This window comes from Harpia harpyja, chromosome 20 (assembly GCF_026419915.1).
Source record: "Harpia harpyja isolate bHarHar1 chromosome 20, bHarHar1 primary haplotype, whole genome shotgun sequence".
NCBI lineage: Eukaryota > Metazoa > Chordata > Aves > Accipitriformes > Accipitridae > Harpia > Harpia harpyja.
In genome coordinates, this window is record NC_068959.1 from 1,404,859 (window position 1) to 1,526,754 (window position 121,896).

Genomic DNA, 121,896 nt, shown 5'->3' on the forward strand with positions numbered 1-121,896 from the left:
ATCCGAGCAATAGTTAGAATAAGTTTTCAGGGAGGTGTGAAGAACTGTACGTGATACGTGCAGGCATCCTACAGTCAAAAAAGGGCAGGCTATTTCAAAGGAAACCAGCACTCCGTTTCTTCATGTAGACTTCCTTTCTTTTACTTTTTTTTGTTTTGATTTAATTAAAAGTAAATTCTGATTATAAATGCATGTTTTGCCTATAAGAAAAAAATTTCCCCAGTGCAAGTATCCATAGATGCTCCACCTCAGGAGCAGATGCTAATTCCTCTCTATGAGCAATGCAAGTTAACTGTCGTGATGAAGGGAGACACAGCTGTTAAGGCAGAAGTGAAGGTAATCAAGGAGTAATCATAGGCCTGGGAAGGTCAGCTGATATAAATTAAGCATTAGGCTTGGGTGAAAAAGGATTGTGGGTGTGGTGTGGCTTAGAGGGGGGTAGTGCTCCTCTGCAGAGGGTAGGGTGGGAGGCTGAAGAAAATGGCTGTGGGAAGAATGCAAATATAGGAATGACTTACTGGCAGGGACTTGAAGAACTGGAGGAAATGACTACTTGGGAAAATGAGGTAAAATATTTATGTGCTTAACAGTAGAAAGCTCAGATCCTAGAACTACCTCTCATGTAAACTTATTTAAATTTTCTATAAGACAATTTAAGAAGCACATCCCTAGTTCTGAAGGATCCAAACAGGTGTTTTACAGGGTGAATGACAAGGTTGCTATGTTTGGTTTGTTCTGGGATAGTGTGGGGAAATCATCTTCCAAAGCTTCACAGCTCTGCAACCGGTGCTTGATTAAATGAGGAGAAGCAGTGGGGGAGCGCTGGTGGCCATGCGGCCGGGACCCCTCTGCTCCTCTCCTCCTGCCTCTTGCTGCCAAAGCTGGTATAAAATGCTGGTTGAATGCGAAAACAAGGCTGACAGCATCACGTGAGGCTATGTGAAGTCTCTCTTTTTGCTGAGCGTCTTGTTTAAATGTCTTTTTCCTTTGGTAAACCTGAGACTGTTTAGTCACAAGCTCCCTCAGTTGCGCGCTTCTGAGAGCATTGAGAACAAACTTGGGTTTTCATTGTCAAATGCACAAAACCTACTTCCTAGGAGCAAGTGCCTTTCTAGTATGTTTTCCAAATGTGTCTTTTTCAGCTTTGCAAGATATGAAGGAAATAAAGCTATTATCAGTGCCAGCCAAAATGCTGTGCTGATAGCTGTACCTCTCCAGATGGAAAGCGAAAGACCTGGAATAGTACCCAACTAGCAGGTAAGAGGCACTAAAAAGAAAAAAGTGTATTTGTGCATGAGGTAATCACTTTCAAATAATCTCTGTGTAAGTGCCATTGCTTAGGGCAAGTCTAAAACAAAGCAGAGCTGCTGTTTGTGTTCTTGTGGGCTGGCAATCCATATGCCTTGGAAGGGGTTGCAGGTATCTCTACGTCCTGAGTGAGCCCCAGGGTCAACAGGGGAACAGAGTTCAGAGATGATTTTGCCTTTCCTAAGGGCCTCGCAGAGAGGAACTGCATGATGCTTATTGCAGTCTCCAAGTAGGTAGCTCAAGTGGAAAATCCTTGCTGAACTGTAGCTCCTCAGGTGGAAATGGTATTGATACCTCACTATGGATACCTGGGCAAAGCAAAGCCATCTTAGTGTTATAAAACATGAGAGTTATTCTGGTGGTGCGTTTGTTGTGGTTTGTTTTTGTTTGGGTTGTTTGGGTTTTTTTTAAAAAAAGGGTTTCCATGAATACTTTGTATATATGTTTGAGTCTGCCCAAGGTAAACTTGTGCTTGGTGAAGCTGAGCCATGAATAGAGGTTGAGTTCAAAGCTTTCAAGCCTGAGGAAGTGTTTGTGCATTTCTTTTTCATGCCAATGACTGTGATTAACCAGATAAAGTGGTGTTGCCTTAAGCTTTCTGAATAATCTCACTCTTACTGTGCAGTCATCTTCTGTTCCGGTATTTAATTAGCCTAATTTTTTTCCCTTCAGGCAGAGTGTAGAGACTTAGATCTGGATATAACTCCAGGAATAACACTGCTGAATCTGTTAAAAGGCTGTGTTGTGCCACAATTCCTCTGTACTTGGAATTCCACATCAACCTCACAAATATGGCAATAACTGAGGAAGAGTTGAGTAGATATCACAGCACGTTGGAAAACTGGAACCAACACGTACTATCGTCAGTTCATGCTAACTTCACTTTCTGGCTGAAAATCACTTACTACTTATTATTTAGCACAAATAAGGGAATGTCCCTGCAGGATGCTGCCGGTGGTGGGTGCCTGGGAAGAGCAGGGTGGACAGGAGCTGGCACTTCCCTCCTGTGCTGCCTGCTGACTTGCAGCTTTGGGTCCTCCTAAACCAGGGTGGTGGTTCTAAGCTTAGTAACTCTAGATGGACTTTTTTTTTTTTCCCTCTCTTCTAAAGACCTGTGAAAGAGCCTTTGAACAAGTGTAAGCTCATGGTATCATCTGTGGCAGCCTTCCCCAGCCTGTATTGCGTGCAGAGGTGCTGTTTGCGTGGGAACTGCGACGTGGTGACTTCATCTGATGCCTCTGGTTCTCAGACTGTGAGACACAGTGATGAACTTGTTCCTTGTTAGTCTTCTTTCCCACTTATTTTACCGGCTTCTGTCATATTCCCCGTCCCCCACCCAGCAGTCTCTCTTGCAGCCTGAAGTCATAGTCTGTCTAGTCATTTCTCATACAGAAGCTATTTCATACCTTTGCTCATCTCTTTCTTCTCTCTTATAGTGATCAAGTGAAATGGTAAGCTACTCTCATGGACAGAAAACACAATGGTGGGAGGGGTTGATTATGTCTTTTTCCAGGACAGGAGTGTATCCTTCAAGTGCCTGTTTTTAGTGCTGGGTAATAGCCTTGTAGAGTTGCAAACTACTTTATTTAAAATATGTATACATATATATATTTAAAGAGGATAAATTTTATCCCCCATACTACTGCCTAGGTTCTGTCAGTAAGTCAAAATCTAAAGCACTTGGAAGGCCTTGTTAGTCACTAAATATTAGCCGTGCCTGGGGTAAGGGGATCTTCCCAGGGCTCCTCTGCTTGGATGTGCTGACCCTGGCAGGTCTGGATGCCCTCTCCCAGGCAGGAACTTTACTGAATTTACGTCTCTGCACTGATAGAGGATGTGGTTGCATGCATCGTTCTGAGCCCAAGCGTATGAAGCAGCTCCCTTTCCTTGTCTTTGCACTGAATAGAAATTGCAGCCTCCTGCTCAGACTGGAGTCTGCAGGACTTTGTCTCCTTATTTTAGAGAAAGGATCTGTTGCTTCCACCAGAATGGTGATGCAGTAAAAGCTTTTGTTGTGTAGGAAAACCTGAAGAAATAGTTGCAAAGCTCTTTAGAAATTTTGCATGTGGCCCAGAGCTTGCTTTGTCAAAAAATTTAAACGTGTAATCTTGACATGTAAATATTTCCAGAAATATTTCCTGAATAAATAAAATTCCTTCCAAAATGACCTCACCCTTTGGCAGACGCAAGCATGTATACTGTACATCTTCCAGAAAGATTCATCTGCGCTGTGCTCAGGACTGTGTGCTGTGGAGCCCCTGGAGATCCCGCAAGCTTTGCAGGCACGCGGGATCGGGCACGGAGGAGTCTGGAGTATGTCACGAATGCCAAGTTCACTACGCTTGGCTGCAAAGTCTCTTTTCATATCTCAATCCGGTTCTCCTTCCATGTCTGCACCACCTCTCATCCAAACCATGTATAGTCAAACGTGAGGAAGCAGGAATTGAGCGTCACTGATTTTTGTGGACCATAAAGGAATATGATCTTATAACTTTTATAACTTATTTTGTATTCTAGCTAACTAAGCCTGGAAGCGGATTTGATTCCAGTTTCTGGAGTAGGTTGTTATCAGGGTGCTATGTGGCGTTATTCCCACTGATCTGGCCTCCCAAACATCATGTGGGGTTTTCTCTATGTTAATTTTTTTGGAGTTTTCCTCCAGGGCAAGTGCCTGTCTGTGCAGCACCTTGTATGTTAGCATACACTTAATGGGATAGGGAAAGGGAAAGTATTTCCTCCTCCAGATCTGAGGCAGAGAATCACTTGCAGGAGATCTGTCCCCACATGGCAGATAATAAATAAATGTTACTCGGTAACCTTCTCTACTGCTTAAAGATGTATTTTCCAGTTCTGTATCTGGGAACTTTTAGCCTGAACCTTCCTTCTGGCCAGTTCACTTCCTCCCCACTATTTTAATTTTAATTTTAATTCCTTGCCAAGCCAGCTCTGGGGTGTTAACAGTGTGGCTTTACTGGGTCACTGTGCTTACCAGTAATTATATCTGGTATCTGTGACCAATTTTTTTTTTTTCTGTGCTGAGCAAAGCACAAACTGTTTCTGTCAATGAAATTTTTTTCCAATTATCTTCAGTTAAATTTTTGTTTCACAGAGGAAGACGGGGGAGTCTGAAGGAAGTGTTGTAAAGTCTCTGCTCCCCCTGCCTGTGAGAAGGTTAATGAATGTGCTTTGCAGCGTGCGCTTCCATCAAGGTGCCCATCTCTGCCTTCATAAAAGACTAGTTTTTTCTCTGCTTGTCTAAAGTTATAAAAGTGATAAGAAATTCAAGCCATTTCTTCAAGTTGAGAACATAAAGAGTTTCTGCAAAGGGTATCTCTTTGGAAAGGGTGATTTTAAAATCAGTTTCACTTCTTGGCCAATTTATTACTCATCCAGCCATGCTAAGCCCTAACCGTGTTATCAAAATACTGTATTTACTAGAATGGAGTAGAGCTGGCTAGAACACAAGAATGTCAATTTCTGGAAGACTTTAAAACTTTGAAATTTGTTGTCAATGCGTGTTGAACACAACCGAGTGCTTTTAAAAAAAAAAAAAAAAGATGAAAAATGTGACGTGTGGATGTGCATGCACATCCCAAATAACAGAGCATGACAGGTCTGTGCCACATCTCCACAGCCCAGGAATCCCAAATTCTGCTGGACGTGAGCAGCAATGTCTGTCCTCTGGGGCTGAGTTGATTCCCCTGCCCTCCATCCTTTGGAAACATGAAGAAGAAGAAATATCTGTGAAGCTAGACAGGCTGACCTCATAGCCTGGCGTGAAGTCAAGCAACTGATGCTGAAGAGGGTCTTGAGCTGTGAACTGCACGATGTCATGCAAGGGCTGTAAACTGGGAAATAGGGGGGGGCTGTGTCAGAAACCCCACTCTGCACTCACCGTGCTTCTTCACAGGACTCAGAGATACCCACGCATGCTTCAACGGGGGGTGGGGGGCGCGGTTTTATTTCTTTTTGAAAGCTCAGTTTATTCCAACAGAAAATCATTTCACTGAAAAATCCTCAGGCAGGATTGCACACTTATCCTCGGTACTGAGGGGGAAAGGGGCAATGCAGGAAGGACACCCTGTTCACTTGTAAGTCACTATAGCTCTTTATCTGCAGGAATACTCGGGGTTTTGAAATGCTGTGCTATACTCTTTTAATTATTTGCCGGAACAGCTCGTGGTCTGTAAACCAGAGTAGTTACCGAATTGCCAGGAGGAATCGGCTCGCTCCCCGGAGCGAAGGGTGGAGGACTCTCCAAGCAATAGGGAAAAGCGTGTTGGGTTCCCGTCCGCCCAGTTGCCCGGTGGCCTCGTCCAGCGGCCCTTGTAGGAGGGCTACAACCTGGAGGGAAAGCCCCGCCGGCTGCGGGAGGATGGAGGTGTGTGGCCGAGCGGAGCGAGGATCAGCGAGCTGGAGGGCAGGCAGCTGCGGTGCGTCCGTCCATCCCTCTGCGATCTGGCCCCTGCCCTGCGCCCCTAGAAAAGAGAAACCGAGGCTCAGCCGAGGGGGTGAAGACCATCCCTATGGAGACAGAGGTGATGCTGTTCCCTGCGGGTCAGGTCTGCCAAGAAAAGCTGCCTTTTGCTCTCCCGGAGGAGAGAGGTGAAGATATTGTATTTTTAAAATCGATTTGTGTGTTTTAATACTGAAATCCAACCGTATGGAGATCTAAGACTGCAACTAATGAGGGCCCCGGTGACCTGAACGCGTTGGTAAAGGAGGCCAGCGAGGCTGCCCGGTGCCTGGTCCTACAAAACCCAGGCTGCCTGTGCACGCTCACAGGGAGAGGATCGACGTGGAGGTCACCCCAAAAATGGCCTTGTGCTCCCCGGGCTTGTCCCAGGGCTGAGCCCACGCTTTCTGTTCTCTCTCTGGCACCTGGGGTCGATTCCCTTGCACCTTCTCTTCTTGAACCTGGTAGGATCAGCCACAAATGCAACGATGTTTGGTAATCTTTATATATACACATATGGATGTGTGTGTGTGTGTTTATATCCGTATGTATAAAAATCCGAAAAGAAGGAGAAGCTGACTCATTTCACTGTTGGAAGGTAGAAGTAAGATAGTTTGAAAGAGGATGAGTCTCTCCAGCTGTATCAAGTTCATTCCTATTACTCGGGTAACTGCTCTGATATTTATTTTTCCTGCTCTGATGACTAGATACAACAGGCAGAAGAAATGCAAGTGGCAGATCTGGTAACAGGACAGGCTGGGTGCTCTTTGCAGAGCTGGTGCCAAGGGAGGCAGCGGATCATCCAGAAAACTCCCAGGTCTTCTGAATAAGCAAAGGAGCCCCGAGAGCACAGCTGGTTAGGCAGGGATTTGCAAACTGCTTGAGCTGGGCTATAACTTTTGCAACCTGGTAAAACTGCTTTTAGAGCGCCAAATGAGGAACACTTCAGCTGTATGGCAGAAAATCCTCGAACAAGTACCAGGTACTAACCAGCTTAACCAAGCCCTTGGTGGTCTCGAGGGAGGCAGGACCCTGCTGCGGGCGCCCGCTGCGGCGTGGGCAGGATGGCACCCGGCGCCTGAAACGCAAACCCTCGTCCCGCCGGTCCCACCGAGTCCTGGTGTCGCTCGCTTTTCCCCTGGAAGCAAATTCACGTTCTTTTCTTCAGCTGCCCCAGATCGAGGAAGCTCTTGCAATCAAAGGACCAGCCAAGCTGCCGTTGCTCAACACGTCTCGCTTTGCTGCATTGCTAGAAACAATCGCACAATTGCGCTGCCCGAGTGACTTAGCTCATTCACTCGCTCCTCGTCTGTTTGAACGGTGAAGTATTCACTTCTACGTGATTCAAGCCTCATTTGAGAAAAATAGGAAATGGCATGCCATATGTGAAAGATTTAGGGCAATAAAATGTTTATTCCCTCTTGGCCAGTTATAAGCATCAGAAATGAGGCCAGTCTAACTTTTTATCAATTTTTTTAAAGTTCAAAAAACTATTGTGCTTTTTCTTTTATGAGAAAACCCTTTTTGTTAATATTAGGTACTTTCAACCTATTCATCAAAAACTGAATTTCCAGTTTTGTTTGCACAAAAGCAGTAACACATTCACTAATTGAGTAGAAAAGTTCTCACAAATTAAGTTCTACTTTAGTTAAAACTCTGAACTAAGAATTGGCATTTAGATACTGCAAAGCCCTTTGTGCTCAGAGACTGTGTTCTCGTCCCCTGGAACTCTGTGTTAAAAAGTTGTCCTCTCCAGTTCTAGCAAGCAGCTCCTTCACGGAACTGACACTTTTTTCATTGTAAGGCAACATTTAGGAACAAGTAAAATCCCTGTCTAAGAGTTCCTGGGAGCCTTGGCCAGAACATGGTGAGAGACAAGGGTGCAAATGGAGGCAGGTCTGAGCTTTGCTTGGCTATTACTGATACTCAGGGAAAGAAAAGGTAAATATGTGCTCGTGCCTGGAGGACACGTGGTAGTAAAAAACAATCTGTGATGGCCAGGATGCCTAAACGCCTTGCTGCTCCAAATGCTGCTTTTCTGTTGGAAATGGCTTGTGTGATTAGATCACTCTTATCTACCTTAACTAATTATCAATATTAGTTTAGGGAAAGTCCTCAATTACTTAAAGAAAACCCCAACCACACACCAAAAGACACAAACAAACAAAAACCCCCTTATTATTAGTTGTCATTTTTGCACTGTAGAGTAATTTCACATTTTTATATGATGAAAGCTTCACTGCGTGATTCATGTGGTATGCCAATAGTTTCTTAAGAAGTACTTGGAGTAGCCAAGGTAACACCTGCTGAGAAGAGCATCTCTGCTTCGCTGACGTTACCCTTGCACTAATAGCTTGCTGCAAGCAGCTTTGATGCTGCATCTCTATTTTGACAGAGCAGGACCGCGGGACCCGCGGCAGGCTGCCGGGCGCTGGGTGCCCGTCCCGCCGCCGGAGCTGCAGCTGAAGCAGGAGCTCGTGCTCTCGGGCAGCATCTCGCAGACCAGATGCTGCCGTATGAGTCAGGCCTCCCTTTCGGTGGCTGCGATGACCTGTTTTTTCCTGCAGCGAGGCTCTGACAAGGAAAGTGCCTGCCAGCGTTTTCCCTCATGACCAATCGTCCCTTGAGCTGTGAAGCGGACGCTAAGGATAGAGCTGAAGTTTCAGGTAGCTATTGATAACATCTTTTGGTGTTTTCCCTTTTTGTAACTTTATTTCCAGTGTACTTAGGCTTGATTTGGGATAGAATAAAGCAGATTAATTTTTTGTGCTTATCTGCCTTATCGTTGAAACTGATGACGAGATGGTTTTCAAGATGCGCTCGTTACTTGCTATGAAAAAAGCCTACGGGCTCGTGGGCCAGGCTGGTACCGAGGTCCGTCGCCCAGGACCGGGGTGCTGTGAATTCCCATAGCGGGGAGAAACCCCTTTGGCAGCCGCTGTCTCCTGGCAGGAGGAGCCGGCGCCTTCAGAGCTACGGGCTGAGCTGGGACACCGCGCAGCAGACTTGACGCTGGGAGGGAACTTCGGTAAAGCTCTTTAAGTACGGTCTATGAATCTTCAGTGACTACAGAGATAAACTTAATCATATTTAAGTCCGTTCATATGTGAATGTTTGCTTAAATATTTCTTGATGTTCCTTAAAATACCAACTTGTACGGCTGCAGAATACAAGCATTGATTTCTTTAGGCCCTTCCAACAATACGGGCTATGGCATTCGTTTTCCAGCTATTGTTCTGCAGCTTTTCCCCTCTCAGCTAATTATTGCAGTTCTTTTTAAATGATGCATCTAGTATTGAATTATATATATTTTTAAAAGTTCTTATGCTTGTCTTAGCTGGAAATATGTTCTGGCCTGACTTGTAATTCCCTCTGCAGCCTTATTGGAGTCAGGTAATATATACAAAAATATTAAGTCAATAAAATTGTACTGTAAGTCACTGCAGATTTAAAGATTTTTTTTTTTTAATGAATAACTATCCCAGGCAGCCAGAAATAATTTCAAAAAAATTCCAAGCCCTAATTAAGGAAATAATTTAAGCATATCCCGGGATTTAAATGTATGCCAAGGGCTTTGCCTGCACGGAGCTGAAATAAGCAGGTACCCGAGTGCACTCCCACGAGGGGTTCAGAAGCCTGACCCTCCCCTTGTTTCTTGCTGGGGGAGCAGGAGTGAGGTCAGTGGTGAAATAACTCTGGTCAATGTTAATTGAGTGAAATGGATTTTCCTCCCAGCACGAAAGCAAACAGGGAATACGTATCCCTCTGGCTGCGGGGCGGCCCTCCACGGTACTTAGATGTGACTGGGAAAAATTGCATCCCTCCCCGTGTGCGCTCTGAGCAACGGACTGGGGCTGCCCACAGTAGCTGCATCGCTGTGCAGGTTTTTCAAACTTAGTAGCCAAAATAGAAAAGTGGTTGAAATGGAAACAAAAAATCACCCAAGCGAGTCTAAATTAGAGCAATTCCTGGTTCAGTTTGCAGTCGGGTTTCCTGTTATGATGAAAGTTTCCCATTTAAACATTTTAATGCACTTGATCTTTTCACAAGCTACCAGTAAACTATTGCAACAAATCTGTGACCATTTAGTAACCCCCGAGTTTCATCTTAGCTGTGCAGTAAGGTACAGGGCAGCAGCCAAACCCAAATGTTTTATGCTAAAAGCAGAGGATGCTACAGTAGGAGCTGGTGCTGTGAACTGCTGGCAATGCAGGGCTCACTGACCACAACTGGCAGTTTCATAATTGGGGATTATAAGCAAACACCCGCATCCAGATTTGGTTTTTAGGACTCGGATCGCTTCCTGCCTGATAGAAGGATGTTGTGACAGAGAAATGCAGTGGAGGTTTCTCCAGCCCCGGGGCGGGAGGGAGGTTGGCTGCTGGCCCAGGGTCAAAGCCAGAGCTAGAGCTGAAATCCAAGGGAATTTCTTCATCACTTTCCCCAAAACTACAGTGCAATCCACAGAGGCTTGAGGGCAAGCAAGCCATGCTGGGTGCAGGAAAGAGGGGCCGTGCCCCAGCAGGAGCTGGGAGCGGGGTCCCGCGGGGGGTCCAGCCCGAGCAGAGCCCCGGCTGCCGGAGCCGGACCCCGGGCGTGCGGTATCGGGGATAACCACCTCCTGCGGCACTGCCGGCGTCGGGAGCCGCCTGCCTGGGAGGATCCCGTTTGGTTCAGCAAACGACAGTTCTCACCCGGGTGGATTTGGTTCGGATGACCCTAGTTAAGTTACATTTATAGAACATGCCTTCTGGCGGATTTTATTTTCGTATGTAGTCTGCTCAGATTTCTTCCGCTGGCCCTGTCAGCGCAATCCTCTTGGCTGCAGGTACAGACAGCAAATTCCCTGATCCAGTGGGGACTGGCTCCTATGGAAATATTTTGGGTGTTAGCCTCTCTCAGTGCTCGGGAGCTGGAGGCAAACACGCTGATTGCTGAGCTTGAGTCTTCCCCTATCTGCAGCTAATGCCTTTATGCTGAATGAGTAAATAAAGCGCGTTTCAGACTTCTGACCCTCCTGGGGGCTTTTACCTCATAGAATTTATGGAAGGTAATTCTATGGGAGGGTTGTTTGCACTCAAGTCTTAGTGTGGTTATTTATGAAGCCAAAAAACAAATACATCTCTAGACTGGTGTGTACAGCTTTTCTTTTTTTTTTTTTTTTTCCTCCTTTTTTTGGCCTGCTTCTTGCAGCTCTAGGCAGCATGAGCTGTGCCTGCTGCATGGCCAGTATGGCACTGGGATCCTGAAAGGTGACGCTTTCTATAGCATTACTCTAGCGATGGGCTTACCTGAAAAACAGTGGTAGGACACTTTAGAAATAATATTTTTGTTTAAATGACTAATTCCACCTAATTCAGAGTCCCACTGACTTCAAACACATATAAAGCCTTCTTAAGGAATGTAAGACATTGCTGACAACTTCAATGTTTGGAAGCATCTGTTATCTTATGCTTAAGGTAAAAGTATTTTTTTTTTACATAATTTGAAATAATGTATTTCGGTTTATATCTAACTTGAATAATTCTTGTAAATGAATCCGTGGTAAATAGTTTCTTCCAGTGTCAGTCTTGTTCCTTTGGTGCTGATAATACTGATAGAGCCAAAGCTTATTCAGTCTCATAAACCAAATGAATGATTCACAGGCTCTGTCTCTACACAGCAACTCTATTTATATGATATGAGAATATTATATAAATACCATGTCGTCTTAATCATACATCTGTATTCATTTTGATGGGAAGGCAATTATTTGTCTCTAGCACAGTTCCGTTTAGTGACTTCCTAATGTGACAGAGATAAATTATTCCAGAAACAAATGTTAAAATACACTTTCAATGGTCAACAATGTATTGCACCACGTTGTCCCCATCGCCCCCCCGGCAGAAACGGGACGTGTCCCTGCAGCTCCGCACTGGGGAGGTGAGCAGGGGTGGGCACCTCCATCTTCTGGCACTGCAGTGGCGGCACACAACGGGGATATCGCATCAAATAATCTTTTTTAGAATAGGAAGGACTCATGGGTGGGTTTATATAATAGACCTGGGGGAGAGACCAACAAGTTCAGGAAAAAACTTGCATCATCCTCTGCAAAGCTGTGTCGTACCAAGCAGCACCCGCTGCAGGGGACCCGAGGGTGGCAGGGTGCTGTGTCCTGAGCTGGGGCACGGGGGCCTGGGCTTTTATGGCTTCTGCCATCACCATGTAATCTGCTCCTCGCCACAACAGATGCAGAGGAAAACAGCGTCTGGTAAATGCTTAAGGCCATAACACGTGACTAGGAGTAAACAAGTGCTCCTATAAGTGGTCTTTTAGCCATTCGAGTTAAAGCATCTCTGTGTCTTCTGGAGTCATTATGCTTGTATAAACAAATATTCAGAGGCAGGGAGGGATGATCCTGACTGATGAGGAGCCCAGGCTTGGCTTGTGGCCTGAACTATGCCTAGGACTAAATGGACAGGCTGAAGAGGTGCTGGAGACATGCACAAGCTAGTGTCTGAGTTTTCTCCCACATTCTTCTTGTATAACTGTGCCAACTGCTGAGGCATCCGGAGCCGATTGCTGGTGGGTTTTGCCATTTTGTAGTTCCCTGGAGGACAACAGAGTCCCACCGCTGTGCTCACATGCCCCAAGTGCCGGACCCCAAATGGGACAAACAGTAACCGCAGCCGGGGTCGTACGTGGTTGTGCCTGTCCTGAACACGCCAACTGCCCCGCGCCGATTCCTCGGCAGGGGACTGCACCGGCGCCGCTGGTTGCTCCTCTGTCCAGAATGCACATGATGAGTCAGAAGGACCAGTGCAAGAACAAACCAGTCGGTTGGCAGTTAATTGCCTCTACTATCAGCAACTTCAGCAAGAAGCAAAAAAAAAAAAAAAAAAATCAAACCCATGTAGTTTGTATTTGCCTGTTCTGGGGCTGATGCACAAAATGTTCTCAAAGTTATTTCTACCCTAAGTAGTGGTGAGGAGAGTTATTTCTCTGACCATCGCATGTTTGAGGGTCACCAGTAAGTGCCGAGAGCATCGTTCTTGTGGTACACCCACTCCGGTGAAATGCAGGAGCTTGTCCCCTTGCGGCAAGGGCTCCTGCTGTGCAGCTCCTGGCTGGAGGGTGGGGGGGAGCCCGGGGGGGTCCAGCCTCCCCGGAGCCATGGCCCCACATGCTCCCTGGTTTGGCCCTTTAATTTCTGCTGTGTGCTTGCCTGCTCTCTTCTTTTTTTTAAGTAGGATTGGAAAAGGGAAAATGAAACTATGTAATTGTGCAGGCTCAGGGAACAAAGTCGGGATCAGTGAGTGTGCTCTATCGTTGATATTTTTAAAAACATCAAAGTGGCTGTGAACAGAGGAGTGAGTTTGCAACACGGAGTCAGGTTTCATTTTAAAATATTTTTTTTCAACATACTAGAATTAATGTTAGTCTAAGGCCAGTGACAGATGTTATTTAAAAACACTTGGGTTTGTTTTCTGAAGACCAAATTGTAGATACTCTAGATTTAAAAGATGTTTTCTCCCAGAGTCTGTGTACAAAAATACTAAAGACGTGTTCTGGGCCAGTTTTCTGGTTCCCATAATTGCAATTCCATTATTACAAGCTAATCTGTAAGTGCAAAAGAAATGGAAATACAAAATAGATTCAGCTTTAACAGCTGAAGGAGACCAGGGGGATGAAAGGAAACATGCAATGCTTTAAATATTAAAAAAACAGAACAGGGTCTCTAAGAGCTTGTGAGAAACTTTTCACCGGTCACATTGCCAGTCTGCAGCCAAGCAGAAGGCTCCTCTTTCTTTTGTGTTTTGCAGGAGGTTGGTATGCATTTTCTCTTTACATTTCTTGCTATCCTGTAACTCCCAAGCCATCCTCAGTGTGCAAATAAACACCTGCCTGGCAGACACGTGGGAAACGCCAGGCAGCGAGCGCTGGGACGGCAGCTCGCCTCCGCAGACACCACTGTCCACCCATCTGAACCACAGCGGTGTCAAACAGGAACCGAGAGGGGCTAAAAGCTGCTTTCTGGGTGCTCTGGGTCACCTTTGGGTGACACCTCAAACAAAGCAGTCTGGCAGCTCTGAAAAATTTCCTCAGCTTAACCCTTACAGATGCATTTCTGATTTTTTTTTTTTCAATTATATAGCTACTTGCCAAAGCAAATGTGTACGGAGTGTGCTTTACAGCCCTCCATCAACACGACAGCGATCCTTTGCTGTGCAAGCATCTGTCGAGAGCTGGGGCACTGCCCCTTCAACAGCAGCACCAAAGCCGTGCGCTCAAGCCCGCTCTCTTCCGAAGGCAAATTACTCCTGTTGATTGATGTCATACGTGGGTAAGGAGTTAATTTTCCTTTGTTTCAGGTTACATGTCATCTGAAATCCCAAATACACATTTAAAGCCCAGGCAAGGTTCTTGTTGAAGTTTGTTGGACCAGAGTTTGGTCTGGGAAAGCCTTGTACCTCAAGCACCTGAATGCTGTGGAACGTCTCGTGGCGAAAATGTTGCTGCAATGATGCTCTTGGGTGTTGACGTTTCCATCCCTGAAACTTCTTCTTAAGCACTGAGATCTGTCATAATTATGTTTACTCTTTTCATTACCCAGTAATATTGTTTTCAGATCTAAAGCATCCTGCAGCGTGCACCTGCCTCACCTCCTCCTGCAAGCGATGCTGGCAGGCACCGTGCACTGAGGGCTCTCCGATTTTGTGCAGAGCTGTCTGCTGCTTTTCGGCAGCAGAGCATGATCACACTGACACATGGATTGTTTCTTTTAAAGATGAAAAGAGCAGTTTCTTTAGAAGTTTCTTATTAAATGCATAGTCTTGTTGAGCAAACCCATCTTTCTTTTAACTTGTTTAGCCTTTCATCGCACATTTGTTCATGCTTGATCTACAAAGTGGTTTAACTTTTGCAAAATTTTGTGAGTGTTGTAGGTTGTTCTCTCTTGGTATTTGGCTTGGGGAAGTTAGAATGGGATTTACTGCAAAGACAAAGCAAATGACACAAAGCCAGGCTTGTTCTTCAGACAGTTGTTGCCTCTGACTTTGTTGTGTTTCCTTCTCATAGTAAATGGGCCGGGGCAGTAACCAAAAACCACGGTAAGGACTGGAAAACTCCTGTGCTAGACCCCGGGCAGTGAGGAAGATGGAGCGAGTTTCCAGCCTGCATGTTATTGTAAACTGTAAAATACAGGACCTAGAAAATTCAGGATGCCAAGCTGTTAGGATTGCTCCTACGGTCGCTCAGGCAGATAATTAGCTCGCTCATTCATGACATTAACAGTAGTCAGAAAATTTGCATGAGTTAGTCACTACGGGTTGAATGTCTCCGTTTCTACAAGGCAGGGGCTGTCTGGAGTCTCTGTGTATCCTGGATGGAGCTCAGGCAGAGCCGGGGCACGGCGAGGGGTTGCCCTTTGCTCTCTGTGTGCGTTCTGCGGTGGCCGGGACGTCGCTGCGACTTGCCGGGGTGCTCTTTGGACTCGGATGTGAGCTAGTTTTTACCTAAGGAAAAACAGATTGTCAAAACAGACGGGACACATAAGGAAAAAACAGATGGGTTGTGTAGCTGCCCAGCTGCCTTTCCCAAGCACTGCCCAGCGAGAGAAGTTTATGTAGGGAATTGCAATATAGTGGCAAGCTATGATAACCAGCTAATATTCCTTCTTCGGGTAGATAGCATCTTCCCGAATAGATAGACGACACTCCCTAAACAGCTTGGCCACCAAGGCAATCAGTAAAACCGACAAAATTGTGTCAATAATGTGCTTGCTGTTTCCATGATTCTATGTCTCGCTATTTAAAATATTTAACAACCCAATGGATGCTGCATTTTAGTGTATGCGGACTTAATGCATGCTCTTCTGGTGGCCAAGCCTTCCGAGGAACAAAACGACAGATGCTCTCAATGCGAGGAGAGCTCTCGCTGCGTAAGAGAGAGGCAGCATCAAGGAAACGCCGTAGTGCCGTACCGCTGCCTCACCAAATGCAAAAGTGACAGCATTCCCCAGCGGAGAGGCTATTTGCAAGACATTTGGCTGGGTTGTGCCATCATTTCACAGCTCTGCCTGCTGGGCTGCGGCAAGGGAACCAAACTATTCCCCAGAGCAGCTACAGTAAATGTCTTTTTGTTTCTGACACAGACATTTTCCACTTGAAAACACCGTGCCCATCTGAGCCCTGATCTGGACAGCGCAATGCAATGCCTGTTCCTCTGTTTCGGCCAGCACTACCACGGGTTACTGTCGTTATGGGCCTGTTAACAGGCAAATTCCCGGGCGTTAATTGCAGTGGATCTGCACACATGGTGCCCCGAGCATGCCTCCAGCCGGCACTGCCTCTGCACCCCACAGAAAGGACATTTCACCAAAAAAAAAGCTCTTCTCAGGCCACAAAGCTCAGCAGTGCCCGGAAATGTGGTGACTGCATGACAGGAGTCATGTTCTTTGTACCGGTGGTCACGCATGAGTCATGCAGAGTAATGCCCTGCCCATGTGAGCTCAACTTCTGCACCGGCGGGTGCAGCTTTGGCCAGGGCTGTCGGTGGTTTTGTGCAATCCTAAAGCTGCTCTGCACGACCTGCCATCTCCGAACTTGTTCAGCCCTTCACCGGACCTGTTCATGACCATCGCAATAGCCTGTCTCGGCAAGCTCCGCTTCTTTAGCTTGGGTGAAATTAATTTTGTTGTTGTCCCTCTTGCTGTCTATATTCTAAAACTACTTAATTGTATAGCAATTAAATATGCCCTGTAGAAGAGCTATTTCAGTTGCAGAGTTAAGTCTCCTCTCACTTATCGTATTGGGCTACTGCCCATTGACAGGCTGTTCATCATAACTTCATTTCTTGGAAGAGGTCTTTGCAGAAGTAGGAGTTGTGCATGAAGCCAGGTTCAGGTTCCCCAGTCACAGATGATTTGCTGACAACATCCTGATTTGGCCAAGACAAATTTCAATTATTGTAGCTCCTCAAAAACCCCCCAAACTGACACCTAGATCAAATATCTAGATTCTATCAAATATTCCCACCATAAATTAAGGTTGTTAAGGTACTAATTTAAATGACCTGTTCTTTTTTTCTTTTTTATTTTTCCCAGCACTTATTAATATCTCTCTAAACCCTTGGAATACATACAATTTCATCTATATTTTAGCCAGGCAAGAGCTGTTACAAATATTCTCCTACTGTCGGGGGGGGGAGAAAAAAATCCTACCAAAGGAAGAATTTTAATATATTACTTCTGCAGCAAGAGACCACATTGCTTTTAAAATATATCAAAAAGTCCCTCTCAGTGAATTGTGTACATTCTGTCCCTGAAAGATTTAAGTGCAGCAGTGACCTTAGAGGGTCTTCGGAAGAGAAGCCCTTTATATTTGAAGTGGTATCCTGACGTGAATAGCAAATATACATTTTTTTTTATGTCATCAGAGAAAATAAGTGAATAAACCATGTAAGTCAGATTCATGAGTTACTGCTGCTCACGCCAGTAGTAACCCTTCTCTACCAATACATGGTCAAAGCTTTTTTGGTTAAAAAAAAAAAAAAAAAAGATGTATTGGTTAAATTTGAATAAGGCTATTTGAACCCAGTTTTGCTTCCTTTGCCTTGCAGGTTTAGAAATGTTCAATTACTGTACAAAACAAACCAAACCCCAAAAAGCTTCCTGCGTAGCTTCGCAGAGTATGTACAAGCATTAGCACCTACAGGTCTTTTGTATTATTCTACTTCTCTTCACAGGGGAAAGAAAATCCACATTGTATATACAAATAGCCTGAAAGCACCTTACATTTGGCACTATTATCTGATTATATCCACATAAATCTGCTTATATAATTCTACTTGAACAGCAGTGAATTGTTTTGCCAGCAATTTACACTCTCTAGCTGAGCCCTTGCAGACCTACTTTAAAAACTGACTTAAGTCTTTGAACTCTCAGTTGCATCCAGTTGAAAGTATCCTCTTTTTTTAATCTAAAGTGTTGGCGTTTTATTTCATTCAAAATGGTCCACTAATAGAAAATGTTAGATCTTTAGTGCAAACTGTAAATGAAACAATTTCCAATTCTGTCACCATGCTTCCTTTTTCATTGTAACTTTGCTGATGTGTAACTCGTAGTTAATGAAGTCCCATGGCAGAACTGTTCACGGTATTATTGAAAGTAAAATGATTTAGGCCTTGTAGTGGCAGAGCAGTCTGAGACCTGCCTCCACAGGGAGAAAAAACATGATCTGGCCTTAAGGTGGTAGAGTTTCAGTCTATAATTGGTAAAGTGAAGAAAGTTTTGATAAATAAAACAGGACAAGAAAATACATTTTTTGGTGGAAATTTTGAACTTTTTCAAACCACCAACACTTCACGTGGAAATACAACTCCTTCTGACAAATGGCTTGCAGGGGATATTTTTTATCTAATTTGGTGGGGATATAAGAATTGCCAGAAGAGGAGCCAGGTTGCCTGAGGTCCCAGGGCAGAGCTGCCTGCGTGGGAGAGGCCCCCGTGCCGGGGGGATGTGGGGGGGAATATCGGGTCCCCTGTGCCAGCCCGGTCACTCTCGACGGGTGCATCGCCGACATCTGCGCTAGCTGCAGTCACCCGATGTGTATAAATGCATAGATGTGTGCGTGTGTGCGTTGCTTAGTCTGCTTTTCCAGTTGCTCCTTCCCTAAGTAGTTTATACATTTTCCAAAAGGTCACTTAGGCAATTAACTTAGTAGTCCACAATGTCATTCAGCAACTATTTAAACTCCCATAAATGAAATGACCGGAGTCCAACTGTTCCTTCCCCGTGACCTTTGTGTACTTTCACTTTGTTAACCCTTTTCACTGCTCAGTAAATACTCCGGGTGCCGAGAAGCGTTGCTCGGCCAGGAGAAGTCACCGCTGTTCACACCTGGACCGCAGCCCCGGTGCAGCCGCGTGCTGCCTTTAATTCCTGCCTTCGTCTCTGTTTCGGGAGCGTTTCGTGGCTGTGCCTCGCCTGCCGTTGGGTGTCTGCTATTTCCCTTTGCACGTGGATCCTGCAGCGTGGAGTCTGGTCCGAGGTCACGCAGCGAGATGGGGACCGAGGAGATTGCTCAGGTTTCTCTGGGGGCTGTTCCTGCCCTCGTCGTGTCCTTCTCTGGTCTAACAGTCTCGTAGGACTGGGAGGGGGGTCCTTATTAGTCTTCTCCATTAAATGACCGAGCTCCACTTTGAGAGCACTGGCCCTGTAAAGTCCTTACACCGCCGCTGAAAGGCCAGCAGACCGCCCCATAATGTGATTTTTGGCCAAAGGCTTCCATCACCAGGTTATAACAACCTGGTTCTCAGTTGGCCTTGGGAGTATGGCACCGGGCATTGCTCCCTACCGGCTCCTGCAGAGAAACGCTGCCCTGAAAATTGCGCTGGGGGCAATTTCCGCAGGAGTTTCGGTTCTGCTTCCTCCGCTTGACCTAATCCTTGGCGAAAAGGGCCTGATCCTGCAAACCTACATGCTCAGGAGTACATGTTTTCTCTAGACAGAGGAAAAGGTCTGGAATCTGAAGAATCCAGACCGTGTTCCTGTCTGAACCCCTGAGGCTCCTTCATGATCCCCTTGCCTTGTCACATCTCTTCTGAGGGCTTTACGCTCAGCCCAGATAAAAGCAAGACGAGGTCTCAGCTGCTCTCCACGTGCATGCGTGCGTCTTCAGAGAAAGCGGTGTAATTAGTGCAGCCCTTGTCAGACACATTGCTGCGTAAAGCTCAACTTTATCTTAATGATGTTCCATCTAGTATGAAGTGGGTTAAAAGGCAAAAGGAGAAAGGAAGATAAGAGAAGGTAAAAGGCTTTCTTATCTTTTTTTAAGGCAGGAGACTCCATCTAGAAAAGACCCAAATAATCCCACTAAATGGAGATTTAGCACCATATTTGGTACAGAATGTTTTCAAATAATCTATAAGCTTGCTTTGAAACTATCAAGCCCTAAGGCTCCTGTTGACTTCCACAGGGCAGTAGTTTATCCCCATGGTGGAAATTTACTTGTTATTATGCAATTTGCAGGGACCAAACCAGGGGGTGGGTGAGGAATTGATTGTTGTGGTTTGCTGGGCTGGCCAGTAAAGACAACTATTTACAAAACCTTCTGCCCCAAGAAAAACAGTAACGAATCAAGTATTTACACGTTCAACAGGTTTTGTGTATACAAGAACAGGCTGGTTTGCAAAAATTGGTGTTGTGCTGCAGAGAGAGAAACGTTCTCATGCTTGGAAGGAGCCGCTGCGAGCGCAGAGGTCTTTGCGCTGTCGGCGCGCGTCGTGACGGCCGGCGGCACGTGGGAAGTGACTCGGGTGGAAGGGAAACGGCAGCGGCACGGCGAAGCTCCGGCACCGGCAGAGGATGGAGACGGGTGGTGGCGGGGAGGAGGGGAAAGCTGAGCCCAGAGGGGCCGCGAGCGCTGGGTCGGGGTGACCAGCCCGGGGGCTCGGGTCCCCGCCGCGGCCGGTGGCAGGGGCTCAGCGCCCGCGACCCGCAGGAGGAGGGATGAGTGCCCGGCGGGGACGGAGGTCAAACGTCTGGGCAGGGACACTGGAAGTGAGGGACGGTCGGGATGGCGGGGAGGGGATGGGGCTGGTCACTTACACCGGCTGAAGTACCCGCGCCAGCAATCCCATGTAAATTTTTTACTAGGTTGCCGCTTCTTCCAAACTGCATGCGGTTTTTAACCATGCCCAGTAAGAAAATTAATCCCTACGTAATTAGCCGTGTGGTCTATGATTTCCTCATAGAAGGAGGCAATGCCTTCGCCCTCATCTCTATCCTGGTCTGGGAGGCAGACGCTTCAGAACTGAATTTGATCTTTTTAAGCCTTTTTTTTTTCCTTTTCCAAGTGATGCCGTGAGTTTTGCTGAGGATGCCGCCCTGGTGTGAGGGCAGGGCTGCTGGCAGCGCAGGGCTTGAGCCGGCGTCTGCAATCAGGGACAGTGTCTGCGTGAAATTGGGAATGGAAACCATGAAGGCTGCGGGGCCAGATTCGTAGCTTTAACCCTCCCCTGCGTGGAAGCGCGGGGTGCTGCTCGCAACCAGAACGGAGATTTAAAGGTTGCGGGTGATTTGGAGGGGAGCTGGCTGAGGTCTGCGAGGTTAAAAGGAGGCGATTAACCTCACTGAGTAACTTCATTATAAAGGGAAGGGCGAATGTCTCAGCTGTTACAACCATTACCCAGTTAGAAGGCCAAAAGTGACAAACCAGCAGAATTATTAAAAAGACTCTTATCGCGTTAGTCGCAGATTGTTTCTGGAAACGGAGAAATGGCTGTGTAATGGGAACTGCAGGTTTTCCTGGAATTCTGGATGTTGTACAAAAACAGCTCTTTTCAGACCCAGCAGACACAAGCGAAGTAAAATAGGTTTTCTGAGTGGAAAACTGCCAATTATTCCAGATTGTTGTGATAGTTTAGCGATTCACACAAGACTTCAGTAGACTGTTAGTGAGAACGTCTTTTTAAAATGCGCTATGGGTTACGAAGCATATTTGTGAATAAAGCATCCACATTTTAAACTAAGTCTTCCACGCAGTTTTTGCTGCTACCTGAGGACTTTCATCGGCATGGCGGGCAGAGGGTATGGCTCGGCCACGAGCTCGGCCGCCCGCGCTCCACGGGCGTGCAGAGGGGGCACGGGGAAGCCCGGGGAGCACGGGACCCGGTCCCTGACGGGTGCGTTCGTGGACAGCCCAGGTGTGCTACTGACACCCCAGGCAGGGTGGGAAGTGTTTTGCCTACTGCTCTGCAGCTGCAAGATCCTTATTTAAAAAAAAAACAGTCAACAAAACAAAACCAAAACCAAACGAACAAAAAACCAAACCAAAAACTAAAGCCAAAACCCCTGGACGCTATTTTATAAAAGCTTGTGATCTATGTAGTTTAGACGGAAAGACAATGAAGTTTCTTTTTTTTTTCCACTGAAATCTTGCTCATGTGCAGGCTGCAAGGCCCCATGTTTTCCAGCTAGGTGCTTTATTTAAAGGTCTGGCTTTACACCCTCTAGGCAGAGTAAAAGAAAATTTACCCCAAGTGTTTGCAGCTAGGAAGAACAAAATTATGCTTAAAAAAGAGGCAATTAGGCTGAGGTAGGTTACCATGTATCATCATCTGATTTAATATTTAATAAGGGATTCTGCTTGTTGAGCAAGTCTTTTCGAAGGCGTTTAAGACACCACTTAGGCTGCGGGCAGGATCACCAGGTACCAACCATGGAAGATGCGTCCTGTCTTTGGTCCCTCTTTTTCCACTTCTGTTGGAAGAGTTGCACTGATCAATAAGCACTATTCTCTATCTGAAATGCACAGCATAGTACTTTAAAAGTATATAAAATAGAGCATCTAAAGCACATGACTATGATAGGAATCCAGAAAACGTGACAGCACTAGAGGATAAAGACGTACATTGACCTGGGAGTTCAGGCATGATTCATAAATACAAAACATAAAATAACATATTTAATTATTCTGTGATTACATATTAATTACCTTTCTGTGGCATGTACACCCAGGAGGAGTAAAAGGTCTCTAAGCAGAATGAGCCTATTTCCTTTAAGGAAACAAAACTCAAAAAAAGACAGATGTGTGCCAGTGGAAGCTGATAGGGTTTGCTCTACCTCGTTAGATTTTCTCAAATGCTCTTTTGCAGAAAATTACCAAGTGCACAAAAAACCTTTTTGTTTAAGTCCTTGTGAGTTAAGATTAAAGGCAGAACGGAAAATAGATCTTGTGACTTAAAAGCAAGAGAAAGAACGAAAAATGTATTCACCTTCAGTTTGGAAAGACTAAAGTAGTCTGGTTCTTCAAAACTGGATTGAAAACTGGGGGTTTACATCTTTTATTGGTACTCATTTTTCTCTAATGTGACTTCTTGATGTTTAAGTAATCAGTCTAGCTTGCACCTGGTTACCTCTATTTCCTAACAAATAGCAAGAAACAAGGCAAACTTTTATTAACAGTACGTACCCCTGCTCTACACATGCACTGTCGTTCTGGGTACTAGTGTCACATTAAAGTAACACAATGGGAGCTGAGGGACTACAGCTAATACATTTTGCAAGGATTCCATATTGGGATATAGCAATGTGGAGGTCACAAACGCTTTCCAGGCCTTCCAGGGCAGGAGCAGATTTAATGCATCAACCACCACTTTAAATGCATCAAACTTATTCCAGAACTCACAGTAATCAGTCCAAGTGATTAGATCTACATTATTCACAATGAAGTGTGTAGCCCTTGGAGCGGTACATGGATTTACCATCAGATTATTAAATTGATGGTCTTCTGTCTTGAAACCAAAGGTGCAATGAAACCCAATGCCTAGAAGTGAGAGTTAGACTAATTCTGAGAGAGACAGGCCAATACTTTCAATTTTGAAGGAAGCTTGCCACAGCAGGCGCTAAGATGCCTGTGCAGAAGTCTCTGCCACTGAAAAAAAAGCATTTAAAATTAGATTTTTTTTTACATATAGATATGTTGTTACTGTGTCTGTGTAATACACACCCCCCCCCCACCCCCACCCCCCAATAAAGAAATTAATTGCATTGCCTTTGGTCTTTTGGTGACCGTTTTGGATGATCACAAGTGGCTCTACACTCAATGAATTACATAGCCCTAATTGTTTGTTGTATCCTTTGTAAATTATCCCTTCAGCACATATATTATACTGTGAGCTATTTTTAGCATTCCTATAAACATTCATTCCTATCGACAGTCAGCCCTTAAACTGAACTGGTCCTTTTATTGAAGCAAGGCTCTCAGGAGTAACAGCTCCACATTTGATCTTTTATCCTTGTCCTGGCTGGGAAATCGCTCCCTCTCCCGCTGTCCAAGACACCATCCTGCTTGGGGCTTTTCATGCTTGCAGCTTAACTCCGCTTCGTACCCAGGAGATCTGTGTTTTGTGAAACTCGCGTAATAAGAAAAATACCAACTTAAAGGAACTTTGAAAATAAAGAAGGCTGGGCTTCTCCCTGTCTGAGGTGGAAAGTTGTCAGGGAAGCAGAGGAACTTCATCCAATTCTCGGTGACCGAGTTTTGTTTAAAAATCTTAATCTAAATTAATACAAATTTAAAGACGGGAAGTAAAGAGCTTCACAGTAATGACCTCTCTTTTCTGTGTGCTTCCCCACCATCTCTTCCAGCTTGCCTCTCTCCACAGTGCACACAGCTGTGAAAAGTGTTCAGTTCTGCGGGGAAAAAATTACCTTTTTTTAGAAGCAGCATGTGATGCGCGTAGCTGTTCCAACTGCGCTTGTCAAACACCATTGGTTAAGGTAAGCGGCAGATCGGAATGAGTGCAAGGTGTTTCCCTTGGAAAGCAGCATTGCTTTAGTCAGATACGTAATAAAATTTATTCTCTTCGCCATTAAACACGTTCCGGCTTCACTTCTGTCCACTGAGCGTGCCCATGGCGGCTCTATCGGCTCCAGCCCGGCCGCTGCCGCGAGGGCACCGCGGCCGGTCCCGGCAAACGTGGAGAGGGAAGGACACGCGACCGCCCTGGGTTCCAGCACAGCTGTAAGGCTGCTCCGTGCACGAGGGGGTAGGAGGGACGGCAGAGGGGAAATGTCTGCGGGAGGGGAGAAATCCCCCGGGAGACTGAGGCCGGGGCCAGGCAGTGCCCGAGGGTTGGGCTCCAGCAGCCCGGAGCAGGCGCGGGGTCGGCGTGCCCCGGGGTGGGCACACGGTGCCCCCAGCCCCTTCCCAAGCTCGGGGCCTGGGAACTGCTCTTGTTGCAGCATCGGTACCGCAGAATAGATCGGGAATGCGGTCGCCAAAGAGGCTGCCAAGAAAACAAGCGTGTCCTGAAGCGTGCTGCCTAATAACATTAGTATCGTGACTTGTATCCTCCGTGTCTCAGAAATGTGAACAAAGCGAACGTAAAGGGGCTTCTTTAAAAAATCCAAAGATCCTGGATAGAGTTGTCCCTGTGGTTAAAATGAAGGTGGTAGGAAAACAGAAGCACTGTATTTACTTTTTTTTTTTTTTAACCTTACTTAAACTTCTCACTAATGCAAATGATAGAACATACACGTGACATCAATTTTGTTATAAATGCCAAAAAATTTCTATGCAGTTTATAGAAACCATGACAGATCTTTAAAACAAATGCTTTTTTTTTTTTTTGCTTTGCTTTTTTTTTTTTACGACTTTTCAGTGTTGGCAGTTTAAAGAATCTGAAAATTGAATCCATCCATCTGGCACTGGGAAAACAAACAACATATTTGTCTCTGTATTCTCTCTTCACTCCAATGCTTAAAGATCCTAAACTCAAATAAGTAAATGTGAAATGGTAGGGGAAGGGAAGGTTAAAATCGCTTACCCCTCAGTCTATTAGCTTGGTCATGTTCTAAAGAGATTATTTGAATTATTTACCAAAATTTCTCTTGTAGTCTTGAGCATTCAGAAAATTATAGAACATCTGAAAAATGCAGTTGGTAAAATACCATGAAGTAGCCTGAAAATGCAGGGGTCAGTCTTGTTCTTTCGTGTGCAAGCGTTTCTTGACATGAAGTCATCGGAGCCATAGAGGGCTCCAAGGCTTTTACACATGCCTGTATCTAAGTGTATCGTGAGAGGCTTTTTCAAGAGAGGGTAAGAAGTAGCAGTCCTGTTCCAAGTTAATTATTTAAAACACAACAATCTGATGATGCTCGCTAAGGACACCATAGATGTTCAGAAACAGTGCTATCGTTCTCTGCATTTCACCAGTCTCCTTCGTCATGATTCCTCAGCCATTTTGTGGACCGATGGAAAGTTTTTACCATCGCTTTTTTCTCCTTTTGGACAGGGGAGCAAAGCCAGGAAATACGTGATGGTGTCTCACCATTGAACGCAACCGGTCCCTCTATGAGTTGTGTTTATTAGTAAAATGCAGCAATCCACAAATTCTCTTCTTCCACATGCAGAATGAAATAGTTTCAGAAATTCAATTATCTCTGGGCCTCCATTCTGAAGTGACAGTTCCCAGATCCCCTCGAGGCTTCATGTACTCTGCTGCATGTGTTCCTACATAAGATTTCTCTGATTTTTTTTTTTTCTGGAATAATAATAGATATTTTCATCAAGAAAGCTTTGGTTGCAGAGAGCAGGTGCTGATGCTGTGTGTGCGTGCGCTCCCTGAGCCTCTGAGCTGAAAACTTCATACACTCAATGTGTGCAGCTCCACGTCAGGAAAATGCAATGACTAGCCCTGTCTAAGGATCTGGCCTGTATTTCCTCCCTTTCTTTTGCCTTTTATGTGGCAATGAGTTGCCTTACTGGCCATCTAAGAAACATGCAGCTCTTCATGTACGGGTTTGAAGATTTAGCATCCTCTCATATTGAAGGATAACCCCGATATTGCTTCCCTCTAGAGAAGGTATTTTGTCCTTCAACGGAATGAAATTGCATCATTCGGATACTGATTAAATTTTGAAGAAAGCAGTAGGAAATTGAGGTTGTCAATTTTTATATCTGTGTTCAGATCAATTGGGGATTGATCACTCTTCACCTTGCTAAATGAGAGAAAGCTGTAAAGTGCTAGTCTTTATCAGAAAGGCTATAAGCACACTAGCCAAATTATTTTCATTAAACTCCCTCCCCCTATCTATAACCTTGGTCATATAATCAGGAATGAAAATCATTATCTATTTCATTCACATCTGTTATTAATTTTTTGAAGCCTGCTTTAAATCTGATTAGAACTTCTCATCTAAACCAAACAAATTCTGAACTCAAGGCTAAAATGTATCAGCTTAGCTTAGTAATTCACATAATATTTTTATTTTCTCTTCCTAATTGAATTTGTACATTGATTTGTGTTGCTGTTCTCCTGACCAGTTATTATTAACTCTTTATAAAATGCCAAGGGTATACAACACACTGTGAAGACACTGACAGCAAATTGCTTTTCCGGTTAATATAGCCCATCATTTCTGTCCCTTGCCCAGGCAATTTGCCGCGCGTCTACTCCAGCTCTTCCTCGCCATTCAGCTCTAATAAGGCTATTTCTTTGTGACTTACTGGGAACGTTATCTGAAATGTTACCTCTTGAGGACTGGCCTGTATGAGTGTCATGAATTTTGAGGGAACATCCCGCTCGGCCAGTGGCAGTACAGGTAAAAAGATAAGGCGATTTAATAGGTTTACTTCATCTCCTCGCGAGCGAGCATCCCCGTTGGCGTCCATCGCCTCGGGGTCGCCGGAGCAGTACGACGGTGGCGAGAAAGAGCAGATGCATGGGAACGCGCCGGGCTCCGCTCCACAGCGCTGTGGTTTCCTGTTTTCTTTGTCAGTTATTTAGAAAGGTCTCTCAAGAAAAATAGCCACCGGTCCCTCCGGGGAGATGCCTTCTCACGCAGTCCAGCATCCTAGAGAGAACCCCGCTGCCGACAGCGAGGCAAGGGCTGGGGCTGAGCGTCCGCCCCCCCCCGCGGAGGGACAGCAGGGTGGCTTGTGCTGCTGCTGGGGGTAGAGGGGGGACAAAAATAACCTGTCGAGTTTCACTTTCATTCTGGGTGACGAGAGGGGTAGATGCTCTCGGTTGCAGTATCGCTCTGTAGCAATAGCTTAATAAAGGCACTAAAACCTGCTGCGTTAGTTGATCGAGCGTTTTACGAAGGGCTGTCCCGGAGGAGCCGGTGGCCCGGCTACGGTGGAGGCGGCTGGGAGCCCCTGAGCCCCGAGACAGCTCTGAGTCAGGCTGATCGCAGCGATGATGGCAATTGCTGTCATCCGGCCTCTAATTTTCTTGTCTCTTTATCTCGGCTCTTTGAGGGCTACAGGCGTAGCAGTGTTTTGGCAAGGAGACTATACCGTCATGCCTTTTTCTTTCCTTTTGCAATTGTTTCAAGTCTTGTGCCTTTTTATGCAGTAATGGAAGAAGTCAAATACTGACCTTTTGTATAAGCACAAAAGAGCCTTTGGGGGCAATATGTTAACCTCTGACGATTCCTGTAGTTCCTACAGAAGTCTGTATATAAGTTACAGTTCATAATCTGCTCTTTCCTTCCTCTTTGCTGGTGACTGAAAGTTTTTCTAAAATTAGTATGTATTGTTTTATTGATATTTCTCTAGTCTCTACCTTCTGTGGATCACAAGGAGCTTCACAATTATAAGCTGTTATAAATCTTCTATTAGTCTTGTGAAGCAATGCAAGTTTGTAGAAGGCAGAGCTGAGGCATCAAGCCTCTCTGCCTTCAGCCTTAATCATTCAATGTATTCCTCCCGTTTTTAAATTCTATAATAAAGGGCTGTGACCAACACGGTGATTCCCGAATTGTGAATCTGAAGAGCAAATCTGAAGTGAGAAGACAGAGCGTAAATGTCTCACTGTACCCTTTCCTGAATTGTGTTAGTTGCTCGTATGTTTTTCTGCCAAGGCAGATGCTGGCTGTGGTTGCCCCACTGGTACCTCTGGGGACTGCCCTGCGGGTTCCCGCGCACTGGTACCCTCTTTGCAGCAAGCAGGCATGCCCAGCTGCCTGCTGTTCCCACCCCCTTCTCCGCATTTCCAGAAGGAATGCTCTGGGAGAGAAGGGATGTGATATTTCTCAGTCACATGCGCTCACTTGGTAGCACCCTCTTAAACTGCTCATTTTCTCTTTCCCTTCCCCAGTTCTCTGTAGCACTTTATCTGGTGTGACACCAACTGCTCTCCAGTGACCCGGAGGAGAAAGGCACGGAGCCCCGCTCTGCCCTGCGGCGGAGTTACTGCTGCCTCAGCTACGCCTGCCGCCCAGCTGGCCCTGCGACCAGCCGCACAAAATCGCTGCAAAATCCTGCAAGGCTCACGCAGCTGCAGGCAAAGCCGAGGCTCCTCCTACACACACAGCTCCACGCTCTGCGTCTAATAATAGCGTGCTGTAGGGGCCAAGGATGTTTAGGTTTAAGAAAACAGTTTGATAGTTATGCCGCACTTTGATCCTACTGTCCTGCAGTCCTCTGGAAGCTCGCATTTGGAAACGTGGTCGATCGTATCCATTTTGATTTTCTGGGTTTGGGGGTTTTTTTCTCTGTTGTTATTCGCTCTCTGGTTTGTTTTACTCCGCACTCCAGAAATTTGTCACATCCCAAATGGCCTTGATCGGAACCATAAGGCAGTTAGCGTTTCCCTTGGCTTTCCCGGACGAGCCAAACGCACACTGCGAGCCCTCGGAATACTTTGAAGAGACTGTGCCCATGGATGCAGGTGACGTTGCAGGGCTGCTAACTAATACACCGCAAAAAACAAGTGATGTTAACGTTTGGTTGGCATCAGATCATCTCTCATAGATAAGCGATGTAGCAAGGCTTAATATTTGACCATTCAAAGCACCGCGTGGGCTTCAGCTCCTACGAGATGAAGCAGCTTTCCGAAATAAAGGAGGTGCAGAGCCGGAGCTGCCGGGCTCCGGCGCGCGTCTCCTCTGCGAGCTGGCCGGGAGCCGCGCACGTCGTGCTGAGCGCGGGTGGCAAGCACCTGCTGCCTCACCAGCTCCGCGCGAGAAATGGTTGTAATAATTCATAGCGAGTAATAAGCCTCGCCTTCTCTTCGTCTGTGGTAAGCCCCGTAAACCATCGCACTTGCAGGACTTCTGCCATCACGTAACCTCTTCTGTTGTGACAGCATGGGTGTGTCTGGCTGTCACCTGTGAATTAATGAGTAGGTTCACACCATACCTGAAAAAAACAGAGAAAACCTGTCTCGTAGGAGAAACGTTTTTTTAGAAAGTTTTGCATTGATCCAGGAGAGTCAAAGTCTACAGCTCTATTAGTGTTTCCAACCCATGTAATCTCACTAACATAATCTTGCATAGAAGTTTGCAAATTCAGGAGTTTAAATCCTGCAAGCGAGCCTGTGCTTGGGCAAAACATCCGATTCTTCCTAATTAGCCAGGAGCTGAGAATCGCTGTCATTTGTCTGCAGGGGTAAGTCAGGCTCTTGTTCATCTCAGCATGAATCTAGTGATTTCCCCAAAGCTACTCCAGCTCCATACTGACACTGCAGACAGCAGAACTGGGCCTATCATCTGTCTTTGCTGGTTTTTTAATGAAAGGTCAGATTCGTTCCTCCGCTTTCTATTTCTTGCTACTTCAAGACAGCACTCACGTAAGATGAATTGAGCTATCCAGGGAAAGTGAGAAGATTCTTTAAAGGGTCAAAAAGTGGTTAAAATATGGAAGCAAAAGGTAGGAAGAAATAGATCATTTCACAGCAAAAGGAGATTATTAGTGGAGTCCCACAGGGACCTGTGCCATTCCAAATATTCATAAGTGACTTGGAAAAGGGGAGGAGGTGACAGGAGGTGACAAAGTTGGCTGCTGAAAGCAAATTGTTCAAAGTAATAAAACCAAAATCTAACTGTAAAGAGTTGCAGAAGTATCTCACCATACTGAGTGACCAGGTGGTAAAATGCCAGGCTGAATTTACTGCCAGTAAATTATAATACACACAAGGAAAAGCAAAATGCACAAGGAAAAATGTATGAATGTGTGCAATGACAAGCTGTAAATTAGGTATTACACCAAGGAAAGAGTTACTGGAGATACGTAGTTCTATGGAAACATAGACTCACTGCTGGCTGTCAGAAAAATCAACTGGAATGTTCGGAATTATGAGGGAAGGAAGAGAGAACAAAACAGAGAACACCATTGTGTTACCACGTCTTGTGTATTGTATGTACTTCTGGTTGCCCATCTCAGCAACTATGTTCTAGAACTAGAAAAGGTATAGAAAAGGTCAAGAAATATGATTAATGCAAAAGAACAGCTTCTGAGAGTCTGAAAAGAAGGGAAGCCTCAGAGGAGAAAAGGGGTGGCAGTGGGAGGTCTATAAGATAAGAGACCTCTAAGACAGATCTGTCAGGAGGATAGGGAACAATTACCGGCTCTTTCTAATGGACAAACAAGTTAGCAGCATTAAGTTATCGTTTGCCTCATAGAGCAAACAAAAGGAAGCAATTTTTTTTCACCCAGCGTGTAATTAAACTGTGGAACTTACTGCTGCAAGATGTAGTAGATACCAAAGAATAAAAAATTTTAGAAAGAGAAATTGAAGAAAAATCCATCAGTGATTACCACCCCCAACTACACCAATTCAAGAAGCCCTGACGCTGTGTCTCCGGGCTGCAGAGGGCTGGAGGATGCACCCCCAGAAGTGATGCCGTATGACGGCCTTTGGGCTTTGCCAACACGACGAAATGGCCCAGCTGCCTGCTAGTTTTCGTCTGCTCGTTCCCTCTCCTGATTTTCCCCTTGTGCCAGTGCAGCTGCTTGGGTGACCGCCTGGCTGAAAATAAGCGTTTAACTTGCTGGGAGGGGACGGAGCCTGGATGAGGACGGCTCCCTGTGGCATCAGTGCCAGCTCACGCCGTCAGAAGCGTCTACGGACCGACAGCCCCGCGCTCGTTCTGTCGTCGGCTGCTGCTGTCGCGGGCTGCTTTCAGGGACAGGCTTAGAGCCTCGGCAGACGCTCGGTCTGATCCGGTTTAGCCGCCACATTCCTGTGTGATTCCGTGTTCCTTGGTGTTGGAAAGAGGGACGAGGCTCCCTTCTACTGTACTCACGTGAACTTTGTGACATATTGCATGACATAATACCCACATAGGTGAGAGCGTGCCTGCAAGGGTGCCATTGTTCCCACATCCCTCGATAAAACTTAAAATAAAACCCCAGATGCCCAGGCTGAACCGAGGCACAGCTGTGTAACACATCGTAAACCACAAGCTGCAAGCCAAGATGTTCTTATTACATCACCCAGCCCCCGCCACTGTCACACGTTCGGAGGAGAAAAAGCTGAGCCGAAGGTGGCTGGTTTCAGGCTATTTCTGAACAAAAAGTGGGAGAGGCACTACTGTATAAAATATTTTAAGTGAAACTGTTTCTGATAGAGCTGTCTGTTCATTATGCTGAAGTGTTAAGGATCCACTCATGAGCCTGGGTCTCAGTGCTCCTGGTAATGCAGAACCTCTCAGGTGGGAAAATAAGCAGCTGTTTTAAAGGGCTTTGCGTTACCACAATGTTTAGGTCATCTTTAAACTTACCTTACTGCTAAATAAGAGGCAATACAATTTTCTTTTTATTTGTCTTTCTTTTTGACACTGCAATTTCAGCACCAATTTCTGTGATGTCAGACTGATGCCAAGTATAATCTTAACAAGGAAATACCCTTTTAAGTCATCAGGTTTTTTATTAGATCTCCCAACTAAAATCACAGAAGAAGCCTGTTTAAAACTGAAGTCCTTTAAAAGTTATGTTCATGTAAATACTGTAACAGTAAAACACAGGGAGTAAGTAAGATGGAGCACAAAGCATAAGGACAATTGTCTACAAACACTTTTTCCATAAGAACTTAAAAGATCAAGACCTTGTCTCAAATTCATTTATACTGTGTTCTTTTTTTCTTTCAAGAAAAGCAGTTTAATTTTCATGTCCCATCTCCTTACTTAACTCCCTGTGAATTCTTCCATTTTAGGTGTGTGATATTTAAGAAAAGATTTAAAAATCCTTTCTTCATACATAGCACCTACTGCAATTCAAAGAATTCTTCCCTTCGGCTCCTGGGTTTGGCTCAGACTCTAAATTAGGACCCATCTGTGGTATTAAATGTGGCAGAGTTTGGAATTATGTTTTCAATTTAAAGAGGTGTCATATCTCTTGCAGTAAAGACAGATGTTTTACAAGGTATATGATATTTCATAAAACATGTTTTTAGTGGTAACATTTCTCTTTTGCTTATGCCTTTACTTATATATTTTACTCATGAGTCTGAGCTTAAAACTTGCACAGCGTCACATCCTGAATTTGTTTTCATTAAAGAACCCAGTTGCATATAATTGTTTTATTGCTGACAACCCCTAAATTTAGAGAACGTGGTTTGAAATCGCTAACATGGGAAAGTATGACTTGCTTTAAAACAAAAGAAGTGCAAGCCTACTGTGTTGTGCACTCCTGAGATGTATCTGTCATGTCAGAACTACGCGGTAATACACGCCTCCATTCACACACGTTCCCAGCATGTTGGTACTGCGGCTGCCTTGGAATTGTGTGTTGATTTGCCCCTTTGCGGCACCTTTACCACCAAAGCGTTCCAGAGGAAACAAAGGAACGTCAAATCCTATTTTCTATCGTTTTCACTTGACTAGCTCTTTAACACATGGCAATTCATGGACCTCTCACAAAAACTGGTGAGCAAGGTCAGAGCTTCATCCCGCAGTCAGATTTACCTGTCTAGGTAATTTCTACCTGTACCAAACGACAGCTGAGCCGAGAAGACTCCGCAGCAGCCCAGGGCGTTCCCACACTGATTTCTTTGCCGCACGCAGGTACCAGCCACGCACCAACGCAGCAGAGCGAGGCACCGACCGCCCCACACCTCCAGCAGCAGCAAGGCAATGCTCCTGGCCCTGCATTCCCTGCTGCTCGTATCAGTATTTTTGCCGTGTGGGCTCATGAGCACGCGGGGGGGTGCAAAACTCTGTGCACGGACCCTGCTCCCTGCCGTACAGAGCCGCAGTCGGGCTTCTATACCATGAGGAGCCTGGACAACCTTCCTGTCTGGTGGAGGAGATGCACGGGTAGTGCCACATAGCCCAGACCGCGTTAGAACCTGTGTGTCACTGGCTACTGATTTTTATTAGGCATTGTGTTGCAGGAAAAAATACTGGTGAAATCAAAGGTGGTTCTTTTCTTGCAGGCATCCTGTAATTAGCTAAAGTTTTCTTTTCTTCATAGAGAGGTCTTGATGCAGAAAACAAAAGTTTCCTCTTCCTTGCATGTTGTTGCCAGATGTGTCTGCAAAACTTAAAAACAACAAAGTTATTTGTGTGTACTTACATATGACTTCACCCCAATGCCTGTTGCAAAGTGCTCCTCCTCCTCCTCAATTAACCCAATTAATTCTCCCCCCATTTCTGAACAGTGCATTTCCATTGTCTGTTTGTCACAACATTTTAGAATTTCAGCCCTTTGTTACAGATCTATGTCCTAGCATTCAGAAAAGCTCAATAGGACCATAACCTCCTCAGATTAATTTCCAGTTGCAGTTGTGATGTCTTTTTTACACAAAACAGCTGCAGAAGAAAGCAGCCCTCAATGTTTTGTCAATATAGATCCAGAGACAGGCGGATTCAGCGCTCGCAATTGTTCTTATGGCTTCAATAAACACCAAGGGCCAAACTCTCTGCTGATGGAACTAGGAGTTGATATCACATTATGCCAGAAAGAGATTTAACCCCGTGTGGGGCTTTATCGGTTGGATACAGGCTTCAGTTTTTTCCAGTTCACAATGAAGATTGAAGGTGTGTTTTATTCAGGCGTTTGTCATGAGTTCTATTTCATTGTATTGTTACACACAAAGTTTCCCTCTGTACTCTTTTCTATTTTAAGATTTTGCTCTACTCAGGCATGAGCCTGAGAGGGGCCAACAGACTTCACCTGCCCTGGTTACAGTCCTGCACTTCACACTGACTGCTTAATACCGCTATATTGCAATTAGCAATGCCCATGCAGTCTTTCATTGTTCACTCTTCCGAGTTAGCAGATTAACATGTTTGCTCGCCTCAATCTAATCACAACTTGTGTAAGCTAAGGCATGCCTTGAGAAGCTGGCAGAGCTCACTGCCCCAAGACAGCTCTGTTAAAGGCAGCGAAGGTGGAAGGTGGCTGTGGTCTGGGGAAGGATGTGTCAGACTCCAGCTCTGGGAGAGGGAAGGACTCCGGAGGGGACGTATTCTGTTCTCAAACGGAGAATGAAAACTCTGGGAGAGAAGGGAAAGAAATAAAGGGATTCAAGATGAAGCAGATCAATACATGTAAAGAGGAAGGATCCAGGAAGGAGAACGGCACGGTGGAAGAACTAAAACAGTGGTTCACGTAGAAGTGAAGGACCTGGTGGGAAATCAAAGTACAAAATATATCACAACAGACGGAGGACTAGCGCAGGAAATAAAGACAGGAAAAAACACGAAGACAGGAGAAAAAATACAAAGAGTTATTAACCTAAAGAGGATGAAGGAGGGCATGGCACAGACCCTCTGTGCCTCAGACTATGACCTACTAAAGTTAATAGCAAAAGCATACTTGGATTGAGTTTGGACCCAGGAGTCCCCTTTGACAAATAAATTTGCAGTCATGAGGATGCTGCTCATCTCATACTCGTAAGGAAGCGTGCTCCTGCGCCTGTGGAAACAGCAGCTGGGGAACATTGTTTTTCCATTCTGGCTTAGCTGGAAAAGTATTGACAGGCTGCAGTCACTGGCTGAATGACTTTGATGTATATTCAAGAATTAAACAGAATTACTTACAAGCTGATAGGAAACAAAACTGACCTCCTTACAAGACAACTAAGATCTTAAAAGACTGGTGTTTGTGAAGAGCATTAGACACCGGGCATATCACTGCTTTTTTGTAGAGAGACAACAGATTGCAAAGGGAGGACGAGTTCTTCCTATAAAATTGTAGCTTTACATGAGCTGTCTTTGATGCACAGCTACAGAATTAGCATTTCATAGGAAATGACAACGCAAACCCTTATTTTTGGAAGTACTTCCAAGTAGGCTTAAGGACTTTATGATTTGTTATTTGTGGACTCCATATAGTATTTATTGCAAAAGTGCAAATTCTTTGTTGTGTATAATTCTGAACAATTATCTTCCAATTCCTGATATCTCTGCAAATACTTTAGTAAGATTTTATTTCATTGACGTGACTTTTTGTCAGTGGTGCTACCATGTCCTTGGTTTGACTAAATTCTTTCCATTCCCTATTGTCTTCGATATGTAGTTCTTGTTCTTTGGCATCTGTTTTTTTCCTTTAGCTTATCTTTATTAATTGCCTCAGAGATCAAAGACATCATTTGTGTCCATTTCAGTACTTTGAGTGAAATACTGGTAAGCCAATCCCTTAGCCTGCAAACTTCTCTGTCCTACCAAGGTAAAGTAGATCCAACCAATTAAACCTGATCTCCATTAATTACTAGCACCACTTCATACACTGATTTCTTGAAGGTTACAGAGAAAGTTGTTGCTATTCTATTTCATGAGCACATCACTTCATCTGGAAAAACTTCAATCATTTTTCTTCTAGCACTAAAAATGATTTAGTACAGATCCACAGTGGCCTATATATGTTTGCCAACAGGGACCCATGTGTCAGTTCTATTCTTACTGGGCCTGTCAGCAGTTCATAACCAAAGAAATTTCCCCATATTGTAAATGTACTTGCGTATGATCATTTTACAGTTATTTGTTTCCTTGAGTCTAGAGGGAGTTAATTTTTTTCCCAGTGTGACTCCAGACCATTTTTATACCTAGATATTTCCTGTGAATTATGTTATGCATGCTCACTTCAAAGTTGCATGTGGCATGATCTGCTTCTCTTCAGGTCCTCTGTATTGTCCATGCTAACCTCCAGAAAGACAGATTTGTGCCTGCATCTGGCAGCCACGAGAGTTCCCTTCGGTGCGTCAGATGTTTCTTCCTGACATTTGGTTTGGAAGGCTGTACACAAATCTGAAGTCGGTTCTCAGTTTCCATGCATTGCCTGATCTCCTCTATGAGAGTCATGATTATATTGTAACGATTTAATAATGGTCTCCACTTAGATATATATTTTAATGCCTATATTTAGTGTTTGTTAAGGTTGAGGATCATTATCTTTGCAATATTATTACATTGTGGCATCGGAATGCACAGTCATTTATATATTTTTAAAATCTATTATATGACAATTCATACCACTCTTCCCTTCCTGTGGCTCCACAGAACTACTGGCTAAGCTGGATACTCACCAGACCTGCAGTTCCATTTGCTGAAATTCTCTTTCAAAATTAGGCATTGATCTGCAGCCAGAATTTTCATTGTCGATACGATGCGGTACCTGAAACTATATTTCAGTCCTTCTCTTGATCCTGTTTTTCTCAGGATATTTATTAGTTCTTCCTCAAATTTCCTAGCTTGTGGAAATAATTCTTCCCTCTATTGTCCAAATATATTTTATTCTCTGCACAGAATATTAATACACATGCCATTTGTAGACATTTTGAAATGGACAAAAAACTCCTGTAGTTGGAATCTTTAGTTAATTAACTATTCATCTGTAAAACAGCCACAGTATTCTTATGATGATTGTTATAGTGCATAACTTGTGTATTTAGAAGAAGAGAACTGGTGGAATTTTTGAAAAAACCAAACAAATCCCAACCAACCAAACAACCCCCCCCCACCCCACCCCCCAAACCATACCCAAACCTTCACCTCTGAATTTTAAGAAAGAATATACAAATTTTACCAAATTACCACTCTGCTCAGGTTAGTTGAAAATAATAGAACAATGCTTGACATTTTGTGGAAGACATGGTCTTCTTAAGATTTGTATCAAACAGGAGCCAAAGCCATAAAAACTGTTACCCCAAACAAAACTTACTACCTATGTTGACACTTTCAGTGGAGTGGAGAAATCCTGTGCTGGACTGACACAGGATAAGATGAACCACATATTCTGAGGTTGCAGTAAGAATTTTCTTAATATTTTTTCTTCCGGGGACTAGTGAGGTTCCTGTGGTAAGAGACAGAGCAGCAGTGCTACTGCCAGCTGTACTCTGGGAGGGATGAGGTATGCTTTCTGATCAGTGTCAAGATATCTTGATATCAGGGTTGGGAAATCTATTAACAGAGGATTTTGAGTACAGTTTGTAACAACAGTGCACTCGCTTCTAAAACCTAACACCACCTTCATTTTCGTCTGACCATAATAAGCATTTATGTATTTTAAATGTGAACGTAAAATAAAACAGGTTGAAATCAAGAAATAGAAAACTCATATTTGGTAATTAAATTATTTCGAAGGTTGATGATGTTCCAAGAAGAGTTGTCAATACCAGTTGTTTAAGAAAGTCATAAATTTTTAGGGAACAAAATAATCAGCAGCATAATGCAAGCCACAGACTTTCAGCCAGTCAACTTCTTCACCTTCTAAACATTTAGTTGAACAGGAACAAAAATCGCACGTCTTTTAAAGCCTAACTTACTTCATACTTTTTTATAAACTAGCAAAGATGGGTTTTATTTAACTCTGGCCATCATCACATAATGCATTTTAAGTTGTTATGTACAGGGTAGCATGTTACTATTGTAAAATGTTAGCCAAAACATGCACGCTTACCAAGATTTTACATTACATTTATTTTTACAATGTAGGAGTGCCCTGGGGAACGTTTCTGTTTGAAGGAGAACAAAGGGAGATGGTATGTTCGGGTTGTTCAGTCACATGGGATAACTCGCATGAAGCCAGAAAGAGTTGTCCAAAGCCACGTAGCAGAATTATTCCTCTGACACTGACGTGCATCCTCCTGCAGGCTTTGCGCTCGTTCTGTTTCAGTAGCACTTGTAGCTAAAAGAAGTGAGAATCAGTAATATTCTTTGCCTGGCTTTATATACTAGAAGGAGAAAATATCTGTGATTTTTCATCTGCTCAGTTCAATACCAAACATTTAAAAGGGAACAAATCTAAGAGGCAGCATTCACGTGTATTGTAGCAGCTTGAAGACAATGAACAAATCTAACTTTGTATTTGAACATGGCCGGTGCTACACAGTTTACCGACAAATCCTGAGTTTTACCGACAACGACCTTGCAATGAATGCTGCTGTGCTTAGCAACAAGTGAAAAACATCCTTCAGGACAGTAAGAACGTGAATCGTTCTGCCCTGGCCAGATCCCACTTCTGCACATATTGCACTCTGGCCTGCCTCAGTCTTCCCGGCATGAAAAGCCTGTAAGATGTCCTCTGCTCACTCTTTTGCAGTGTTGTACGGTGTCCCTGGCCGATGCTGGTGAATAAATTCTGTATAGCGATCTAAAATTGGGTCCTTTTGGATAAAAGATGATATTAAGATATGGAATTATTCATTAGAGAAGGAACGTCCTACCCATTACCGTGCAAATCCAGCTGTAATTAAGCATCTGAGTGTGTGTTTATAAACAGATGTTCTCATCTAAATGTCTTAGAAATAAACAGCTTTGTTACACAAGTTCTCTCAAACTACAGAAAGTTAAGTGAAGCTAACATCCAGCAGTGTTACAGCTCTCCTCCGCAGGCTGATGTCCTCCCATACATACCCTATATTTGGGTTTACCAAATTTCAGTGGTAGGAGAGGTCTCCAAATGCAAGACAGTTCCTGTGGTAGAATATTCACAGAGCAATAAAGTGAAGTAAATTTTCCAGGTATAGTCACAGAAGCACATTAGGATTTCATGCTTCGAGAGACATTCTTGCCTTTATTTAATACCGAGGACCTCTGCAACATTCCTGTACCTGGTAACAAAGATTTCATGGTATTTGTGAATAGTCTGACTTCTGCTATTCTATTTCCCTTGTATGGGAATAAGCGTTTCCTGTTAGCTGTAAATTCATTGCGTCACTCAAAAAGCACCAGAAGACAGTTTTGAGTGCTATTTTAAATACATCTTTCAAAAATGCACTAGATTAAGGGACATTGCAGTGGAATATCTAGAATTTTTAGAACCATTTTTCATAATTCGTGAAACAAACAAATACTAAGCTAACATTGCATGCATTTATTTTGCATTTTTAAAGTAAATCAGCATCTTCTAAGTGAATGGGACATGTAAAAAACTTGTAACTTAAAAAAAATTAGGGTAGATTAATCGTGCTTTAAAATCTGTGCTTTTACTTGGCCTTGCCATTCCTTGTAGAAGAATCCCCAAATCGCTATTTAAACAGCTGGAGAGACAAAAACATCTTTCATTAACGTAACCTATATTATGTAAAGCAATTTATCGGGTGCCATAATAAGCATTTCTAGATGCTAACTGCTTGTCAACACAGTCCCAGTGCCAGCATTATCTGGTCGTTATCTCCCAGCTCATTTAATTGTCCCAAATCAGAACGATGGATATCTTCATAAACGGATGCTTGCCGTTTCTCTTCCCCCCATCACCTGAATTTCTGACAGTTCCAGGGAAAGCCAAAACCAAGAGGATCGCTTGTTCTACACTGAATGGGCAACCTCTTCCCCCTCAGCTCTCTCCCCACTTCTCCAGGGCAGCAGAATTTCCTACTTTGCTGTTTTACTTTATTGATATTTTTAACTTCTGGTCTGCTTCCGTACTGACAATTTCTGGTCTTTTCTTGCCCAGAAATGTGTCGGACAGGAGCGGCTGGTGAAGCAGGGCTGTCCCCGCAGCGGGCACCATGTCCCACCATCAGCCCTTCGATGCCTCTGTGGTCTAAATCCAACTTCAGACCAGCGCACGACCTGCTTGGGTTTTTTAATTTAAAAAATGCCCAAATCTGTTAGTTTCTCAGTGAAATGCTACCGTAATTTGTGGAGTTTAGTCCTGTTTCTCAGTGAAAACACCTAGACTTCCAGCGCTTGCCAGGGGACCAACGCGTGTCTCTCTCTCTCCCTGCCCCCTCGGTGCCTCTTCTCGTTCCCTCAGCTATTTTGAGGGGGTTTCTCTCTTTCCACGGATTCGCCCCCAAGCCCTCCATCCCAGCTTCTACCCGCCCCTAGAGCTGTCCAGCTCCACGGTGGCTTTCCCATGACTTTTTGCCTCTCTCCAGCGCAGCCCCCCCCAACTCCCCGCAACTTCGCTTCGCGGAGAGGCACTGCCCACGAGGGAAGCGGGCTGCCCCGGGAGGGGAGCGGGGCCCACGCGTGGGGGCTCGTCCCCTCCCCCGTGGCGGGGACAGCCCGGGCAGCCCTCGCGGCACGGGTGGAAGGTGTCCGCTGCCCGGGCCGGGGGCGAGAGCCGCGGGGAAGCCGCCGAGGCCCGGGGGAGGGCGGCCCGGCCGCCTCAGAGCTGCCGCCCGGGGCGCTCCCCCCCGCCCCCCGGCTTCGGTTGGAAGTTGAGGAAGTGAAAGAGGAAAGAAACGGGGCGGCCTCGCGGCTTCCTCGGCGCGGTCACCCCGGGCTGCCGCCCGCCGGCTCCCCGCGCCCCCTCCACGGCACCGGGGGCGTGGGGGGGGGGACACGACGACGACTGTCAGCCGCGGCCATCGGGGAGGAGGCGAGAGCCGCCTGACAGGAGAAGCGACGGGCGGCCCCTCCGCGCAGGCTGCAGTTGCCCGCCTCAGCCAACAGGTTGCACCGTTCCCCCTCCCTTGAGCCCGGCGGGCGCTGCCCGGCGGAGCCGAACGAGGGGCGGCCGGCACCGGCGGGCTGCGCTGTGTCGCGCCGCGCCGGGCTGAGGCTGAGGCGTGTGGCGGGGCGCGGAGCGGCGGGAGCGGGCGCGCTGCTGCCGCTGCCGCCCCTCTCCGTGCCGGCTGTCTCCACTCCCTCTCCACGTCGGGGAGGCGGGAGGAGGGAGGGAGGGAGGGAGGGAGGGAGGGGGAGGGAGGAGGCCGCCGCCGCCGTCCTCCATTTTGTGGCGGGGGCAGAGCACCGCCGAGCGCGGCGCTGCCCGGCGGAGGGAAGGCAGGAGCGGGGGGGGGGGGAGGGGGGGCGAAGTCCGCGGAGGCAATTAGCGCCAATTAACGGAGAGGGCGCCGCAGTGGTGGTGGCGGCAGCGGGCGGGGACGGGACTAGGTCAGGGTCTCGGGTCGGCGGGAGAAGGAGGAGGAGGAGGAGGAGGAGCAGCGGCGGGGGGGGGGGGAGCGGTGCTGGCCGCCGCGGCCCCCGTGAGGGGCGGCTGTTGACTTCCTCCCGCCCGCTCCCTCGCCCCTTGCAGCCGGCTGCCGTCCCCCCCCCGCCGCGGGGCGCGATGGCAGTTGGCGGCTGAAGGAGCCCCAGCGCCCCCCCCTGGACGAGGTAAGGGAGGTGGGGGTCCCGCGGGGGGCAGGGGGCCGAGCCGTTCTGCGGGACTTCGCCCCGGCAAGTTCCGCGGGGGGGGAGGCAGTGGCCCCGCAGGAATGCCCTGAGCGCTTCGGGGGGGGGAACCGAGCCGCCCCCGGAAGGATCCCGGGACGGGACGGGACGGGAGGGGGGCACGGCGGTGCCCGGAGCTGCGCGGCGTCCCCCCCCGTCCCCCCCCCGAGGTGTGGCTCCCGGGGTGGCGGCGGGGTCCGCGGCCGGGGGAGGCAGGGACCCCCACTCCCCCCCCACCCGAGCCGCGGGGCCCCGTCCGCCGCCGGCCCGTCAGCCTGCCCGCCCCTGCCCTTCGTCCGCCCCTCGGCCGGCCGGGCTGTTCGCCTGTTGTTGTTTTGGGGGAAAGCGGCGCGGGGTCCGCTCGGCCGGGGGGGGGTTGGAGGGGTGAGGAGGGGGAGCCGAGCCCGGAGTGCAGCCTCGCAGCCATGGGCCGGTCTTATTTTGCAGAAGTGGGTGTGCCGGGGAGACAGCTCAACAGGTCTCGACACATTTCTCTGAAAACTATACTTTGCGGAGGAGAATTTATTGTAATCCGGCCGTTTTTAAGTATTCGCAGCTTTTTCCTCCTTTGGGCAGGCTCTTGCATCTGAATTTTGACGCGTTTCCTACGCTGGATGGGCCGCTGCTTTTTTTGGAAATTTTGGGGGGGGAATTGTCAAATGTAATAACGACATTTTTTCCTCCCCTTCATGTAAAAAAAAAAAAAAAAAAAAGCAGCGAAACTGGAGGTAGATAGTTACAATTTTTTTTTTTCCAGTCGCTGTTGCTGTGTCCTCCTTAAACGGCCCAGCAATATTCCCGTGCCATTTGCAATCCGTGAGATCGCGGGGGGGGCTGCCCCATTCCCGTTTGGCGCTGCGTGCTGTGGTCCCGGTTGGCAGGCGGCTGGCGGGAGCGTGGCTCCCCGGGCATGACCCTGGAGACCCTGCGCCTCGGCGAGCGCGGGTAAGGGACCCTCTGCTCGGGCACAGGGAACGGCTGTACGCAATGGTGTCGAAGGACCGAGAAGGGTTTTCGCGTTGAGATTCTCCCACTCTGGACGCTTTCACCCAGGCTGAAGCTTGCTGGGGCCACCTTAAAATTTTTACACGTGGGGACTTTTTGTTGATCTCAGTCTTAACTTTGGCATACAGAAAGCAGCAGCGTTCATCAGCAGCCGGGAGAAAATGGGCGGCAGAGACGGCGGGTTTATAGTTAAGACGACCGTAAACTTGTTGTGAGCACTCTTGGGTCGCTCGGTTTAATGGATAATTCCGTGGCCAGGCTTCAACTTGGGCATTGCCTCCTCTTACGGGTTGGGGGGGGGAGTGTGAGGTGATCGCTGTTTGCTGTTAGTGTTAGGCCGTAGGCAAACAGTATAGAAAGCTCTCCTAAGATTTTACCGTTATTCTCTAAATATTTATGCTCTGTGCTGAAAATAAGTTTCATCTGTTTGTATTTACTACATTTAGGAGATTTGTTTTCAGCGTTAGATGTGTTTGGAGAATAGCTGTGAGCTGTTAAAGTGTTTGAAGCTAATAAAAACTACTTTATTTTTAGTTAGCTCTTATTTATAAATTTGAGATCTATTTAAGGAATTGTGTTGAGTTTATTTCGAGATTCACGAGTTGCATTTTAAGCTGAACCTATGCAAAGATAGCAAACTTTCTGTTTTGTGGCGAGGAGGTTGTCTAACTCCTGGACAATAACAAGCCACTTAGATTTTGTCTGGCTGGTAGGTACCACCTTTGAGAGCTGGCTCGGGAGGCTTTGGTACCTGTTGTGGGTGATGCATCCGAACCTGCAGAGAGAGAGGGAACTGACTCAGGAAAGGTGATCAATGTCCTTCTCCCCTGCCCTGCTCAAGATGTAATTAAATACCAGGGAAAGTTACCTTCCAAAATTTGTAAATTGGATACTTTAACAATTCTTATGCTTCCTTACTTGCTAGGATGCGTAACAGAGCTAGAGAGTGTGTTCAGAAAGGTGTCTTGTGCTGTAGTCTCATTCTTAGTTGCATGCAGGCATACTTACCCCTTCATCCAGGTTTAGCAAAGCTTTAAAAAATACACTTTCTTGTTACCAGTCAGAAATTAAAAAAAAAAAAAAACAAAAAAACAAAACCCCCCAAAAACCCCAAACCAAAAAAACCCAAACAAACAAACAAAAAAACAAAAACAAAACCAGTGGGTTTGAGAAGGATGTGGCACATGTCAGTTCGTAGCTTGATTTGCTGTGCTTTCATTCTCAGGGCAGCTAAACCAGGTTCACCAGGCTAATGATTTAGGCTTTATTTTTTAAGCTGTTGTTAAAATATCCTTGCCATGCTAACTTTGAATGCTTCTGATCTTTTTATAGCTAATGTTACAGTAATGGATTCCAAAGAATTGCTTAACTCGTCGGATCAAGACGAAACACGGAAAAATGCGCTCATCAGTACCAAAGGAGGGATTGTGATGGACTTTCATCCACCCTTCAGGGGTGGAGCTACTGTACAAGCCCCTGTGTCTACATCTCCTCTCCCTGTGTCTTCTCAGTCAGATTCCAATCAGCAACCTGCTTTGGCTGACTTTTCAAAAGGATTAGTAAACAATGTGCCTCAGCCAGACCTTTCCAAGGCAGTATCGCTCTCGATGGGACTGTACATGGGTGAAACAGATGCAAAAGTGATGGGAAATGACCTTGGATTTTCACAGCAGGGCCAAATCGGCATCTCTTCTGGAGAAACAGACTTCAGGCTCCTGGAAGAAAGTATTGCAAGCTTGAACAAGTCCTCCAGCCTGGCTGAGGACGCAAAGGGAGCAATATCTTCTGAGGTGCCGCTGGAGCCGGATTTCCCAGGCATGGCTGGCCGCAATGTCCCTTTAGAGTCAGCAACTGCAGTCCAAAGCCAGGTTGGCTCGAATGGTGGCAACTTGAAGTTATTCTCTGAAGACCAAAGCACCCTGGATATTCTCCAGGACTTAGAATTGCCGCCGGTGTCGCCTGGCAAAGAGCCCAATGGGAGCCCGTGGAGGCTTGACCCGTTGCTAGATGACGGCGGCTTGCTGTCCCCTATATCTGCAGATGATTCATTTCTCCTGGAAGGAAATCTCGGTGAAGACTGCAAGCCTCCTATTTTATCTGACACTAAACCTAAAATTAATGACCGTGGTGACCTTTTACCCAGTTCCAAAATGCCAATGCCTCAAGTGAAAACAGAGAAGGAAGACTTCATTGAACTCTGTACTCCTGGGATAAAGCAAGAAAACATGGGCCCAATTTATTGTCAGGCAAACTTCTCTGGGTCTAATCTGCTGGGTACTAAAGTCTCTGCCATATCTATCCATGGTGTCAGTACCTCTGGGGGACAAATGTATCACTATGATTTAAATACTGCATCGCTCTCTCAGCAGCAGGATCAGAAACCAATTTTTAATATCATTCCATCTCTTCCTGCCGGTTCAGAAAATTGGAATAGGTGCCAGGGATCAGGGGATGAGACGTTGGCTCCTTTGGGAACGCTCAACCTTTCTGGCAGACCTGCTTTCTCTAATGGCTATTCAAGGTAATTAGTTTTTGTTGCTGTTTATTAAAATACTACAAGTATGTTTAGCACAACTGCATGCGTGCTGGTTTGTTTGGGTTTGGGTGTTTTTTTGTTTTTGTTTTTTTTTTTTTCATTTTGAAGTCAGTCATCCCTTTTTCATTTGTTACGTATGGGTGCCTGATCAGACATCACTGGTGTATATTTATTCCATAGTACGATAGTAGCTTTAACCAAGTACTCAACTATTGGTATTAAAGGGAAGAAAAGAGGAGGGGAGCTGGCATGCTTTAAAAAAGAAATAAATGGATAACAATAAAAATTCTAAGATACAACCTAGAGGGAAAATTGAGTACGTGGTAGAAGGATCCGCACACAAGGCAGTATAGAAGGAAGGCAGTATAGAAGGAAGTATTTAAGCATATACAACAGCTACTTCATTCTCAAGGGTTAGAGGATCAATCACTGTGGGGGTTTTTTTCTTCCTAGTTTTACTTAAATGTTATGCACAAAAATAACTTGGTTGCTGGGTAAATTTCTAGAATTACATTTAAGCTGAACTAGAGTTTTAGCTTTGCTTGGTATTGCATTTACCTTACATGGACAAGGGGATTCAGAGTAGGAAATACTCAGCAGTTTGTTTAATAACTGGATATAAAGAGATAAGAATATTTGCAGTAAGATTTAAACGTACCTGGAATTTAGCTCTTAAATAGAACTGCAGGAGGTCTTGCTTATAGGTGGTTTTTTGAAAGCAGGGTATTTTAGGGGAGCTGGTTAGTACGTATCTGAAGTGACTTTGTAGTAGCGTTTCCTACAAGTAATTTGATGGTGCAGATACTCAAGTAAAACATGTTTCCTCTGCCCTTCAGGAGTAAGTGCAGTGGTGGCAGCTTTCTCAATGGGTAGCTGTGTACATCTCTCACAGCTGGGGATGGGTTCTGGTTTCAGTATGAACACCTAGTTGTATATTTTCCTTAGCTGTTCTTTGTTTAACATATACTTGCACAAGCACAGTGTTTGGTCTCAATGGAGGAAGAGATTTTTGCTGTGTTTCTGTGGAGCCTTAGTTAGAAAATGGTTCTTCAAGTCCATATATGTAAAACCAGTGATTGTAGGCTTTTAATGAAGTATCTGTTTTAACTTTCTTTTTTTATTTCCCCGCTGACAATTGATCCCCAGAGCGTTAGCTGCCAGTCCCGGGGCTCTCCCCGCATGTTATTTGCTCCATTTGCCACAGTTAGAATGAGGTGTGTGAGGATTTCTTCTTTGTTTCAGGAAGACAACTTTTAACTTTCTTTCATTCTAGATTTCTTTCATAGTTTTTGATTTTTGTAGTGAAGATGTGGGGTTTTTTTCTTTGAAGTGTTTAAAGCAATTTGTAACGTAAGGAATCTAGAAAGGAAAATTGGAATTTGTGGATAAATTCCACTTTGATACGTAAATATTGAATGTGCCTTATCGTTTATTTTGACAGAGTAGAAATCCTTTGTGCTAACCTTTTGCATAATCAGTCCAACTTCCATGTTAGTTTGTTTCATGGGGGGTTTTTGGTGGTTTGTTTTTTTTTTATTTTGCTCTTGCTATATCTTTAATGGCAATCATCATAAAATCTGTATCAAAGCAAGAAGAACTGTTTCTCAGTTGGAGGTGAATTTCAGTGACTGTTTACTTAACAGACTCCTTGTAGATAATGGAAATGTTGCTTTTGAGAATACTTCTGTAAAGGTCATGCATTGTTACTATTTTACAGAACTATTTAGGTAGAACCAAGCGCATTCATAGTTGAATGGTTTACACGTAGATCTTTGCCCAGCTTTTGGGGAATTTCATAAACACTGATTTTATATATTATGTTTCTGATAATGTTGTGATGAAAAACCCACTCAAGCTACTAATGTGTACAGAATACATCTGATCCTAGAGTAAAAAGGACAGCAGTGCTAAATGTTATCATTGCTTTTATGAAGCAAATTTAAGGAGTGTGTGTGTGTTGGAGCTGAGCAGGCAGCAATAGGCAGGCGTGCTGGGGAGAGCTGGCAGAAGCCCTCGGCGGAGCTCCTGTTGTAGGTGAGGGAGCATCCTCAGCATCGCAGGCAAAAGTCAGCCTCCACCCCCAGATAGTATTAACAACGTTGTGCTGCAAGTGTTTACGTTCTTGCTTCCTGCAAGGTTGTCTTGCATTTTATTGCTTTCTTTTGCCTTAAGATAATTGAGGGTTTTTTTTTCTTAATTTAAGGAATGTGTAAAGAATTTTGGGGTGGCTCCTAGTTGAGTTTTGCATAAAAATTCATTATTTCTAGCCTTCATGGAAGCTGTTCTTACTTCCCAAGGATTTTTACACACTAAAACTACGAAGTCCAATTCTAAAAACAACATTGTTTGGGTTTTCTTCCCCACCCCCCATAAAATAGAGGCAACTCCATCTTCTTTTTAAAATGTTTGAGATACTAATGAACCCTTGGTTTGAAGCAGGAATTCTCTTTCTTCCTGAACGTTGTCAGTAATATTTGGTCTAAACTGGGTTAGTTTAAGGTGATGCATTGTGGATTTGTTTGTTTAACTTACAGAAGACTTAACAAAATTGGCATTTGTTTTAGAAACAGAGGAAGGACTATCTTGCCAGGTTCCTGTGCTCTTTTTTTTTTTTTTTTTTTTTTTTTGGTCCTAATTGTGTGAGATGAAGGCTGGGATTTTGAGAATTCAGAATTGCTAAACTTCAGTTTCCAATAGGAAATGTTTCTTGGTGTTGGTAGAATTATTAGACTATTCAGAAAATAATTCTATACTAAACATATGCAAAGAAAAGCTGCAGTTCTGTCCTGGTGTTCAGGTAGTATTTAATCTGACTGTTTTAATGGAAAGCATGTAATGTCTCTTTATAGACACACAGTCTTGAATTGATGTCATGTAATTTTTGAGTGATTTTGCTTCTAAGGACAGCACAGTGTGCTGTCTTTAATGAGACAAGTGATAATCAGGACTGAGAAAACTAATCAATTTTCCTATGAACAGTAGGAGATATTCTGAAGATAACAAGCAAAATACGAACTTCAGAAATTTGTTAGATATGAATGAATCTGCAATAGTCGTTAAATTGCTGTCTGTATCTCAGGGTTGTAGAAGAGTCTGCCAGTGCTTGTGCTGATGTGCAAAGCTTGGAGCTGCAGCTCGGTGTTTCAGCAGCTAACACTCAAAATCTTCTTGAGCAGGAGCAAAACTCCAAAGAGGGCAGGACAGCTTCATTCTGGGGTTGCTTTGGTGAGGTCTCCCATCTGAGCAAGCAAGCTGCTGACTGATTGCAGTGGAGTGAACTAAGGAGAAGGTGGATAGAATATGAGGGAGGAAAAAAGTAGGCTGAGACAATTTGCCTTAGATTTTCTTCAGTAGAAGTGAGACAGCATCTGGAAGAGGAGTAAAACAGGCTGAAAGCATTTGGTAAATGCTTCACTGAAGAATTAGAGGGTTTGATGGTGTCTGATGGGATATTATTTGTGATTTATTACACAAGCACCAGTGAAAACTGTTAAGTTTCGAGGAAATTATTTTAGCAACGCATGCTCGTAGGACTCTTGCGTGGTATATACATTAAATCCATTGCTCAACTTTTTTATTCCTCTGACTTCCTGGAGATGTGGCTTGTTTTGGGGGGAGTGAAGGACGATGAGAAACAACACAGCGACGCAGGGGTTTCTGTGTGCTTTTTCTCTGAGCCTACAGCCAGAATTTACAAAAACTGGGCCCCACTGGCAGTGTTATGGCTTCTCTTATTACATTTGAAATCATTCCTAGTACTTAAGCTTGTGGGGGATAAGGATCATTAAGGAAGTTTAAGAAAGGGCAAGAGCTGAGAGAAGCCATAAAAGAGGAGGAGAATCTGGAAGGGGGAAAAAAGTTTTGCTGGTCGGTCGCAGTCCAAAGCCTTGCTTCCAGGAGAAGTGCCTTTCTACCGTCACTCTTTAGCTGGGGTTCTTCTTGGACACGGACGTTTACTAGAAGGAAGGGGGGGGGAGAAGTGATCTTTTGCTAGAAATGGTAAAGGTCAGTTGTCCGTTTGTCTTACCGCATTGTTTCAGCTTGGCTTTTGGCCAAGGCCAGTGGCTTGGCATGGTTGGATATAGTACTTTAAATGTTGTCTGACTCAGCAGTATATAATGTGTGGTACATATGGAAATATGTCTTTTTTCATAATTCTATTTTGATATAAAAAACAGACTTGTTATTTGGAGGGAGTGCTCAGGGTTTCAGTAGTCTATGTTGTGATTTGTCAGCTTAATGTAATACTGTACTTGGGTTTTGAGTCTTGGAAATGCACAACAAAAAATCTAATTGTTTTGGCAGAAAGGGATGAATCGGGAATGTCCTGCAGAATGCGCTATAAGGCACTATGAAAGGGTAGCTAGATAAATGATAGGTCATGTAAGATATAATCCACGTGAGATGTAATCCACTTTTTCAGATTTTAGCCGATCAATTCAGCTAGCTGATAGCTGAGGAGGTTTTTGTAAGTCCAACCCAAATTGTTAATTTCTGCTGATTTATTTCCCCCTACAATGATCTCTATTTTAAGCCTAGCTCTAGCTTATAAAACACAAGTTGATTTTTGTTGCCCATTGCAGTTTTTTAATCCATTTTAAATAATGGTTGAACCCCCTGTACTCTTCTGCTGGCAGTGAAAGCAAAACTATAGTTGAACCAGCTCTACTCAGGAATCTTCTCATAAATGTGAAATACATGTGTTACACAACTCCTCCATCATATATTTACTGTGTTAAAGATTACTTTTACACAGTGAAGGTTAATTGTCTTGGGAATGCAAATGTCACTTCTTACTTCGACTGTTACCGCTCATTCTGGTAATGAACGAGTGGCTAGCTACTCTGTACATACATGTAACTGTAAACTGGATTATTTCTACGTTTTGAAAGGTTACCAAGTCTTCCTTTCTTCCTAGGTCCCCTTTTATAGCCCCCACCTAGCAGGTGGGCTTTAGGGGGCTTCCTCGAGTTTTTTTTTATTATTTTTTTTTGAATGTTGCCTGACTTCAAGTAGTGAAAATCATAGAGGAAGAACCTGGCACTGTTGCCTTGAATGTAATGCTTATACCAAAGTTGGACTGTTGGTTTGTTACACTTTCCAAAATTACATATGTTGTTTCTCTTATTTCCATGCCAGTTTCAGTGTCTCTGTCCCTGAGTACTGTTTACCAGTGCATATGCTTAACTTAATTGTTTCCAAGGCAGATACTGTTGTTCTAGCATCAAAACTCTGCAGTTAGTCTGCAGTGTGATGGGAAAGGCAGTGCTCCTACGAGAGTGTCTTTGGGCTCAAGTAAGGCTACTTTCATAACTCTTCACTGCCTCATTCGTAAGATGTGGTTCAGTGGAACGGATGCTGTACTGACGACTTTGACTCCTCTGATATAGTGGTTGCAAAAACTTCAGCCATGCTCCTTTATATTTTCTTTTTTATTGAGGTACAATATTCAATCAAGAAAGAAAACTTTTAACTCGTTATCCTCTTACCTATTGTAAGCTGGTCATAAAAAGAAGCTAATAGTTGTGTGGTTTTTGTTTTGGTTTTGGGGTTTTTTTTGTTGTTTGGTTTGGGTTTTTTAGTAGTCTGCAGCTACTGTGGTCTCTTCAGAGTGCTTCTTTTTGGAGCAAATGAGGGATCCAGTGTTGGCACTTCAGTGCAAAATGTCATTTGGAGCCTTTTTCTTAGGACATTTTGTTTAAATCTCTTTACCACTGGCCTGAGAAACACTCGTTCCCACACCCTTGGATGTTACAATCAGTGTCTTCTCCACAAGCTTTACAAGAGGAGAGCAAGTACTCAGCACTCAGAAATTTGCCTGGGAGAAATAAACATATGTTTCTCGGTAGTAACTTTTCTCCTCACAAAACCCTTGCATGTAGAATATTGCAAGACACAGTTATATCTCCATTCATTTTCTGGGGTAGGTGAAGACTGCCTAAGCCAATACCCTACCACCGATGTGCTGGTGTAGTATAATGTATGTATGCTGCAAGTGGTTCCAATGTCATTATTCTTGACATAAGTAACGTACCAATAAAACCCTGTTTTCAATCCAAGTTATAAGCAATGGGAAAAGCTTTGTAGAGCTGTAGTTACAATTATCTTGGGTTTGTGTTATTGAAATAACTGAAAGCATGCCACCTCTGGTGTACAGAAATGAATTTTAAAATGTATTCATAAAATGATCAACTTCTAACTGCTTAGAAACACAGAAACAAGTGTGTGTGCAACAAGGTAGTTTCTGGGAAGAATATTTAACTGTACAGTACACTGCACAACAGACGCAGGGAGCTTGTTATATTAAGCTCTCTTTGGTTTTATAGTCTTTGTCTCCCAGAGTCTGGCAGTATACACAAATTTTAATCTTATTTACTGAAGTATTAATGTATTGCATTGTTGCAAGTACAGATTATTCACGTTCTCATTACAGCAGTTTTCTGACTGATTCACTGTAGTATGATACCCATTTAAAATACAGCCTTTGCTTAAATAACCAAGACACTTGTAGACCAGGAGTTAATCCTGGTCTCAATGCTGGGTTCTGGAAATACTAGGCATATACTGTCAGTGGATGGCCTCATCCCCATGGGACAGAAGTGAACCAATACAGCTGGAATAGATGACACGCAAAAAAAGAAAAAAAAATTATTTCAGCTCATTGTCTTGGCACTGACTTCACATCAACTAGTTTCAATTATCTGTCAGAAAAAAATGAAACGCAAAAATTACAGTTAACTTTGTCCATATCTGAGGGTGAGAGAAATTGTGACTATCGCTTTGCTGGTCACCTGCAAAGGAATCTAAGCAGAAGTACAGTAACCTGCACAGAGTGTACTCTATCTGCGTGTTGGAGCACTTAAGTATCGTAGACTTAATTAAAAGGAAACTGAAAGACTGTGGACGTGCAACTCTTGCTGCCTTTTTGCAGGAGTACAGGAAGGTGCGGGTTGTCCCCCGTGCATAACAAGTCCAGCATCTTGAATTATGGTAGTTACTGGAGGGGTGAGTAATTGTGCTTCCAGAAGCAGTGTGTCGGGCTGGGAAAACAATTTAGTGCAATTACTTTGTCTCTCCTGGAGGTTTTTCTTCTTACCTCATCTTCACTACAAAGAAGGTGTAATGTTGTGCATATGCCTCCTACGTCCTTACCTGACTCAGCTTACGCTAATCTCCACTGTGACGTTTTCTGCTAGAATTATTTTCCTGGCTGAAACAATGTCTTCCTGCGTGCAAGCTATGCACTGTATTGCTTGAAATATAATAACTATGTGTACTGTGGCAAAAGCACATCCCATCTAGTTTTGTGGCCCGCACCAGTGGATTTATCACATGGCTGTTTCACGTGTCCCAGAGGTGCGTTTTGGCAGCAGTGGTGAGGTGTAACTGCAGCATCACGAGCTCAGGGAGAGGTAATGCTGGCTAGCACCTGGAGTTCAATTTTGTAATGTAGATGATGTCAGTTTTTCTTGCTGCTGTTATGTGAGACTTAAGTTTAGATTCCAGGACACAGTGTTACTTATCCAGGATATCATGTAGAGTTTTAGAATAATGGTTCCTTAAATCAATAATCACTACAATTGTGTGGATTTCTGGAGGAAATCTTGCTCTTCAGAAGCCATCTTGACATATTCTTGTAAAGTATATTTCTGTGCCAGCCAACTGCATTCTTAATATAGTCTGTATCAATTGGTTATAATTAAAGTTCCATATTCCATATGTACCTATGGAGCTCTCAGTCCATGTTAAGTCCTCCTAGAAAATTACAATTCTGATGCAATTTGAAAATTCATATCCCACAAGCTGCTAATATTTTGTTGTGGAGATGCAACATTATATGCAACTTCCACTTTTTAATCAAAGATCTCAACTATCCTGAGGTCACAAAGGCAAAACTGCTGTTGGGGAAGGATTTTCAAAATAATAATAATGTCTTTCTTGAATTCAGTTCACTGCTACTGTAATTTAGTTAACAAACTGAGTTTCATATTAGATTTTACAGTAATACATTCTTCATACTATTTGTAATAGGTTTGTACAGTTACTGTGTGTCAGAAAACAGCTGGAGATCATGATCGTATTTATGCATCATGGTCACACAAGATTTAATATGAAACGTCTGAGCAGCAGGACAGACTTTACTCTTCTGTTGCTTTATTCAGATACTTCATATTTCTGGTTGCTTTCATTTGTGTAACTAAGTTTTAAGTAAGGAAGTACTGCTCAGGATGCTGGTTTTCTTTTAAAAAAGAAATCAGGTCACAAATGAATAATTTGCCTCAAAATACTATCTGGGAAACTTGCTGTATTGTAAGGTAAAAGCAAATAATTGAGTATTGATGAAGTATGTAGTTTATTCAAATAAGCAAATAATGGAAATGATTTTATAGCTTTGTGGCTTGGTTTTCTTTCTTGTTCATTTTAGTTTTATTTTGGAGGATCTGAGATCTGATGCTTTGATTATCAGCCTCTCAAGAAAACTGGGAAAAGTCCTGTAATTGTCCTTATCTAAAAGATGTGTTGTGGTGGGCTTCTGGCTGCGTCAGGGACTTCGGTCTTGTCTTGTATTAGAAACTTGGGGGGTGTGGGGTGGTGTGTTTTGGGGTTTATGTGTGTGTTCCTGTCTCTGAATATTTGAATACCTGCTTCTCCTGGAAGTACTCACTGAGAAGAGGGGTTCAAAGGCGGATGAACTCTTTGTTCACAAGTAGGCAGTAGCTTGGCTGCATCTCTCTGGTGGGGTGAGAGGTGTGAAAACGGGGTGCCTGTGGTTGGAAATTCTGTGAAACGTTTAGAAAATGCATTTTTGGTCTTGGATGAGAATCCTCCAGCCATTATACGACTCCTTTCCAGCTGTGTGAATTGTGTGTGACCGGGGAGGGCTTCGTTTGCTCTCTTCCTTCCCAGCTGGATGTTGAAGGAGGACACTGCTGCTGGGGGTATGTGGGCATCTGGCCTTGCTTTTGGCTTTGGTGCATCTGAGAGTTCTCTAAACCCTGCGTGGTGTGTCTCTAAACCATGCCGTCCCGTGCCATCATAACCTGCTTTTGAGAACACAAGCGTGAAGTTCTGGGGTTCTTCGTCATTTTTGTTGCCAAGCTTCAAAAGGGCTGCTCTGCTGCATCCCGGTCTGTCCTGAGCTGAGAGGCTGGTATCTGTGACAGAAGAGCAGCTGATGCAGTTTGTTTTTGTTGTCATCGCTTGGAGAACCTGCTCGCCTGGTGTGTGTGTGATCCTATGTAATGATGTAGTAATAGGGTCTGGTACGGCTTCGGTACAACTTCGTGTGGAAGGAGAGCTCTGCCAGGATAGTGCTGCCAGAAAACGTCAGACGCTGCAAATGACAATGGCTGCGTGGTAGAGCATCTCCATGAAACACAAGTCACACTTGGGGTGTTTGTCACGGTAAATTGAATGTGGTGTGGCACTGGACTTTAATAGTCTGTGTTGGAGCCTGTTTCTATGCTGCTTTCCTAAGCAGTTTTTAACCACTTTTAATTCATTCACTGACACTTTTAAGAGATGAAGATGCACGGTATGGCTTTGAAGGAGGTTGAACGTCAAATCGATGCATTGTCAGGAAAGGATTGTGTGATCTATCATATCACTTAAAAATGAGGTGTGAATGAGTACAGTTATAATGTGCTATTGTAAATAAAATGTGTAGTTTTTCTGTAGCTTTTCATTTGATCAGATGATGTAAATTGGTAACAATATATCTTAAATCAATACATTTCCATAGGCATGTTATGTATCGCTGTGTACCCATGTGTTTTTTCCTCTCGCTTATTTTTTTCTTTCTAAGAGTTTTCTGTTACCTTTCTGAAGCAATAACTTACTAAAGGCATCAGCTAAAGGTTTTTAACAAATCACTGCTGAAAATGCGCATGTGCTGCATGCACACGTGTGGATGTGTTATGCAAGAATGCAGTTCATGATGTTAACTTAAAGAAAATACGTACTTGCAGACTTCATTGTTTCATGTCCTGATTTCACTTTGCATATTACTAGCTGTTCTTTTCTCTCTCATATTTTTTTCTTGGGTTTCTTTTGCTGTCAGGTCCTTTGATGGTTTATTTTGCTTGTTGAATTTATGTTAATCTTGCGCTATGTATGAATTGCTCCAAAATTAGTTGCATTGTCCCAGTATGAGGTTGAGGTACTTGTAATATAATTATGACCTTTTTTTTTTTTTTTAAAAAGAACTCTGCATCTTGGTTCTCTTAAAACATGGAGTAGATTAGAATATAAGCCAATATAAACTATTTAAGAAAAACAGTCTTATCTGAGAACAGGCATTTTAAAAGGCTTCAGAAATTAGAGATCCTGAACTTGGTATCCAGAAGAGCTTTTGGATGCTAGAGATGAGTGAAGGAGTATGGAATTTCACTTCACAGTTTAATTTTAGTAAGATAATAAATGTTTATTGAAATTATAGCAGACTGCATGTGAAATGACCAATTCGGATACTTTCTGAATGTTAGAATTCCTTATAAATAGGTCTTTAATCAGTGGGAAAAACTTTACTTAAAGCGAAGATTAATTCAACAGGTGAGTTGGGTGAAATCAATTGGCATGGTTTGCAGCAGCAGCAGGAGCTGGGGGCAGGCGAAGGAGCCCTCTCCTTTGGGCAGGGTCCTGGTTTCTCAGGCAAGAATCAGCAGTTTGTGGAAACCAGGTAGTGCGAACACTGAGTGCATAGGCTAATAACTAGAGGAGGGTGGAATACATTGCCAGTTTGTAAGCGGTCGCAGTAACGCAAATGATGGGATTGGAGGGGCCTTTGGGGATCCTCAAACCCAGCCCCTTCTGTTGTACCTTTGTAATCAGTGCAACTCACAAACCCTACTGCCATTTTTTGTGTTGACAAGTGGTGACACAGAACTTGCACCAAATAGAAATCTTCTGTCCAGTAGAGGTGCCTTACTTGTCTGTAGGCTCTTAAAATTGCCACGGATTTCAGTATGGTGGCCTTACAGAGAAGCCATGTGGAGGTTGACGCTTGCTGCTGGCATGTTGCTGGTGAGACTGCTGTGAGTAGGTGTTAGGGCCAACACTCACCAGCGAGGTGCTTGCATTGAATACAGCTCAAATCAAACTGCAAGTCTGAACGAAACTGCAAATTCAGAAGTTTCTGGGGTAGATATGCTGTCCTTCTATAAATGCAAGTGAAAACCAAATATGGAGGGTAATTGAATTATGTAATATATGGGGCTCTACCTCGTGTATTCAAAGAGAAACTAGAAGTGGCAAGAACGGACGAATGCTATTAGGACTTTCTCTTTAAAGATTTAGGGCCTTACGTGCTTATATAGCCTTTTACCAGTGCGGAGAGGCCGACGGTCACAGCGCTGTGCGGTACGCGATGTGCACCCCTGCTGCGGGGACCTGGGGGTCAGGGGAACGACAGTGTTTGTGAAGAAGGGGGGCTGAAGGTAAGGGCCTGTGCTCAAAAAGCAGAAGATAGAGAAGTTTTCAGTGGTAAGAGATGGAGTTAAAGACTGTCCTGAGTTATATCTGAAAGCTGGGGGTTCATTTAAAATAGCCTAAAGAAATTAGCTTTTTTTTTACCGTAAGTACCATTAGAAACAGGTTCACCTCTGTGTAACAGTTTTCTCATGAATGTAAGAAACTGTTCTGTTAGCAAGTTTAAGTTTTAAAATGTTTTAAGATCTTGATAAGTTAACTCCAAAGAGATACTAGTGAATTATTTTTAGTATGCTGTTTTCATTTATTTATTTCAATGATCATCTCTGGTAGATTCCAGAGGAAAACAACTATGATGAGGCTGAAGGGTTGTACCACTTTTTCCTAATTCTTTAATTCCAGTAAAAGAAATCACTGTGTTTTCATTCAGCTCAGTAGGATTAGGTTTTAAGAATATGCTAAATTATTGTATTGAAGAGAGACCTGCTATGAAAAGAGTGGTTTAAAATGGAATAAAATATAAAGAAAGAAAAAGTGAAAGGTCGTAAGTTATACTTACTTGAAAATACATTAAGCAAGTTTGTTTTCACTACCTGACTCAGATTTTCAAACAAACATAGATTAAAGGTGAATTTGTAAAGAATGATGGTATGTCTTTTTTTTGCCTATTAATTTTATAAATCCCTTTTTGTAATCCCTTTTTGGAGGAAAGGGGAGACTTGTAATGCTTTTTGTGTTACTTGCTTTGACCCAATGATACTGTGATAAGCTTAAGGTTTAAAAGAAAAATGAACATTAAATTGTATGCTCTCCCCTCTATTATTTGAAGTAGCACAAAGTATGGAAGAGATCGTGTATCACAAATAGTCTCCCTTGGTGCTGCCGATAGACAAGAGAGCTGCTACTTTAATACATATTTCGGAAAAAGCATTTTCTCTAACCTGTTCTCCTTTTACAGCCTAGACCAGGCTTCTTAAAAGTCATTTGGCCACGCTGATTGTAGTGGGAAGTAATCTTTTTTTAAAATCTGAGTCCTGGTCTGTTGTAAAGTCCCTTGGTTTCATTTTCATATGGCTTTATGAATTCTGCCCTTCCTGAACATGTATTTCTACTAAGCCCCACATTATTTGCCATTTTCTAAACTGACCAGGAAGCTTTTCTGACACCTTCATTTTTAACAAAACCAATCTAATAAGTTTTGTAATGAATTAGCTTTCCATAGTTGAAGACAAGTCTGTTCAAATGAAGTGCCAGGTTATTTGCGAGTTACGTGCATGATTTAATAAAAATGAAATTTAGTGCTAAAATTCCTTGTCTGAAATGTAAATGTTGTAAAAATCTGAATGCTCAGAGTTCTTTATTTTGAGTAGCAGAGCATTCTTTTTTTATTTTTTGAGTAGTTAATATTAAGATGCCTGCAAGATTACATTCTTAGTCACACTAGATATTTGACAGCTACTTTCCAACCAGAGCAACTGGTTTGACAAATGAGCTTGGACCTATTTTAGCACTTTAAAGGTTCTTCTTTAAAGACTCTTTTAACACGTTAAAGGTTGGAACATCTGATATTTTATTAAATAACCATAAGGAGGTTGGAATATTGCTAACAGTCCACTTGTGTTTGTGACTTAGTTTGTTCCATCTTGCAGATCGAAACTATATGGTTAAGTTGCACGGCATACCATACCATTGGGGAGGGAGGAAGTGAGTTATGTTTCTATTCCTGGCTGACCCCAGCCTCTAAACCGAGGAAGAGCTTTAAAGGAAATGCAACATTTAGCTCTTTGAATCTTTCCAAGCATTCGTAAGTGCTACCAACTCTGTCTTCCTGTATGTAGCGTTTCAAGATGTGGACATCTTAAAACTGCTGTCCTAATTTAAAAATGAAACAGAACATATACCTAACAAGGGAAGCCCCTAAAACTTCATGGAAATAGACAGCAGAACTGCAATTCCAAATTTTATCAAAAACATCCAAAACATTCTATTTCAACAATCACAGAGATGTTTATTTCCCAAACTGTTACTGCTCTTGTCTTGAGGGGGATGCATATTCTTTTGGCCTGTTCTTTGTTTAAGAGCAAACTTGGGTTCCTTTTTTGGATCAAACTTGGGATCCTTTTTGGGAGTCTCTTTCTAGGTTCTGTATTAAAAAAGGGAAATAAGTGCTACAACGTTTTTTGTTCACTCCTGTCTTTCCTACTCAAAGCTATTTGTGATGGTTCTGTTTTTGTGAAGATGGTGTAACTCCTTGTCCGTGCATTGGAAGTTGAAATAATGACTTTGAAAATGTGGTCTGAGCATTACGGTGCGTGTCCCCACTCTGATAGAAGCCACTGTCACAGGATGATGTTCTTCTGTGGGATGGGATCAGATTTTTGGCTTTGGTTTGGCTGTGTATTTAAAAGATCTCTAGAGTTTTAAAAACCCTCAAAGATGCAAAAGGTGGTTGGGTGCCACATATGACGACTTGTGACTTTGGAGTATCCCTTCTAAACACATGTAACTTGCTTATGAAATGATGCCTGTTGGTTGGGTGCTAATTGCAAGGTAGATTTTTTCCAAATTGTGTTTAAATCCCGTGGTTTAGCAATGATGATTCACTATCATATTGTAAAAAAACTCATAACTAAACAGTAAACTATGTCAGGATATTTATGGGATTGGGAAGCTAACGGCCTTCCACAGACTGAGGGGTCCACAGACACATCAATTGTTTTGTATTTCTGGGAAGTTTCTGTCTGTGGTACAGATATAGCTGTCTTATCCCAATGGTTTGTCGCTGGCTGCATCAAACTCTCCGTGCTGGAACTGGCATGGCCTCGTTTGGTGCAGCTTGCTTGAGATGTCCTGAAATCCATGTGTAATGCAGCAAGGAAAGGTGGCCTTCCAGCTACGGTTTCGAGTGATGCCATAAGCTGGCTGAAGAGGGTCCTGGTGGGAGACCTGCTTTGCAGTAGCCATCACAAGGCTACTGAGGTAGGCACTGTTGATGGAGAGAGCAAGCCAAGTAAGTCCAGCGTGCAGACAATTGTAAAAGAGGGAACTACGTGCAAATGAGGCAATTGGCTTAAAAACCAGCTCCCCCCGCCCCCCCCCCAAGCCAAAACTTAAAGAAACAGCACCAACACCAAGGAACCCCTAAACAGCTCAGGGACTGGCTAACAGTATTGTGTGCCAGAATTGTATCGCTTTGTGATACACTGATAGCTCCAAGTAGCTCAATTTAATAATTAAAAAAAAAAATTTTAAAAAAATCATCCTTTTAAAACAGGGAAAAGCTTGCCCAAATGTGGTGAACAAAAATCCCGTAGAAGATGCAAGTTCCACTGTAAATAGGAAATTGAGAGGGATTAAAAAAAGGAGTTTGCCAAGTGCCTTGCGAAAGGTGCTCAACCCGGCAGGCAGCTCCCCAAACCCAGCCGGCACGGGGGCTGGGCTGGGAAGCGGTGGAAGGACGTGGGGCAGCGGGCAGGCGGGCGAGGGATGGCCGGAGCCCAGCCATGGCCCGGCGGGGCCGCTGGGCACGTCCTCTGCCCCCGGCTGCGCTGGGCCCCTTTGGCACGGGCAGGGGGGGCCTCCGTCAGGCTGAGGGACGGCCGGGCAGGTCAGTGCAGGGTTAATGAGCCACAGGGCCCGGGTGGCATTCGCCCAGGAGTCCCGAAGGACCTGCCAGCCAGCAAAGACGGTCTCTCCGACAACCCAGCCACCGTGACGGGGCTGCCGGTGTGCCTCCCGTTCAAAACGTGGCTCCGCGGGACCTAGAGCGCTGTGGGTTTGTGAGTCCGACTTCTGCCCTTGGCAAGGTGGCAGATTGTAAAGCTGTAAGCTCGCTGAGCACGTGAGTCCCTTGGGAAAGAGCTGTCCTCGCTCCTGGAAGGAAAACACCACCTCATCCGATGTCCTGGGTTTCTGTGAGGTTGTCAGTGAGCCTGTGGACAGGGGAAATCCAATTGACCTGAATATATTTGAATTTTTTTTTTTTTTTTTTCCTTTTAAGTCTTTGACATGCTTCCTTGCCAGAGGCCATTTAAAAAGAAAGAAACCAACAAAACCCCCCAAGTTGTCATGGAACTGGAAGAGTGGTTCTTTTGTGGGCTGGAGAGCTGGTTAGAGAATTGGAAGCAAAGGGTAGGATTTAGTGGTTGCTTTTCAGGATGAGAAGTCGACCGCCTGGTTCCCTGCGGGTCAGTGCTGAGACGGGGGCCTGAAAAGGGAGCGTGCGGAGAGGTTTCTGGGCTAGCTGATACGAAGCTATTTTGGGTAGTTGAGTGCCAGGCTAGAAAGCTCCCTGAAAGCGCAGTGAGCACAGGGACAAGCCGACGGGGGAGCCTCCATCTAGAAAATGTAAAGTTGTGTGTCTAGGGGGTATTATCTATACACTGCTTGTACAGCACGGAGCTCGGAGCTGGCAGCTGGGACTCGGGAAGGGGTTCCGAGTTGTCACTGATGGTTTTGTGAAATCCTTAGCTCAGCGTGCTAGAGCAGCCCAAAAGGTAAACGAGGGGGTTTATTACCAAGAGTGGCCTCCGGCTTGTGCTTTGTGAGCCTTGGTGCGCTCGCATCCCCATGCTGTGTTTGTCCGCTCCATACTGCCTGTTCTTGAGGAGGGTTGGGTAAGTTTTTAATTTACTACCAGAATGCTTTTGTCGGACGTGTTTGTCTCCAATGCTTAAGAAATCGTCCCCAAATGTCAACAAGCTAAACAGACAAAATGGAGGGGAAAAGTGTCAGCAAAGAGAATGCAACGTGTGATAGTATTAAACATTAGTGAAATCTATGGTGGTTGTAGTGATGTCTTCCTGCACAAAATTTTTTTTTCTCATTGTTAATACTGGTATATTCACGTGTGTGTGTATTCCCCCCACCCCATGTGTTAAATTTCATACTTCATTTTGTCTTTAAAATTGCAAATAAATCAAGGTAATTATAGGAAGCAGGGTATTCAAACTGCTGCCTAGGGAAATTCCTACATGCTTGAAAGCTATCCTTCACTTGTTTCATATGGTAGTCAGTTTCAAAGACATCTAAGAAATTAAAATCTTCAATTATAAAGATGGGTTGCTCTGTCATATATATTATTGTCAGTAATTTTCCCTAGCTGTCCCTATTGTCCCCCCCGCACCGCCCTCGCCACACACACTCAGATTGCTGTAGCAGCGCTGAAGAACGTTGTTTTGACTCCTGTGCTGCTGCCAGACCCATCATCAAAAGCAGTCAGACCCACAGTTCTGCAAAAATAAAAATTCTTACCACTTACATCACTGCTTTCTCTCCAACTGCAATGCATTCATAGTAACAGAATAAATATAAACTTAATAGAATTAATACAAATTTTTGCAAATCTAAATGTAATATTTAGAAGTATTTTCTACAAATACAGCAGGTATTGTCAGTCAAGAAAAATTAGAAATTGACAATGTTTTAGCTATTCCAATAATTTATTTATGTTTATTTTCTAATAGCAAAGGATAGAACTCAGTGATCCTATATTTATAATCATTCTTTCTTAGGGAAGATGATTATGTTTGTTGTTCCTTTGTTAGCAATGCTTTCTGGTGCTTCTAAACTCCTAGTTTCGAAGATGCATTACATCTGGGGGGTTTTGCAAGGTGAAAAAATTGGCTGTTGGGAAAGAGCTTCTAGCCAAATATTTCAGCTGTAGAGTTTTGTCCGTTTTGGAAAACGGTTTGGTTTGGGTCTGGAGGTGCAGAGTCAGTGCTGTCGGGCAGGTCGACAGCAGCCTGTTGCCATGGGATCCCGGCAGTCGTCCTTACCCGGCACAGATCCGAGAGGACTGGTCGGATCCCTCTTCACGCGTTCTCCTTGCGTGCAGTACCTTGTGTTACTTCTGTATGTTTCCCATGACGGTGAATCTGTAATAGTGTTCCCAGAATTGTAATTTCAGCAAGTAAAGCTGTTCTTGATGCATAAGCAGGGAATGGTGTTGCGAATCTTTCGTGTGTTTCTTCCGTGAGGGTTTTTTCTAACTCTTTCTAAGCCGAAAGAATCATCGTGCAGATACTGGAAAGTATTAATTGCTTGGACTTACCTTACACAACATGTGGAAAGTTAAGAGTAATACAAACAAGCTGATGACTAGATGTTGTGTTGGTAGATGTTGTTGTTGAAATGAGAATTATTAGCTTCTCCAGCTTGTATTTTGAAGAACTTCTCATGCCCGTAAATGAGACCAGGCTGGGAGTAGCTAATGGCACCATCCTTGCTGGATGTTGCTTCACTCCAGTGTGCATTGCTGTGCTCTCTTGCTCATATTTCTGGAGCTCACTCAAGTAGTATTTTCAGATATCTTCAAAAGAAATATTTTTTTAAATTAGTCTTTGAGCAGTCAGGTCCTTACTGTAATATGTCACAGTTTGTTCATAGAAATGGAAAACTAAAGCTGTGTAACTCCACATTGTACAGCAGTTTCTCAAGGAAGAGGTGTTTTACCTTTCTCACTGCCCTGGACTACCTGAGATCCTTCTTTTCACAGCCCTGTCTCTTGGTCTGTGCGTTTGAATTTCTTTTGACTTCTCCAGCAGTAAGTGTCCATGTTAGTTTGTCTCCATTATTTTCCGTTTACGTTGCTGAGTAAGGTGATTGTAAACTGGAGAACATTATTACTTTCCTCTTTCTGCAGGTGTCTGTGTTGTCATCTGCTTTTATTAATACTTTTGTAGCATCACGCTCACCAAACTGTTGCCATTTGGTGGGGCTTGCTGTAGTTATTACCATCCTGCATCTCAAAAATCTGAAGTCAAGTATTTGATTATAATTTTGTAACACTCGTTAACATTGACACGTTCACCTTTTATTTTGGATCTCAGAGTTAGTCAAGTCTCTACTTCCTTTTTCTGTTATTGGCAGCACAATGAAGACAAGATCACTCTCAATGTATACACTACCTTTTGCAGACAGGGGATGCTTTATTTAGTTCAGTGCTTTTTTTTTTTTAGTCCTTCTGGAAGCTATTGACATAAAAATAGTTCATATTAACAAAGATGCAGAAAAATGTAAAAATTTATACATATACAGGCAAAAGGATTGCTGTACCTTACGGATGGTGGTATCTTAGACCTCTTTACTGTTGAGTTTAGCCACGTTTAAAAGCTAACTACCATCCTCATGGTACTACTGAGAAAGACAAATGGAAATTGAGATTAATTGTATCTCCTTTTATGTACTCATGAAAACTAGATAAAATATTTCTAATAAATCCTTTCTTGCTCTCGCCTTCAGAAGGTCTTTGAAAACTAAGTAGTGTATGTTTGCTACAGGGCATGTGTGTTTCTTAAATCTGAATTTGCCTATTGGGAGAAGCACAGATAATGAGGAAAAAAACATTGTTAGGAGGTATGAGCCAGGTGTATGTCAGCCAGTATTTTAAAATCAAGACAAAATGGGATTTGGAGGAGGAGGAGAATGGACAGGTGAAATGGAGAAAGAGGGCAATAGAAAGGGGAGAAGATAAGTTGGTAACTGAGGGGAGATGGACCCAAAACATGAGTTGTACATGATTTCTGTTCTGCCAGGCGTGCAGGCAGGTGAATCCTCAGTGGGGCGCAGGGAATTCTCGGTGTAGAAGACCAACCTTAAATTTCTAAAAATTACAGTGATCATTAATTTATAAAGTTAAAGCTATATTGAGCATTCAGACAACATATTTTTTGCATATTCAACTTCCTCTGTCTCTTATTTATGCATAAATGCAAATAATAAGTAACCAAACAGCCATACGCTGTATAAGCTCTTCAGATCTGTTACTGCCCTGTGTCCCTGGATGCATTGCTGATCAATCACCCAGCTGCTGTGGGAAGACAGCCCGCTTGTGGGATCACCTCCTGGGCTTCCACACAGCCGTATGCGCACAGTGATGATGTCTTCTGCTTCCTCCTCTTCTACTGAGCTTGAACTGAAACTTTTCTGCTACCTGTACTTCTGGATTTAATATCTCTTTTTCTGAGCTGGAGCGTATTGAGGTATCCAGCTTGACCTCTTCCTCTTGTCTTGACACCTTCTTTATTACCTGTGTCTTTTTGTCTTCTTACATGTAACCTTTTGCTAATCCAAATTTCAGCTTTCTGCAGGCCAATCAGTCTAGATTGCTTATTTATCAAATGCAATAGCACAATTTCTAGGTTTGCAATTGACAGGATAGGCATGTTGGAATTCACCTGATGAAGCATTTCGGCTAATGAAAACTACTTTGTTCCCATCCGAGTAATGTTGTTTTCTGTTATATCACCAGCTGGCAATTACTGAAACTATATGCAAGTATATTTCAAAATTTTCAGAATGAAACTTACATTTAATTAGATTAGAAGGTACATATAGAAGGGTGATATTTGATACGTAATATTATTTAGAGAAGTAACATGCCAGATTTGTCTCGGTGTAGACATGCAAATGTAAGACAAACATTTTGAGTCATGGGTTTGAAGTCTGTTGGTTAGTCCCAGCATGTGAGACAAGGATTAGTTTATCTTGTGAAAGATAGTTTAGAATAAAGTCTTTTTCTTCAACCAACTACAATTTTTGTAACTGTCCATCTAAAGCAAGAGGAGATCTAAGCGGATATCACCTGTCAGCTACTTATCACCTCTCAACCAAGACAATGTTTCTGGCTGTAAGCACAGGAGTGGGATTAGTGCGTGCTGACTGACATCAAATGCAGATGCGAATTCAACACAGCAGCACCTGCTGCTCTGTAAATGAGTAACAGAGTAAGGATCAAACATCTTCTCCCTATCTCTTTACATCTGTGATGCCTTTTAGGCTTATTAACAGAATATCCATACTTTAGTAATGTTTTTTTGAGTCCGTGTTGTTTTTACGCTGTAGCTTTCCATTTGGCTTAAAAATGCTGGGATGGGGTTGCGGGTTTACAGCAGTCTGTGCTATCGGTCACCACGGACCGGCTGGCAGGCAGTCCCCAGGACGCTTCCACAGCTGCTCTTCCCAAAAGAGTCCTTAGGGCATGTTTGAGCAGCAGCCGCTACCCCAGTGCCTACAGGGCCAGTGAGTGGCTCAGACCCCAGAGCTTTGTCCACTTTCTCTCCCTAGAAGAAGGGAGAAGGAGCTGCTTGGAACAGCCTTGAACCGCTGCTCCGTTTGGGAGGGACAGGGGTGCTTCCCACGGTTCCCGCAGTGATCCCAAGGCTGCAGCTCTCACCAGCAGGATGGCACGCACCGTCCGGTGAAGCCGGTACCTGGGCAACAGAGCTGCGACTCTGAAACTTCATGTTCAATAAAACTGCCGAGAAAGCTTTGTATGTATGGTCAGTTTTACCTGCCTTTCAGCATTTGGGATATTCACAAGCACCCATCAGCAGGGTTTTTTTTCTCTTGAATCACAAGGTTAAACTTAGTCTTAAATAACTGAGAATTCTTAGAAGGAATTCAATGTCTGTGATGTGTATCTTCTTCAGTTTTGCACATACTTTGTACTTGTTCAAGAAGCACAGACCCCTGAAAGCTAGACGTTTTAAATGAGGGACATGTACATAGCAGCATTGTTTCTCTTTAATCATGCAGTTTCTTTCTGTATCTAAATGGTTTTGCCTTGTTTGATACATAAGGGCTTTAATTTTACATTAAGTTTTTTTTAGTCATCTTTTTTTTAAAGATTCAGATGTGACTGTAGTAGCCATCAGTGGTGAATATTTTTAATCATTGTCTGCTTTTTTGTTGTTCTCTGAACAGAAAACTTAGTTCTTTTTTGGATTCATGGATCCACTCTCAATAGTTATCAGTGGTTAGACAACAAGTAAACAACTTACTGTAAATGGGCTGCGTGCCAGCTGGCCTCCAACTATCCTGCAACTTGTGACTTGCATTCAGGCTCAGAAGAATGCCTTTTTACTTGGTCATTTCCTTTCCTTTCAAATACAAAAAATAAAACTTTTTTCCCCTCCAATTAAATAGCTTTCCTGGCCTAAATATTAAAATTAGGGAAAGATAGTAGAGCTGCTCAGATATTGGGTCTTATGCATTTTGGAAGGAAGCTTTTGACCTTTGCTTAGAAGCCTTCAAGAAACGGTCTTGCAAATGCTGGACTGAGAAGTGGCTGGTCTTGAAATTCTTTTTTGTTTTTTTTTGTTTTAATTATGGAGCAGTTTTACACTGATTTTCTTTCTCTAGTTGAGACATTCATTGTTTGTGAAAACTATGCTTGCCCCAGAGGGAGGTATTCAGGGCACATACAGAGCCTCGGCTAGCCCTCTGTAGGTGAAGGATGCTGGGGGAGCGCATGGCCAAGCCGGCACTTGGCCACTGGCGCACAGCTCCTCGGGGCTGCTGCCTGGCTGCTTGCTTTCCATGTACCTGAAACAGAGAGCTTACTCTACTTTGAAAATCACCTTTCACAATAGTATTTTCTGTGTATTTTGAAATAACGAGGTGAGGAGCGACGACTCAAAAGGTTAGATGAAGCACTCTAGGTACCAAGACACATCTGGCCAGAATAACCTTGGCATTTTGCGCTTGTGTGGCTATATTTCTTCCAATATTTGAGTGATCTAATCTATGTAATGTTAAGTTAAATATGTCTACGCTGTAAGCTGGAGAATAATTAGCCTGAATGAATGTCTGTAATTGATCTCTTTGCCTGTGTAATTACGCTAAAGATCTGCCAGGAAACTTGCTTCCTTTCTCGCGTCCCTTTCCTTCCCTCATCTAAATATGCTCACATACTCCAAAACAAAATACTTACACTAAGAAAGCTTCAGCATGTGGACTGAGGCTCATGGTTGTGGCTCCCTTCTTTGAAGAGAGAAGGATTTTTTCAAAGGCACCAACACAATGTGTATGTTATTCATTCCAGCTCATGAATTCTTCAGTCTGAGATAAATGTATGGACAGGTTATTTTGCTGGCATCCTTTCACCCAGTGTTACATACACCAAGGAATTATGATTGTTTGGATGTTAAAGTAAATCTGCTTTTACAGGGAACTTTACAGTAATTGTTTCTTAAACAGCAGTCAAATATAATCTGTTTTCTTGGCCTTTAGTTTGAGGTCAAAAAGAAATCAGAGGATGCCTTGGCAATACAATTGAAACAGCAACACAGGTATTCTTGTGGTTAATTTACTTATTCTATAGAACCCTATTTCCAACTTAATTTTATCTCTTTCTGTGATCTGCATAGGTGTATATCTGTTTAAAAAAAGACTATCTTCATCCAAGTAATGCTGGCTTGTACTAGCAGTTGCACTTCGGGCAATTACTGGGCTTGTTTTGCCTTCTTGGGGGTAACAGAGCTGACTATGAACACAGGCAGTCACGCTTATTTGCAGTGACAACGGTCGGGGAGCGAAATTCTGGATATTAACAAACGGATGCATTTTCTGAGTTTCTTGCAAGGCTTTAGAAAGTCTAAGGAAGAGACCCAACGTTCTGCATCCTGGAAAATAAAAATAGCAGAGATTTTTAGAAGAGTGGAGATTGATTATAGGAGCCGCCTTCTTTTCCAGTTACCTCAAATAAAGGTGAAGTAAAATGCTTATTTTACACGAGAAGGGTGTGAGGAAGCTCTCCTTTAAACTTGTGTGTGAAAACTTTCTTTTCATATTGTAATTCAGGACTGAATTTAAAGGATGCTTTTGAAAGCAATAGTCCTTAGTAGAAACTGGTTTTGAGTATTTTGGATGGTTTTCTTCATTATTAATTTTCCATTTTAACACTTCAACACTTTAAAGCATATCCAGTCCATTTCCTGTCTCCACAATCAAGTTAAGATTACTTGGTGGTTTCTCTGGTCTTTTCAAGGCCTTGGTTTGTGTAAATGACAATCCCGTAATGTTCATAAAACTATGTTTTTTGCTTGGTGGCTTTATTAAAAAATGTTGAACAGAAAAAGTCAGTCTGAAAGGAATTAATTCTGTTATTTCTGACTTTACAGTGCTCTCAAGTGACTGTCAGCTGGGGTAAAGAAGCTACTGGTGGTGCAGTAGGAGAGCAGTAAAGATTGGTTTATTCCATGTCGTTAGAGGTTTTAGGGGAAGAAAGCTAAAGATGAGCACACACATTATGGGATGCAGTTAAGGCTGTAATTAGTCCTCTGCCAGGCTCTGCAATATGTAATCTCTGAAGGGCTTCAGGCATCTGAATGCATTATATTCCCGTAATACACAGAGCGTGGAAAATACCTGCACGTATATCTAGGGTGTGTGCACGTGTACACAGCCACACGTACATGCCCTCAAGTCTGGTCGTTAACCGCTTGAGGTCCGTTAACAACGTGCTCTGTCGGTCTGGAGCTGGAATTTCTTGCACAGTGTTAGCAGTGAGCTGTGGAATTTGTTTCCTCCTTCATCACAGTCCTTAAAATATTTTAAGTTTTTCTTTTAAAGCTTAAGACCACTGCCAGTGCCGTGGTTTGAGGCTCAACTTAATCATGAGATGCTGAAAATTACTCAAGTGGACATGCTGCTTTACTTTTTTAACCCTTCAGTGCCTACATTTTTCAGCTCAGTACAGAAAAGAGAGAGATTCTCACAATTGTAAGCCCTTAAGCGGAGCTAAAGGAAAAGTGCCAGATGCTGCAAGACTTGTGATTAAAATTGCAAGAATAAGCAATATAGGGAAACACTTATCATTCTCTCCTTGAAAAGGCTGGCCTGCTTATCTCCAGTTCTTGGCCTCACTCGAGCCATCTACAACTAAGATGAAAAACTACAGACCTTTGGCTCTATTTGTTATTTCTTTATGGATTGTTGCAGTGGAAAAATGGTTTAAGTTGTGACCGTTCCAAGCTTTTTGAAACACCACAGCTTCCAAAATACAAAGAAGTAGCATAAATAATGGAAGTTGGTGGGTTTGTTATTTTAATGTTATCAGTTAGAGACAATTATTGTATTTCTCTCATGGCGCTTGCTTTGGTTTTCTTCTGGAGCTAGGGTGTCCTCAGTCTCGATAGCTTTAGAAGCCACTGGGAAGTGACAATAGGTCAACACCTTGGAGAATTAATTCTTATGTCTTGAACAACAGAATAGGGGTTAACAGGAAAATCTGTATTACAGGTAGGAAAAACTATATATAATGATTATGCATTCAGCATCAGAAATAAGAAAATAAAAAATTTAAGAAAATAATTCCTTCATATCAATTTGAGTATAATTTATATCTAGGCCTTGGTTAATCACATCTAAATTTAGGTGTGCTGAGGTCTCAAATTTAAGAGCGTAATTATCCAAAGTTCAGTTTTCTACATTAGGCAGTGGGGGTGAGACGCAGGTTTGCATTATTCTTTGCTGTTTAGTATTTCTCTGTATTGACTAGGTAAGTGTTCATTGTAGCAATGCTTCTAAAATTAGTACCTCCTTTGGTTCCTCAAGTTAGGTGAAATTAATTTGGACTGTAAGTCTGACCCTAAATCTTAAGTTTTTTTTAAATTTTATTCTTAGGATGTGTTAGTTCTTAGTTACTTTTATTTTTCATTTTCTGTGGTGGTGGTTTATTTGTTGATACCACTCAGTTATATTTTAAAAATCAGTCATTTGATACACTGAAACATTAAGAGGGTGTCCATTTTGCATGGTTCAGATATTGCTTTAACGCTTAAAATCTGGTTTGTCTCTCTCAGCTAGATCCTGTTATTATATTGTTACGAGTATATTAGATTGAGGAAACTTCCCTAGGCAAGGTGAAAACTAAAAACACTGCCTGTGCAGTGGGATGACTCCATAAAAATGAAAGGCTCCTTTTCTCCTGGGAACGGCCAGCATAGCAGAGATTCACAACACCGCATTGTGTAACGACAGTGGAACTGCATGTACAACCATAAACTTGTGCAAAGTGAATCCCTTTTTAAACATGGGCTTAACCACAGGCTTTAAGAAGACCTTACTGAAACAAAAGAGTTAAGTGTGCAATCAATGTTCAGTTTGTTCCTATTAGCAAACTTTGTTTGTCAGTTTGACCTTTGTTTAATGTTTCTCAGATGAAACATGTAAGTGACATAAGAGAAATGTTGGGCTTGGTCATTACTTCAAAGACTATATAGTCTAACAAATTTTAGTACAAACTGGAAAAAAATGCAAGTCTTTGGTCATACAGTTATTTATTTCACCTTAAAAATAGTCCTTCAGTGATTACATGGTGTCAGGGGCTACTGAGAATTTGGATTGGGAGAGAGCAGTGCTCTGGAGGAGCCAGACTGATCCTGGCTGCCCTCTAGTTTTGGAACCCTGTTTTTGTTGACATGTCTGGAAGCTTATGTGCTGCTTCGGTCTCAACCTCTGTTAAAAATAAGCAAAGATTAACCACTTTCCTGTTTTATAAAGATGTTTTGTTATTGCATTAATTTCTCTGAAGCTCCGTGAATCTGAGAAATGTTTTACAAGGGTAAAAAAGCTTTTGTATGAGAGAGAATCTCATACAACTTTGAAGTTTGCTGAACCATTTGATCGATGTCTCTTGAAGATGCAGTAGCAGTACAAGTTATTGTTACTGCAATATGAGAAATGCGTATTTAAAATCAGAATGTTGTGTTTTAGATAAAAGTGCCATAATGTGCTTTTTATTTGAAAAATCAAGACTTTCTGAATGTCAGCATCTCTTCTCTATTAAACACTGTCTGTATGTTTAAGTATCAGTTATGGACTTGACTTAAAAACCAAAGCCAGACTCAACAACTGATGCTGAGGGCAGGAAGAGGTGCAGGTATTCTCTTGATCATGGCACAAGGGTCTTGATGGATCTCTTTAGCGTATCTAGGAACAGGGCATCAGTATATACTGAAGAGCACTGCCTGCTGCCAGTGTCCATCAGAGCAGGAAATGTTTGTGTGTCCATTGACTTTGTCTTAGAAGGTGTGCTCAACTATCTAAAACTGTAACAGTAAATTATTTGTAGTAAAAAGCTTGTTCCTGTGTGTATGATTGTCTGCACTTCTATGGGGTCTGCACTGTGGGAGTTTGAATGCTGGTTTGTTTTGGTTTTGTAGTACTTGCTACTGAAAAAGCTGATTGTGAAGCTAGGACTTCTGTAAATGAAAGTTGTATCACAGTGGGGTCTTCTCAATAATGTCTGATTGAAATTAACTTTTCCCCCCCCTTTGCTTTACGGAAATATTTTTAAAAGGTAGATTTGATTGACTGTTCATCTGACAGGTCACAGAAATGTTTGAAAGACTTGGCAGATGAACCTTCATTTTTTTTCCTCCCCTATCCTGTGTCTTTGCCTTTGCCAGATTTTCATCTCTTGTATGCTCTTTTCAGGTTCTTATAGCACCTTCTGTGCTTTGAACCCCTTCCTACCTGCAGCTGAAAAAGCAGTATTTTTGTATTGTTTGGTTTCATGAAAAACACGATGAAATACCTGTTTTATCAGTAGCCTTTATAATTATACTTTCGTAAGGAGGTAAGGACCTAGTGGCTAATACATAGTCTGAATAAAAGCTGAATCAAACACCTGCTTGCTTCAGATGGTGGCGAGTAGCATGATCTCAAGCCTCTTTAAAATCATCATGCAGTGAATTCTGCCTTATACCGTATTTCAGTAGTACACAGCTTTCCATCTTTCCATAAAGAATACTACAACTCTCTTACTGGAACAGACTTTGTAATCTAAATGGCAATGACTTAAAAACTTCTTGCAGATGTGAACGCAATATATACTGCATTAAGTAAATCTTGAACAATGAGCATAGTTAAAATTTTCTGTTTGAGATATCGTGACCTATTCTACTAGCAAATCTGAGTGACCAAATTGTTAGTGAAAGATACTGAAAGATAATGATAGGTAGTGATGGGTTGTAAAAGATTTGTAATGGCCATCAGGACCTTTGTAAGAGTGCATCTAGTTGTAATGAACACTGAAAATCAGGAAAAGAAAACATAGTATCCTGCCAGGAAAGTTTCTAGTACTTTTCTGAAAGAGTGTTGGGGATCCCACTGTTTAAAATTTGAAATAACTGCACAATATGCAGAGCAGTCCTTAAGACACACAAGATGCTCTCAGAGAGGAGAGGTGATGGGGAGATAGGTGTGTACGGACTCTAGGATTATCTGACTAGTCACCTTCGTGATAGTTATGTGAGAGAGGTAAACAGCCTGTTAATGAAGTTTACAGATGGAGTTTAAATTGGGAGGGGTTCCCAGTGCTGCTCAGGAAGAGAAAATATACAAAGAGGCAGAGATGAACAATGTGGCCAGGAAACCCTGTGAGGTTCAGCAAGGAAGGAATAGAGCTTCCTTCATCTGACAGGGAGGGGTAGAGGAAGAGGACAGAGGAAAGTTGGTAAAATAACATGAGAAATCCAGGAGAGAGAAAGAAGGCAATACCTAAAAGTATCGGGGGGGGGGGGGGGGGCGGAGCAGAATAAGACAAAAAGTGCTTTGTGAAGTCCAGGAGTATGCAACAAGAGGGATGTGATGAAACATCTTGATAGTCTTGAGTGTGCGACATGGATGCCAAGTGCAAATAAAAGCAGATAATAACCTACTCCATATGCATGGTATAGCAGAAATTGTATCTGTAATTGCTTAACAGTGTTGACAAAAGTAATTATAGCAGTCTACTAGATAATTCAATAAAGGTGACTTAAAAGTGCCATGAAAATTACATACAATATCTATATACATCTTACAGGTCTGTGGTGCTACTTGTTGCTTGTCCTTATGAAAATATTACACAAGTTTAGATGGCTGATGTGTCAATAAACAAACTTACTACATGGTCTTCTTCCTGTTCATGTGTGGGGAGGAGTGGTTTCGTATATATTCTTTGCATCAAATGTGTCAGAGGCCAGATGAAATGAAATGAAATTTTGTTCTTAAGAGTGTTAAAAGTGTTTGTAAGGCTTTGGAGAATACCTTTTAGACAGGTTTGCTTGGTTTTAAGCTATGTCGTATACACACGCAGGTCTGGATATGAAGGATAAAATGCACCAAAACCTACATGTAAAACACGACAGAAAACCTTTTAGTAGAGTTCAGAGTGGGAGGTCTTAGCCTTTTCCTTGGGGAGCTTCGCAGTGTGCCATCACAGCGTTTTGCCCTTCAGCAACTTTCTGATTTTTAAGTCACCGAGAATTTTGCATTTGCTCCTTATCTTTCCTGCAAGAATTACTGTTCTGTCTCTAATGTGGTAGAAAAGAATCTTTACCCTTTCAAGTGAAGTTACTGCTTGTGACTAAGTGGTGAACATAATCCACATGCATCGGGGGGAGCACCTTACACAATTTTTTATACTAAGTTGGCGCTGAACCTCAATTCTGGCCTTTAGTACTGAGAAGAACATCTTGCAGTCATCCTCCTCTGTGACTAAGATCTCAAAATCATCAGAAGTATTTTTGTCTTCCAGCAAACTACCCAAGATATGATGTTTTTATTGTTTTTTGTTCGTTTTTCATGCTCTTGGAAGTTGTTATGAAAGCCAATTCCCTCCTTGCTAGATTATTGTAACAAAGCCTGGTCTCCCTTCACGCTGCATTTCTCTTATTAAAGATAGCTTAAAGTTTTTCCTCTGCTTGTTTCTTTAGCTGCTGATCAGTTTTCTGGGAAGAAGGGAATATAACATTGAATCTCCCTCACAGGGGATCAAAACCTACTGAAAACATACCTGCTATCTGAAATTGGGGTACAGTGGAGTGGAAGAAAATGAGTCAAGTAGACATGTTGAAAATAAGTGGAATCAACCTTCACTAAAAATTTCTGTTAAATGCAATGCATCTGTATAACAAGTTCATTTCTGATCACATCCATGTGAAACACACCTGTGTTTTAAAAACATAAACGGATAGTATTTATGAGCTTCTCTTACCCTGACTAGAAGTCTACCTTCAGTACTGAAACAGTAACTTTGGGGGTTTAAATTTTTTCATTTTCAGTTTTAGATTGAGTATTGGCTGAAGTGAATTAACAGTATGCACATTGATGATGAAATATTTCGGGAGTATATTACTGTTATATCTGTTAAAAATACAGTACTCATTCACTGATTTATTTATTTTGGAGGGGAAAATGTTTGCTTCTCCTTCCCACCTTTATGTTAATGGGGGGAGGAAGATATCTCGGAACCTCTTCAGTAATTCTGAAGTTAATACTGTATGTTACAGATACTTGATAATATAACAGAAATTTTTTAAATTGTGAGGTGGGTTTTTGGTTTTTTAGCTATCTCTGCTAAAAGTAGATGTCATTTAAGGAGAGTAGGTTTCTTGCTTAAGAATCTTGTTTAAACTCTGCTTTGGCCCCTTTCTTTTTGGTTCACTGGTGGTTTTTGAGCTTCTGGACTCCTGTTCAAAGTTTAAAGCACAATAACTAGTCAAATGTAAAATAATGTCAATTGAACCAACCTATGACTCAACAGTCAACGAAGTCATCCTGGATCCGCATCAAATGGACTGAGGCCAAAACCTAAAATTGGCACACATCCCCGTCCCTCTTCTCCATATATTTCCACTGAAGCAGAGCCCAGAATGCAACACGTTGGTTAATACTCCATAATAAACTACTCCGCATGTAAATGTATTATTTTCATTGACAAAAAAGTGTGAAAGCCTGTGCCAAGGGTAAAGACACATTGTGCAAGGCTTCATACAGACTGGCAAGAAGATGGAGGTTGTGCACTGAAGAATTTACCATCTTGACTTTCTTTTAGTATCAGTTCTACTTTTAAACAGAGCTTCCTTGAAGGTCTGTAGAAGGAATTAAGGAAGAAACATTCCTTTTTGCTTCTCTTGCCCTGTTGCCATCTTTCGCTCCTCCTCTTCCTCCTCCTCCTCAGAGTTAAGGTTTTATTTCTACTTTCTTATTTGTGTTTATTGATTTGTATTTCTTTTAATTGTTATTTTTTTCAGCAAAGCAGAAAATAGTTAGACAGTGCTAATAAAAGCACAAACTGTGGTGAATAAGTCTGTGTGTACACATTGATAAAAATCAGTGTCTGAATTACTGTTGAAGGGTTACGCTGGCAGCAGAAGAGTCTTGATTTTTTTTTTTTTTTCAAAATAGCAGAAAGGAACTTTCTAATTACCGGTCTAAATTTATTTATAGCTTTATGACTCAATTTGACTATGCAAGTATTATCCTGCAGCTTTTAAAATACTATTCTGTGACTCTTGCAGTTTTAGTTTAATCTTTTACTGCATTTCTTACAGTATGATTAATATTTTTCCATGTACATTAGAGTCAGCTTTCCACATGTCTCCTGCCTTCTTTCCTAGCAACATCATTTTGGCAGCCTGTGACTGCAGTCCTGTGATTGACACAAGCATTCACGTTAAGATGACCAGAGCAACATATATAGCTCACGCTAAGGTCATTAATGGAACAAATCCTGTTTATATTTTGAGTTCAGTTCCTCTGGTACCACGTTAATAAGGGTGCTGTAATAAGGAGTAAAATACTTTTCCGATACATGCAGACTGTATAGGATAAGCCAAAATGCTGTGACTGATCTAAGCTCAGGGTCTGTTCTAATAACAACAGAATATCTCTGTGCAAGAGTTGTGCTGTCTTGTTGAATTCGGTGTGCTAGCAAATGAAATTAGTATGTTAAAGGACCTATGTTAAGCTAATAAATTTTTGGTGGGTACACTGTCTCTTGGTTAGTTTGCAAGGTTCAGAAAACTAAGAAACTGCTTCCAAGAAAGTGTGGCACAGGTAGAACATACCTCTGTAGCTGCTGAGATCGGAAACGGTGCTTCCTGCATTCAGAGATTGAGTGGACTAGGAACAATTTCATGTATTGTGCTTAAAATGAAAAAAAAAAAAAAAATTACAAATCTAATTCTGATTCGATTTTTGAGCTTTCTTCTACTGAGTGCATATGAGTCTTGCAGCCTTCCTAATTAGGTTCTTTTTTTGCAGAGACACCTGCTTTCACCTTAGTTTGTAAACGTAGAGTGCATATGTATGCATATAAAGCTGGATCTATCGCCAAGATTGAGTTCTTGAAAATCAAGTTTTTAGATGATCCACAACCTGTCTGTAAATATAGGTAGATCAAACGCATATTTTGTTACCCAGCAAAGCTTAAAGAATTAGGATGGCCCAGGATGATTTGATTCCATATTTTTATGTAAAGTTTTTATTTAAGTATAAAGGTACTGGTGTCTTACTCTTTTTTTTTTTTTTTTTTTTTTCCTGCCTCTTTATTTAAGGAAGCAAGGATGCACAATGAAACATAAACAAAAAACCCAAACAAAAACAACAAAACAAACCTTTGGAAAAACATGCATAAATTGATTCATCTAGAAATTAAGTCCTACCCTTGAAGGTAGGACTTTTTGGCTGCTTTACTGGAGCACTGTAATAAATGTAAAAGTTTAGAACATATAATTTAATTATCATATTCTGGTCATAAATACTTCAGGGCTGTAGTACATTTGAAATCCCAAGAGCTCTAGCTAAGGTTGCAGCTGCAACATCAATTACCATTTATCCATTCCAAGAAAGCTTTGCCTGTGCCCTTGAAACCTTTACGTTCTGGAGAGTATCCAAAAGGGAAAAAAAAAAAAAGTCGCGTCGCTCACTTGCGTTAGTGTTTCTTTCTCACTCCTGTGCGAGCTCTAAAATGGTAGCGGACGCCATTTCGGAGCGGGGAGAAGGGGTGTCTTTGGTGCCAGTGGCTCTGGAGCTGCCGGAGGCTCCTCCGAGCCTGCCCGGCGCTGGCGTGTTAATTAAAGAGAGCGCCGAGTCACCTGCGGTAGGACGCTCGTCCTCAGGTTTTGGAATAAATATCGTGCAGACTTGGAGAGATGAAAGGGCCCGATGCCCACAGGGAACCTGCGCTATTTAATATGGTGGGTTTACTTCCCATGCGCTACCTCGGGAATCTCTCCAAATTATTATTCTGTTAACATGCTATTTGTATTTGCCTATGCTCTCAGGGTTTATTTTTGTTTAATAGAGTATAATTTATGAGACATGAAACAACAGCGCTTCGAATGGTAGTCCCTGCTGCCTCTGCCTAGCAGTAGAGCGACCCAAGCTCCCTGTGAAGCCTGTTCTTAACAACACGTGTTTGTCACTGGAGCTCTACTAAACACGTGTAATTACTATATCTGCTTCTCCAGAGCGGCAGATCGTGTCAGCCAGCCCGTGGTGCTGGGGGTGTGCGTGTGCGTGAGCAGTGTTCCCGTGCCGGGGGGTGCGCGTGTCCCTTCTCCAGCAGCCGCAGCTGCCGGAGAGCGCTCGGTGTGGAGGTGCGGGCTTGGGACGGTCGTGGGAGAAGGCAGGAGCTCCTGTACATTCAAAGCTTGTCTGTGCTGGGTTTTCTAGTTAAATACTATTTCTTCGTATACTTTTGGAGAGCAGAGCTTAGGTTTGCAATTCAGGTTCTTCTTAAGACCTCTGGACTGTACAGGGATCAAAACCTCGCCAGCGCCAAGGTTTGACTGGTTCTATACAAAAATACTTACAGGAAAGGTATTCATTCCAATTTATTTTGTTTGCCAACCATAAGTGTATTTTTATACATAAAATCTTTCATAACAGATACATGTAAAGCCTTTTCTTGGTGTGAACTGAAGTCACATTTTTGTTCTGAACTCAGCCTGGATACTTTGGTCAATGTCCTTGTTATGATGTACCCGAGTTGTTGGAAACATAAGCGAAAACGTTTATGGTATTTGAGGTGACTTTATACACAACAATGAATCCTATAGTCTGCTTTAGCTGTATTAAAGGGAAGGTAAAATGTATGTTGCTCTGCAGATGGAGAGGTTAATTGTGAGACCTTGGTGCTTTAGGTATGTCTCATATTTTAAATATTTCTGTGAATTAGAATCCCAGTACTCCATTGTAAGTTAGAGATAAAATTTATCCTCATGTAGAGACAATGTCAGGAGGAGGCACGATGGTTACCTGCCCATCTGATTGTAAAATAACATGTTTCTCTGCCATGAGTTTCACCATCCAGCAATGAAGCAAATTTGGCCGCGGCCTTTCTGGGTGACTTATTCCTAATGTTGGTGTTATCTTGGTCTTGTTATAGGCATGTGCACAAAACCAGACCGTTAGTTCAAAATCTGGTTTCCTGGTTTATCAAGTCATGATATGGCATTTATCTGGGTACGTGATATAGGAAATGGTGTTAATCATCTTGGCTTTCAGAGGGGCTGTAAACCAGTAATACTGGTTGCTTTTATTCACAGGCTTTGGTTAAATACTGTAATCTGTAGTAGATTTTCAATTTACTGTGGCATCACTGGGGACATGCTTGTAATCAAGAACAGCGTTTTTACCAAAGCAGTTCAGTTTTCTGTTTTAAGTACGAAACAGGAAAGAAAACTTTTATACAGAACCTAGCTATTCTTAAGTTATTTGGAGGGCTTGTTTGTTTGTTTGTTTGTTTTGTGGGTTTGTGGGTGTTTTGTACATTCAGGCAGTCAGCAGGAATGTTTGAGTCAGCACCCCAAGACACCTTTGACTTTGGGTAAATTGCCGTGTGTTTAATGCCCACTGACAATAGTTGAGCTGTGTGCACCCTCGGCAGTGGCTGGACAAACCAAGGGCTGTGTGTGTATCTGCGTAGAGTTTGTAGGCAGCCTGGGAGGAAAACTTTGGTTCTTACCAGCTCATACCAATTTTCAGTCTCTTTAAACTTCAGTGAGTACATTGCAAGAGACAGAAGAGACTGTTGTAACCAGTGGTTCAGGTTCTCAGCAAAATGCATTTTTGAAATTATTTTCAGCTGGCAAATATACTTTTATTTTAATACTGTAATGAAAAGTATAGTGTCAGTAACGTTTTAAAATTTTTTCCTGCTTGAACTGAAAACTACTGTCCTGCCTAAGACGGTATAAAAAATAATTAGTAGTTTCTCTATTTAATGAAGAAATAAGCAAGCAATTCAAAAAATGTAATCAGTTGGTGTATGCAGCTGAGTGTTTACATTGTTCACATGGCTAGAAGATAAGAATGAGGCCCAGATGGCAATGACATTGAAAATCATTTCTTTACTGTTAGTTTGGTGATACTACTTAAACAGATAAGTAACTCGTTTTTAAGAATGTGTTAGTTCAATACTAAGGTGACTTATGCTGGAGAACCAAGACTTGCGGTGTGCAGTATTTTGTGGTCTATATCATGCAGAGCGAATGCAACTCATATTTGTGAAGCAATAGGTTAAAGGTAGGAGCAAAATGAATAGTCTTTTTACTCTGCTTTAAACTTAAATAAAGTCAAATTTTGAGCTGTTTCTTCCCACCCTAGACATATTGCATCCATTTCTTTCCTTGGAGTTAGCAGTTGGACATGAATAGCATTTTCCTAGAGGTTTTTAGGAGCCAGTTGCAAGTGTTACGGTTTTATAATTTATAATAGCACCAGGGAATACCTTAGTTGTCCATATGTCTGAAAAAAAACTTGTATTATGCATTTCCCCTGACCTTGTCTTCAGGGTAGATTTTTTTTAAAAGGTGAAAATTGCTAAGGTGACAGCTGCTTCTTTGCCTAGCAGCCCCACAGATTTCCCGAGCTGCTCCTTCCCCTGTTCTGTAGCTTGCAGCCATTTTCCTTAAATACAGTTAGTTTTTAAACTGTTAACTAAGTTCTCTTCTCATTGCATGTGTGTAACTTGGTATTGGTGCTAATTTAATTCGCATTTTTTAAAAGAATTTACCCTTCAGCAGAACTGTGCTAGGGCTGGGCACGGTTTCAGACAAAATGTGATCAAGGCTGATCATCCTAAGCTTTCATGCATTGGTAAAGAGTTGCAAGTTGTAGACTGTAAATGACTAATACTTCTGGTTGCTGAAAGTATTCGTCTCCATTATCTTACTAGAGGTTTTTTCTGTTTAATAATGTAAAGTGACAGGAAGGTTGTATATTTTTTAAATAATATTATAGTGTTAGTATGTTAGGCGAATGGGAGTATGTGCATCCTGTGTTGTATCGGGGAGGTTTTATATTCTTCACAGTAAAGATAGAAAACATTTGCTTTTTCCTCTTTCTTCTTCAGTAATGAAAGACTATGCTGGAGGAGGGTTTCTTCAGAAGCGCGAATAACTTTCTCTGCCACATCTTTCTGCTCAAATGTTTATAGCTGATTACAGAGCTGTGAGTTTCTGGCCACCCGTATCTGATATCCCAGCCGTAATAGCCCTGCCGGAGGAGCGTGGTGCTGGTGCGAGGGACTCACCCGGCCGCTGTGAGTGTGTCCCTCCACGGGGGGATGACGTGACCCACAGTGGACGGGGACCCCGAGAAAGGAAAATTCACACTGCCATACACCTTACCACACCTGACTTTAATAAAGTTTGAACCTTGAGCTTGGTTTGAAAGTCTCTGGTAAATGATTAACACAGAAATGGCTTTGGTTAAGCAACTTGGATTTCTACAGAGCTCGTTACTGTGGCTGTATCTTCTTTAAGTCTTTCCATTTTACTCCCATATGTTTCCTTGACTGGAAACAATAAATGTATCTATGCAAACAAATAGAATTAGGTTATATATAAATAGTTTCTGAAAGTACACGGGAATGGAGCTCAGTACCCTTAAACAAATAACACCTTGCCTCCCAAAATAAAATTTAATTAAAGTTGTTACAAATTTGGAACCCTTAAAATTTGGAATTTTTTTCCTCTCTCATCTGTGCTTCTTGACTTTTATTTAGATGAGATTCATAGTTTATTGGGGTTTTGTTGAGTTTAAAAACATTTCTGCAAATAACTGAAAGGTAACTTTTATTATTATATTATCTTGCAGTGTAATGTCCCTCCCTTACCTCTTCCTTAGGAAGTGGCTGTTTGTCTTTTACTATGTATAACTTTATAGGTAAAAGATTTATATTAAACCTCAAGCCAGTTTGTTGTAGCTCTTGCAGGAGTCCTTATGCACTATAATCCCTCCTGTTCTCCATGTTTCAGGCAAGCAAAATTGTGTTTTACACAACCAGGGGACTGTCAGTGTCTGGCAGCTCTCTACACAGTTAGTAAATATTGGCCTTATCTGATGTAGCCAGGCTTGAAAAGATATGCCAGAAACCCAGATTAGATTGCTGGCTACTGCTTTATTAATCAATGTAATAATTTATTTTTAGTTTTGTAAGTCATATCATCTGTTTTCTTTCTCATGTTACGTTTTCTATGGTACTGGTACAGAAAATGAGCCCTGTTTAAAAATTAAAGGTGACTGAAAAGTTTCAATGGAATATGTTTGGCACACCAGAGTTTCTGACAGTTGATGAATGTTTCCTTAAAAATGCTTTTGTTGGAAATTCGTAAGGTATAAAGAGTTTAATTTTTGTGTCTAACTTAGCTGTCTTCAAAACTATGCATAGAAAGATGTTTCCATCTTTTTCTAGTTTTAATCATTTTAGTGAAATTAAGTTCTCCAGTTACAGATTCCTTATTTAAAATCACAGGCTCCTAGCCTGTATTTCAGTGTTTAAACTGAGATCTTTAGTGTAAGAAAAGGAGCTAGCGGGCCTAAAACTTTAGAGAAAATAAGGCAACTTACAGTAACTTTTGACTGGCCAGTGATTACTGTTTTTAATAGCGGGGGTTTGTTTGTTCTTAAGGTAAGTGTTGGTTTGGGGTGTTGTTGTTGTTGTTGTTGTTGGGTTTTTTTTGCATATGACACAGCAAGTGGACAAACAATTTAATTCCTTTTTCCAAATGGATCAGTGAGCTGGGGAAAGCAAACAAACAAAAAAACCCCAACACAACAAACCAAACAACAGGAGAAAGTAATATATGTATTGCATGAAAAGAATCAAAGCTTTGTAGTCAGAATTATTTGTCTAATTAGACAGGAAAGCTGTGAGGGAGTGAAGAACCAGGTACGGGTTCTCAAGCCTGAGGTTGCCCTCTCGTCTCTGGATTCCTTCTGAAATCTTAGTGGAGCAGCAGACCTGCCCCAGCGCGAAGATGCGCATGCTGAGTGAAGCTGAGATCTGGGAAAGGCAGGAGCGCCTAAACTGTGATCCGTGTTGAACACGTGCTCCGGTTCCAGTCGTGTGGCGGGGAAGGGTCTTTTCAACCAGAGGAGCTGGGCATCACTCAGCTCAAAGCACAGCTCCGTTGACTTGAGGTTGTAGCGTGCCTTTCTTCAAAGTATGTGCCAGACCTCAAGCTGTGTGTTAAGAAGGCAGGATTTCTGAAAAGGCTGTTTTGTATTAACCAAATGCCACCACACACAGCTTTGTGATAAGAGGCAGAAGGAGATTTGAATCCTAAGCTTCCTTAACCATGAGGTTTCTTTTCCTGCAAACCCATAGCCATTAGCTTCTATCAGCAGATTTCTTCATCGGAGGCGATGGGGCCATGCAAATGGCTGCTTCTGTCATTACAGTATTCATTCCTAGAGTGTCTCTGCACTGAGGAAGGCAGACGTGCTTTGTAGAAACTAGGATGAGCGTGTACTTAAAGGTGCGTGTCTGTAAGGACATCAAATAAATGTAACTGGGTTGAATTACATTCTGCCATTACTTGGATGTTGAGTGCTGGATTGTGCAACCTCAGTATTTTATTATAGCTTTCTGCTCTTTAAAAGAAGACGACTTAATTAGGAAAAATAGAAAAGCCATCATATGGATCATAAACAGGATTACAATCTATCGGTGACTGCCACTTTAGTTGACAGACTAGCTAATGGTGGTTGTCAGCCTCTTTGTAGAGTAACAGAGTAGAAGTGTTGCAGCATTTCACAAATATTTTCTGAACGCAAAGGAGTGATGTGATGGATTTGAGTTCTTTTCCAAGTTCTGGAAAGCATTCTTTCCTGGATGAGCTTTCTTCTTCCCTTTTTCCTCAAAGTTGACTCATTCTACTTCATTCCCATTGCCAGCCTTTCTTACTGAAACCTTCACCCTTGTTCTGGTCTTATTCTTCTCTCCTTTTTCCCACAGCTATCCCAGCATGTTTGAGCTGTTGCTATGATCTTGTCTGTTTTTCACTCTTCTGCTCAGCCCTCTCTGCTCTAGCTTAGATACGAGCTAGGGGAGAAGGTGAGCTGTAACAGACTGGTTTTTTAGGGGGGGTCTACATGTACCTTACATCTTTGCATGCCTGTACTGTCTCATTTTTTTTTCCCCTAACAGAAGTAATTCTCACTTTTCTCTGGCCCCTGGTTCCATAGTGGAAGCGTGGACTTCATTGACACGTTTATTCTGGTTTGACTTTATCCTTCTGTATTCGAGTGGTAGGATTCCCACTCCTTGTCTGCTTTTATTATCAAATTCCCTCTCGATAAGAGCAAACACAACAGCAAAAGTCCTTTGAATTGCTGGACAGGCCATTTCTCAATTGCTCTCTGGGGATGGGGCATATGGAGGTGACCTGTTCAAAAGTAAAGCCTCCCAGGTGTTGGAGTGTTTTAATTTGGGCTGGAATTTTAAGGTTTTTGTGAATGAGAACTAAGTTTTGTTTTTTTTTTTCAAATGTGTGACCAAATGTGGTCAGACTTTCTTGAGGAGAGGAAAAGGAATTTTCCATGCAAAAGCCAGCCCACATACGAATGTTGAGCCCACACCAGGGAACATGGAGGTTCTGGAGAGTTTCCGAGTAAAGGCACCAAAGTCTTTAAAAAAGTGTTATTTTCTAGCTTCATCTGGAAAGTGGCTGGAAGCCTGTTGGACAAAATTTTCTGTGAAAATCACTTTAAGTTAAGCATACGGTATAGAAATGGCATTTTAAAAGTTTAAAACTTTGTGAAAATAAACTCAACAAAATGGGCCTTATAACAGGAGGTGTCGAGGCAGCCTTTAACAGGTAATGCATGAGGTTTTTGGCTATATTGTTTACACATGCTGAATAAGGTTAGCTTCTGAACTTCCGCACAACCACTGTTGGTTCAGCCCTTATGATTAGAAGCAGATCGAAGGTGATTACAATAGATTGTCTATTGTTCTAATGATGATTTTTTTGTTGTTGTTAACTAACTAACCCTTCATTTGTAGATGGCCTCTATGTTTATACAGGAAAACCAGATCCTGAAATTAGGAATATATATTCTTTTTCTAAAATGCTGGGGTGAAATGATCATTTATTGCTGTGAATATATATCAATAGATGGCTTAATTTGCACAGCTTCTTGCATAATAGTATCCCAGTTGACAACTCTGTGAGGAGACTGGAAATGAAGCTCTTGTAGGACTCAATGCAGACTGCAGGGAATGTGACAGTAATGAAAACAACATGGAATAAGAGCGTGTTTGAAGATTCAAATTTTAAAAGCTAGGATAATTGTGCAAGAAACTTGGCTTCGGAAATGCGTAAGGGAAGTAATCTTGACCTAGTCAAATAGGCTGTGAAAAATCCATACAGATTTACTTATGTTTTACAAAATTCATTGTTTAACTGTTTCAGAGTCTAGTGAACTTTGTGTGCAGAACTGTAATATTTAAGAATAAGGGCAATCATTTCTTGCAGTTACTAATATTATGTTTGCCCATATCCCACAGATCTTAATTAAAAGTATTTTTATGCCTTTTTTTTTTTTTTTTTTTTTTAGCCCTGGAATGAGATCAGATGTAAGCTCTTCTCCATCCACAACCTCAGCAACTACGGGACCACCTCCCAAGCTTTGTCTTGTTTGCTCTGATGAGGCCTCTGGGTGTCATTATGGTGTTCTTACTTGCGGCAGCTGCAAAGTGTTCTTCAAAAGAGCTGTGGAAGGTAAGACATGTTTTGATGAATTTGCTGTTTAAAAATGTAAAATCCACGTACATATCATCCACATTCAAAAGCAGTCTAATCGTAATGGAATCCATGTTTTTGCTAGAATCCTACTGGAAAATCCCATCCATTATATCACTGATCTTTTCATAGTAAATAACATTGATAATGGTGTATTATCTGAAGCATAGATTCCATTTACATTTATAAAATGCTCCCATTCACTCACAGTGTAAAAGGATGTATTGTTGTCTTGGTTTTTTGTTTCTTTTGTTTTCTTTCACTGTTGTTTTTGTTTATTTGTCCTATTTACATACAGATATTTGTGTGCATTAGTTTTGTAAAGTTTGTGATTTTTAAGTTTAATGTTAGCTGTTTTGTATATAAAACTGTACGCGAAACTTGATAAGCAAATGATAAGCACTGAGCTGCTTGGGCTCTCCATGACTCCCAACTAGTCCTGTTGGGAGTCTCCCATTTAGAGCCAGGCTCTTTATTTGAAGCAAATAATCATCTATACCTTTGATTAAAATAAGGTCACTGGGTATGCCTCAGAAGAAGTATTACATGGCAGCTGGATATATGTCATAGTGATGGTTTTACCTGTCCTCAAGCTTAAAACAAATCACAAAAGTATTGATACATGAAGAAGTCAACCCAGTAATTCCTTTTGATCAGTGATGTGACTTGCCGCATCTTATATCAACTGTATTAATGTTAAAAATGTAAGCAGGCTTGTAGCTGAAAAACTGCAACAGATTCCTCAAGGCTTACCTCCACTTTCATTTTTTATTGTTCCACAGATTATCCCAACCTTAATCCTTCCAATTAGATATCGTGGATGTTTTCAGGAGCTCTTCCAGGATCTGTTAGTTCTAGTATTCACTTTAAGGAACAAATAATTTGCTTTTGTCTCTTACAGGCATTTTTCTTATTAGGAACATATGTAAAAAGAATTTGTTTCTGCAATATCCTTTTTATTAATAGCTGCCAGGCACCTGTTAGTATACGGATCAAGCTGAGTCTGCACATTGGTTATCCAGCCTTTAGCCTGAAACCCTTTTTTGTACCTTTGTCTACACATATGTGTACTGTGATAGAAACAGTCTCAGAAACTGGAAGTATCTAGAAAATCAATATAAAATGTATTTCTTTCAGCGAAGAGTAGAATGAGAGAAGAGGAAGGCTGAAGGTGGGACAGCAACTGTGTATTTGTACGCAGTTCTTCACACAAACAGGCCTTTGTTCAAGAGCCCAGGGTGGCCAGAGCCGTCTTGTTCTAGTTCTTATTTTTGTGGTGCGTCAGAGCCCTCCTGATCCAGTTTCTCTGGTCCCAGAACCAACCCTGTTCACCTCCCAGTGTGTTACCCCCACCCTGCTGCCAGCCCAGATCTTCACCACGTCTCCCCACCTCCGCTTCCTCGCCTTGCTTCAGCTCCTCACACCTCCCCTCTGCTTCAGATTCCCCCAACACCTCTGCCTCCTGCTGCGCTCCAGCTTGTCCTTGTTCTTTGGCATTTTTAATTCCATCTCCCCAAACCCTACTTCTGTAATTTCTGACCTTTTTACACACTGGTGTGCTCAAACGAGCAAAGACTCGTTCAGTCTCGTAGTGCTTCAGAGCCCCAGGTGCTGACTTGTGCTGTGGGTGCTGCAATGTTGAAGAGTGTCCAGCCTCTCTGTAAAATGCCCCTGTTTGCCATAAATCCCCTTGGAAACATCTCCATTTGCTCACTACCAGTTTATACCAGTGTATTGTTTGTGAAGCATCTTTGATTTTTGAGCAGCAAAGATAACTGAAATGCATCCCTCTGTGCAACTGGCATGTCCTCTGGGCAGCAGTCAGACATGAAGCAGAAGGTGGCATCACCTTCCCTTCATTTTTCCACAAAATGTTCATGTGACAAGAAGGCTTTAATATAATGTAATACAAAGAAATAGTGCAGCTTTCACCTAAAAAAGGCAAGAATAGGTAAGTAGTGAATCCAAGAAACCAAACAGTACCTTCACGGAGATGAAGCTCTTTGTTAGGAAAAAAAATGGAACAGCTCAGGAAAATCTACACCTGAAGCATATGTATTGACTATGTGAAACCATGGTCTCATTGAACATCTTTGTGAGACATGAAATTGTAGTCTCTGTTCTACTACAATGATGACAGATACTCATCAGTTTATATTTCACCTGTGCATGCATGTGTATTTGTTCTATACATACTAGTATGCTAAAGGCAAACAGAATTGTGAATCATGCATCTATTTTCTAAGTTACCTTAAACACAAAGATTATACAAGGGTCAGTAAGGCTTCCTCTTCTTCAGATGAAAAAGGTAGGGATGTTCATTCAGAAAAATGTTCAGGGCTTCCTTGGAATATCAACTTGAAACACTTCACTGGAGAAGTTCAACTAAAGCCGTAGTAATGGACTCCACATACCCATAATTTTCACAGCTGACTTGAAACAAATTCCTTAACCTTCCTCTTTTTCTGTGAGAAGATTCTTAAGACTCCATTGTTAATAACTCAGTATTTGCAAAATATGTTTGTTCTTGCAATATTATGCTATCAGGAATTTGAAATACAGTGTAAAAGCCTAGGTTGTAGCTTTCTGCCCTCTAAAGAAATATGTTTCTTGATCCCTGTCTGGGAGAAGGATGTATCTTTTAGTAATACCTTTCTCTAAATAAGTTATATTGAGACATTTATTCATATAATTCAAATAATTAAGAATAGATACTACTCTTCTGTTGCCCTGCTCTTAACAGCTAATACAGTTATTTTCATTTATGTAGTTCAAGTTACCATATCTCTAGGGTCGGTTCTGCTCTGAATCTGTGAATCCGTAAAAATGTCAGAGAAACTTGGTTTGTCCAGTTCAGACTCCAAGTTAAACAAGGAGGAGGTTTCATGACTTTCAAAATGGTGAAAGCTGTGTCTATGTATCTGTAGAAGTGTTTACATGTATACTTTCAAAATGTGTTTATGAACATTACTTACATCTCTTGTGAAACTCTTTAGGGAAATCGGAAACATGCTATAATAGACAGCTTTGAGAACTGTAAGAGAAAAATAGTTTTAAAAATAGAATTTGTCTGATGTTAACAAATAGAAAATAGGACTTCTACTTAAATTTATTGGCTTTGGTGTCTAAATATGAGAAATCTGTTTGGTGTATACATATATGAAATCGTATGGATACTGATCATATTTTTGCAAGAAATGAAGTACAGTAAGTAAAGGTATTCTCTAGTCCCCAGATCCCTTAAGGTTACTGAAAGAATGAATGACTTCATCTACTACTCTAATTGTAGAGCTTATGGTTATTTTGTTTGTCTTTGTGAATACAGGGCAGCACAACTATCTCTGCGCTGGGAGAAACGATTGCATTATTGACAAAATTCGGAGGAAAAACTGTCCAGCATGCCGCTACCGGAAATGTCTTCAAGCTGGCATGAACCTCGAAGGTAACTTAAAATGTTCAAATCCCTTTTTCAATTTTGAGTCCTAGACAATAAAGGTCATGCTGCTTAAGAAGCTAAAGGAATTATTTGAGCATCACTTTAATACGTTAAAAGTAAGTACTGCATTTTACGGTGTGTATGAGCATTTTAATGAAAATCAAGATTTTTCTGTTACACTTCCCTAACCGTACTCAATTGCGCTCTCTCAGTATGTTCAGCAGAAGCAAGTCATACACACAGAACAGGGCTATTTTTTTTTTTTTTTTTATTCCTGCCAGCACATACATCTTGTTGCTTTTTCACTGAATCTGAGACAGCAGAACTCTAGAACTCCTGTAGGGAAGTGTGATGCCTGTCCATCCTTACTCAGGAGAGTGACCTGACACTGAAACTGCAGATGAGAGGGAAAGCCCAGAGACACAGATCTAAAGTTGGAGTGGGGCTTATATCTTCAAGATGAACAAAAGGAAATTATTTTTGTTCATGCTGTGGATTCTTCTTAAACGTCTGTCAGAATCTCTCTGGAAAAGACAGGTTAAATAAATAAATGTAAATGTACCAGTACATATTTGTTCTCTGCTAACTCCTGTATGGCTTATGAGAAACTGAAAACCACATCGACTAGAGATTTAGCAGCAGTTGTAAAATGGCATAAAACATTTTTATTAGTGTCAGCTACATTTTATGCTTGATATTTTTTCCTTGAGCTGTAGAGATTAATACAGTATTTACTAGCATAGTTATCATGGTGATACTTGTATAATCAAAATTGTCAGATAAAATAAAAATGTCAAAAATGTATTTGTCAGATACAAATATGAACAGTTTCATTTCAGTCAGTGATAATATCCTTTGGTAAAATGTAAGTGGTGAATTATGTTAAAGGGATAGATGATACGCATATTGGAGTCCCTGTTAGCACATCCTTTCTTCCTCTTCTGCTTCCAACCTCTATCAGGAGGACGAATCAGCAGTTTTTCTGCCCTGCAGGTGTCTCGACGTGCCCCTTCCTTCAGAGCAAAGGGAAAAAACCCAACAGTCTGAAATGCTTCCCCTCCCATGACATGCTTGCAAGTACATCCCATACTTCATGGTAGAGATTTGCAGGGAAGAGAGGAGGTTGCTGGTCAGTTTGTTGAGGTGTTACTGTGATCTGTGTGCAGGGTGTGAGGTTACATCCTTTAATAGCCAAAATCTACAATAGTGGGTTCTAAAATAAATCCTTAAAGTACATGAGGTTGTCAGCGAGTGTCTCCCTGGAGCTAGATTTAGCTTTTAGACACTCCCAGTGGGCTGAACCTTGCAACTTCAGAGATAATAGCAGGGTAGTCCACTTGCCTACTCTTGGTGTCCGATGGTGGAAAGATGCAATACCCTGCCAGGGCTGGTGTGGCCAGTACCAAGTAGAGGTAACAGCAAAGCCTAAAGAAAATTTAGAATAATGCAAAACCCCACAATTTTCACTTTCGGGTAGGAAAGAATACATTTTGTTTTAAGACTTGTTTCTACTTTTTTCTCTCCATAGTTGTGTTCAAAATACATCTATTCATATATCTAACTATATGAATAAAGCACCTTACTATGTATATTACTCTATAATAGTAAGCCTTTCCGCATCAATTTATGTGAACTCTTTTTAAAGTAGACACCTATATAGCTATCTCAGGCTCTAGGACATGTTATTTGAGTTGCCTTTCTGCACCAAAGAAAATTAAAATTGAATGACGTCTGATACTTGCCACTTTTCCACATGTAGTTTGGAGCCCTTCCAACTATAGTTTGTTTGCCTGAATTTTGGCACAGAGAATCCTAGAGAATAGTGACTTTCTGGAGGACGGATATTGTTATATAAGTTGTTGGGAAAAGGAAAGGGGGTGGGCTTTTATGACTGAGAGGGAAAAGAGATCTAGAAACTCAGCAGTGCAAAAATGGAACAACCTAAGGTAGTGTGAAGCAGGGAAAAACAACCATGAAAACGGCGATTTATTGGACAGATCTGAACAGATGGTGAATTGGTCATACAGAACTCATAGAAAAGAAAACTGGAAGGCAGCATAAGGTGTAGAAGAGACTAAAAAAGAGTTCCTTTTATCTTGGCTATTTTAGGGTCACAGTTCAGGAATTACTGTTGTTTAAAAGATAATTAAATTTGCATACTTTTTAGACAGTAATTTCTTTTTGAAAAGTCATCAGGTGTATCCTCGGTGCGTAAATAATGGTTATGAGCAAACCAGTTAATGAATAGCAAGAGATCAAAATATCCTAGCATGTCAGTCTGAAGGGCCCTTTCACTTAGCCTTACTTGCCAGTAGATTTCTTCCATGAATCTGTCCAGTCACGTTTTGAATATCTGTAGGTTCTACTACCAGCAGTGAATTTCACTGTTAAGTATTGGGTAGAAGACTAACTTATTTATAAATAAATAAATAGAATTTACCATGCAGTATTTTAATTCTTACCGGCTCTTCTGCTTAGAAAAAAGTGGCTCCTTGTACAGTAGAAACGTGTTAGTTGATAATTTTCTATTATAGTCTGGTTTATCATCAGTCATACCTTTGTCCCTACTTACCACCCTTTTCTGGAACTTTCTTGTTTCTATTACATGGGTTTTTTGCATGTAGGGGACTGGAGAAACATAAAACTATCAAGCTGCAGGTACCAGAGATTTATACAGTAGAATAATGATATTTAGTACTGTAGCCTTTATTTCTTTGAATTTTCATTTCCGCTTTCATCGTTAATTGACCCAAGGCATTACTTGGCACCCTTTCTGATGTGTTTGAAAAAAAGATCTATTGTTGGGTTTTATGCTTGTAAAAAGTAATCTCATAATTTTTTTGGCCTTTCCGACTGCATTTTATAGTTGGCCATTTATGGGGTTTTTCTGTCATCTTCATTTTGAATTTATTTCGATTTTTTGAAGGATCTCTTCCACTTTCTAATAATATTCATTGCCCTGCTCTGTAAGTGCAGTGTTTTTTGTCATTCTAAATCCCATTTCAGAAGTGAAGTGCATCGTCTCCATGTCTATCTGGCAGTTCTTGGTCTTCAGCATGGTGGTGGGAACATTTCATCACCTCCCAGGATGGTGAACTGCCTGCGTGGTTCAGGTGCACAGGCCATCTGCCCAATGGGCAGGAAATGTGTGCAGTAAAATAGGAAGCCTGTACAACCTTGTTGGATGCCAGACTGCAGGGGGGTGGGGTTTGGGGGAGTTGTTTGTTTTTAACAGAAAACCTTGGATGCTTTTATTTCCATGCCAAGTTTATCTGTATGGATTATCTTCTGTAATTTGCACTAAGGAGCTGGTTTTAAATTTGTGGTATTTTTATATTTGAAAATAAATTGTAAAGAAGTACATTATCTCAGCATTCTTTTTTTGTGAGTTACAACTATATATCGAAGTCAGGTCTGGTAGCATAGCCTAATAAAAATTCTTGCATAATACTTGTCTTATCAGATATATTTCTTTTGATTATAATTTTACCAGACTTTCTGGGCTGGAAATACTCCATACCAGGTGTCTGCATTAAGCTGAAGGCATGTGCATGTAAATTTAAGTCAAAGGAGTTTGTTTGCTTTTGAGAACAAGGATAATGGGGCAAAAAATGCCAGAATATTGAACGGATTTGGAGCAGCCATTTCAAAATTTAGATGAGAATAGCAAGAAGCTTTTTGCTCCAAGGAAGTAACTGTTGCTATTCCCCCATGACAGTCTTGGCAAATGTGGCCAGTGTATAAGCCTCTGGGAAACTGCAATTTATACAGGGTCCATAGAGAATTTCTTATCTTTAGCAGTTAGTTTCTGAAGTCTCTGTCCTAGCCAGTGGGAGAAAAGGGGTCAGGAGGGGGATTTTATGTGTTGTTAAGCTACAGAGTTGGTGCATTTCTGATGATGAGAGATTCTGAATAGGTCAGTAGAAACTTTGACTGTGAAACCACATTACATGATGCTTTTATGTGCTACGGATTTATCTCGGAAGTTCCAGAACAGAAATCAATTAATTAATTGAGACACAGGAAAAGAACTGGGTTTCATTTTGGTCTCCGTTAAATAGTGTGTTGAGTGTAGCAGACTGCATCCAGGAGAGCTGAAAGCCAAGTAGGAGACTCCATTACTGACAATATGCTAATAAAATTGTTGCTCCAACTTTTTGAGTTAACATCTCTGTGTGATGTTTTATTTGTTTGGCAAATGAGTTTTATGGTTTAATTACGCAGCAATGATTTATATGCAAGCGAGTTGGCAAGAGAAAAATCTCCTTCGGCCCAGCATTTTCAAAAAAATGTTTTCCCTGGCTTGAGAGATTGAGTAACTTCTTACCCATTAAATGTATTTGTTTTTTACTTTCTTCTGCATGTTTTCCCTACTTGATATTTTAAGGAACTTAAGTGTGCAGTCCTGCAAATATTTCCAGACAGGTGTCATGCTGTCACATGAAGTTTCACTGAAATTTTTCATGTAATAGAAATCGTAGGATCAGGCCTTGTATTGTAGGATCAGCCTTGTAACGTACCTGCAGACTTTATTTAACATTTTGAAACATTAACATAAATGTGACTTTAATTAAAACAGAAAATAAACTTATTTTCAAGGGGAGTTTACTTAGAATTAATGTGAAATTACTTACAGTTCTATGAAAAAATGCTTTAAAAGTTTCAATTGCCTGATCTACAACTGCAGGAAAACAAAAGCAGCATTTCCTCTGTTAGGTTTTTATTGCTGTGTGGTCACTTTCCATTATCTAACCTGTGCCTTACCAAAACTTTCCTAGCTCGAAAAACAAAGAAGAAGATAAAAGGAATTCAGCAGACTAACGTAACAGGAACGCGGGATGTTTCTGAAACACCTGGAAACAAGAGCATCGTTCCTGCGTCCCTGCCGCAGCTGACCCCGACCCTGGTTTCTCTGCTGGAAGTGATTGAGCCGGAGGTGCTGTACTCGGGCTACGACAGCACGCTGCCGGACTCCAGCTGGCGGATACTGTCAACTCTCAACATGCTGGGAGGACGGCAAGTAGTAGCTGCAGTAAAGTGGGCAAAGGCAATACCAGGTAATATGCAAATACATTCGTTACAAAGTGCAGTCTTTTTATTGTACTTAAAGTCTGTCTTCGTATTTGGTGTCCTTTGAAGCCTTCACAGATGAAGTTTTAGTAGTATCTGAGCTAATTCGTCTCTCAAATACTTTTGGAGTGGAGAAGCAGAAAAAAATGCAGATGCAAAAATTTATTTACTGTAGTTACAAATTAGGTCATTTTACTTGAACCCTTTGACCATTGAGTGTTAAAATTTATATTCAAATGGAGATGTGTTTTTAAGAGTAATATAGAGAACTATTTTTATTAGCTCTAGCTGCACCTCTTAGATAATTCTTCTTGAATATTTTTGGCAATGATGTTCTCTTGACTTTAATACACTGGTGCTGCTGTACTGGCTTGTCTGGGTCTGCATTCATGGATGGTTCTTTTTTTACTACCCCTCACCGTATCTGTAGTTTCTTCTTGACTGGCCGTAGGCATTTCAGTGTCCAGTCCCATAGTGGAAGTCAAGATGTTAATTTTCTCTCAAGCACTGTAGCTACATGATTAAACTGCCTGTCACCCGGGGAATGTGGAAGGTTTGTTGCTATTTTGGCTCCCACCTGAAGACACAGCTAGCAGTTGCCTTATAGGAGAAGTGGTGTCAAATCAGCCTTGGACATAATGCATCCTGTAGTATGCCATTGGGAAAGGCCAGGGCCGAAAGTAAAGCTGAAGATCTTTTTATTCCTGACAGAACAAAGGCTAGTGTTTTTCTCCCTTTCACTTCTACTCAGTACCGTTAACTACCTGATTTCAAAAACCCTAGCAAAAACACCTCCATAATGCATATGATGCCCAAGAATAACATCACATAACAGGTCTGCAAAGAAAAGAAAAAAAAAAAAGTCTGATAATGAAATTTATGAGTCATAATGGTGTCTCTTTTGAGACAGAGGAAGTAAATTAATAGTAGGAAAGAAAGGCTAGTAAACTCAAATATATGTTCAGCAGAGATGTGAATAGAGAGATTTGTATGTCTGTCAGGGCTTTTCTGCAATGGGGAATTACGCTGAATTAGCTAAGGTCTATATTAGGAAAACTTCACGTGCATGTGCTTTCTTCTGGGATAAGTCTTTAGGAGACCATCTGGTATTTGCAAATACAAATTTAGATACCATTTTTATAAAGCAGTTCTGTGTTCATAATCTCTTCTGAACAGTTTCCCTAATTAGACAAACCCTGCAGGTTAGAACGTAGCTCTTAATGAAAATGCCAGTCTTCTCTGTAATAATTCTATTAATAGGAACTATTCTTATCATTTTTTTATCTTCTTCTTTTTGGTTGCTAAGGTGGTTCTTCATGAGTATTTAATTTGTATATACTTCTGCTAGTTGAACACCATCAGACATACTAACAGTAAGCCAGCATTGGTTGCCAAACCCTTTAGTTGGGATTTCAAAACAACCTTTTCCTGAGGAGGGTTTGAGCAAAGATTTCAAGATTGGATCCAGTAAGTTTGAAATAACTTTGAAACACTTTGCTTGTATTTTAGGGGTAGTAAATAGTAGTTACAGCTGTCTCCAAAGCCAGAAGCTTTTTTTGAAGTGATTAAACATATCAAGTTTTGTTATATATCAGTCTACTGAATGCTATCTATTTACACATCTTCAGGAAGCAGCACTGTTACGAGCTCTTTAGATGTCAGATACTTAATGAAATTAAATAAAATCAACTTGAATTCAGACTTTAGTAATGATTCAATATGGTACAGTATTTTCTTGTTAAATGTAGGCAGGACCTAATAGGAACTAGTGTTGCAAATTAAAAGCTGCCTACATTTTAAGACTGTTTAAGAGACCAATTTTCAGATTTTACACATTTCCTCATTGTTTAATTGGCTCTGTCCACGCTACATGTTCTTGTGAGATTAGCAGCAGTTAATGATGGTAACTAATGCAATCATATTTTGTAAGTTCAGGGTACAATTGTTGTTGAGTAAGAACAAAATTTGACGTTAAACCATTTATTGTCTAGTGGACTGCTCTCACAAACAGTAAAATATACTGTTATTTTTGGAAGATAGCCTGCAAAATTATAGTTTATATTGAATACAATTGTTGTCTTTTGTAATCTATCTAACTGACCATCAGTTCCAGATAAGCACATGCGTATACTCTGATTTTTTTTTTTTTTTTTTTTTTTAAATGTTACATCCCCTTTTACTACATGTAGTACCTACCATGAATTATCCATCTGGTACTCTGTCCGTCCAGAATGTAACTAACATCATGGCTGTCAGGGGCCAGAGCTTTCAGTGTGCATGCAGTTTTGTAGATGGGGTGCTGAGAATTTATTTTTGAATGTATATAGGTTAAGTGTGAATATAATGTATAATGCAAAGTTCAAGAGTTACTCTTTCTGTTGCTCTCTTTGGCCTATTTTTCTGTGTTATATATGTTTTGTATGGTTGACAGTTACACATTCAAACCAGCTCAGGGTTGAGTTATACTGGAGCTTTCTATTCAAACCTTTCAAGTCTCGTATGTAGTCATATTGTCCAGAAGACATAACTGGAGTCCTATGGTTACGAACACTTCATTTCTACTTATGCAAAATTTTGAATAGGCAAAGGATTCCTTAGTGGTATGCTAAGTATATGAATGTAACTTTAGTAGCTGGAAGATGTCACTGAAATTTTGCACCCCTTTTAAAGTGCGTTTTTGTCGTCCAGCAAGAACATTCTCATAAGAAACCTCTTACTGTTCTCATTTCTTTTTTTCTTCTGCCAAAAATCTAATCTAAAATACTTGACTGGATCAATCAGATGATTGTAATATGGCAAGAAATTTTGTTGTTGTTTCAGGTACAGTGATCGCAGTTACAGAAATTTTTATGAAATGCACTTTTAAAAGTGGTAATCTACATTGGTAATACAGAAGTTGTACTGATGATAACCATGGTCCTTTTCCAAGTTATGGGAGGTTTTTTCTTATTTTTTGCAACTGGTACTGTCACACCTCAATTTTTATTTTTCCAGGTTTCCGAAATTTACATCTGGATGACCAAATGACCCTTCTGCAGTACTCATGGATGTTCCTAATGGCTTTTGCTTTAGGATGGAGATCATATAAACAATCAAATGGAAATCTCCTGTGCTTTGCACCAGATCTGATTATTAACGAGTAAGTAAGACATGAGTCATTTTCCAGGTTTCCTGGGATGATACAAGACTCCGCGCAGTATTTCTGGGTTTTGCACTTGAGAGGTGAATCACTGGGTAGCAAATTCTTGCAGAGATCACAAATCAGTCTGTCATTTGCAACTTGTTTTTCTTTTAGCAGATTGTTTAGCGTTTTTAAGTAAGTCAAATGAAAGAAAGGTATTTTAGATATTAAGTGTATTTATATCAAGAAGTTTTTGTGGGAGATGTTTGTACTGAAATGTTCCATATTGTGACTGTTCCTGCACCATTCATTATAATCATTCCTTTTATCAGAGCCAGCACAGTTGAAGCAAAAAATATATCTGTGATGGAGAGAAAAGTTTGGCAAATTGCATAATGTTCTGTATGTTTATTGTATAAAAGTGATAGTATGGTCCTACCAGTTTCACAGAGTTCTTGATCAGTTAAACATTTATATCTGAGCCTGATTAAAATCTGGCTAAAAAGACAAGGTTACAAATGGAGAAACTAGCCTGATTTCTATTTTCTTGTTGAACTTTGTTGTCAATTTTTGAGAAAAGTTGAATTTGCTAGAATATTTGGACATCTTTTTTCTTGCACTGTGCATAATTTTCCTTGTATTTTTCGAATTCGTGTTGTGCAGTAATTCTGTGTCGCAGAGGAGTGAAAGAGGGAATTCAGGATTGTTGAGGTGATGGGCGGAGGGCTTAATTGGAGTTGCAGTGGGGATAAACATTTTGCACAGAAATATGCATAGTTATATTACTTTCTATACACTATTTCAAAGGTATAGTAGCAGATCAGTTTAGGTTATGCCTTTCTGCCTCCAGTCTGGAAAGCAAATGTTTCGTCTAAACCCTCTCCTGTAGGGATGTATTTGGGAATCAGTCCCGATGGACTGTCACACTCTCCCACCTTTTACTTTGAAGCCATTTAGCAACTGTGTCCTTTAGCTGATATTTTAAAAAGCAGCTGCTTCAAGCAGGTGGAAGAGTGTCTACGTAGTCTGTAACAAACCTTTCAAGTTATCTTTCAGTCTTGTAATTCCAGTGATGCTAGCAGTAGTCATAAAGCCTGTCAGGGCATTCTGTCTGTATTTTAAATTAGTTGCTGAAAATATTCTGTGGATGTAAATCTTTGAGGTTGCTGGCCAGAGCCATTCAAAATCTAGGTTACCCATCTGCAGATTCCTATTAATATGATGCTATCACTACGGGTTTGCCATTTCTTTTTTCATGAAATGGCTTAGTCCATTTGTGGGAACTAAAACTAATAAATACAATTACACGGGGCCTTTGACATATACAATCAAAAAACTTTTTTAGCATCACAATTTCACTGACAATAATTTAAAAAGTGATGCAAGTGATAAGGTTTTATTCATGTCTCTGCTTTCATGTCTTTAAAATGACGGCAATACTAATACCCTTTGGCCTGCTTTGAGACAGTAGTCTTAATATTTTTGTTCCTATTGCACTTCAGTATCAGATCTCCCAAATCTTTTCTCTGTTTAAAAAAAAAAAAAATTGTTGCATTTGCTATGAGATTAGCCATTTACATTTCAGACTAATTCTTTTTCATGTTTATTTTTTGCCTTTATTTTTTACAATGTAAATATTTGTCCAGAATTTTATAAACTGTAATCATTTCTTTAAAATAATAATTTTTCAAAAAAAGGTGAGGAGCAGATGCCAGGCAAGGGCCCATCTGTGTACTTACGTTTATTAAAGTTCTTAGAATGTGTCTCTGGAGTAAAATAGTCTCTGTGTGGTGGAATTGAAATAATTGATGGTTGTGACTAATAAGCCTAATAACATCTAATTTGCTTTAAGTCAGAGGTCTCCTGCTGTTTTATCAATGGGTCAAAACCACAGAGCTTTACAGCTAAGTATATGTTGGTACTCTTAAAAACAAAAACAAAAAAAACCAAACAAACAAACAAAAAAAAACCCAACCAACAAACCACCACCACCACCCCACCCCACCACCCCCCGCAGAAAACCCACGTGCAAGGGTAATCCTATTATACTAAATATTAATTCTCAAATTCATTCTAGTTACAGTTTTGGTACATAAATTGTTTATCAAAATGACACTTGTTTTCAATAAAACATGTAGACTGAGCGAACTGCAATTTCTTCTCCAGTGTGCTACAGGTTCCCCATAAAACTCTCTAGTCATAACTTTTTATGTACCATTCATCAATAAAATACAGCCACCTCCATGTTAAATGTGACCACTACTGAATAATACATAAAACCACCACGTAAGCTGTAAGAAGCTTACGAAGCGCAGTACCGCAGGGAAGGGCAGAGGGGCAATGCCATTGGGGAAGCCTTGCTGGTACTAAAATGTTTGGTAGGGCAAGAGAGACATCATGGACATCAAGAAAAAAAATGCACTTGGATTTAAATGATCAGATGTGTCCACTCTCTCTGCTTGATACATCATTCAAAAGATAGTACTGTGGTACATAACATCCCCTAAAAACCATTCAGGGGTTTGATATGCATCTCAGTGATCTTTCACCCAACAACTCCTTTCCACCCCTCACCCTCCCACCACCCCTAAAGCTCTTGCTTAATGTTTTAGGTATGCTAGAAATAGGTCCAAGGTAGAGTAATAAGTTAAGTTTATTTGATGTAAGAATCAGATATTTATTAAAACACATTAACAATTAGAAAATAAATAGGTAAGGTAGCATCCTATAAAAGTCAAAACAACTCTATTATTTGATAATCTAAAAACAAATGTAATATTTAATATCATTACAGTGAATTCTCTGGAATAATAGGAAAAAAGTGAGTTTTCCTCATAAATTTTAAAGCTTGATTCCACTAAATACAGTTATGCATAGGTGTTGTGTGTGTAACAGAATCAGAACCTTCATTTTGATTGTCTGAAATCTAGGATCATGGTCACTTTTACAGTTAACTGAAGCCGTCTGCATCAGATTTTTGGCTTCCTGTTCAGCAGTTTCAGATTTCTGCGTGCAGATAAAGAGGTATAAGTTGTTCAAACTTGTAATTTTTGAGATCTGCAAATGACATTTTTACAGGTCTCTTCTTTATATGAACGTTTTTCATTTGTAACTAAGAATTTGTTCTGGCTTCATACCTATTAATTGCAGTTTCAAAGCATTATTTCAGTGGAGGATTAGAACAAAACTATAAGTCTTTACCCATACTGTGCTAGAATACAATAATTCCAGAAGGTCTTCCGTCTCTTCAAGCCACAGCCTTTAGATTGATGATGTACTTGTTTTTCTTAAATGGAAGTATAAACAAGTTGAGGAGTTGGCAAAAACTTGCAAGCCTCACGTGAGCCCTTCGTGCAGACTTGTATCGTTTCAGCCTTAACAAAATAGTGGCAAATATTGACATGGATGGGTTTTCAATTCTGTTGTGTAGTTTGAGTTTACGCATCAAACAAAATTGTATGTATCACATTATGCTATGTGATAAACATCGCACTGTGTATATGGAATTACACATACTCGAATCTCAATTAGTATGATTTTTTTAAAATATATTTAGCCTACTTTTCACCCCCCAAATTCCTTTACTTTTACTTACAAACAATTGACCTTCAGAAGGGTTGTAAGAAAAGTATAGGCGTTATTACGTACAACGTAAATCAAGAAGTGGAACAGACAAGCATCTTATAATCACGTTATTTCTTTATATTTCTTTGTATCTTCATTACAGCAATAAACTAAAGTTGGTCTCAAACCACTTCCACTGTGCCACTGTTACCTGTAGCTTGCAGCAGCACAATGCAGGTGAACTATTCAGGAATGTGAATGCAGGATAAGTTACTGAGTAGTGGTTGCAGAGAAGTCAGTAATACTTTATATCTGCTGCTGAGAGCTAAGGTCACATAGCTAATGTTAATGGGGGCAGGGGGAATAATACATAACAACAGAGCATACAGTGCCTTCCGCTGTGTTAGTTGAATGGTTACAGGTAAGTGCAATTACTTCTATTTTAATTTTCTTCAGGTTTTATATAGGTTTCTAGAAACCATTTATTTTATTCAGTTTCTGACCTTTAAAGACTTGTCCTCATATTTGGTACAATTCAGTGTCTTCAGCTTCAGGAAGAGAAACTCTATCTTTGAAGGGTTCTCCAAGCCTAGGTGATTTAAATGAACATAACTGCAAAATATTTTTTTAAGATTGAATTCTTTATAGGGATAGTAAGACTTTCTTTAGTTTCATGTATCTGCTCAAGCATCAGAGCAACATCAGTCTTTCATGCATTTATCCTTGCACCAACCCTGTGTCCAGTATTATTCCTGTGTAGTTACTACTTACTTACATGGAGTAGCAAGATCCACTGGCTCATGTTGACACTTTTCAGGCAACTGTGTGTAACTGGGCTGTACATAAAGAGCCTGTCTATCCTGTTAAGAGGTTTGTCATGCTACATTTTCAGCTAACAGATCCTTAGCATTTATAAGTATCTTACTGTGAATGTACAAAAAGCTTCCCAGAAATCAGTGGATTTGTTTTGCTTAGTGCTCAGGTGGCTTTAGCTGTGGTAGTGCTGAATGCCACTATTCATTAGTACCCCTGTAGATTCCTCCATAATTGAATTTTCCGAGTATCCTCGATGCAGTCTGTGGCGGGAAAGAGAATTAAACTCTGTTCTTATCTTCTTAAGTCTTAAGCTGGCAGCCTAGTCATTTGACCAGTCTTCTCATAAAAATTGAATATTTATTGAGTATTCCATTTTTATGTCTGTACTCCTATCATTTATTGACAGGGGGGACAAAAACAAAGAGAAAAACATCCAATATATTTGAGTAACGTTTATCATGTACTGGCTATCCTAAGTTAATACATCTGATAGGGTTGAGTAGGGTGGATTATAAAGTTGCTGTGGTATGAAAATAAATTATTTCCCATAGAATTTGTTGAGTGCAAAAAGGTTCACCATACATATACATAGCATTGTTTTCACTTCATATGCTTATGCTGCATCTGTACAGCTTCTAACTTTGTCTGCAAAACCAAAAAGAGGGAAAGATGAGTTTCTGAAGATGCAGCTATCATTTCTACAAGAATACAGGTCACTTCATCATTCTTCCTGCTTCCATTTTTTCTGCACTCCTGGCTAGTCCAGTCGATTGAGGTCTTGAAATGAAGCCTCTTTCTCTCTCTCCCTCTTACAAGCTAACTGGTTGTAGCTGGAGGTGGGGTGATCCGAGCAGCGTGCTGCGGATGCTCACCCGATGAGGCAGTGAAGGTAGCAGTGGTCCCCAGCCTTCGGGGAGGGAACGGCATCGAGGGCTCCAGACCTGAAGAGCTGGTGCTGGTAGACCTGGGCAGGAAAATGGCAAACGTTTAGTGCTCCCTTGGGTCGATAATCTGTTGGATGGCGATTACTGCCCAATCCCGTTTCCACTTCAGTCAATAGAAAAACTGCCACTGCATTGCATAGGCACACCTTAGTCCTCTAGTGTGTAAAACTGGTATTTCCTTCCCCAGCTAATGCTCTGCACCGGGAAAAACTACAGAGCAGCCAGTGATAGGTTTTCATCTCCAAATGGGTAGAGGGGAGAGGGGAGTCTTATTCAGCTCTTCATCAAGTGAGGGGCAAAAATGTATTTTAAGTTATCTTAAGGCTTTGAAAAATATTTTAGATTTACGTTTCTATACTTCATTTCTGGATAGAAATAATATACTTTAATGGATTAGTGTGTGACTATTCAGTAAGCTCATTTTACGTTTCAAAACAAGAATTACTTCTTTATGGAGTTATGCCTATATCAGCTGGCAATTTCATATATAATGTATGTATCTTTTTAGAGATAGAGGTATATACACACAAAAACCCCTCCTCATTTCAAGTTGTTGAAAAGTTTGGCAGCTTAATAAATCTTAGGCTTTAAACCATCATTTAGTATTTGGAGATTGTATAAACCTGTGATTTTGTAGTATTGTATAATTGTTTCCACAATTTTTGATTCGCAATATGCTTTTGTTGGAACTGGCACTATTATTATATCAGCTTTAGGTCTCTAGATATGTCATAGTGTACATGAAATTACAGTGAGCAACAGTAAGTAATGCACGGTTGTGTTCATCAAGTAGCAAATGCCATTGAATTGCTGCCTAGCTTTAGAAATAAGTTCTTGGAAGTTCCGTGTCTTAGGATTTTGACTCTGTTTGCATGCTTATCATCTTAGCTCTTTGCTCTGTTTTGTTTGAGGTCAACTCCTTGGTCTCATTTGTCCTTGTAATATTATATGTCATACAGAATATCTGTATTTGTATTATTTGAATAGAAAGAAAATAACAAGTGATTACAGTTTTATAAGCAATGTTTTATCAGTTCTCTTATTCCCAGAATTTTTTCCGAATGTACTCTTGTAACTAATTCTGTGGAATCAGTATCATCTGTTTTTCAGAATACCAGCATCTTGTTTACTGATTTTAATCTTTTATAGACTTAGCTGAACTGAATGACTCACAGCAGTGTTGAAAATCATCACATGCTTTCATCATCAACATGCATCCCACACAGAATGCATATGTACAGTCCGTGTACCTTACATGGGCTTTCACTGAGCTAAAACTTGCAGCTAATGCCCGACTTGCGTGCTCTTTTCTAGGGTAGCTGGTTACAAAAGCAGAGGAATATTAGATACTTACAGAACAAGAAGGCGATTCAAATCGGACTAGATCGCTAAAGCAGGATCACTTCAAAAGTGATAAAATGCCGTCAGTTGGCTGTTTAAGTCTCAGTTTATATGAGTGGCAGCAATTGCAAAAGCATCAAACTGCTGCGATCCACCCCATGTCACCGGGGAGCTGGCTGGTGCTCCCCCGGGCCTCAGCACCGGCTCTGCTGCCTGCCTCAGCGGCTCCCGAGCTTTTGTGGAGTACAGGCAGCTGCCAGACCTTACAGCTTCCCCTGGCTTACCAGCCCTGGTTATCACCAGGGCTTTGCTTGAAGGCTCCACGAAGTCAGTATGGTTCTGTAGATAGCTTCTGCTAAGAAGAAATCGTGTGTGATGTCATCGCTAAGTATACCTATTTTCATTAGCTCAGTATGGTACCTAGTTTAAGTATTATATCTGGTTTATGTGTGGGTAAATTAATTCATAAAGTTACTAAATGCCCTCTATAGGGAGTGGTACCAGTGAAGCCGAGCAGGGAGCAAGACGAGAGCCCCGCAGCCGCTGCTTTTTGCTGGGTCTTTGGTCCGTGACTCGACCTGGACCTTGGACGGCCTCCCTCGGCGCACAGCCCTGTGGCAGCTGAGATCATCTGATGCGCTCTGGCCAGGAGATCTGCGGGGGGAAATGTCTGGGACCTCTTCCCAGACCCTTCGCCAGCATTAAGGACTACCCAGTGAATCAGCTTCCCTCTTGTTCTGACACAGCCTGGATCCGCTGCCCTCCAGGGCATAGTGCAGAGCTCATCTGTGCACTCAGGCTTCCCTGAAGGGAAGGGGGGCTGTGTTTTACTCTCGGTTTTTGAGGACTGCAATTTGCATAGCCGTGGTATTACCAAAAATCCGCATGTCTTCATATAGATTTTCAGACTTGCAGATGTGATTGCACTTATAGCAGATAGAAATAAATGACAGGCTAACCCATTTCATAATGTTTATTTTAACCTTCTGCCCAGAAATGGTAACAGTTTTACATGAGGAAAACTGCTGAGCCCTGTCTTACAATGTGTTTAAATTACTCAATTTGAAACATCTAAGATGCCCTTTGATACAACTCAGAGGAGTTAGGAGAAAATTTGCCAAACAGCCAAATAGTGGCTTTCTGTCAAGTGCCCTGAGAAACATCCTACAACTGAGCATCTTACACTTATTCCTATTTCATGCACCTTACCTCGTGTACTTTGTATTCTCACTGTTACTCCTTGATTATTGAAGTCTAACATAATGCCGGTGTCTCTAGGTTCGTGTATGTGCATACACGTGTATAGCTGTAGATACCATTTGTGTATAAGGCAGTGCCGCACGTAGTCCTGTTACACCCAGAAGGAATTGTCCAACAGCATGCATTTGGAAATGACGGGGTTTTAGACTTGTGCTTGATTTGGGTTTAGTACAGTTTCAATAGCTTGTATTGCTTTATGTCTTTCAAAGCCCATGTGAATTCCTATTATTCTTAGGTTTTTGCACCTTGAGAAAGGTGTGTGTTTCTTCTTGCTTTCACTTAGGGTTTCTTAGGATGCTTGTGAGGGTACATTATATAATTCTCTTGAAGGGCTAAGGAAGGGAGAACTGAAAAATGATAGCCGCTTTGGAGGAATTGGTGTAGTTTCAAAACCCAGTCTTACTCTTAACTTATACTGGGTTTCAGTTCTATCTGTGTCTTTGTTTAGATTATAATATTGAATAGGTGATGTCTTAGGAAAGGTGACACATCAGTAATGAGAAATAAATTGCTGGCATCACTGTAGAGAGCTTGTGTAGTCATTGCATTTGAAATGTACTATTTTGCCTATCTTTTTCTCTCCAAAAGTTTACATGGAAAAGCACAAATCTCTCTTACACTCTTCAGAATTAATCTGTTCTTGTTTATTTCCCACCCAAAACTGTAATTCTGCAGTATTCACAGTAACCAGCTATAAAAGTACATGTAAAGAGGATTGTTGTGCCAGGCGAGGTACTAAATAAAAGGAGGGGTTCCTGTCTTGATGCAGGGTTTCATTAAAATAGAAAAAATAAAAGGAAAAAATTATAAATACCTAATGTTTGTCATTCTGATTCCAAGTAAGTGCTTTCCAAGGTTTTCCTTTGGTTGTCAACATGTCTTTCCATTTATGGTTAGAAACCTTATTGTTACTGTATAAAGGTAACAAAATTTAATTGCAATACTAGGCATCTTCTTAAGAACGTAAAAAGAACATGAGAAGTCTAAAGTCACTTTGAAAATCGAGAAGTTATGGCAAGTTGATGCTATCACTAGTGAGCAAATATGTATTAAATGTAGGTGGACTTCTCAAAGGTATTGACAGAATTAGAGAAATCTCATCTCATCTCTTAGTATAGTATACCATCATGTTTCTTTACATGGATTAAATACTTTGGGACTGCCAGACTTCAAGAAGTTGGTCACACAGTGCCTAAACTTGGGGGTTTTTGTCAAGTTTGTGATGAACTGTTATGTGTTGTCTGTTGATAACAGAGCTTTCTGATCAGTCCTTGGCTTCCTTTATAACACTGGGATTTCATACGTCATCCTCCCCTCATGCTGCACTTCTAGGCCAGTGTTTATATGTGGTGACGAAGGCAATTGCCCTGAATGTGTTCACTAGAGAAAACCAAAGATTGTTTTGCTGCAAGATAGATACATACTAGTTTGTCATCTGCCTCTACAACCCCTGCTGCTCTTGAATGAAGCATGGAAAAAGTTAGATTTAGAATTTTTAGATAGCTAGGCATTTAACTAATTTTTATACTCTTATTTCTCAGGCAGAGAATGAATCTACCCTGTATGTACGAACAATGCAAACATATGCTTATGGTTGCCCGAGAGCTATCACGGCTTCAAGTCTCATATGAAGAGTATCTCTGCATGAAAACGTTGCTTCTCCTCTCTACAGGTAGGTGAATAGTTAAATACCTATGTGAACAGTGTAAGTTTAACTTGCCAGTATTCTGAGTGTGCGTGTGTAGTTTAAAATTGTGCGTAGGTATCTGATAGCATATAAAAGTCAAAATGTTCTGCTTGGCACCTGATCATATAGGGTTAGTGAAGGAAATTCTGCTTTTAGCAGATGCCAGACATTCATGCTAAGATATTATGGATTGTGTTCAAAACTTCCCAAGTGCAACAGAGGGGCCTAACTCAAAATTGTAATCTGAAATTCTTCAAAAACACATAAATCACAAACTGGCTGAGGAGTTCAGGACCAAAAGAAATGGGCAAAGCTATGACTTCGTGCCCATAAAATACTTTAAAAAACCCCAAACCCAACAACACTCAAACAAGCAAAAAAACCCAAACACCAAAACAAGAACAACAAAAACAAAAAAAGAAAAACACCAAAACAACAACAAAAAAAACCCAGACAAAAAAAAATACCACCACCACCTGTGAGGAAGTTCTGATCCAGTGAAGCAGTTTCCCCCAAAAAAGTTATCAAACTCCCCCAGAATTTAACTTAAAATTGTTAAATACAACTACAGCTTTTTGCATTTGCATCTTAAAAGTCTATGGTAGTTTTATGGTAGGTATCATAAGGTAGATTTATCTAATATACCAAAGCTATCTAATCTATCTAATCTATTACATGATGGTTTTTATGTCTTTGATAGGATATGCTTGTTGTTAAAACAAGTCACAGCTTAGCAAAATTCTGTTGTCTGTACAGCATGAAACGTCAGTGTCAAAATAGTCCTTTTTAGAATACACAGACATACACCAATATGAAACACTGACAGTGTTATTTTTACCCTGCATTCATAGTCGTTGGTACCTAGTGGGTGGTTTTTTCCTCTTCGTGCACAGTAGGGCTGTAGCCACCTGAGGAAGCTCAGTTGTAACCCTGCCTCCGTTGCAATCCAGGGACTCTCAGTAGTAAAGTGTGTGTGTGTGCGTGCGTGTAGGCATGAGCCAGGCACCTCGCCTGCACCACTTGGTCTGTCTGAGCCGTTACAGCGTGTGCCTGGCCTGGAGAAATCCCGTCCTGTGGCCGTCACACCGACACCCACGGTCCCACAGGACTGAGAACGCCGTGTCTGAGGCAGTGACTGTAGTTTCCCTGGAGCCTTTGCTGCTTCTGCTTGACAGAAGATTATTTTTGCTTTAGTGTAGCGACAGGTATGCTAGTATGTTTTAAAAGTATCAGTAAGAGCAACAATGCAAGTAAAGACTTCTCAGCATAGTACTTCTACACCATTAAAAATACATAGTTTTAAATATTTTAGACAGTTCATTACACTGAGGACTCAAACATTCCTTCTTTAATATTTCCAGTGAATAACAGCATTAATTCTTGGAAGCAAATGAGAACTTGGTAGCTTTGGGCTTTTCCCTAATGAAAGCAGGAGGATCTTGCGCTGTAGGCACTGCGAAGCCCCGGGTGACGCGTGCGGGCGGGAGAGATGTCGGATGCGGTACGCTGCCGTGACCAGTTCCTCCCTGGGCCCGTCACCTCGGCAGCCTGGCAAGGACCAACACAGCCTCGCCTGCCAAGCCCAGAACTGGGACAAGGGCTCTTTTCAGAGGAAACTTTCAGCTCCACACTGCCGCGAGCTTTGTAGGAACTTGAAACTTCCCCAAAACTGCAGATTTAAAGCAGTTTCTGAAATCTCTCCCGAAAATTCCTCAAGTGTTTTGGATGTGGCGTAGGCCAACTTTCCTTGCAGGAACTGGAAATTTCCTTAAAGGAATTTCCACGGCAGAAATGGTGAAGAGGCAACACTCGTAGAATTAAGCCCATTCATAAGTGAAGTATGGCAAGCACTGGCGTTAACCAGCAGAAGGCCTCTTTGTTATATTTACAGTGAAAGACAATATATTTTCACATCTCTTTTTGAGTACATACATTGTGTAAGTGGTACATTGTGGAGCTTTGAAAATTGAATAGCTGAAATTTGTACAGCTTTTTAATCCATGACTTCACAATTTTAATTTCTGTTTATTGTGTTTCTGTGCAAGTTTTCCAAGAGGAGGAGGAGTAAAACAGGAATCCCACGCAGGTCTAGACACATAGCTCACACATAGATGTAGCTCATAGGCCTTTTCCATTTAAATTATTGAAGCAACAGTTGACATGTTGTCATCTCCTGTGTAGGCAAGGCAGTCAAGATGCTTCACTCCAACATCTCATGGATGCTGACAGTGTAGTGAGGGTTGGATTTTTTTTTTTTTAAGGACGGAAGTGTGCTTTAGTGGCCTCTTTCCTCCTCTGTTGCTTTCAGTCAGCTTTGTCTCAGCTCTCTCGCTTCTCTATCTTCAGCTCTTTCCATTCACTTCACCAAGGTAATCAAAGGCTTCACATCAAGCATCTTAAGGACCACTGGAGTCCATATGCTTGATTTGTCCTGATTTGTTCATTAGTCCTTGGCCTTTAGAAGGACCATCCTAGTAGGAGAATGTAGGCACAGGAATTTAACATGGATTTGAGTGAATATGGGCCTCGGTCCCCACACCTTGGGTCTCTAACCCACAGCTCTTCATCTGTTCAGCGCCATCTCGATGTCCCATCCCTATTCCAAGAAGCTCTGCCTGGGACCAGCGTCCTCTTTGGCTTGGGCAGTCACTTTGTTGTCCAGTCGCTGTTACTGCCTTGCCTGGACGTGTTACTTGATCCATGTCAGGAGGCTTGGAACTAGATGATCTTTCAGGATCCTTTCTGAGCCAAGCCATCCTGTGATCCTACCCTTGTTCTTCCCTTGGCACACAGACTTTTTGTGGAATCTTTCCAGTGTGACGTTTCCCCAGGCTTTGAGAACACAGGAGCTCCAGCCCTGGTGGTTCTTCATCAGGGCACTTCCAGGGCTTAGTGTTGTTGCCTCCATGGTCTGGTTCCCTTCCCTCTATTTCTTGTAGGGTTGCCTTTGGGGGTGTTTTATTTTTATTTTGCCAGCAGTCCTATACTATTTGTTCAACTAGTCATCTGTCTCAGTTTCTGCTCTCTTTCCTTATCTCTCAGCTATCATTTCATTAAGTCCAAGTCCTTTTCCTTTTCGTCATTTTTGTGTAACTAACGTAAGAGAACTTAAATAATGACACAGTTCATAGATGTATAATGTCTTAAAGGTTCATATCAATGTTACAGTTCCTAAGGAAGGCCTGAAGAGTCAATCTTTGTTTGAAGAAATCCGTATGACGTACATTAAAGAGCTGGGAAAGGCCATAGTGAAGAGAGAAGGGAACTCAAGCCAGAACTGGCAGCGATTCTATCAACTGACTAAACTGTTGGACTCTATGCATGATGTAAGTTCTTAAAGGAATGCTGTAGACGTTCCAGATAAATAAGTTTGGGGATATGACAGTAATCTCCTCTATCCTTCTATTTAAAGGGATAAATATCTGGGAGGGGTGGGGTGGAGGAGGTCGTCATGCTCCCCTACTGTCTAACTAAAGGCTAATTTAAAGAGGTGAACATGGTGCTTTCGGGCTACTTTTGCAGTGGACTCCCCAGCAATTAATTTTATAATTAATACAATTTTCAGTGTCTTTAGTTTTTAGAAACGATGTTGCTTTAAAATGGAGGAACTCGGAAACTGTAAATGATTTTGCAGTAGTAGCAGAGATGTGAAGTTTAAAAACAGTACTATCTCAGAGACAAACTATTCAAGAATCTGTGGAATTGTTTGAAAATACATTAAAATAATGCATCAGTGCTATTTTCAGTATTAGTAGCGGTCTAATTTTGCAAGGAATTTCAGAATTCAAGCTGTCTCCTTTTTGCGATATGTACTCTAAATTGTGCATATAGTAGAAAGTAGTCCAAGTAGTCTTTAAGCTGGATAAGGCAAAGGAAACTTTGACACCTCAAAATTTTTTCTTGTTAGTGTAACAAGCACCTGGAAAGATCTTATTAAGCTTATCCGTATGTATGTTATTTATATGCTAGAATGGGAATTGATACAAAATCTCTTCAGTATTTGTAAAGATCTTGCCCAATCTCTTCACTTCTTCTATATTAGAATGCCATTTACAAGACTTACGATTAAATTGAGGATAACTGTGCATGTCTGCCCTGCGTTGCAAGTTATTATCTGAGCAGGGTGTGAGGCGTACTTAGGGCAGGTAGCTGGCCTGCGCATTGTAGCACAGGCAGAAGTTAGGAAAAAGGAAGGATGTAGGTTAATAGTTCTTCTGTATGTATTCGTGTGAAAGTAATTCTTTGCTTTATCACTTGTAGGTGGTTGAAAGTCTTCTGAGCTTTTGCTTCCAGACATTTTTGGATAAATCCACGAGTATTGAGTTCCCAGAAATGTTGGCAGAAATCATCAGCAATCAGATACCAAAATATTCAAATGGAAATATCAAGAAGCTCTTATTTCATCAAAAGTGACTGCCTTAATACAAAAGGGTTGCCTTAAGAAAATGTCAAATGATCGCGCTTTTTTTTTGTAAACAAAAAACCTACAGAACTTGTTAATTTTGTCCTTGCAGCGTGTTCCTTTTGTAATTATGCACTACATGTGGTTTACAGAGGGCCAAGATTTAGGCTATAGAAGCAGCGGATTTCTCACATTTGGTAAATAACTGGGGAGAAAGGAAAGGAAAATAGATCTTATTTGTCAGAAATTATATCTCTCCCCTCGTGCAACATCCATGGATGCATCAAAACCACCGGTGACAAGATCTGAGGCTGTGTTACGAACATTCTGCTAATTAATTTCTGCAGTTGGCTGGAGACAATTTTCTAGGCTTTTTTTTTTTTTTTTTTAGTAAAGTGTTTTGGATTTTTTTTTTTTTTTAAAGTTAAGGTAGCATTTTGGTTTATGCATGTAACCTGAAGAAAGTTTACAAGTGTATATCAGAAAAGGGAAGTTGTGCCTTTTATAGCTATTACTGTCTGGTTTTAGCAATTTCCTTTAACTTTATATACCGTGAACTAGGCTTGTTCATTTTTTCTTACATAATTTTTTTGTAATACTTCAAGATGCCTATTGTACAGCTGGTTTTTTAAGGTGGGGCAGCTCGTAGCTTTCCTAAATGACCTCTAGACCGTAATCTTTGAGTATATTCATGTGAAAATGGGTTGGGCTTTTCTAACCTAATAGCTTTGAACTGTCAAAGTGACCATAAAAATTTGGCATTTTTTAAGGGCCAGGGTGGGTGGGAGAACACTCTCAAATCTAATTTAAATAGATGCCAATGAAACAAATACTTTTGGTATATGTGCAAAAGTGTTGGATATGCAGATTCATAGAAAATTAACCCAGTCCTAACTGGATGTAAATGAGCAGGTTATTTTATATATTGAAAAAAAAAAAAGCCTGATTTTTGCATATAGTGCAACAGCCATAACTATAAGAGTCATGGGCTGCATTGATGCCAAGAAGATCAGTCCTGACTGCCCATCAGGAAATTTTCAGGAAAATATGCATAGCTTAAGAAAAGCTTACTTCTGTGTGGAGAAACTCACATTTTCTATACACTTAAATCTGTCATCATACAAGTATATATGGAGAAATACCATTGACTTAAGAGGCAGATGTGTAATTATGCCCAGTGGTTTGGTTTTGTTCTGTTTTCTTGTATCGATTCTAGAGATCTTTTCTTCGGTGAGATGTTTACCGTCATGCAGGCAGTAAAGCAGAGCAGCTGCGCTGACTGACTGTAACTCTGGATATACAGGCTCCAAACTCGTGTGGTTAGAGACCCATTTTCACATCTCCACCTGTCACTGACCGGTTCATCCTCTTTCCTGGAGAGCAGGAAAGCTCCGCTACTGATTTCGTGGTCTTAGAGTCGTATGTCAAATTTTCTGTCTTTGTAAGGCTGCATCCCTTCATATCGAATTACTAGCGTGCCATAAAATTACCATAGGTCTTGTGAATTTCTCCTTGTTGCCATTGATAACTATATTTTAAAACGTTTAGAAGCTGTAGTAGCCTTTTCTACGTGCACCTTAACAATTTTCTGTATCTCAAAATTTAAATATTTACTAAGCCACTCTAAAATTTGATTTTTACTCAAAGTGGCCAGATTATTTGTGTAATAGAAATGAGAAAGATCATCTGATAAAATACAAAACCTAATATATTTTTATATTTAGTTATAGTTTCAAATATGTATAATCGGTATATTCGCTGATCGGAGAAAAGAAGGGAAGGGCTACTGCAGCTTTAAAAGCAATTTATTAAATGATTGTAAAATAGCTTGTATAGTGTATAATAAGGATGATTTTTAGATGACAGATTGCTTTATCATGATACATGTAATTATATTTTTTGTAGGGGTCACAAGTATGCTGAATGGTAACCCGTACAAGTTGTGGTTTGTCTGGAGGTAGTACTGAAGGCATCGGTGTTTAGTATCCAAAGAAGTACTCTGTTTAGAAAGGAAAACCTGTGTTCAGTGGATGTTTTTAGGGTTGATTTTATGTTTATCAAATCACTGTGTAAAAATTCAAGTTGGAGCTTGGATGAAATACTCCTATCTGTATGGTTGGTTACCATTCACGATTCGTTGCTAAATCAGACCTCCGCTGCAAAAAATGTAAGCCAGAAAGATGCGTGTGTGCGCATGCATACATACAGCTTTGAACATACGGGGTTAATTTCATATACAGCCTCACCTACCACAGCAAAAACAGCTTGAAAAATTTGGCAATAATAGGCATACAGGTACCAGCAATATGTAAATATAGAGCATAGGTTGTTCTCAATACACTAGTACATTTCTATTGTTCAGCAAAAGTTTGTTTCCAAGTGAAATAAGAAACTAAATTTTCATCCTTTCTTAAATCTCTTTTTGAATGTTATACCTATTAAAAAAAGATACTATATTCAGTACTTTGGAGTAAAATATCATCTTTAATAAAAAAAAACGTAATCGTTCTCTTCTCTTTGATCTGTAAAGAATATGTACATTTTGTAACAGTTAAGGTAAAGTTCAGTATTTTAATTACTACTTTCAGCCCAACTCAATGAGAATATTCACGCGACCTGTTTGAGATACAGATAGGAGTTTCATACTGTTTGGTTTCAGGTGGGCTCTTCGGTTAAAAGGAAAACTGTTTTTACTTTAGAGAATGTTTTTAAAAATTGCATCCCCAGATACCTCGATTTGAGCTTGCGTGAAAGAGTGGGTGCGGGTGTGCATGCGTGCACGTGTGCAAGCATTTGCGCATTTGTATACACAAAGATACAAAACTTTTTTTTCTCTTTTTGCCAGCAGAAAAGTAACTGCAGTGAGCACGAACAAATTATCACCACCTTGAGAGAACTGGTAACATAGGAGAAGAGAGGCTCTCTACCCCCTTTTTGTCTATATGCCTGTATATTCATTTTTAGCTTATGGGTTTAAGGAGAAAAATAAAAAAAAAAATAAAGAGGAAACTGTGATGTTAGAAGAAAGCAATCGTCCTGTACGTGCTGTTGAGTTTTAAACTTCACAATTAAAAATACGTAGTGCTTTAGTAGGCAGTGAGAAGTCCATGTTCTGTGTATCCGTAGTCCTTGTAGCAGTGGGTAGTATCTGCACTCTGGATAAAGCAGGGAGAATTCTGACTTCGTCTCTTCAGTGCCTTATCACAAAGTGCATGCATCCGACCGAGGGACGGCCGCCGCCGGCAGCTCAGGACACACACGTGCTGCGTGGTGGAACTTGCACATAACGAACGCTAGGAATGGCCTTACGTAGGAGCAGCCAGGGAGCGGGGATGGAGAGGAGCTGCTGTCGGTCTCGCACAGCCGGGGTATCGCCCCCGCAACGGCGGCAGAAACCGAGGGGGTTAGGAGCTTTGCAGCTGGGAGGGAGGGGGCTGGGAATGGGTGCCAGTGGAAGCCGAAAAAGGACCTCGCCATTTTCACGGGAGAAGGTAGAAAACGGGAGGAAGTGCCTGGATGAACGTCAGCTCAATCCCGTTTCCCGTAGTCGAACTTCAGCGAGTGAGGACTTCAGGGCCATACCTTAGAGTGAGATTTTTAAAAGACCATATGTATTACATACTAGTTAAGCTCTATCCCTAGTCCAGCCTGCAACCGGGTGTTGCTGAGCCATCGATGTTACATAGGAACCAAATTTTCAGGAAAGGATTAGGGCCTCTTTAAAACAGCAAGAAGCACTCGTTTTCTGATGAAAGGCTGTGTGTATGAAAATATCCCCCACCTCCAAACTAACTCGCGTAACAGCATAGAGTCAGCGATGTGTCATTATTCTATTTTGTATATTAAACAAAAGATATATACTGGGGACAAATCCTATATCATACCGGTGTATGGCATTATTAAAAAATCATTATTTTTATCACAGTAATTTTAAACAGCATAAAAAAAATTAAACCAGTGACTCCTGTTTAAAAATAAAAGTTGTAGTTTTTTATTCATGCTGAATAATTCTGTAGTAACAAGTCTGTAGTTTTCACCTACTCAGTGAAATGTTGGACTGTAAAAGCTTGTGTGGAATTGTTGAACATTTATTTTTTCATTTAAATTTGCTGTTCTGGTAATACAAAGCCACACATCTGTACAGAAGTTGCAGTAAATGTGAGCCATTTACAGCAATGCCGAATAATGGACAGAAACCATATAATAAAATTCTGCTTTTTTCATTAAATGGCTCCAAAATGCTTTTGTAGAGTTTTTGCTGTGTACCTGGAAAGGATTGGTTCTGACAACCGAGTCTGTTTATGTTGTTTTCGTTATTCACCTCATGCAAAATTTATTTATACTAAAGCTAATTGCTGCCATAGCTAAGTTCTAGAGTGGGGGAATTTCTGAGAATTAAGTTCAGATTAACAATTTAATTGAAAATCATTACTTGCATTTCCCAAACCTTGCCGGATTTGCCATTGCATACATAACATCCATTTTCTGGAGGGGAGTCTGTACCACAGTTTTCTAATCAAATCAGCAGGGCTGTGCATCTGAGCAAATTGACTTGTGCACACATCAGATAGATGGGTGTAAAGCTGTCAGGACAATTAAACTAAGAAAAACAGCACGCAGTGTATTTATAAAAAAAAAAAAAGAATTGACTAAAAATTTATTTTGTTACTGCAATGCTTCTTAACCATCTCATAGTTGTCAGAACGTTGATGACAGCTCCTTACCAAGGCAGGTACCGGATGCCTAAAAGTTAGTGATAGAGGGAAAACAAAATATAATACAAAGCATTGGGTGTTCATTGTAAGTCTTCGTGTTTGCCACGCGTGTCTGCCTTCGTACCTATTTGGGCGTGATTTCCACTCGCAGAGTGGCCTGGAATGGCAGAGCAGTAATTAAAGGACAGCAGCGGGGCGGGGGCAGCTCTCCGGTCCCCCCCTCCCAGCCGGGGTCCCAGTCCGGGTTTAGATCCCTCCCGGAGCGGCTGTGGTCGCGTCGCTCAGGTGTCTGCCCGCTGCCTTTAAACCCTCCCGTTGGCACTGGGGTACTTTGAATGGTACGTTTGCTCTGGGGGTTTTTTGGTTTTGGGGGGACGGGGTTGGGACACTGATCCCGGGAACGGGGGCTGGGCTGCGGCAATCCAGCCGAAGGGGTTAAACTGCCCTTGGGACGGGACCCTGCGTAGCAAGGTCGTAACTTCCCGAAAGCAGAACTTAACTGAACTTGTGTGAAAAAGTATTTCCTAAATTAGCAATGCTGAAAAATACCTCCGTTCAGCTTTGGATGGGTGGTAAAGACATTGCACTTTGTACTGAGAAAGTCTCACAGCCCCGGAACAAAAAATGCTGCCATAAAATTCCTTTCTTGCCATGTGACTGAGTTTTTAAAAAGCAATGTATCTTCAAACCATCAGTAAATAAAACTGGTGATTTTTTTTTTTCCTTAACATAGCTCATGCCTTTACCCCCATTGAATGGTAATGTGAGATTCATGCTATAATAAAATCTCATTTAATAGCAACATAAAATGCCAACTTCCCAGCAGGGAATGATTTCTTTGAATTGTTTGCAATTAAAACAAAGGCTTACATAAATTTCACTTTGGTACTTTCCAAGCAGGATGGCTGTAGATGGGGGTCAGAGGCGATACAACAGGATTTATGATAACTACGTTTCTCCATGTAACAATTACGAAAAGATGCTTTAAGGAGATACATCAGCTATTAAGATAAAATAACCGCTTTATGGCTACAGTACCAACTCATGGTCTCCAATACACTTCATGGCAGAGTACATCACTTACTAGATGTCTTCACATTCCACCCAAAATCTGATTTGTCCTATTGCATTTAAAAAATCATTTACGTGAAAAGTATCTGTGAAACAAGTGGCACAAAACCAGAATCCGTTTCGTTGTAGGGTTTCTGCATCTCCCATGTACCCTTCCCGAGACGTCAGCCGTTGCTTGGAGCGTGTCCGAAGGGGATGCGGAGCTCTCCTGCCCTGGCAGGGTGGGTTCTGTGTGCGTGGTGCTGAGCCGCAGGGAGACGGGCAGCGCTCCTCTCACCTGCCATCTTACTATGCAGTGCTGCCGTGGGCTCTGTCTTCATCTTCCAGGAAACTGGGATGAAACCCAGCATGAGATTGAAATTTGCGGTTTTTGTTTTGTTCACACTATCCCAATAAAATGATGGCATTTCAGGCTGGTTTGGAAAAGGTGCCATTAAATGCCATTTATACAGTTTTGTCATTTAAGATGTCCCAGCTCGAGCACTCTTGACTTTGTGTTTGCCTCTGGGACAGCCCACAACGTGCCGATTTATCCTTAGCTGTTCCCCCGCTTCAGTGTGAGTGTGTGCTGTGCTCCGGGCACACAGACAGTTTTGCTACGTAAGGCACAAGCACTGGGATTTTACAGAAAAGAAAAAAAAAAAAGTCTCCTTGGCTGGACAGTTACTAGTTATCCCATCGCAGGCTCCAAGTTGTTCCTAGCGCTGGTGCTTTTGCCAAAGCTTGCCGGGGGACCGGCCTTGGAGGACTCCTCGGGCTCAGGTTCTGCAGTGCTGCCGTAGCGATCCCAACCCTTTCAAGTCCATAAATCCAAGATTTTGTCATTGCTGCCTCCTTCAGATCCGGCTGCCCCTCATTCTGGGGTGCCTGTTTCTGCCGGTACCTGTGCCCCGTCCCCTGGAACCAGCGAGCAGCGCGATGCTGGTCCTCGGGCTCCCACCGCTCACCCTGTCCTGCCCCTTAGACCCAGCCCCAAGGGAGCCGCGCGCTCAGACCGGCCCAGGATGAGGCCCCTGGGGCTCCCGGGCTGCCCTGGTGCCTCCGAACCTGCTGATCCTGGTGCCCAACATCCCGTCTCCCGTGCTGCAGGTGCGTGTGTGCCCAGGCTGGCTCCAGCATCCCTCCGGTCACCTACCCGCTGCCCCGACCCGAGCCCCCCCCGGATCCCTTCCAGCCCTGGGAGGCGACAACCGAAGCTTGAATGACTCACTGGCCGTGGGATGGTGACTCCTTGCCAGGAGAAGGGGCTTGCTGTGTCCGACGGCACATGGGGGGGTCCCTCCCAATGCCCCCGACACTGCCCGGGCAGAGGAGCTGTGGGGCTGAGCCCCCGGGGACCAGCATCCCTGCCTGCTCCAACCCTGCCCGGCTCCTGCCCTGGGAGAAGGCGACTTCGTCCCGGCACCCTGCACGGGTGCAGCGGAGACCTTTCAGGAGCATCTTCGGGGGGTCTTTGCGGGGGCAGCTGAAGGCGAAGACGCGGAGGAGAGCCAAACGGCCGCTGTCCCTCCGGGCCGTGCGCCGGGCGGGCGCCCATCGGTGACAACCTGCCGGGTACCTGGTGTTGGACCGCACGCCCCGCGAGGTCACCGGCCGGCTTCGCTGCCACAGGGTCACGCGTCAACAAGTTCGGTTCGTTTCCTTATCAAGATTACCGATAATTTCATTTATTGGTGGACCTGAAAATATTATATCATCTAGGACATGTACATTTTAAAACAAAAAAAGGGTAAATATTGAACTTGTCAAAGCGTGACTGGAGGAGCGGTAACTAGAGAAACCCTCTACAGGGGATTAAAAGTTTGCTGATCTCAAATGCTTGAGCTCATGGAATACCTGATTAAAAACTTGCTCTGAAGCAAGAGTCAAGGAGTGATGGCGGTGGTAAATATTCTTATTCAATACATCATAGGCTTGGCACAGCTCCAAAGCATAATTAAGGATATTCTCTGAGGTCACAACAGGGAACTTTAAGTTTAAAAAATAACAAGTGGAATCCTTCTAATTATAGGCTCTGTTCATTCAAGATCAAACCACATGAAAAGACTGAGGGAAAACTGCTGATGCAGCATCTAATACAGCTACTAATTGTGTTGCTAATGCGCTAGGACAGGGGTTATACTTTCTGCTTGATGTGATACATGCTGAAAAAAGTGGCCCATTGTGCCCAATTGAGGTGGGCATGGCTGGGAGCTGGTTGTCAGTGGACAGAGCTGCAACTGCAGGAGGAGCTGAGCAAGGGGGACGTGGATCCCCTCCCAGCCTGCTGCCAAACGCAGCTTCTGCTCCCCCCGGCAGCTCAGAAAATCCATGCTCCTTTTTTTTTTTTTTTTTTTTCTTTCCTAACACTTGCTGGGAGGTTTTCTTAGTTTTGGCTCAAGTGGGATGTTTCTTTGTTTTAAGAGGAATAAGCACGAGTGGGCGCGGCATCGGGCTGCAGGACTCTGCTCCCTGGCCCTGGGGGAAGTTCTCGGGTCCAACGAGCCGCGGTGGGAAGGGTTCGTGCTGGCAGGGACGGCAAACTCCTGCTCGGTATCATCCATGGTGAGCGCCACGCAGTGCTTGGGACGCCGGGGAGCGGGGCCAGCTCAGCTACCCCAGTGCCCCCTCCAACGGGGGCATGACCCAGCAGGGCCAGGGCATCATTTCTAAACTCTTTTCAAGACTTTTTTTTTTTTTTTTTTCTCCTTTCTTTTCTTTTTTCTTCCTTCCTTTCTTTTTCCTCCCCATCTTCTTTTTATTCTCTTCTTTTTACTGAAGCAGGCCAGGTTGCATCCAACACACAGCACTTCCCAGCTTTCCCGCGTGCACCCAGCGTCCCGTTCCCTTTTTCTTTAGTCCGGACAAATTGCAGTAACTGTGACAAGTCCCCTCTGCTCACAGCTGGTGTCTGAGGGAGGGCAAGGCCAGCGCCAGTGCTTCGCAGTCACAAGGCTTTCACACACAAACATAGGTGTGTACATATCTCTCTCTCTATATATATATTTATATCTCATCATAGCTATATGTGTATTTGTCCCATGGCTGCTCCCCTCTCCAGGGCGGTGGGCTGTTCTGGGGGGGCCGTGCACACCCACCCACCGCCCTGCACCCCGGTGCCATACATCACCCTGCAGCAGCGAGCGATGCCGCAGCCCCCGCTGCACACACGTGTGCCTGTACTTCAGTGCTGACACTATTTGCAAGGGCGGGGGGGGACACCCAAAAAAACCAAACTCTGGCCTGAGGGGCTGTGAACTGAATCCCAGCAGTTATGAATAATGCAGTAAAATCCAGCAGAGTGTTAATCCCGCTGAACGATGGCGAGAAGCCCCTCTGCTCTCTGCAGCGAGGGCGTTTTATGGGAACCATCATGCTGCTTCTGCCGCAGGAAAGTGTCCCTGGTCACTGCCTGGGACGGGATGGGACCCTGAGGAGCGGGGGGACATGCAGGTAAAGGGCAGCTACCAGGGACATCTCTTGTGCTGTGGTTGCACTCCATCCTCTTGCTGCAGACGCTCCTGCCTGCTCTGTGTGTGTGTGTGTATGTAAAATATTTATTACTAAGAGTAATATTAATATCTAAAAGTTTTATGCAGCATATATACAGATTACATTATACACATCTCATCAGAAGAACCCTCTGTAGGTGTTTCAGGTTTGGTAGCTGGTCCGTGTGCATCCCCGCTCCCCTCCCACCCCGCTGCAGCCCCGCACCCCAAGGGGGGGGCCGGCTCCGCGCAGCCACCCTGTCCCCCAGGTAGGGATTTTCTTTCCAGTGGGAACAGCCATTGCCGCACGGTGAGCCCCAGGTGAATGCCCTATGTAGTTTGCTATGCATGTCTTTCTAATTAATTACCTTAGTAGAAATGTGCCACCTTAGTTTGAAGATGACTGTGAGCAGGCACTAAAAGCAAAGCAGCCCCACTCAGATACAAACTCTGACAATAAATGGGCACAAAGCGGGGGGGTGGGGGGGCTCAGGGTGCAGCAGTGCCAGTGAGTGTCTCCGGGAGGGGGAATAACGCTTTGTGCAGCATAACCGAAGAGCCCCTTCTGCGAGATACGGTAATGCATGGATGGGTGATTAGTCAAACACCTCCCAAATGAACTTCACTTTGAGAGAGCAGCAAAAAGAAGAAAAAAAACCCAGCCCAAAGAGAAGGCTAACTTGCCAGGTCACACGACAGCCCTGCCGAGCTGCCCACCGACAGGCTGCCCCGGCGAAACACCACCCGACAGGCTCGGGTCTTGCCCCGCTCTCCTGCTGCCCGAGACGTCCCATGGGAGCGGGTGTTAATCAGCCTGGCAGCTAACGAGACCGTGCACAAGGCGCCGAATCCTTCAAACCCCCGTGTCCCGGCTGCTGCGGCGGGGAGCTGCCCTCTCCGTCCCGGCCGGGCATGGGCACCCCGGCTCTGGCTGGGGGAGCTGCCTGGGATGCCCTGGGTGGTTGCACCCACCAAGAGGGAGGACCGGGCTCATCCTGGCTCCATCCCATCCCCTGAGCCCCCGGCACCGACGGCCGCACCGCGCTGCTGATGTGCTGGAAGGCACCGGGAGCACAGGGCAAACACCGGGCAAGTGCTTTACCCGCAGGACTCGCGGCTGCCGGTGCCGCCAGGCCGTAGGCATGGAAGGGCTTCCCTGTCCCCCAGCAGCAACACAGCTGGGGACATGGGACATGGACCGTCCCAGCGAGATGGACCGGGATGAAGTCACTGATACAGTAATGAACGAGGGAAAACAGAGCTGCCAAGGGAATCAGGAGCTCTGGAACCATAATATTTGTCCAATAAGCTATTAAGAAATATTATCTGCCTAAATAATATTCACAAACAGTTTGACAAATATTTTTCCCTTGCCAGAAGTACAGCACTTTTGCCGTTTCCCCTTATAGATGGTGTTATTAATGCTGCTCTACAAATGGTCGACTCATGTTTTTCAGATTACTGAGCCATCAGTCACCCTTTAATTGCAGCTGTGTCCGAACCACTGCCGTCCACCGCGGAGCAGGACGGGTGCAGGCAGAGACACATCTCTGCCACCAGATCACGGAGGGCTGAGCCCGCTGGCCCCGTCCCACCGCGGGTGCTTGCCTTGGCCACCGCCCCACCACATCCGCAGTTGTGCTCCTGCAAGAAGCAATCCTAAATTAAAACCCAGCACTTTTTAATTCCTCATTTCTCTCATACTCTCTTCTTTTTTTTCCTTTTTGGCTTGCAGCTTTAGCCGAGCTGCAGCAGAACTGCACAGTTCCTACCACAAACAAAAAAAGTACCTTTCTACAAGGCTCAAACCAGAGCAATTACCAAAAAAAATAAAAAAAATCCAACCAACCCAACGCTTGGCGAACCAATAGAAACCCGATGGATGTTGCTTCCACA

The 121,896-nt window shown here is 42.3% G+C and overlaps 1 protein-coding gene across 4 annotated transcripts; it reads left to right on the top strand.

Annotated features, from left to right (window-relative positions):
* Nucleotides 1-41,182: 41,182 nt before the first annotated feature.
* Nucleotides 41,183-114,972, top strand: NR3C1 (nuclear receptor subfamily 3 group C member 1). 4 transcript variants are annotated; one of them, XM_052816281.1, is made up of 10 exons: nucleotides 41,183-41,486; nucleotides 42,301-42,488; nucleotides 43,881-45,069; nucleotides 84,919-85,082; nucleotides 88,429-88,545; nucleotides 93,318-93,596; nucleotides 96,604-96,748; nucleotides 106,197-106,327; nucleotides 109,511-109,668; nucleotides 110,603-114,972. In XM_052816281.1, the coding sequence occupies exons 3-10, from the start codon at nucleotides 43,895-43,897 to the stop codon at nucleotides 110,753-110,755; spliced, it is 2,322 nt and encodes a 773-aa protein (XP_052672241.1). In that variant the 5' UTR covers nucleotides 41,183-41,486; nucleotides 42,301-42,488; nucleotides 43,881-43,894; the 3' UTR covers nucleotides 110,756-114,972. The 4 variants fall into 4 exon arrangements, with proteins under 4 accessions (XP_052672241.1, XP_052672240.1, XP_052672243.1 ...); XM_052816280.1 differs by lacking the exon at nucleotides 42,301-42,488; XM_052816283.1 differs by lacking the exons at nucleotides 41,183-41,486; nucleotides 42,301-42,488 and adding an exon at nucleotides 42,532-42,759.
* The last annotated feature ends 6,924 nt before the right edge of the window (nucleotides 114,973-121,896 follow it).

Excerpts from the sequence above, each read along its gene's own strand:
- NR3C1 (XM_052816281.1), top strand. The coding sequence starts at position 43,895 with ATGGATTCCAAAGAATTGCTTAACTCGTCGGATCAAGACGAAACACGG. Across the intron at positions 45,070-84,918 it reads TTCTCTAATGGCTATTCAAG|CCCTGGAATGAGATCAGATG; the intron begins GTAATTAGTTTT and ends TTTTTTTTTTAG. Across the intron at positions 106,328-109,510 it reads GTTGCTTCTCCTCTCTACAG|TTCCTAAGGAAGGCCTGAAG; the intron begins GTAGGTGAATAG and ends TCAATGTTACAG.